A 134338-nucleotide genomic window follows, 5' to 3' on the forward strand; every position below is an offset into this window, starting at 1 on the left:
TAATAGTGGCCATGAAAAAAAAAAAAAGAATCCATTCAGAAGCATTCGCCGTTCTGAAACGTGTATGTACCTGCCTTATGACAGAGGCTCGAACGTACATCAACCAAATAGCAGCAGTGAAAGGAAAAATTAATAAATTAGTAAATCCGGGAGTTCCCATCGTGGCGCAGTGGTTAACGAATCCGACTAGGAACCATGAGGTTGCAGGTTCGATCCCTGGCCTCGCTCAGTGGGTTAGGGATCCGGCGTTGCCGTGAGCTGGGGTGTAGGTCGCAGACGTGGCTCAGATCTGGCATTGCTGCGTCTCTGGCGTAGGCCGGCGGCTGCAGCTCCGATTCGATCCCTAGCCTGGGAACCTCCATATGCCGCGGGCACGGCCCTAGAAAAGACAACAAGACAAAAAAAATAAAAAATAAATGAGTAAATTCATCACAGTAAATCACACTGCCTCTCACTCCAATTGGTAGCTCAAGCAGACAAAACTGGTAAGAATATAGCACAAATTAAGCAAGCTTCATTAACAGCCAGAAACTACACATGCTTCTCAAGTTCGCCTTGAACACTAAAACCCACCACAGAACAAATCTCAGCAAATTCTAGAAGAGTGGGTATCATACAGATGGTGTTCTTGAATGTGATAGAATTATAATGAAAATCTAATATACGCTGGAAACGAACAATGAAAACACTGCCTGTGAAAACATGGGCTGAAACTCAAGCAGTATTTAGGAGGAAATGTACAGCCTGAACGCAGGTTGGTAAAACCGCAGTAGAATAAACCCAAAGAAAGGAAACAAGGAAATCAGAGACAGCAGAAATTCATGAAAAAGAAAAAAGGAAAGATCAATAAAGCCAAGCGCTGCTTCTTTGCCATTGGTAAAAAAAAGAAAAGGCTCTGGCAAGAATAAGAGGAGAGGGAGTTCCCGTCGTGGCTCGGTGGCTAAGGAACCCGAGCAGGATCCATGAGGATGCACGTTTGATCCCTGGCCTGGCTCGGTGGGTTAAGGATCTGGTGTTGCCGTGAGCGGTGGTGTAGGTCGCAGATGCAGCTCGGATCCTGCGTGGCTGTGGTGTAGGGCGGCAGATGCAGCTCCGATTCGACCCCTAGTCTGGGACCCTCCATATGCCAAGGGTGCGGCCCTAAAAAGACCAAAAAAGGAAAGCCTGAACAGTCCCGTAATTATGAAAGAAGTTGGTAACATGTCAAATGTACGGATAGCGGCTAATGGTTGCAGAAACAAGGCAGTTCTAGATCGTTTTACAAATGAACTCTATCAAAGCTTCAAGGAATAATCCCTGTGTTGGATAAATTGTTCCAGAAAAAGAGGAAACGCTCCAACACCACCACCACCATCCAGCCCAGAAAATGCAAGGGTGGAATCACCAGAAAATCATGACCCATAATTGACCACATCAACTGACGAGAAGAGGAAAATTACGTTATCAACTCAGTGTGCTCAGAAAAAGCATTTGATAAAACTCAGCAGGGCAAACTAGGACTGGAAGGGAACTTTCTTAACATCATAAAGTTGTCTATAAATATCTCCTGCAAACATTATAACCATAATTAAAGATGAAACATTAAAAACATCCTCTTTGCTTCCATGAAACCTTGTAATGTCCGGGGAATTAAAGTGAGGTGGAATTCCCGTCACGGCTCAGTGGGTTCAGAACCCGACTAGTATCCAGGAAGATGCAGGTTCGCTCCCTGGTTTCACTCCGTGGGTTAAGGATCCAGGGTTGTTTCACTCCGTGGGTTAAGGATCCAGGGCTGCCGTGAGCTGTGGTGAAGACGGCAGACGTGGCTCGGATCCCGTGTTGCTGCGCCTGTGGTGTGTGCAGTTGCAGGTCCCATTCCATACCTAGCTCCCCCCCGGGCACGTACGGATGCCCCAGGTGTGGCCCTGAAAAGAAATTTTAAAAAGTAAATCATATATATAAGAAACTGGAGTTAAAAGGATTGGATGTCAAAACAAACAAACAAAAAGCATTGTCTCGTGGCTAAGCCAGTTAAGGATGCAGCGTCGTCACTGCAGCGGCTTGAGTCGCTGCTGTGGCATGAGTTCGATCCCTGGCCAGACAACTTCCACACGCCCCCGGCATGGCCAACAACAACAACAAAGGGTTGGAGAAGAAACCCAAAAGAATCCACAAAAGGAATTATTAGACTTAACGCAAAGGGTTTACGAGGTGGGCTGAGAGAGAACACACACAAAAGTCAATTGTGTTTCCTTGTCGTACACACCAAACCAACACGATATTATAAGTCACCTCTAATTCAATTTTTTGTTTTTGTCTTTTTGCCTTTTTTCTAGGGCCGCACCCCTGGCATAAGGAGGTTCCCAGGCTAGGGGTCTAATCGGAGCTGTGCCAGAGCCACAGCAACGGGGGATCTGAGCCACGTCTGCGACGTACACCCCAACTCACGGCAACGCCGGATCCTGAACCCACTGAGCGAGGCCAGGGATGGAACCACTAAGCCACAGCGAGAACTCCCTAATTCAATTTGTTAAAGTCAACTGTGTTTCTATGTACCAGCAGAAGAGGGTAGGACTTCCCCTCATGGCTCAGCAGTTAACAAACCCGACTAGGATCCCTGAGGTTGCGGGTTCGATCCCTGGAGAGACATCCTACGCTCAGTAGACGGGGAAACAATATTTTAGAGACGACTCGTCTCCAGAGGGATTCAAAATTCAACAAAATCTTCACTTACTCCTTCAAAAAAAATCCCAATAGAGTTTTTCCTGGAACTATGACAAGCTGTTTTTGAGCTTCTAAGGAAAACTAACAGTGCCTAGAACAGCTGAGGAGGTGAGATCATTTTGAAAGATCAGGAGGACCGGGCGGAGGAGGAAAAGGAGAAAGAGAAAGCGAATTTTAAGAAGTGACTCCCCCGTATCAAGACCTGCTTTGAAACCTGAGTAAGTAGGGAGTTCCCTGGTGGTCCAGTGCTCGCTACTTTCACCACTGTCGCCTGGGGTCAGTCCCTTGTCTGGGAAGTGATTATATTCAAACTAAGACATGTGTTCGAGATCCCTTGCGACGCAGTTTAAGGATCCGGCGTTGCCCCTGCTGTGGCTCCGGTCGCCCCTGCGTGCAGGCTGGATCCCTGGCCCAGGAACTTCCGTGTGCCATGGGCGTGACCACAAAGAAAAAGGAAAAAGGAAAAAGTTGTGTTCGTCAAATGATATCACAAGCAAACTGCAAAGAAACACAAGTCACGGGCAGAAAGAGGACATAACAGACCAAGGACCGGTATCCGGAATATGCAAAGAATCCCTCGAGACAGTAATGGCAAGACCACCTACCCAGAAAAATCGGTGAAGGCCTGATCAGGCGTTTTGCAGAAGCTCGGCATTGCCAGCGGTCGGCCAACGCCAAATAAAAGCCCAGCGAGGTAGCACCATTTCACACCCAGTGCACTCGGTCCAAGTTTTGGTGCAGATGAGGAGAAGGAGAAAGAAGTGGCTGCACAGTGGCATCGGGAATGTCGTGCGGGCCAGCAGCGCCGAAATTGATTCCTCTGCGCCCGGCGCCCTGACAGCGTGTGTGCCCGGTGACCGGGCGAGTCCCCAGCCGGCATCGGGAGAAGCCAGCCCTCAGCACCCCTGTCAGGGACACAGGCATCGCCAAAGGACAGCCGCCAGGGTAAGGAGCCGTTTGCAGAAGGAAAATGACAGTGGGACTCCCTTTGTATCATTTTAAAGCTCACAAAATTCACTTAACCCGCTGAGCAAGGCCAGGGATCAAACCTGCATCCTCATGGATACTAGTCAGGTTCTTAACCCACTGAGCCACAGCAGGAACTCTACCAAACTTCCTTCACGAAGACCCCAACGGCTCCATTGGCTATGTCCTCCCACCTCTCGGACCCCTCGGTCCTCCCAGCCTCCCCTCCACTGGCACCCTGGCTCCCTAGGGAGCAATGCCCCAGAGAAAAAAACCCAGGGAGCTCCTGCCTTCGCCGCTGATGCCATGCCTAAGGCCAAGTCTCTGGGCTCTGCTCCTCCCCAGGGCATGTCTGGATGCCTCCCCTCTCTTGATGCCCAGAGCCACCCCTGGGCCAGGCTTCCCCCAGGCCAGGCCTCCCCCATGCTCTCCACCTGAGGGCCACCCGTTTGCACCCTGCCCAAGCGCAGAACGAAGTCCAGTGCTTTTGCCACAGTGCATTAGGTTTAGCGCCCCGTGGCCTGATGGTTAAAGGGCAGGCGCCTTGTCACTTCCTTGCTACATGACTTGGTGCAAGTTCCCTGACCTCTCATGCCACCTTCCCCACCTGTGAGCCATGGGCGATAGCTGCTCCCCCCTGTGGGGTCATCGGAAGGACTGGAGGATGACAGTAGGAGTAGAACCGTGGGGTTCAAGGTCAGCTTAAACCTCACTTCCTCTGTGAAGGTCTCCCTGATACCCTGAGCAGCGCCACCAGACTGGACTCCCCTTCCTTGCTGACCCACAGTACCCGCCACGGATGGGCTGTCCTAGCAGGAGGGTCCTGTCTGCTGGCAAGTAGTTCTGCCCCTCAGACACTTGCGGCAGACGGCAGTGGGCTTTGTCTCTGAATGGCCCCAGGGCAGGGGCCATGTCTGGCACCCAGTAGGCACTTCATGGAAGGCTGTGAAATGCCCAACTGCCTCCCTCGCCCCCCTCCCCGTCGTGGGAGGGTACCACCCCGCTCTCACCCTTTCCCGACAGGTGCGCGCAGCCAGCCTGCCGTCATTCCTCCAGAGGCCAGCAGAGGGCAGCAGTGCCCTGGCCCGCGCCGCTGTCGGGTGAAGGGGCGGGCGTGGAGGGGCTGGGCTGCCTGGGTGGCCCGCCGGGACAAGTCGGGTTGGGCGTTGGGCGCGATTGCATTGTGGGGCAGGAGGCTGGGACTCCTCCGGGACACACTCCTGGCACCACCAGCTTCTCCTCAGCCCCTGCCGGCGGCCCACCCAGGTAGGCCGGAGCCTGGGCTGGCAAGGGCACTGGGGGCAGGGGTCAGCAGGTCACCAGGTCAGTGTGGGGGGGTGCCATCTGGGGGCATGCTGGGGCCCAGGAGAAGCCAGGGGTCTGCAGGCGGACTAGCCTGAATCCGGCAAAGACGCCAGCCCCATCCCTGTGCCGACACCGCCTGATGCCTGTGGCACAGTTCCTTCCCCACCAAGACCGGGGGGTGGCCCTGGAGCTGGAAGGGAGGACTCGCGGGGCTTCTGCCCCTAAACGGGAGACCTGGCACTTCCGGCCACAGGGCAGGGCATGGGGTGGGGAAGCAGCCCGCCTGGCTCCCTGCCCCCACAGCCACCCAACCAGCCCAGCCAGGTGGCAGGAGCCTGCTGCTAACCACCGCGCACACACGTGGAGAAGATGGGGACCCCAACTTGAGCACACCTGTTACTGCACCTCGGGCCACAGCCCTCGCTCTGCCGGCCTGGTGTACAGATGGCGCCCTGGGAGGGTGGCAGGAGAGCCAGCTGCAAGCTGCCACTCCCTTCCCCATCCCAATCCCATGTGTGCAGGACTGTGTCTCCCCCGGGGGAGGGAGAGGGGACAGCCGGCAAAAAGCCGCCAAGTCTGAAGCTAAGGGCTTGCTTCCCGCCCCCTCCTGTGCCCCCTCCAGAAGCATCCTCCACCAGCACTGCCCACTGCCACCAGACTGTACCTGGCACGACTTTGCCAGTCCCCGGGGATGGGGCCTGATGGGGCCAATCTTATTCCGGGCTAAGGGGGCAGGGGGGTTCGGGGAGAAGGTCTCCTGGGCGGGCTGCCTTGGCCAGCCTCTCCCCTGCCCCCAGCCTGGACAAAGGCAGGCATTGAGGGCCAGGACTTGCCTCCAGCCCGGCACCAAGGCTACTAAGGCTGAAGCTGGCATTGCAGGGCTCAGAGCCTGGCCTTTGCATGGGGGCTCCATGGCCTACCCTGTGCCCTTCACAGAGACCCCGGGGGGCGACACAAGGGAGGAGCACGCTGGCTGGCACGGGGCATGGGGGAGGGGTGCTGCCTGTGTAAGGAAACCCTGTCCCTTTGTCCCCAGATCCCAGGGGGTGTCTCTCTGGGGGTGGGGAGTGACAGGGAGCCCCCTGGGTAGGGATAAGAATACCAGATAGCGGGTCCCTGGCCTGGGCCTCTGGACAGAGGGGACAGAGGGGACATTGTTGGGGTGGAGGCAGGGCTGCCTCGGCCCGGCCCCCATTGACAAAGCTGCCAGCTGTGGTGGCGCCTGGCTGCCAGGCCCTCGGCACCCCCCAACCCCCTCCCTGCCGCCTCCCCTGGTGGGACGTGAATGAGGCCAAGCCTCAACTATCTCCCTCCCACTCAGGACAATGCCCCCCCGCAGCCGCCTTGTGCCCGTCACCACTGCCCCAGGGCAGCTGAACTGAGATGGCCACGCTGCCCGGGAGGCACCTCTGCTGCTCCCCTTTGCCACGGTAAGTGCCTGAGCCCAACGTGCCCAGAGACCTTCCCCTGGGGACGCGCAGGGCCAGGAAGAGCCCGAGGAGCCTGGACGCCAGCACTGCACCTCCCGCTGCGGTCGCCCACCCCAGACACTGGCGCCGATAGCCGGGGTCTGGAGGAAATGGCCCTGTCCCCAAGCCGGTCCTGACCTTCCTGCCTGTGTTTCTGAGATAAGGGCTCAGGGGCCTTTCTCGGGGCTCTACCCGCAGCTGGCGTGCCCGCCAGGGCCCCGAGCTGGCAGGATGCTGAGTGACAGTGCGCCTGCTCCCAGCCGGCACACGCCCACACGCCCGGCTGTGCGGGACCCTAACTCAACTTAGGACCTGCTTCCGTCTGCATCCGAGGTCAGGAGGAGGCTGTGGCGCAGGGGCTGCTGTGAGTGGATCCTGGCTGGGCAGTGAGGTGGCAGGACCCAGCGGGAGGCCCACTCGGAGCCTCCTCTGGGCGCCACCTGACAGGTGCGGAGGCACCACGCCCGCTGCTGCCGGGCCTTTCTTTCAAGCCCTCCCCTCCGTCGAGGCCTCCTCCCAGCTGTCTTCTCTCTTGTGGCTTCCCTCCCCACGCCACCCCTCCCTGTGCCGCTGGCGGAGCCCATGCTGGAGCCACGGGGGGGTGGGGGCAAAGGACCGGCCTCCTCCGGCCCCTGCACCCCGCGTGGTCTCTCGGTGCCCTCAGCCCTCACCACCGCCCTCGCTGGCTTTGCAGGGGAGGGTCCCCCCCGCCCCCCCGCCCTCCTCCCCCTGCTCTCCCCGCCCCCCTCTCCGTTGCTCGGGGTCCCTTCGCTGGTGCTCCTGTGGCTTTTCAGGATCTGCCCCCTCCGCGTTGAGAAGAGGATGAGGAAAAGTCCTGCTTCGCACATGCATTCGCCCTCCCCGCCCGGGTCCTCTGCCCCTTCCGCCTGCGACCCTTTCTCTCCCTCGTTTTGTCCCTCCCTTTGCTTCTCTCCGCCCCCGCTTTCTGCTTCCGTCCCTCTGCCCCTCGGTCCTCCCGTGCCTCACTTTCTATCCATCTCTCTGCTGGACTCTTCCATCCTTCCGTTCCCATCAGCGCCCTGACTGGCGCCCTCTTGCCCGGCCTCCCCCCCCCCCAGGGCCCCGCGATGGCTCCCCGGCCTCCCCTTGGCGCCCTCCTGCTGCTCGTGCTGCCGCTGCTGTGGCCACCACGCGCCCCGACCCGGGCCCACCGCTTCTCGGCACCCAACACCACCCTCAACCGCCTGGCACTGGCGCCGGACCGGGGCACGCTCTACGTGGGCGCCGTGAACCGCCTCTTCCAGCTGAGCCCCGAGCTGCGGCTGGAGTCAGTGGCCGTCACGGGCCCCGTCTTCGACAGTCCCGACTGCGTGCCCTTCCGGGACCCGGCCGAGTGCCCGCAGGCCCAGATGACCGACAACGCCAATCAGCTGCTGCTGGTGAGCAGCCGGGCCCAGGAGCTGGTGGCCTGCGGGCAGGTGCGGCAGGGCGTGTGCGAGAAGCGGCGCCTAGAGGACGTGGCGCAGGTGCTGTACCGGGCCGAGGACCCTGGCGATGGACAGTTTGTGGCCGCCAACACCCCAGGAGTGGCCACGGTGGGCCTGGTGGTGCCTGGGTCGGGCCGGGACCTCCTGCTGGTGGCCAGGGGCCTGGCGGGCAAGCTGTCGGGCGGGCTGCCGCCCCTGACCGTGCGCCAGCTGGCCGGACCGCAGCCCTTCTCCAGCGAGGGCCTGGGCCGCCTGGTCGTGGGCGACCTCTCTGACTACAACAACAGCTACGTGGCCGCCTTCGCCGATGCCCGCTCTGCCTACTTTGTCTTCCGCCGCCGGGGGGCCCGGGCACAGGCTGAGTACCGCTCCTACGTGGCCCGGGTGTGTCTGGGAGACGCCAACCTCTACTCCTACGTGGAGGTGCCCCTCACCTGCAGGGGCCAGGGCCTCGTCCAGGCCGCCTTTCTTGCCCCGGGCACCTTGCTGGGGGCATTTGCTGCGGGCCTGAGGGGAGCACGGGCGGCCCTGTGCGCCTTTCCCCTGGCTGAGCTGGACGCGAGCATGGAGCGGGCCCGACGCCTTTGCTACACGGCGGGAGGCCAGGGCCCCAGCGGCACAGAGGAAGCCACTGTGGAGTACGGGGTGACATCGCGCTGCGTCACCCTGCCCCCCGTGAGTGCCTGGGCCCCCTCTCTCCTCGCCCGAGGCTCTCCTTCCCCCTTCTGGCAGAGGCTCCGGCCCTCTCCCGGGCCTCGTCTTACTTGGCCTGCCTGCCCCTTCTGTCCCTGTCCCTCTGAGGACCTGCAGCGTCTCCGACCCAGGGCCGGGGCTGCCGGACGCTCTCACGTGACAATGCCCCACGGCCGCTGGTCTAGAGGATGCCAAGGAGGGGCTGGCTCAGTCCGAGCCCCCTGGCTCGCCTCAGCCTGTCTGTCCTTCCGCCCCACAACCTTAGCTCTTCTCGCGGCTGCCTTGTCATCCTCTCCCCACTGCAGATCTGGCCCCAGGAAGGTACCTCCTACCTCCTCCGAGAACCGATCCCCCGCGCTCTGCCCCGCAGGACTCCCCCGATTCCTACCCCTGCGGCGATGAACACACGCCCAGCCCCATTGCGGGCCGCCAGCCCCTGGAGGCTGGGCCTCTGCTGCAGCTGGAAGAGTCCATCAGCGCCGTGGCAGCCCTCCAGGCAGATGGGCACACGATAGCCTTTCTGGGGGACGTCCAGGGCCAGCTGCACAAGGTAAGGGCCTGGGCAAGGAGGGGGTGGCCCTAGGCCGGCCCCCAGCCCCCAGCCTCCATGCGGCCAGGCCGGGCCAGCCTCAGTGGCCTGCCTGGGTGCGCCCTGGCCCTGGGGCGGCTCACAGAAGCCCCAGATTCCTTCCACCTGGGCCTGTGTCCTGCTGGCAGGTGGGAAAACCATGCCACACACCGATGGCCGGCTGGGTGCCGCCTCCTATCCGGGCTCCCAGCTGTGTGGCTTATGATGCCCCCCGGGCAGCCCCGTCCCCTCCGGCCGATAACGGGAGACGCGGACTTCTGGTGGCCTCCTTGTCCCCCACAGCTGCCCTTCTGCTCCTGGCACCCAAGGGCCCCACCATGCCCGGCCTCCCTGGCTGGGGCATGCCGAGTCAGGGGGGCACCATGGGCAGGCTGGATGCCGATGGGCCTACCCAGCCTCCCCGCCATGGCCAGGGCTCCCCGGCCTGGCGGGAAGGGGAGCCGGCTCTGTGGGGCGGGATGTTCCCTCCCAGCCAGGAGAGCACATGCCCCGAGCCCTTGGTGGCCTGTGGGCATCTTGAGAGCGAGCCTTGGCTCGGTGGGCTGGCCCAGCCCCGTCCTTGTCATCCTCCCAGGTCTTTCTCAATGGCACCCAAGGTCAGGTGTACCACTCACAACAAGTGGGACCCCCAGGCTCCGCCATCAGCCCCGACCTGCTGCTGGACAGCGGCGGCAGCCACCTCTATGTCCTCACTTCCCAGCAGGTGAGGGCTGTCGCGGGGGCCGGGCGCGCGAGGCTCCAGGCCCTGCACCCACCACCTCTGTCCCCCGCTGCCTGTCCAGGTGGACCGGGTGCCCGTGGCGGCCTGCTCCCACTTCTCTGACTGCACCAGCTGCCTCCAGGCCCGGGACCCGCTGTGCGGCTGGTGTGTCCTCCAGGGCGGGTGAGTGCGGAGCTGTGCCCTCACACGGGGCACCGTCCAGCCCCCCCGGCCTGCCCCAGCCTGCCAAGCCGCCAAGCTGGCTGGCGTCCGCTTCCCAACACTGCCAATGTTGTGTTGTGCCAGGCCTGTCGCCTCTCTCAGGGCTCCCCCGGCCCACGCCAGCTCCCCTCCAGACCATGCTCCACAGGGCACCCCCAGGAATCCTTCATGGCAACCCTAAGTCAGATAGATCCACGTGCGCCCCTCCAAGCAGCCCCCCTCCACTCCTGAGAGTCAAGGCCCGGCCCGCACATGGGGCCGCGAAGCCCTCTGTGCTTGGCTGCTTCTCCCTCTCGCCCCCACTGCTCGCCGTGCTCTGGCAGAGCCATCCTCCCAAATCCCAGGGCATCTGCGACCCACGCGGGGACCGACTGGGCCCCTGCCCCCGCAGGTGCACCCGCAAGGGCCAGTGCGGGAGGGCCGCCCGGCCCGACCAGTGGCTGTGGAGCTACGGGGACAGCCACTGCCTGTACATCCAGAGCCTGCTGCCGGCCCACCACCCCCGCCAGGAGCCGGGCCAGGTGAGGCGCCTGCTGCCGCCTGCCCGTGGCACTGCCCCGGCCCCCTCCTCGCCCGCCGCCTCTGCGCCCACCCCTCGCTGCCCTGGCTCCATCTCCCTGGGCCAGGTGGGTCCCCCGGAAGCCCCCACCTGCTGTGTTTTCCTCGCACGCGTCCCAGGTCACCTTGTGGGTGCCTCGGCTGCCCGCCCTCGCTCTGGATGAATACTACCACTGCGCCTTTGGGGACGACGAGAGCTTGGCTCACGTGGAAGGGCCCCACGTGTCCTGTGTCACTCCTCCCCAGAACCAGCTGCCGCCTAACCCTCCAGGCGCAGGTGAGGGGCCCCCGGGCGGGGGCGGGGGGGAACGAGGGCAGGAGCCGGAGGGGCAGGGGCCACATGACCTGCCTGCCGCCGCCACCCCTCCCAGACCACATCACCCTGCCCCTGGCGCTGATGTTTGAGGACGTGGCCGTGGCTACCACCAACTTCTCCTTCTACGACTGCAGTGCTGTCCAGGCCTTGGAGGCGGCTGCCCCGTGAGTGGCGGGCGCGGCTGCTGGGCAGGGGTGGTGACTCCAGATGGCACCCAGCCTGAGCAGCGCCTTGCCCCCCCCCCCAGGTGCCGCGCTTGTGTGGGCAGCCTCTGGCGCTGCCACTGGTGCCCCCAGAGCAGCCACTGCGTGTACGGGGAGCGCTGCCCGGAGGGCGAGAGGACCGTCTACAGCGCCCAAGAGGTGGGTGGGCCCAGGCAGCTGGGTCCCTTCACCTCCGCTGTAGACCCACCCTGCCCTGTGCCCCCCAGGCTCCTGGACTCCGCAAGTGCTGAGGGGTCTCCTCTCCCCAGGTGGACATCCAGGTACGTGGCCCAGAGGCTTGTCCCCGGGTCGAGGGCCTGGCAAGCCCCCTCCTGGTGCCCGTGGGCTGGGAGAGCCGCTTGGCCCTGCGTGTACAGAACCTTCAGCATTTCCGGGTGAGTGTCCCCAGGGGCAGGGGACAAGGACAGCAGGGGCGGGGGCAGGCTCGGTGGCTGACGGTGTCCCCCACCCCCCAGGGCCTGCCTGCCTCCTACCACTGCTGGCTAGAGCTGCCAGGAGAACTGCAGAGGCTGCCGGCCTCCCTGGAGGAGACGGCCGGGGACGCGGGCCTCCTCTACTGCCAGGCCCAGCAGGTGGGCAGCTGCCTGCAGTCTCACATGCCACTGGATGCCTCGTGCAGCCCCGGGAGCCCCACTCGCACCCTCGCTTGTCCCAGGCCTTGAGGGGCTCGCCCCTTCTGCCTGTCGTGCGTGCCCAGGAACACGGTGCCCACCGACCGCCTCTGCTGGGCGACGGACGTGGGCACGGAACAATGGCACCCATTCTGGGAGGAGCGTCCTGGAGGAGGCAGGGGTCAAGGGGTGTTCCGAGCTGCCTCGGGCCTGACCCCGCCCTCCGCCCACAGTTCTACCCGTCCGTGGCCCAGCGGGAGCTCCCGGTGCCCATCTATGTCACCCGGGGTGAGGGCCAGCGGCTGGACAATGCCCACACTCTTCATGGTGAGCGTGGGGCCGGCGGGGCCAGCAGGGCAGGGTGTGCAGCAGCAGGGAGGTGCCTCAGCATGACGCCCAACCTTCCCTAGTGACCCTGTATGACTGTGCTGTGGGCCACCCGGACTGCAGCCACTGCCAGGCAGCCAACAGGAGCCTGGGCTGCCTGTGGTGCAGCCATGGCCAGCCCGCCTGTCGCTATGGGCCGCTGTGCCCGCCCGGGGCCGTGGAGCCGCTGTGCCCCAAGCCCAGCATCGACATGGTGAGGTTTCCCCCACCCCCACCCCTCCCCCGTGGCCCAGCCCCCCACCTCCGCCACCGCCCCCCCCCCCCCGCCCTACCCCCACCGCCTTCGCCTCGCCTGGCTCAGACCAGCCCCGCCTCAGGCCCCTGAGCAGCTCTGTCCCCACTCGGGCTGGCCAGCCCGCCGGGCAGGCACCTCCCACCACAAAGAGGGGGTGCATTTGGGGGAGCGCATCACTCCCGTTCCCTGTTGCAGATCGAGCCCCTGACCGGCCCCCCCGAGGGTGGCTTGGCCCTCACCATCCTGGGCTCCAACCTGGGCCGGGACTTTGCCGATGTGCGGGACGCCGTGAGTGTGGCTGGCCGGCCCTGCAGCCCTGAGCCCTCTCTCTACCGCACCTCTGCTCGGTGAGACGTCCGGGCGGCCAGGGGCAGAGAGATACTTTCACAGGGAGCCCTCAGAGACAGGCCGCCCGGGGAGAAGGGAGGCTGGCAGGCAAACCCTGCGGGCCCGGGTGAGATGCGCCAAAGGAAGAGGAGCCGGGGGAAGAAGGAGGGCAGCTGGCCGCGAGCAGCGTGGAGGGGCCGGGCTCCAGGCAGCGGCTGGCGGGTGGCCGGTGGCTCCCGCCGGGGAGGGCCTGGCCTGCGGGGCCCCTGAGCAGCTATCGGGCCTCGCCCTCCAGGATCGTGTGTGTGACGTCTCCTGCCCCCAGCGGCACCGTGGGGCCAATCCGAGTGGCCATTAAGCGTCGGCCGCCAGGCATCTCAACCCAGCACTTCACCTACCAGGTCAGTGCCCACCCAGGGTGCCTCCCACACCGGGGACAGTGGAGAGAAGGGGCAGGAGGGTGGCGCCATCTGCGTGAGGATTTCCAACTTGACCTCAAGGTAGCAGGAAGTCCAGGAGGGAAGCCATGTGATCTGAGGGATCGCTCTGGCCCCTGAGTGCCGGATGGCCTGGGGAGAGCAGGTGAGCCAGCAGGACCGCACTGAGCCGCAGAGCTGTGGGGCTCGCTGCCAGCCAGGCTGCCTGCGGGCATGGGGGTGGGGGAGAGACACCTGCCGGGGCCATTTCTGGGGCCAGGAAGCCCAGGGCGGGAGCCGTGGGGTCACGACCAGTTGGCACAGGCAGCACCCCAAGAAGGCGCCTGGATCGCAGAGCTGAGAGCTCAGGGTGTGGGCTCCGCCGAAGCCGTGGCAGAGGACAGGCAGTGAGGCGAAAAGAGCACCCCCTGGTGGGTGGGCCGGCTGAGAGGAGCGCTGTGGGGAATGCTCGGCAGTGGGAGGGGGCGGGGGGGGGGGCAGGAGACAGAGCCTCGCAGGGCGGGGCCTTGGGGACTGCAGCCAAGGCGAGCAAGCGCCGGGCCAGGCTGCTCTGCCTGCCCCATCCTGCCCTGTCCCCCAGGACCCTGTCCTACTGAGCCTGAGTCCCCAGTGGGGTCCCCAGGCCGGGGGCACCCAGCTCACCATCCACGGGCGGCACCTCCAAACAGGAGGCAACATCAGTGTCTTTGTGGGCGGCCAGCCCTGTCCTATGTGAGTATCTCCCTATGTGAGTAGTCCCCGTTGTCCCCTCCTGTACACTGCGGGTGGTGGACTCAGGGCTCGCCAAGCCCCCATCAGAGTCCAAGGGACGTGGACGCTGTGCCAACCCCGGGGGTCTCCGCCCGTGCTGGGGGAGGTGAAGCGGGTCTCTGTGGGCGGCCAGGTCCAGGCTGGAGCCCAAGATGCCAGACCCCTCCCCCCCTGTAGCCGGGAGCCAGTGTGTCCTGAGGCCATCGTGTGCCACACCATGCCCCAGGTGGGCCCAGGAGAAGCTGTGGTTCGAGTGGCCTTTGGCCATGCCCAGCGCACGCTGCTCGACAGCCCCTTCCGCTATGCCGCCAACCCCCAGCTCGTGGCGGCCGAGCCCAGCGTCAGCTTCCGGGGGTAAGGACCTGGTCCACCCGGGGTGGCCCGTGTGCCCTGCCGGGGAGGTGGGGAGGCAGGACTGGGCTGGGCTGCCCGCCACCCGCTCCCTGCTGAGTACTGCCTCTGCTGGCACAGGGGCGGGCGACTGATCCGAGTCAGGGGCACGGGCCTGGATGTGGTGCTGCGGCCCCTGCTGTCTGTGTGGCTGGAGGCCGCGGCGGAGGTGCCGGCTATGGGGGCGCGGTCGCGGGACCTGACCCCCAGGAGGAGCTGCGGGGCTCCCGCTGCGGCGCCCCAGACTTGCACCCAGCTTGAGGGGGGCTTGCTGCAGGTGAGACCCCACCAGCAGGCGGCTGCGCCACTGTGCCCTGGGAGCGAGCAGGGGAGCCCCGGCTCACTCTCCCTTGCCCTGGCCCGCTGCCTCGCAGTGCTCCACCACCTGCTCCGTCAACTCGTCCAGCCTCCTCCTGTGCCGGAGCCCCGCGGTGCCAGACGGGGCGAGCCCCCGGCGGGTCTTCTTCAGCCTAGACAATGTGCACGTGGACTTTGCCAGCGCCAGCGGGGGCCAGGACTTCCTGTACCAGCCCAACCCCCGCCTGGCCCCCCTCAGCCGCGAGGGCCCCGGCCGCCCCTACCGCCTCAAGCCAGGCCACGTCTTGGACGTGGAGGTGAGGGCGTCCCCCGCCAGCTCGGTGCAGGGGGCCGCGGGCGCAGGCTGGGCCCGTGGGCTCAGGCCGCTGGTCTGTCTCCCAGGGCGAGGGTCTCAACCTGGGCATCAGCAAGGAGGAGGTGCGGGTGCACATCGGGGCCAGCGAGTGCCTGGTGAAGACGCTCACGCTCACCCACCTGTACTGCGAGCCGCCCCCGAGGGCCCCGCAGCCCACCAATGGCTCCAGCCCCCTGCCGCAGTTCGTGGTGAGGCTGGGTCCCCGAGCGCAGGGGCGGGTGGCTGGAGCCCGGAAGGCCCGCGCTCAAGAGCCCCGTCCCCGCCCGCCCCAGGTGCAGATGGGCAACGTGCGGCTGGCGCTGGGCCCTGTCCTGTACGAGGCCGAGCCCGTGCTGGCTGCCTTCCCGGTGGAGGCCCAGGTGGGCCTGGGCCTGGGCGCGGCCGTGCTGATCGGCGCCGTGCTCCTCCTCATCCTCACGTACAGGTGAGGGTGCTCCCCGCCGCGCGTGCCCTCGTGCAAACTCCCCTCCTCCGCTCTGGCAGGGGCGCCCCGTGGCAGGCCTCTGGCCACCGGACGCCTGGTCCCCTGGCTGCAGGCACAAGAGCAAGCAGGCCCTGCGGGACTACCAGAAGGTTCTGGTGCAGCTGGAGAACCTGGAGATCGGAGTGGGCGACCAGTGCCGAAAGGAGTTCACAGGTTGGGAGGGAGCAGTGGCGGGGGGGCGGGGGGGGCGCGGCGGGTGCAGGGGTTCCGGGGCCTGAGCTCACACCCTGGCGGCCCACAGACCTGATGACCGAGATGACCGACCTCAGCAGCGACCTGGAGGCCAGCGGGATCCCCTTCCTGGACTACCGTACGTACGCCGAGCGCGTCTTCTTCCCTGGGCGCCGCAGCTGCCCGCCGCAGCCTGCCCTCGAGGGGCCCGGAGAAGACGGCCGCCGTGGCCCCGCGCGCCAGGGCCTCCTGCAGCTCTCCAACCTGCTCAACAGCAAGCTCTTCCTGCTCACGGTGAGGGCGGGCCACATGCGCGTGGACGGGGCCTCGGGCGAGGCGCTGGGGCTGGGCAGCGGGTGTGGGCACACCGGCAGGAGGAGGCTTCCCGGGGCCGAGCGCCTGCACCCCCACGCCTGCCTAGCTCATCCACACCCTGGAGGAGCAGCCCACCTTCTCCCAGCGGGACCGCTGCCACGTGGCTTCCCTGCTGTCCCTGGCGCTGCACGGCAAGCTGGAGTACCTGACGGACATCCTGAGGACGCTGCTCGGGGACCTGGCCGCCCACTACGTGCACAGGAACCCCAAGCTCATGCTGCGCAGGTTGGCCTGGGCCCTTGACCGCGCCAGGCAGCCGCGGAGCTGGCTCCTTCCCTCCCGCCCTGTCCCGGGGCAGGCAGGGCCAGGAAGCCCCAGGAGGCTGGCGGGAGGTGGACGCCCTGACCTGGAGCCCCCTCCCTGCAGGACGGAGACCATGGTGGAGAAGCTGCTCACCAACTGGGTGTCCATCTGTCTGTACGCCTTCCTGAGGGTGAGGGCGCCTTCTCCCCGCGCTCGGTTCCAGGGCTGCAGCCTGTGGCCTCACTGACCGGCGCCCCCCCCCGCCCCAGTGCCCCCCGGGGCCTTGGGCGCGAGGGCCGGGCGCCTCGGCAAGGGAAGGGCCTCGAACCTCCGGCCGCCCTCGCTCCGTGCTGCCCCCGCTGCGCCCCCCCCCACCAAGCCTCACATGGCACCCCTGCCTGGTTGTTGCAGGAGGTGGCCGGTGAGCCGCTGTACATGCTCCTCCGGGCCATCCAGTACCAGGTGGACAAGGGCCCCGTGGACGCCGTGACAGGCAAGGCAAAGCGGACCCTGAACGACAGCCGCCTGCTGCGGGAGGATGTGGAGTTCCGGCCCCTGACGCTGATGGTGCTGGCGGGCCCCGGGGCGGGCGGGGCCGCAGGCAGCAGCGCGGGGCAGCGCGTGCCCGCCCGGGTGCTCGACACGGACACCATCACCCAGGTCAAGGAGAAGGTGCTGGACCAAGTCTACAGGGGCACCCCCTTCTCCCAGAGGCCCTCGGTGCACGCCCTGGATCTCGGTGAGAGCCCGCCTGCCCGGGAAGGTTCGCCCCTGTGGCCGCTCAGCTCTGTCGCTCCGAACGGTGGACTTGGGGAACGGGCTGTGGCCTGACGGGCGTCCCTGGGTCCCGCCAGAGTGGCGCTCGGGCCTGGCCGGTCACCTAACCCTGTCAGACGAGGACCTGACCTCGGTGACTCAGAACCGCTGGAAGAGACTCAACACCCTGCAGCACTACAAGGTACCAAGGCGCGGGGCACGCGGGGGCGTGGGGGGCGCCGCCGGGGCAGCCGGGGACAGAGGCCAGCCTCTGCTGCCCTCCCCGCCAGGTCCCCGATGGAGCCACGGTGGGGCTCATCCCGCAGCTGCACAACGGAGGCGCCGTCTCCCAGAGCCTGGCCCAGAGCTGCCCCCCCGGGGAGAGTGAGTCCCACGGTCCAGGAGCTTGGGGCGGGCAGGCGGGAGTCCCGGGCCAGCCGCCTGCCTCGCTGGAGCTTGTGAACCCCCTGCCAGCAGGCCAGCCCAAACTCTAGGCTGAGCCGGGGCCTGGGGCGGGCGAGAGCAGTGGCGTGTCCTGGTCGGGAGGGCCGGGGGGGCCCCGGGTCCTGGGCCAAGGGCTATCAGGCCAAGCAAGCCCCCAGGCTGCCAGCGTGCCCTCCACATGTCCCTGGCCCTGCGCGCCTCCCCAGGTGAGGGGGGCGGGGGCACTGGACCGAGGGCCGGCCTCTGTGCCCGCAGACGTCCCCATGCTGGAGGACAGTGAGGAGGGTGGGGTCCGCCTCTGGCACCTGGTGAAAGCCACCGAGGAGCCAGAAGGGGCCAAGGCGCGGCGCAGCAGCCTGAGGGAGCGGGAACGGGAGCGGGCCCGGGCCAAGGCCATTCCGGAAATCTACCTCACCCGCCTGCTCTCCATGAAGGTGAGTGTGGCCGGCGTGGTCCCCGCGGCAGGGGGAGGAGGGGCTGGTCGGCCCAGCCCCTCCCATGCGGGTCGCTGCCTTGCAGGGCACGCTGCAGAAGTTTGTGGATGACGCCTTCCAGGCCATCCTCAGCGTGAACCGGCCTGTGCCCATCGCTGTCAGGTACCTGTTTGACTTCCTGGACGAGCTGGCCGAGAGGCATGGCATCGAGGACCCGGAGACCTTGCACATCTGGAAGACGAACAGGTGCTTCTCTGGCCGCCCCCGCCCCCGCATCAACAGCACGTGGAGTCCCAGAGAAACAGGGACGGGGCTGGGACACGGGCAGCAGGGCCGGGCCAGGAGCCCAGGCCGGCGGCATTCACCCCGGGTTCCATCCGCGGCGTGGACGCGCGGGACCGCTCCCCATGCCCCTCGGTGCTGGGGCCCAGGCTGCGGCCGGGCCTCACGCCCACGGCCGGCCCGTGTCCCCAGCCTGCTGCTGCGCTTCTGGGTAAACACCCTGAAGAACCCCCAGCTCATCTTTGACGTGCGGGTGTCGGACAACGTGGACGCCGTCCTGGCCGTCATCGCACAGACCTTCATAGACTCCTGCACGGTGTCAGAGCATAAAGTGGGCCGGGTGAGGGCCCGTGGGAAGCCCCTGGGGCTCGGCGCGGGGCCCTGGCTGGGGCTGGGGGTGGCCGGAGCTCCCCCGCGGCCGCACTCACGCCCACCCCGCCCGGAGCAGGACTCCCCGGTGAACAAACTCCTCTACGCCCGGGAGATCCCGCGCTACAAGCAGATGGTGGAGAGGTAGGTGCGGGGCCGTCGCGGCTGAGGGATCGGGGCCGCCCGCCGCCCCTGACGGTGCGGCCCCCTGCAGATACTACTCGGACATTCGCCAGAGCTCGCCGGCCAGCTACCAGGAGATGAACTCCGCCCTGGCCGAGCTCTCCGGGGTGAGCCACGGGCCGGCGGCGGGGCGGGGCGTCAGAGAGGGAGAGGGAGAGGGAGATGGAGGCCTGGGGCTCAGGGACCAGGCTGGGGCCTCACCCGCCACGTGCTGCCCACAGAACTTCACCTCCGCCCCCCACTGCCTGGAAGCCCTGCAAGAGCTGTACAAGCACATCCACAGGTATTACGACCAGGTGAGGTCCAGGGCCCTCTGGAGGGGCCGGGGGCAGTGGCCGGGCTCAGTCCGGGCGGAGGAGGGGAAGGGCCAGGTGGCGGAAGGGGCTGGGCTCCCTCCAGATGGCCGAGTTGGAGGCGGGCGGGGTGCCCTGGGGCCGGCGGGCAGACGCCGGGGCCTCAGGTGGGCGGCCATCTCTGCCCGGCAGATCATCAGTGCCCTGGAGGAGGACCCTGTGGGCCAGAAGATGCAACTGGCCTGCCGCCTGCAGCAGATTGCCGCCCTGGTGGAGAACAAGGTGACCGACCTGTGAGTTCGGGCAGTGGCAGGACCCGAGGACCCGCCATCTCAGCGCTTTCCCGCCCACCCGCCACCCAGAAGAGCCCTGGATGGAGCCAGCGGCCCCCGAGTGGCCGGCAGAGAGTAGGAGGGGCTCCTGGCGCCTCACCATCCAACTCCCGCGCCCCCGGCCCTGCTTCTTTCTAATTTATACCCATCCTTCTCCCTCCCCCTCCCCCACTGTATTTATGTACTTGCTGGAGCCTCACGTCTGGAAATAAAATAGACGTATGTCTTTTTAGAAGAAGCACACTCCCTAGCCCCGCCTCCCCCGGTGATGGCTTCCACTGCCTGAGAAAAAGAGGACCCGCAGCCATCACTCTCCTCCCTCCCCGACCCCCATCTATGCCCCCCTACCCAGTTCTTTTCTCGGCACAAGGATGTGGGACCAAGTGTCTCCCATCTTGGGATGACCAGTCACGGCCAAGGCCCCTCTGCTTCGTCCTGACCCCCTGACAGTCACCAGCTCCTCCCCCCTCCATTCTGTCCCGGGAGCAGCCAGTGTTCTTTCGGAAGAGCCAAAGTGTCCATTGGCCTCTGCCGGAACGCCACGCTTGTGCCCAGGGGCTCTGGGTGGGGCTCCTTGGTGGCCCAAGACCTCTGCTCGTCTTCCCCACCCGCAGCCACTCGTAAGCCAGGGCCAGCCACCGAGATCTCCAGCCCGTCCCGCTGCCTCCCTGGAGGCTAACCCCACCCCCTTTCTGGCGACCCAGTTCTCCTTTCTGGTCCCTTGGATGCGGCCCCAAGGTCGCAGCCCCGGAGGGCTCTGCCTGACCTGGACGTCGCTCTGTCACCAGCCCACGAGAGCTTGAGGAGGGCCCCCGAAGGGAGAGCCAGGGTGCACAGCTCCCTACGCCTCCCGAGCGCACACACACGTTGGTGGGGACAGTGAGCCAGGCAGGGTTGGCAGGCCCGGGGTGGAGCCAGACCCGGGCCCCAGGGAGCTGGGAGGGAAGCCACACAGGGCCATAGTGCTAGAGCCCTGGTGGGTCCTTGACTCCTAAGACAGGAAAGTGGGCACCTGGCTGAAAGTGAGCGGGGAATGCGGTACCCGTGGGCATGGCAGAGATTGCCTCCGGGAAGGCTCCCGCGAGGGCCAAGCCGGAAGCCAGAGAATGTTCCCGAAGTGTCACCTGTTCCCGAGGGCATGTGAGAGGGGTACAGGCTTGGCCTGAGGACCAGTTTGCCAGGTCCACAGTGCCCCTGTTTGGCTGTCCCCCCTAGCGGACCCTGCAGTGCCGGGACTGCTCGAGGACCGAGTCACTGTCAAGTGCCCCTTGGTGGCCCCCTCTGCCAGCCCTGGGGTGCAGGGGCTTAGCCTGGGGACCGGGTCCCCATGTCCCGCTGTGGGTGTCCCTCTGGGCCCTGGGCTGCGAGGGAACTCCGTGCGGAGGCTGGGTCCTGCCGGTCAGGCAGTGGCGCCCCCTGGGGAAGGGGGGCTCGTCCTGGGGGCCGGGCTCTCCGGGGCCCGCTGTCACCGCACCGCCCCCTCCCCGCTGCATACCTTGCCCACAGCGGAGCAGCTGGGAGGCTATTTATAAAGGCGGGTGAGATCAGCGGCCGAGGCTATAAATGCACGGGCCGCGGCCGGGCCCCACAGGAGCAGCCGCCCGGGGCGCCGGAGCTGCGGGCCGCGCCGCCGGGATGAGCGCCAGCACGGGCGGTGGCGGCGGCGGGGACAGCGGCGGCAGCAGCAGCAGCAGGTAAGGCTCGGGCCGGGGCGCCAGGGGCCTCTGGCACCTCGTGCGCTCACGGCCCGCCCACTTCACCCCCAGCTCGCAGGCCTCCTGCGGGCCCGAGTCCTCGGGATCCGAACTAGCTCCCCCCACACCGGCGCCTCGGATGCTGCAGGGGCTGCTGGGCTCCGACGACGAGGAGCAGGAGGACCCCAAGGACTACTGCAAGGGTGAGGCCTGGCCTGGCGCGGCCCGGGGGGAGGAGGGGCCGGAGCCAGCCCGCGTGGCTGGGGGGCGGGCAGGGCCGGGCCGTCCCGGGGCAGAGGGGAAGGCGACACCCCCACCGTGCTCCAGGGGCTCCCTTCCCCAGGCGGCTACTACCCTGTGAAGATCGGGGACCTGTTCAATGGGCGGTACCACGTGGTGCGCAAGCTGGGCTGGGGCCACTTCTCCACCGTCTGGCTCTGCTGGGACATTCAGTGAGTGCCCCCTCCGCACCGCCCCCCCCCCGCCCGCCGGGCTCAAGGCCAGCTGGGATCCCGGCTGTGGCTGGGGCCGCCACGAGGGCCCCACGGGTCCGGCCAGCAGCGGCAGCCCACGCGGCTCTGGGTGTTGCAGGCGCAAGCGCTTCGTGGCCCTCAAAGTGGTGAAGAGCGCGGGGCACTACACGGAGACAGCTGTGGATGAGATCAAGCTCCTGAAATGTGTGAGGCGCCTCCCCTGCCCACTCCCGGCTCCCCAGGAGCCGCCGGAGCCTGGCCATGTGGGTGCAAGGCCCGCCGGCTCGGCGGCTCGGCGGGCGGGCGGGCAGGGCTCCCGGAGGGCCGGCTCCAGCTGGCTCTGCGCAGTGGGAGGACCTGCCGGAGCACGAGGGCGGGGCCGGGCGGAGCCGCCGGGCAGTGGCTGGTGAGGGGCGGGTCGGAGTCATTTTGGGCCCTCGGCTTTGGCTCCAGGTGCGGGACAGTGACCCCAGTGACCCCAAAAGAGAAACCATTGTCCAGCTCATCGACGACTTCCGGATCTCAGGGGTGAACGGAGTTCGTATCCTTTGTAGGCTGAGCAGAGCCCCGGGGCAGCTTTCCCGGCTCCCAGGGCCTCGGTTTCCTGAACCGCATGACGGGGGTTCATCCCTCCAGGGACTGCCTTGCGGACCGTGTTTCCGCGCAGGGGGAGAGCCGAGAACCCAGTTGGTCGTTACCCAGGGGCGTTGCTGGATTACCCACAGGTGGCAGGGGCTGGCTCCGTGGGGGTCTGTGTGCAGGCTCATTGGCACCCACGGGCCCGGCTCCCCCCGCCCAGTGCCTTTTCCCAACTGGCACAGCCGAGTGACAGGGACACTAATGACCCCGGGAAGGTGGTCGCCAGGACTTTCCAGACCCAGCTCTGCACGGCCTGAGCCTTGTGGCTCCCCGCAGTGCAGCTAAGGGGTGGGGGGGGCAGGACCAGGGCTCCGCGTGCCCGGTGGCTGCCCTTGACTCCTGGCCCCAGATGTGTGCATGGTATTGGAGGTGCTGGGCCACCAGCTCCTCAAGTGGATCATCAAGTCCAACTACCAGGGCCTGCCCGTGCCCTGTGTGAAGAGCATCGTGAGGCAGGTGGGCAGCATGTGTCCTGCAGGACCGGCGCCCCGCCCGCGAGGCAGCCTGGGCGGGGCCGGTGGCGCTCAGGAGCGGCTCTCCCCAGGTGCTGCACGGTCTGGATTACCTACACACCAAGTGCAAGATCATCCACACAGACATCAAGCCCGAGAACATCCTGCTGTGCGTGGGTGACGCCTACATCAGGCGCCTGGCTGCCGAAGCCACAGAGTGGCAGCAGTCAGGGGCACCACCCCCCTCCCGCTCCACAGGTACCAAGAACCTGCAGCGGGCCGGGCCGGGGCCTGCAGGCCTCAGCTCTTGCCTGAGTCTCTGTTCCTTTCTCTCGGCCCGCGCTCTGCTGCACCCCACAGTCAGCACTGCCCCCCAGGAAGTCTTGGTAAGTTGGGCGCCCCTCTTCTCCTAGGCCTCATCTTCCCGTGTCCTGAGAGCTCACTCTCTCAGCCTCTCTGGTTCCACCCTTTCCTGCTTGTCCGCCCTCCCCAGCTGAGCGGCCCAGCTCTTTCCACGCGCCCCAAACTGCCCTGGGCAGCCGCTGGGCTTGCCACTGCCCCAGCGGAAGGAAGGATGCCGTCTAAGGCCGGGAGGGCCCAGGGGCAGCCCTGTTGGTTCCTCCCGAATCTTGAGCTCTGGCAGGTGGAAGGCGGGCGGGGAGACGGGAGGCGGGTGAGGGGCCCGAGCCAAGGGGTGGACTGGAGGGGGCGGCACCGCGTGCTGGTGTCCACGGAGCCCTGGGGCCTGCAGGCCGCGGGCAGAGGCTTGAGCTGCTCAGGGGATGGGAGACAGGAGCCTCGGAGTGACCCCGGCTCTAACAGCAGAGCGGCAAGCTGTCGAAAAACAAGAGGAAGAAGATGAGGCGCAAAAGGAAACAGCAGAAGCGGCTGCTGGAGGAGCGGCTGCGGGACCTGCAGAGGCTGGAGGCCATGGAGGCGGCAGCCCAGGCCGAGGGTGAGGGGCCCGAGGGGTGCAGAGCTGCCTGGCATGCGACGCGGGGCAGCGGCTCACACAGCACCTCCGCCCGTCTCCCCAGACTCTGGCTCGAGACTGGAGGGGGGCAGCGGCTCCACCTCCTCTTCAGGCTGTCACCCCGGGGGCGCCGGGCCCGGTCCCTCTCCGGCCTCCTCCTCCCCTGCCCCTGGGGGCGACCGCAGCCTCAGCCCCGGCTCGCAGACCTCAGGCTTCTCAGGCTCCCTCTTCTCCCCTGCATCGTGCTCCATCCTCTCGGGCTCGTCCAACCAGCGGGAGACCGGGGGCCTCCTGTCGCCCAGCAGTGAGTCGGGCAGGAAGGCGTGGGCTGGCAGGCGGGGCCGGGCGGGCCAGGCCAGCTCAGTCTCTCTTCCTTCTCTTGCTTCCCCAGCACCATTTGGTGCCTCCAACCTGCTGGTGAACCCCCTAGAGCCCCAAAATGCAGACAAGATCAGGATCAAGATCGCAGACCTGGGCAACGCCTGCTGGGTGGTAGGAGCTGGTGCCCTGCTGTGAGAGAGGAGGCGCAGGCCTGTTCCCGGGGCTCACCAGGAGCCTGCTCAACCAGAGCCCCGGGTGTCCCCCGCTGCCCGCGGTCCCAGGGCTGGGTCCCAGCCGGCACTGGCCCCATCTGGTCGGCAGAACCGGCCCCACGGCAGGGGGGAGGGGCTCGAGGAAGGGGCTCGCCTCAGCTTCAGGTGTCCTGGCTCGGCCCGCCCCGGACATCTGGGGACCCTGAGGCTCAGAGCGAGCTCCGCCGTGCCCCCCGGGCGTGGAGCCCACAGGACGTGGGAGACGCGTGGGGGGCGGCGAGGGCAGGCCGGCCGTGGCTCCGGCCCCTCCCCAGGGCTCTCCTTGCCTCCAGCATAAGCACTTCACCGAGGACATCCAGACGCGGCAGTACCGGGCCGTGGAGGTGCTGATTGGGGCCGAGTACGGGCCCCCGGCCGACATCTGGAGCACGGCGTGCATGGTAGGCCTGGGCCGCCCCCGCCCGGGGCTGGCCCATGGCTGGCAGCCTCACCCTCTCACCCCTCCAGGCCTTCGAGCTGGCCACCGGCGACTACCTGTTTGAGCCACACTCGGGAGAAGACTACAGTCGCGACGAGGGTAGGGGCGGGCAGGCCCTGGGCGTGCCCCTGGGGCCTCCCAGGCGCCCGGCGGCCCCCCAGCCACCTCTCTGTCCACAGACCACATCGCCCACATCGTGGAGCTCCTGGGAGACATCCCCCCGGCCTTCGCCCTCTCGGGCCGCTACTCCCGCGAGTTCTTCAACCGGAGAGGTGGGCTCGGGCCGCTGATGGTCCGGGTGGGGCGGGGACCTCGGGTTCTGGAGTAGGGGAGCCATGGGGCCCTGACCCCAGGCCCCCCGGCCCGCCCCCAGGAGAGCTGCGGCACATCCACAACCTCAAGCACTGGGGCCTCTACGAGGTGCTCATGGAGAAGTACGAGTGGCCCCTGGAGCAGGCCACGCAGTTCAGCGCCTTCCTGCTGCCCATGATGGAATACATCCCCGAGAAGCGGGCCAGCGCAGCCGACTGCCTCCAGCACCCGTGGCTCAATCCCTAGGCCCCGGAGGTCCCCTGGGCAGCTTGGGGCAGGACCGCTCCCCCGCCAACGCCCAGCGGCTTCAGTGCAAGTGGGACGGTTCCCGCCACCCTGCCACCCTGCAGAGCTGCCTTCTCCAGCGCCGACGGCGCACTTGCTCCCCGCCCCCTCGGCAGGGCGGCAGAGGCTGGGGCCAGGCCCACCTTGAAGAATCTGTTCGGCCCTCAGCCCTCAGAGAGGGTCCTCTGAATGTGTGCGGTTTCTTTTCTTAATAAAGTGTGACCCGAAACACCAGTGTCCCAGAGTAACAGAAGCACGCGGCCAAGGGCTGGGCAGAAGCGGGTTTATTCTGGGTCCACACCCCGGGCTGGCTAGGGAGCTGGGGGTGCAAAGGGCATCTACAGAGTGGCCGGCACAGTCCCCAGGGTGGCCTAGGCCTCCACCGCCCGCCCGTTGATGATGCGGATGTGGCGAATGATGTCCTGGATGGCTTCCGACGTCGTGCCCTGGCCCCCGATGTCTGGCGTGTGCATCTGCGGAGGTGGCAGGCTTGGGCCCGCTCGGGCAGAGTCCCGGGCCCGGCCAGCCCCCAAGCCCTACCCTGCAGGGGCCCCAGGCCGCCCACGGCACCCGCACCCGGAGGGCAACGATAGCAGCTCAGGCCCAGACGTCCGACCCCACCCGGCAACCACCCACTCCTCGGGGGCAGCGGGAGCCACCAGGGCACCGTTCCCAGCCCCTTGGGTGGCCTGTCGGCGCCGGTTGGGCCGGGGCCGGGCCGCTGGGGAAGAGGCAGGCGAGGGGAGAAGGGCAGGCTCACGTTTTCGTTGTCCATGGACGCCAAGACGGCCTTGCGGATGGACGTGGCGTAGGAGTGGAGCCTGAGGAGGACGAGCAGGCATCAGTGCTCGGGGCCCGGGCGCCGGTCGGCGGCCGACGGCCCGGCACCGCGAGCCACTTACTTGAGGTGGTCGAGCATCATGCAGCTTGCGAGCAGCGTCGCTGTGGGGTTGGCAATGTTCTTGTTGGCGATGCTCTTGCCTGTGTTCCTCGTAGCCTGGAAGGGGCGAGAAGAGGAGGAGACGGCAGCAAGTGTCAGAACGCCGAGCGCGGGCTGCCTCGTGAGCAGAGTCCGGAACAGGCAAACCCAGAGACGGAGACGTGGTCGGCGCCAGGGGCCGGGGCGGGGGGTGCAGAGCGACAGCCACCAGATGTGAGGGGGGAGTTCCCGTCGTGGCAGCACAGTGCTTAACGAATCTGACGAGGAACCATGAGGCGGCGGGTTCGATCCCTGGCCTCGCTCCGTGGGTGAAGGATCCGGCGTTGCCGTGAGCTGGGGTGTAGGTGGCAACCCAGGCTCAGATCCCAAGTTGCTGTGGCCCTGGTGTAGGCCGGCGGCTACCACTCCAATTGGACCCCTAGCCTGGGAGCCTCCAAATGCCGCAGGAGCGGCTCAAGAAATGGCAAAAAGGCAAAAAGGCAAAAAAAGAAAGCAGGATGCGAGGGGCACTGCTGCAAACGTTCTGGCCTTAGATGGTGGGGCGGCCTGCGCACCTCGGAACATCCCCGAGCCCCTCAATCACACGTGTTCGGTGCGTGCCCGGAAAGTACGGAAGCTACAGCTCGAGGCGGCCCCGCCGGGAGACTCACGGTCTCGAAGACGGCGTACACGTGCCCGTAGTTGGCCCCCGCCACGAGCCCGGGGCCGCCCACCAGGCCCGCGCAGACGTTGTTGACGATGTTGCCGTAGAGGTTGGGCATCACCATGACGTCGAACTGCTGCGGCCGGGACACCAGCTGCGGGGCAAGAAGGGGACGGGCAGGAGCTCGCGCGCCGAAGCCCCGGGCGCCCAGGGCGGGCGGCGCGGCCGGGCGGGGGCCGACCTGCATGGTGGTGTTGTCTACGATCATGTTCTCGAAGGTGATGTGGGGGTAACCGGCCGCCACCTCCTTGCAGCACTGGAGGAAGAGCCCATCGCCCAGCTTCCTGGCGGGGACACAGTGGGACCGTCAGCTGGGGGGACGGACGCGCAGGCCGGGTCCGAAGCCGTCAGCTGTCCCAGTCCCGCCTGCAGACGGGGCCCGACCCGCTTCCACCTCCCCCAAGTGTGCGTCGGGGCAAAGGCACAGCGGGGCGCGGGAGCTGGCAGGCTGGGCGGGGGGGGGGGGCGTACATGATGTTGGCCTTGTGCACAGCCGTCACTTTCTTGCGCCCCGTCTCCTGGGCCAGTTTGAAGGCGTACTCGGCGATGCGCAGGGACTTGGCCTTGGTGATGATCTTGAGGCTCTCCACCACTCCTGCCACGCTCTGGGAAGGGGCGGGGAGAGACCCGATGCCGTCCAAGCCTGCCCGGCCGCCCGAGGCTCCCCGGGGCCTGGCCCGTGCGCGCCGGCCCACCTCGTGCTCCAGGCTGCTGTACTCGCCCTCCGTGTTCTCCCGGACGATGAGGATGTCGACGTCCCTGTGCCGCGTGACGACGCCGGGCAGGCTCTTGCAGTGGATGACGTTGGCATAGAGGTCCAGGCTGGTGCTGGGGGCACAGAGAAAGAGCCGGCCAGTGCCGCGCCTCCGCGGGCGCCCCCACCCCCGCCAAGCCCCCGCCCGCGCGCTTGGCTCTCACCGGAGGATGTTGTTCCGGGACTTGTGCGACGGCGGCAGGTTGTGGTTTGTTTCAATATTGCCTGCAGGACAGAAGGAAGGCAGCAGGCTGGAGAGGGGCCCGGGCCCGGCCGTACCACCAGATTCCCCTCGCCGACTCGGGGGACGCGGGCCCGAGGCGGCTCCAACGGGAGAAGACGGCTCCCCACAGCAGCAATGTTTCGTGAACACTGGACAAACTCCCGGCGTGAGCCCCGTGAGGACAGGCAGGACCGTGTCTGGGTGTCTGGGTCACGGATGGGTTACAGAGACCTAGAAGAGGCCCTGGCACATGGCGGGCACTCACTACGTCCTGAATAATGAATGAACGAGTGGACGAACACAAGTTGGCAGCGGACCGGAAGGTCTTACAGACCCCAGGCGGGGAATCGCAAGGCCAGATGCTGGGTGGCCAGAAAGTGACTGCTCAGGCCGACGAGGCTGGTGGCTAGGCTGGCACCAGAAAGGTAACCTTGGCCAGGGTGAGTGCCAGACTCTGTGCTGAGGCACCATAAGAGCTCGAGCTCAGGGACAAGCAGGGTCTGCCTGGAAAAGACCACAGCTCGGCCTTGGCTGGACCCAGGGCACCAGAGCAAGGGAAGCAAGAGGCCAGCAGCCGCTGAGAGAAGGTGGGCAGAGGGTGCCACGCAGAGACCTTTCTTAGGGCTCCCCCGGGGCCGCCAACCCTCCAAGTCCCACCTCGCCTGCATGGCCTTCACCCAGATACCTCGGGCACCCTGTAGGGGGCACGTGCCTGCCAGGGCCAGGGGCTCTACCCGGGTTCGTCTTTGCTCACTCAACTCCTCACACAGAGCAGGTGACGGGCTAGTTTGCAGAATGAGCGACGGGGACAGTTTAAGAACGTGGACCAGGAGTTCCCGTCGTGGCGCAGTGGTTAACGAATCCGACTAGGAACCATGAGGTTGCGGGTTCGGTCCCTGCCCTTGCTCAATGGGTTAAGGATCCGGTGTTGCCATGAGCTGTGGTGTAGGTTGCAGACGCGGCTCGGATCCCGCGTTGCTGTGGCTCTGGCGTAGGCCGGTGGCTACAGCTCCGATTCGACCCCTAGCCTGGGAACCTCCATATGCTCGGGAGCGGCCCAAGAAATAGCAAAAAACAAAAAAGACAAAAAAAAAAAAAAAAGAACGTGGACCAAACCAGGGCAGACTCAGGCAGGGTGAAATTCCTCTCTGTAACATCCAAGGCCGAGGCAGGCGGCAGAAGCTTAGAACTGCATCTCTGGGACACTGGTTTCTAGGAAAGACCCTGGGGTCAAAGCCGACTCCAGCAGAGGCAGCTGCCTCGGGAAGGAGCCGCGTGGGACAAAGCCACCACTGTTCAGGCTCCCGCAGAGCCAGGGCCACGGGCCCTCAGAATTACAGCTGCACAGGGCCCCAGGGACAAGCGTCAGCTCAGAGGAGGTGAAAGGAACTGTGCACAGTGTCCCCTCCTGGGCCACGAGCTCACCCTTTAGAGCCACACGGTTCCGACGGATGGCCATGATGGCATTCCGGATGTCCTCCTCGTCGGCGTTGGAGCTCACATGCACCTCTTCGAAGTCCACAGGCACACACGCATGCCTGGGGCAGAGCTGGGTCAGGGCAGCTGGCTCGGGCCTTCCTCCAGGAAGCCCGCCTGGACCGCCGCGTGCAGAGGCCGCTCTGCTGCTGCCCTCCCTGACCTGGCTCTGCGCCAACGGGCGGGGAGGCACGCCCGTGCCGCGATGCTCTTGGCGGGCCTGGTGCCACATCCCCGTGCTCGGGCCCTCCTGGCAGGATCGCAGGCACCAGAACCAAAGGCCCAGCCCCACGGCCCTGCCACCACTGGCTCGCTGTCCCTCTCGCCACAGAGTGCTCAGGTCCCCCCCCCCCGTGGACCCCGTACCTGAACACAGACTTGACATGCAGCATGAGCTCCGGCCCGATGCCATCCCCCGGGATCATGGTCACCGTGTGCCGCCCCCCATACTTGGCCGACGGAGGCTAGAAGGCGGGGGAGAGCGGCCTTCGGGTCCCTTCCTCCCAGCAGCACTGAGCGGGCGCGCCCGCCCCCCGCCCCCCAGACAGGGACACGCAGGGCGCCCCCGGGTCAGGAGGTGAGCAGCGGAGCAGTCCCCGCCCCCCGCTGGACTGGGCTCAACCCCGAAGCAACGAAAGGCCCCAAACCTAACAGGCAGAACACAGAGGAATACTCACAATTGTCTGTTGCTAGAGGGGGCAGGAGGGAAGAAGACACAGGTCAGCCAAGGATGGAGGGACAAGGCTGTGCCCGCTCGGGGAGGGGGGGGGCGCCCCAGAGGGAAAGACACACACACACACACACACACACACACACGCATCCAGCTGTACACACGCGCCTCCGCACACAGATGGTGCACATGGATGTACACATGCACACGTGCACACGCACGCTTGGGCAAGTACTCACAGAGAAGCTCCTCCGGGGGGCCTCGTGGGCACCTAGAACCTGGCAAAGAACCCAGATGCCAGAGGCTGTTGTCTAGCGCCGAGAGTCCACTCCGCGAGGGCCGGCAGGGCGGGGCGTCCCCACGGCGGCCCGCGCACCCGCCTCGGCCTCACCCGTGCGCCTCTGTCCAGGGCAGCCGTCAGGGCCCCGCGGAAGGCCCTCACCACCCGTGCTGCCTCCTTCGGGCCCACGATCAGTTTCTTTTAAAACCGTTCGCGTCTCCCTCCCCACCTTTTGTTGTTTCTGGCCTTTTTCAGCCAATGATTCCTGCTCGGTGCCATCCCTGACTTGGAGAAGTTGGCACACTAAACGTGGTGCGAGGAGGAAGTCATGATAACAGAGGGCTGTCACCATCGTCATGTGACCACTTTTTTTTAACGGCCACACCCGCAGCAGCACAGGGAAGTTCCCGGCCAGGGATCGAAGCTGAGGCGCAGCTGCAACCTATGCCACAGCTGCTGCAACACTGGATCCTTGAACCCACACCTCTGCAGCAACTCGAGCAGCTGCAGTCGGATTGTTAACCCCCTGCGCCACTGTGGGAATTCTCATTTTACCACTTAAAAAAGAAAAAATCATGTTTCCTTATTACAAAAGCAGCATATGGTCAGAACATGGAGAAAATCCAGAATGTAGAAAAAGAAGAAAAAAGACAGCCCCCAGCCCCCAGACATAAGCACTGTGGGCACAGTGGGGAAGAGCCCTGGAGAAGCAGAAAAATCCAACCCTTTTTAGAAGAACGGCAGACACCAACCTTTTGGAAGGTTTTTTCTTTTTTCTGGCTGTACCTGTGGCATACAGAAGGTTCTGCCAGGGATCAAATGTGAGCCGTGCCCGGAGAATACACCAGATCCTTAACCCACCATGCAGGGCCAGGGATCAAACCGGCAACGCCATACATACAAGCCAGATCCTTAACCCGCTGCGCTGCAGCGGGAATTCCCAGGTGTTGATCAAGGGTTCATAAAGGTTTGCAGAACCGCTCCGTAGCCTACATGGATGACACATGTCTCCAAAACAGGCGTGTTTAGTTGCACTGCCACGCCCGACAGCTCCGGAGCAAAAGTCACCGGAGCCAAATGGGATGGGTGCTCGGAGTGACCCATCTGGAGTCCCCACACTTTCCTGGAGGAAGAAGCCCAGGTCCCAGGTCGCACCACAGGGGGGTTACAGGCTCGAACACTTTCCTCTGTTGCGCCCCACCTGGGTGCCCCTCAATCCAAAGAGGCAGAGCCCAAGCCCTCCTGCTCACTGGGGGATGGCCTGCCACAGGCCGGCTGGGGCAGCAGCAGGGCATTCCAGCCAACGGCAGCGCCACGGTGGCCATTTCCCAAAGAGCCGCGCCTTCCTGCTGGAAGCCGAGAAAGCTCAGGCAGCGGCTGAGGGCTGTCTCACCTGGGTCTCCCTGGCTGGTGGTCACAAGGTGCCTACCTGCACAGAGCTCTGGAGGCACAGTGGCCAGGGCGTGGGTGACTAATAGGACAAGAGGCCCCGGAGGCTCATCCATGGGGTCCCTGGACCTGCAGCCAGAGGTATACTTGAGGCTTTTCTGTTCTCCTTCTAGCAACTGTCAGTGTCTGGATTCTTCTTATTTGTAAGCTCTCAATACAAACTTGCAGAAGGTGGCTTACGCTGCCCTTCCTGCAGGAAGCCTTCCCTGATGCCTTACACCTGCCAAGTGGTTGGTCCCCCGGGCTCCCAAAGCTTTACCTAACCTAACCCTAACCCTCCTCCCCACCCATAATCTCCTTAGGTTATTGCTGCCTTGCTCCCTCTCTAACCCCGAAGCCCCTCAGAGTGGATGCCATGTCTGTGTGGTCCCCTACTGTCACCCCAAGACCCAGCAGAAAACCTGGCCCAGAGCTGGGACACAAGGACCACTTCCTGAAGGAACGAGCACCCCAGAAGATGAAGGAAGATATGGCGGCTCCGAAGCTGGCGAGACCTTGATCCAAATCCACCGTCTCCTACCCTTGGCAGCAAACAGCTTAATCTTGAGCCCCCCGCCCAGACCTGCCATCCACAGAACAGAGGCGCCAACTTCATCTCACTGCTGGAGGAAGCACGAAGCCAGGAGAGGTTTGCAGGCTGTTCAGGCCCCAGGAGGCACACGGGGCTGTGCAAAAGCACACCTCTCCTCCTCACCCTACCAGGCCAATGTTTAAGGCTGGTGTCCAATGAGGATGCTGGGCGGGCCCCTGCAGCTCCCAGCAGCAATCCCTCCTGGGTTTCGGCCCTCTGAAATCCACTGGCACTGCGCAGGTAACTCGGCCGGGGCGGTGAGCCAGCACTCGCACTGGGCCTGGCTCAGCATCTGGGCAACAACCCACCACCAGACTTTGGATCCCATCACCACCACCAGGGCTGAACCTCTCCCTCAGCTGATCCCAATGCTAGGTGTTCCCTCCAGCCTTGGCGAAAGGCCCCGAGAGCTCTCGGGACAGCAACTTCCCTGAGCTCTGCTCTGGACAGATGCAGGCATCTTCCTTCAGGGGGTTACAAAGAGTCTGTGAAACTACACATCCAAGGAGCCCAGTATGAGGCAGGATGGGATATATGCATTGGTCTCCGGCTTGTTCATCAAGCAGGAGGACGGACAGTTAGTCCTCGTCCTTTGATGGTGCCACGCAAAGTCCAGAACGGTATGTGTGCCAACCGAAGGGCTCCCACAGCCCACGTCTTAGTGAGGTTTCTCTCTTGTTGGATCTAGGACCAATGGTGGCTGCATGTTTTCCCACAAGGTCCAGTCCAAGTTAGTGGGATCAAAGATCTGGACTTCATCTCTAAAGGGCCCCATGCCCGGGACAACCAGTCTCAAGGCAAGGCATTGCCCAGCTAGCAAGCATTCCCTGCAGTCCGTTTTCATCCCAAGACCAACACAAACCTACACACAGGGAAGGTCGGGGAAGAGACAAAAGTCCTCGCCAAGATCCTGCAGGACCCAAGCTGCCAGAGCTGTAGGACCTCTGGAGAGCCGCTCGCTTGCAAGCGGGAGAAGTCAGCATTTAAACGCCATTCAATAAAGCAAAAGCTGTTACGGGGCTCAGAGAGGGTAAGCAGGCAGGAGATATGTGTGCAAGGGGTGTCAGCGAAGTCACAGAGTTCTGGAAGGTCAGAGTTGGCTAGATCCTTTGAGACAGCGGGGAAACTGGGGCCCAGAGAGCGCATCCCTGCTGTACCTCAGGGCCAGTCCTAACTCGCTGATGCTTCAAATGGCTTCCAACACGCCCAGGGACTAAATTAACCTCACTCACGTGTATAATGAGAGAAGAATCAGACCTGAATAACCAAGATTCTAAACGGAGAAAGACGGAAGACAAGCCCTCGCGGCCTCCCAACCCGCCAGCTTCAGGAATCCTAGCTCCTTCCCATTCCAGGCGCCTGCATGGGGGGAAGCCTCCAGTGTACCGGCAAAGTCCGATTCGCCACCTGCGCTGGGACAGGTGGCAAAGCGATCCGCTAGAGAGAAACTCGAGGAGGAAGGGCGGCCTGGAACGGATTCCCAAGAGGGCCAATGCAAGGCGGGCCGGGACACGTGACCGCCTCGGGCGAGATTCCACAAGGACACTAGGGAGGTGACACTCTGCCCGCCGCAGCCACTCAACCCGCGAGTGCGGGCCCCCACCCCGCCGCAAGATGCAGACCCCTGGGGGAGCCAGACCAGGGCCAGCTTGGGCTAACCTAGTCACTGACAGCCGAAGTGGCCAATCAACGTCGGTCCGCACCACTCTCCCCTCCTCTCGCGGGGCCTGTGGCCAATGGGGCTCCAGGACGCTCTGAGAGCCGCGGCTGCCAGACCTGCCTAGCGGAGATGCAAGCACCCCCCTCGGCGAGGGCCGCGGCTTCCCCCGTGGCCCGCTCCCTCTTCTCACCTCCCAGGGACGGCAGAGGAGGGCTGGCCTGAGCACTGCCTTCGCCGCGCCGCCTGCAGCCGTCGCCACCTTCAGCGCCATGACAGAAAGTGAGAACCGCAGCAGGTCTCGACCCTCAAATGCCACTCTCGCGAGAGTTCACCGGAGCGCGCGCTCCGGGGAGTGGGCGTGGGCCCGGCCGAGCGCACGCACGCGACCGCGCCGGTTCCCACGCCCTCTTCCGGCTCCGACTGCGCGGCTGTGGCCGCCATTTTGCGGGGGCGGCCCGCCGGGCCCCGGGTCCGGGGAGGGGACACGTCAGTGCCGCCAGTGACGTCACCGGCCCGCCGGCGCCAGATTGGCTGCTGCGGTCGCTTACGCGTCGCGCTTCCTCGTCTGCTCCTCGTGTTCAGGGGAGTCGCTCTCTTTTTTCCTCGGCAGAGAAGAGGCGATGGCGGCGCTGGCATCTCTCGGCGCCCTGGCGCTACTCCTGCTGTCCGGCCTCTCCTGCTGCTCAGGTAGCGGCCTGGCCGGGGCTCGTTTCTGGCGAGCCTCTCTCCCACGACTGGTGGTGCGTCGGGGGAGGACGGGTGCGGGCGAAGCGGGGGTCTGGGCCTTCTTCCTCCGAGAGGCAGGTGGTCTCTGGTCGCGGCGGCCGGGGCCACTACGCGCTCCTGCCGTACACGTTTGTCCAGCAGCCAGGCTGCTGGAAGAAACAGCCAGATCTTTCCCCTGTCTGCTCCCGCGAGGAAGAGTCCCAGAGCCTCTCCCGTGCGCCTGGCCCCAGCTCCAGCAGGGAAAGTGACACACGTCCCTGCTCCCACTTCCAAAGCTCCTGGTCCCGAAGGGGGGTCGAACTGGAGCAAAGCTCTGCAGCGCGGGGTGATCGGACCGAGAAACTGGGCTGGTGGAGAGGAACCACCTGAGCCGGTGCGGTGGGGCCAGGCCTCCTCAGGAAGGGAGCGCTGAGTGACGAGAGGGGGCAGGGACGGTCCAGGCAGAGGGGCCGAGAGTGCGGGCGAGTTCGAAAGGAACTGAAGAGGGAAAGATGAGCCGGCCTAGGGTGCCGGGCCAGACGGCGTTTATTTTCTTCCCTTGGCCTTGATGTATCCTTATAGGGCTCTTCAGCAGAGCTGAAGCACAGTCACATGGATTAACATGCTTGGGAGATTAACACTTAGTGGCAGGGTTGAGCTCAGACTGGAGTCCAGAAGTGTGTAGAGCAGGAGGTCTTTGCAGGAGCCCCCACTGGGCCTCGGGGCCTGCAATGGGTCAGGGCCACTTTTGTGCATTTATCATACCTGCCCTAGTTCAGGCCAGCACCCTTGGTGCCCGGAGTGTCTAACCAGCCTAAGTGGCCTCACTGCCTGCTCTCTTCTCATGTGCTCATCGGGAATTCCCACGCCATGGCCAGTGATACCTGGAGAGGACAAACCTGACTCTAAAACCCCTTGGTGCTCCATCGTGTCCTTAGGGAAAAGCTTAGCAAAGCAGAGAAGGATCTGTGAGCTGGGGCTCCTGAGAGCCACCTGCCCATGTCCCCAGGCATCTTCCTCCTACCATTCCAGACCCATAGCCTCCTGCCTCGGCCAAAGTCATGGCCCTGCCTGGACACCACACTCCAGCAGTTGGCGCCTTGTGGCTTAGATGGCGCCTCTCCTTCCTTGCGGCCTCTAGCAGCGTGGCCGTGGCTAAGGCAGGATCTTTTCTCTCTGGGCAGCCCTGTTCAAGGGGACACGCCGTACCTCTGGATCCAGAACCTCTCCCATTTCCTTTCTTTGGGAAATGCCAGGGCCGTCTCGGTCTTCTGACAGTGTCTGGGGCAGAGACTTCATTTTGGAAGCCCCCCCGTGTTGCCAGCAGCACCGTGCTGTGTGGCTGCCGAGACACACTCAGTCAACTGTCCAGGGCCATGCGTGACTCTGAATTGAGGTCAGCCTGGCCCCCGGGCTTCTGGGGTGCCCCAGGCCAGGGCAGGCTGCAGCCCTAAACTGTTGCATGGCTTCCCTGTCTAAGTCCAAGCACAGAACTGTGCAGTGAATCCTTGCGGCACGCCCCCCCCCCACACACACCCCTGCTCTTCGTCCCTCCCGCTGAGGTTCCACCTGTACAAAGCCTTCCCATCCCCTGTGCCCCGCCCCCCTTCAGGCCCTCCCACCCCTCTTTGCCACTGCATTTCTGACTCATCGGTTGGGTCTGTCACCCAGACCCTACCCGGCAGGGCGCCAGGGGCCCTTGCTGTTCTTCGCTGATGAGGTCTGGGAAGTGGGGCTAGGGTGGCCCCTTCTGCCCCCAGGCCCAGCGCGCACAAGCCGGGCCTTACCAGGCCCCTCTGCCTCCTCCCCACAGCAGAGGCCTGTGTGGAGCCCCAGATCACGCCCTCGTACTATACCACGTCGGACGCCGTCATCTCCACAGAGACCGTGTTCATCGTGGAACTCTCCGTGACGTGCAAGAACAGGGTCCAGGTGAGGCACGGGAGGCCAGCCCGGAGGCGGCCGGGGTGGAAGGGGGGCCGTGCGGCCAGAGCGAGAAGCAGCGTTTCCATTCTCAGCTGCAGGAGAGAGCAGGGCACAGTGATGCCAGGTTAGCAGCTGTTTGAAGAGCATTCTCCCGGAGTTCCCACGGTGGCTCAGCAGAAACAAGCCGACTGATCTCTCTGAGGCCCCGGGTTCCATCCCCGGCCTCGCTCAGTGGGTTAAGGATATGGCGTTGCTGTGTGGGTCGCAGACGCAGCTCGAATCCACGTTGATAGGGCTGTGGTGTAGGCCGGTGGCTACAGCTCCAAGTCGACTCCTATCCTGGGAACTTCCTATCCTGGGAACTTCCAACTCCTATCCTGGGAACTTCCGTGTGCCGCGGGTGTGGCCCTAAACACAAAAACATTCACCTGACCTGCCTGGTCTGCTTGGCCTCCGTGCAGCGCTGTGGGTGACACCTGGAGGTACATGGGGGAGAAACAGCCAGGGGTCCGTGTCTCAGGCTCCTGCATCCCGTTTCTGGTTGCTCTTTGCCAAGGCCTGAGCAGCCCTGGCCTTGGCCCTTGGTCTTAACCTGCATCGGAAAGACCTAAAGGAGGACGAGGGGCCTTTCTAGGTACATTCCTGAGGCAACTCGTTGGGTGCCTCCTACCCCAATACCCTCCTCCAGCCTCAGGAAGAATGAGGCCGCTTCCATCATCCTGGTCTGTTGGCAGTTCACAGGCCTGCCGTGGGTTAGGGAGGCCGGGCTGCTGGTGGCGGTGGTCCCCGCATGGGGAAGACGGACGCAGATGGGTGGGGACAGCGTCCACGGGCGTTGGCATCCTAGCGCCAGGGGGCCCACCGCCATGGGTCTGGATGGTGCCCCTGCCAGATGCGCTGCCATCCGTCCCTGACGGCCCGGCGGCCTGCTTATCCAGAGGGGGGCAAGGATGATTTTCCCTTTTGTCCCCTCCCGCAGAACATGGCTCTTTATGCTGACGTCAGTGGTAAACAGTTTCCTGTCACCCGGGGCCAAGACGTGGGGCGTTATCAGGTAGGGATGCTGGGGTTGTCACTTGGGGAGGAGGCCACCCGCTCTCGGGTGTGGCTTGAAGCCCTGAGGCGGCCCCGCCAGGCAGGGCTGGGATCTTTGACCACATGGGCAGGGAGCGGCTTTGCGCTCTGCCCACCCTGCTGGATGCACCCACCGCAGGTGTCCTGGAGCCTGGACCACAAGAGCGCACATGCGGGCACCTACGAGGTCAGGTTCTTCGATGAGGAGTCCTACAGCCTCCTGAGGAAGGTGAGGGGCACCACCCTGCTTCCCGAGCTCTGGGTCTTGGGGGCGTCGCCGTCAGGAGCAGGATGGCGGGGCGGGTGCCTCCTGCCTGCTTGGCCTGCCTGGCCCTGTGCCGTCTTTCTTCCTCCGCGACGCTGGCTAGTGTTCCTGCCCCCCCTTCCCACCCATGCCCCCCCGCATTGCCCCCTGACCCCCGCCCCTCCCTCACAGGCTCAGAGAAATAACGAGGACGTTTCCGTCATCCCGCCTCTGTTCACAGTCAGCGTGGACCATCGGGTGAGTGGCCCGGAGAGGCTGGCCTGGCCCAGGGCCGGCAGGGAGCATGGGGCAAGCCTCACCTTTGGGGGGCGCCGAGGGCTGGGCGCAGCTGCCCCGGCCATCTTCGCACCCCCTCACCCGTCCCTCCCCTGAGAACTGACTCTTGGGTCTCCCTTCTTGCAGGGCACTTGGAACGGGCCCTGGGTCTCCACAGAGGTCCTGGCCGCAGCCATTGGCCTGGTGATCTACTACCTGGCCTTCAGTGCCAAGAGCCACATCCAGGCCTGAGGGTGCTGCCCCCGGATCCCCGGCTTCTTTCAATAAAGAGTTACTGGCTACGCCGAGCACTGGGGCTGTGTTACACGCATGGGCCAAGCTGGGCGGCCAGCACCCCTCCGCCGCCTGGATTGCGCAGGCACTGGGCGGGGACGGGGCTGCATGCCTGGCCATCACCAGCTGGCCCTCCTCGGCCCCCAGCGAAGCCTCTGGGGCCTCATACCCAGTGCCCATCTTCTCTCCAGGTTACCTGCAGGGTTTGGGGGCACAAGGCTGCACCCCCACCGCGTCCACCTTCCGGCAAAGAGTGGCCTTGTTCTGCCCTCACTCAGCCCACTTGGGCCCAACCACCTGCCCTCGTGAGGGCACCTGCCTGGGCTGGGGGTTGGGGGCGTCCCTGAAATCTCGTGGTTAGCAGCATGTGTAGACACAGCCCTACCTGGCCTTAGAGTGGCTCCTGGGCTTGAGGCCCTGGGCAAGAGCACCCGCTCAAGTCAGTGTATCTTCCAAGCTTTTCCCAGGGACTCCCGTGAGCACCCTGGCCCTGTGAGGCTGATGCGGTGGTCCCAAGTCTACCTGCCAGCCTGTTGCCCCCCCGAGGGCAGAGGTGCGCCAGACCCCAAACCACGGGGCCCACATTAGCCCCTGTACCTTCCCTTTTAGGGACTCCTCTCCCGAGCGGCTAATGTCCTCAGGCCCCCAGACGGGCATCCTCAGGCGTGCTCCACGCTCCAGGTCAACCTGCAGCCTTCCCGCCAGCCGTTCCCTACTGCCACCAATGGCTGGAGAGGTGGCCGGGGCCCTTGGGGCCACGGGCTGGTGCAGATGCCAGGGCAGCTGGGTGATGGCGTCCTCCAGAGCGTTAGTTGTTGGAACCAGCTGGCAAAGCCCCGGACACCACCCATCAGCTGTTCCCAGAGAGGAAGGGCAGGCCTGAAACCTACCTGAGCAGACGGGGGAGCACCCACTGCAGTGGGAGAGTCGGGAGTGTGGCGGGACCTGCCCAAGGACCTTCTGCAGACTAGGGGAGGCCAGCCGGCCCACTCTGACTCACTGGAAGTGGGCGGGCTTGGGGCGACGGGCAGGGATGGGGAAGAGCGAGTGGGGTCTCGCTCCCCAAACTAGGGGCACAGCGGGAGTTGGGGCTGAGAGTCCCCTAACGGGCCAGGCCTTGGCCGCTGGCTGGTGGGGTTTCTGGATTCCAGAGCGAGGCGGGGGGGGGGGGGGGGGGGGGTTGTGCAGAGTGGAAAGTGGCAGCTCTTTGCCTCCCAATGTCTCTGATCCTGGCTCCATCCACCATTCTGCCCAGTGGGACCCAGATGTGTTCCAGAGCGCTGCCAGGCCTTCTGGTGTCATGTCTCCCAGAGCCAGCAAGGGCCAAGCCCCATTACCCGCCCCAGAGCTTTGGCAGGGCGCCTCTAGAGCAAGCCCCCAGCAGGCGGGAGAAATGACCAGGAGCCGGTGGCCTCGGGCTCCAAGTCCAGCCAGTTTTCTGCACCGGGCCAGGCCCTGCAACCCCACCCTCCACGGGGGCCCCTACGGGACACCTGGGCACAGGGGCTGCCCTGCCCGCTGCCGAGGCCTCTTGGGGCTGAGGAAGGTGGTGTCTCCCCTTTGCCGCTTTGCGCCAACAAGCCCTTTTCTCCCTTCAAGCCACTGGTGTCCTCGTGACACGCTGGGCCTTTCCTCCCAGCTGCTCAGACAGGGGTGGCCTCGCCTGTTCTCTGAGCACCGTATCTGGGGCCGCGCCGCGGGATTTCCTGCTCACGCCTACCTTAGCAAAACAGGGCAATTGCGGTCCGGTGTCTGTCCAGAATAGTGAGCCTGGGCCCACCGCCCGGACTGAGCAGGGTTCCTGCTACTTAGCTGAGGCCGAATGGAACCTCTGGGAGTCTACTCAGCATCTTCTGGGCGCTAGGCCCTGTGGGGTCCCCAAGTAGGAAGGCAGCTTGTGCCTTCCAGAAGCCCCCAGCCCCTTGCCCCTGCCAGGGCACGGAGAAGGTAGAACCCACGTCTCTAGCCCTCCACCAGAGGCCTCGTTCACACACCAGGGCCAGTCCTGAGCCAAGCCTCTGCCAACCTTCCTGCATCTGGGACCAGTTCTGTGACATGTGGGGCCTCTGCAATGATTCAGGTGGCTCTGTCCCTCCGCTCGGAGTACAGGATGCTGACTTCACAAGACCTCGCTGTTCTCAGTGAACCCAGCTTTCCATTGACCCACTCGGCCCCCAAACCAGCCCCATGGCGCGAGGAGAATGAACAGCAGGAGGCCCGGAGTCACCCTTGAAAGGCAGCTTGCTTTATTCTCGCCTGCCAGCAGGGGGCAGGAGCAGGCAGCCTGTCTGCCTCCCATCTGCGGCTCTCGGAGCCAGGGAAGGGCCCTGAGGCCCGCTCGCACAGCTCCCTGAGGGCTGCCCTGTCCACACTCGCGGGAGTGGGGTGTGGGGCATCTCCCCAGTCAGCCCAGCTGGCTGCTCCCCAGCTCCGCGCAGGTCTTGTCGCCAAGGTCTTCTGCTGCTACTCAGGGGACGTGGCTTCTGGACCCTCACACCACTCAGAGGAGAAGCCGAGCCCCGGATGGCGTCGGGCACAGCCCTGGGCACAGCTACTTCTTCTTGGATAGACTCCGCCCCTTCAGTCCCTGCTGTCCTGGCTCGGGCTCTTTCTTAGTCACCAGGGAAGGAGGTACCCTCCAGGGTGAGCTTCCTGTCCCCACACCGCAGTGTGGAGGGCACCTGCAAAGCTGCTTCCCATTCGCGCCTTCATTCCCCGTCTGCCCCCCACCCCCCTCCCTCCCTTCCCCCCACCCCCTCCTTCCCAGCCTTGGGGATCCCACCTTTGTCAGGCTGCCTGAAGGAGCTGCCAGCCCCCAGAGCAGGTTCACAAAACAAACAACAAAAAATAACAACAATTGGCAAGCACAGAGGGGGGAAAAAGCACAAAAATCAGGGTTGCCCTTGAAATCTACAAAGAATGGAGGCTGCCGACAGCAAGAGGAGCCGGACACTCCCTTGTGCTTGGGACCGTCTTAGCCTCTCCTCGGCTTCCCTGTCCCCAAGTACGCTCGCGGACAGCCCTCTGGAGGGGTGTGCATGTGTGTGCACATGCGTGCACACGCACACACACTCACAGCGGCAGGGGGGCCGATACAGGTCTGCCCCCAGGCCAGCTGTTGACGTGCGCGCTGTACTCGGGGAGGAAAGGTCCCTTCTCCGTGGGGGCCTCTGTCTGGTACCAAAGCCCTGTGTGCGCACACGCGCGCGCACTCTCTCTCTCTCTCACACACACACACACACACACACACACACACCACACACACACACACGCTAGCTTCTAAGGGAGAGCAGGAGACAGGGTCCTGGGAGGCTGGCTGGACTCAGACAGTGGTGACGGAGAGCAGAGGGTTGTAGACCCGCTTGCCGTCTGCCGAGCGGGTGCCGTGGGCCAGCATCTCCTGGATGGTGATCCAGTTGTCCAGGATCTTCTTGTTCCGCTTCTTCATGGTTTTGCGGTGGCTCAAGGCGATGATGTTGAGCTCGGCCTTGCTGTCGCCGCTCTGCTGCTCCCGCAGGCACTCCAGCCGGCTCTGCATCATGAACTCACGCCGCTTCCGCTGCTCCCGGGCCCGGATCAGGTGCTGCTTCCGCTCCTCTTTGCTCCAGTAACGGCCCATCTTCATCTCGCTCACCGCGTCGTCGTCGGTGGTCATGCCGCTGCGCTCCTCCCGGATCTTCAGGGCCCGGGCTTTGAGGAGGCGGTCGCGCACCGGTCGCTTGGCCACGTAGCGGGTCCCGTCGCTGCGCACCTTGACCTTCCACTCCATGCGGGGCGCTTCGGTGGCCGCCGCCGCCGCTGCCGCCGCCGCCGCTGCCGCCGCGGCCGCCCCCCCACCCGGGGGCCCCCGGCCAAACCGAGAGGGCCGTGGCCCAGCTCTTCCAGGCTGCGCGGCGGGGCCAGCTGCATGCAGCTGTGGTAGTGCTCACCCTCCTGGCCCTGGCCGCGGTGGCGGCGCGACAGGTAAGGGCTGCCTTCGGGGCCCACGCGCTCCAGGGTCACCCCGGTCTTGGGGCTGCGGCGGACACGCTCCTCTGAGTGCTGTCTCCGGGCCACCTCGGGGTCCCGGGAGAGGGACCGGAACTTGGCGGGACTGCCCTGCGGAGGGGTGGCCTTGGGGGGGTGGCGACGGGGGGGCCGGAGGGGGTCCGGTTCAGGTTGGAGTTGCCGGCGGCGGCGGCAGCGGCAGCGGCGGCCCGCCTCAGGGGGCTCTCCGCCAGGGGCTCGGCCAGCAGCGGGGTGCTGCGGCAGCTCTCGCCCGTGTTGTAGGCACTGGTGCTGTCCTTGTCCGACTTCTCGGGCAGCTCGGAGATGTCGGACAGCTCGTGCTTCTTGGGCTCGCCGGCCCCCAGGTCATAGAGGCTCTCCTCCTCCAGCAGCCAGGCCTTCATGCAGCGCTCCCGCAGCTGCTGCATCTTCTGCGCCCGCAGGATGTTGCGGCACTTGAACTCGAGGTGCCGCAGCTCCTCCTCCAGCACGGCCATCTCGTGGCCCACGCTCTCGTTGCGGTTGACGTCCAGGGCGCCGTTGCCACCAGAGGCCCGAGGGAAGAGGAGACCCAGCTGGTTGCCGTTCTCCAGGTGGCACTTGATTTCCAGCAACTCCCGGTAGCGCTCGTACTCCTCGTCGGTGAGACCCGGGACCTCGGCGCCACCCAGCCCGGCCCCCTCGGCCAGCAGGGAGTCCATGCTGAAGTGGAAGTCTCGGCCCTGCACGGCGTCCCCTTGCAGGCCGAACTTGCGCAGGGGCCCCGGCGTATTGGCGGTGCTCAGGGGCTCGTCCCCCAGCAGGTCGTGCTCAGAGCTCTCCTCGTTGCGGGTGCTTTCGTCGGTCCGGCCCACCCCGCTATCCAGCTCCTGGCTGTTGCTCAGGCCCGGCCCCGCATCGGGGGCCGCCTTCTCCTCTTCGTTTCCAAGCTGGGGCAGGAAGAGGAGCCCCCCTCAGTCTGGGAGCCGAGGGCGGGGCCGCCGCAGGAGGACAGGGATGGGGGGGCTTTCCAGCTTTGGGGTCTAGTCCATTTCCCACCCACCCCCAGCCCCCCCTCCTTCTGCCCTCGTGCCCGCCCTCCCCGCCGCTGCCGCTGCCGCCCCTTCTTCCTTCCTCACCTGCTGGGCAGGGGGGGATTTCAGTTTCCGTGCACGCAGGTCCCCCTCATTCTCGGAGCCGAAGTCATCCAGGAAGTCATCCCGGTCACTGTCCTTCCACCGTTTTGCCAGCTGTGGAGACAGGCCCGTGCAGTCCCCACCGCCTTAGTAAGGAGCCCCCCCAAACACCCCCTCCTTGCATCTAGGTCTCAGCCCGCTTGCCTGGGAAAACGGGCCCCGGGGGTCCACCCACCCTCTGTCAGTGCCAGGTTACGGGCATGTCTGTGTCCTGGTCAGTAGCTTTCAGGACAGAAAGCAAGCCCCCTGGCAGGGGACCCAGGACGCCCTGCTGGCCACGCACCTGGCTCTCCGGCCGGGCCACCAGCAGGGAGATGTTGGTATTCTCCTCCTGGCTCAGGATGGCCACCGCCTCCTCTCGGTTCTGGACGTCCACGCCATTGATCTGTGACAGGCCAAGGGACAATCAAAGAGAACCCCGGGGCTGGCTCCAGAGCTGGCCCCGGTTGGGCTGCTCTGACAAGATGGAAACAAGTGGGAAACGCCGGGGGGAAGCCAGCCGGCACAGGCAGGGGCACACGGGCTCGGAGACAGCATTCAGTGCTCGTGTCCAAGGCACAGCAGGAAAGGCTGGCAAGGCAGTGCGGGCACAGCGCAGGTTCTCAACGGCCTCGGGCTACGCTCTGAGCAGGGGGGAGCTGGGGGTGGCCAGGGAGAGTTGGCGGGGCCCTTGGCCCGCCCGCCTTGCTCACCTGGATAATTCGGTCTCCCTCGCGAATCCGGCCATCTTTGGCGGCGATGCTGTTGGGATTCACCTGCAAGGCACAGGCATCGTGGGGACGAGGCTCCGTCCACAAAGGTGCCCTTTCAGTAAGAAGGGGCAGCCTCGTCTTGGGGCCCCCAAGAGAACGGAGGACTGATTTTTCTGAGCATGGCAAAATATGGGAAACTATGCAGACCCGATCCTGCCTTAGCCTTGCCCCCCGTGCCACAACGAACACAGGTCTCCTGGGAAGGAGCGCCTGGCTGCACGCACACTGAAGCCGTGGGCTGCCCTGGCCTCGCCGACGGGCCCCCCCCCCGCCCCCTGCCGTGATGCTAAGCTGGGTCCTTCCAGCCAGTGCGGTGAGGCTGGGGGATGGGGTGGCGGGGGGGATGCTTCCCGTGCCAGACCCTGCGTCAGGTCAGGTCCTGCCTGCTACCGTGGTGCCCTGGCCCCTCGACGGGTGGGCAACCCAGGCCGGCGCACAGGAAGGTGGCGGCCTGCAGCGCCCCTGCCTCAGCAAAGCCCCGCCCCACCTCATACCTCTCCGACGTAGATGCCCAGGTCCTCCTCGTCATCCGTGCGGTAGCAAACCATCAGGCCCAGCTTGTCGCGGTGGCTGGTTTTATAGAGCTCCACCTCCTGCCACACGGGGGATAGGGAAGCAGAGGGAGAAAGCCCCGGACACGTGTGAGCCCTGACCCCCGGAGCCTGGCGCCTGAGCTGTGGGTCCAAGGGTCTCTCTTACCATCCCAGGTGGCGCCCGTGTCCAGCGGTCTCCCCTACCAGGCAATGCCCAAGACACACACACAAGACACACGGGACAGACGTGCGTGGGACACAGACTCACCAACACAGACTGACCGAGGGACCTCACCCGTGCCCTCCCCGACTCGGCCCAACTTGGCGCTTGAGCCTGAGTAACGGGCTCCACGCCAGAAAGGGCCGCGAGGCCCAGCCACCCCGGGGGTGGGGGTGGGGGGGCAGCAGGAGCCAGGCCTGAGCTGGGCCGCAGACAGCCGGCCTGGGGCTGGCTCCCGAGGCTGGCCGCCCAGCTCACCTCATACTCCAGCTCGTCCACACGGTCTGCCTCCTGTGGGCCGCCCTCCATGAACTCCGCCGGGTCATAATACTCATGGCTGATGGGGGGGCTGCCCAGGAGAAGTGGGGCGTCAGGCCGTCTGCTGCTCTCTCCCTAGCCCCAGCTTCCGGGCTGGCCAGGCCCCAAGCGCTCTGCACGGAGCCCTGCTCTGTCTGGGTGCACGGCTGGCCGGAGGCGGCCCAGCTACCTTCTGGAAGCCCATCCTGAGCTACATGCATCCATGCAAAGACCAGGACGCTCCCTGGAAGCGGAGCGGCGTGAGGGCGCCGACCCTGAGGACCCAAGCATGCCTAGCTCTCCCCGCCCAGACTCTCCTAACCACAGCTTCTCCAAACTGCAGGGCCCCTCCCGCCCGGCCCTGGCCCCACTCATGCAATGCCCCCAGGAGTTACCCAGGCCCTGGATGACGGCTGGGGGGCGGAGGAGGACCCACTGTACGTCCAGGGGCAGCCCTCCTCGCCCCAAGGCTAAGCGTGGCTGCGGCCAGCCCCAGGCCTACCTCCCTGCCGCCCGGGTCAGTCTAAGGAAATGAACCACCAGGCCTGGAGGAGAGGCCCTTCTTCCGAGCGGGCCAAAGAAAGAAGCCGAAGAGATGGAGGAAGTTCAGAACAGGGAGGGGGATGGGACAGACAAGGATGCAAGAAGATTCAGGGGGTGACGCTTGTGAGGCGGAAGACGATGGGGCGGCAGAAGAGGAGAGAGGATGGAGGAGCTGAGGACCTCAACCTTCTGGCAGCAAGATCGCAGGACGGTGCTCCCCGGCCCTGGGGGTGGATGCACTGGGGAGCCTGCCTGCGGGACTGCCCCGGCCCCATCCACCAGCTGGCGTCCGGCCTGAGGCCAGAGGCCCGGGGCTTCCTGAGCCCCGGGATGCCAGTCGGCTCTGGAGGCCAAGGAGCCTACTTCCTGCCCGAGAGGGCAGCCAGCTGGGGTCTCCCTGCCACGGCCAGCGCAGCAACAATGCAGCCTCTGGGTGGCATGGGGATGGCGGCCCCAAGTGGCGTGCCCTCTCTGGAGGCAGGGCCCGGGGCCCTCCTGAGGGCAACTCACAGCTCAGACAGGACGTACGGCTCCAGGATGACCATGGGCGGGGTGGGCGGGCGCAGCTTGCCCAGCGCCATGATATGCTCGAAGGTGATGTCGGTCTGAGTGCCACTGTCCACCAGCTGCAGGTCGTGGCAGGAGCTGTCCCCCCGGAGGCGGGGACTGCGTCTCAGCACCTGGATCACCAGGGGCTCCTTGGAGGAGCGCAGGGCCTCCAGGGTTTGCTCCTGAGACAGCTTGGAGAGCTCCTTCCCGGTCACCTGCGGCAGAGACACGCCCCCATGAGGACCTGCGGCGCCCGCCGGGGTTGGTCGGCGCCCCCTCGGCGCCCTCGTGCCCAGGCGGACCCCGCTTCTCAGCCCTGCCCCGCCGTGCAGGGTGGGGAGCCCGGAGCCCGAGCCCGGGCACTGGGGCTGGCAGCTGCCCTGGCCCCTCCTGTGGCCGCCTCCTCCGGGGAGCCCTCCTGGCAGTGACCGAGCACCTGCCGATGGGAGCCGGTCGACACACGGGTTCCGGTGGGTGGGAGAATCAGGAAGAGCAAGAAGCCTCAAAGGACAGGATCTCTGTCCTCGAGGCAGCAACGACCCGCCAACACACACGCGGCCTGAGAGGGGCCAAGGAAGCGGCCTGAGAGGGGCCAAGGAAGCGGCCCCTACAAGACCACTGCCCTTGTTTGGGCTCCTGGCCGGCATCTCCCCTGGACCCTGACCCCCGCAGCTCGTTCTGCACATAAGGAAACCGAGCCTCAGCAAGACGAAGGGACTGAGGCAAAGTCAGAGTCTGGGACAGGGGAGGAGGAGGCCCTCGCGGGCTGGGGGCCCAGGACAAGGCCAGGCTGGAGCAGCCTTGAGAGAAGATCAGGCCTTCGGGCGGAGGCCCGCAGAGATCCGGGGGGGGGCGGGGCACAGCCGCGCTCAGAGCCAGGCGAGCCCTCCAGGGAGGGGGTGGTGGCCCATCTCCCAGGCCCTGATTCCCGCAGCAGCCGGCAGGCATGGGGCCCTGGGACAATCACTTTCCTGCTGGAGAGCCCAGCACCACACACCTCAATGTGCAGGTCCTCCGAACAAATCCCGGAGGATCAGAGAGCATTCCTGGAGGGGGGCTGGCGCAGGCCGTTCGTAGGCACTCAGCAGCCTGGAAAGGCTGTTGAGGGCCCGGGGAGACCACACACTGTGGGGGATCCCCAGATGGCTCCAGCCCACCGTTCACCAGAAGTGCTGCAGCCCTGCCGCCAAGGAAGCACAAGAAGGGGGTGGGGCAGGAGAGGGGCCAAGTCCCCACAAAGTCACCACGGAGAGCACAGGGCCCCAGGAGCGGGTGTCTGCCTGGGGCCAGAGCCTCTGTAGGGTGGGGGGCATGTGGGCAAGGGTACAAGCTGTGGGGTGGGGGGGGAAGCTCAGGGGTGGGGTTATTCATAGATGCCCAATGCAACTGCAAATTCACGTCTTCTGGGCGACAAGGACCAGGCCAGCCTCTGGATGTCACTCCAGGAAGTCAGGTTGTCACAGAACCACACAGGGAGTCCTGGGGCCCCCTGGCCAGCCAGTGGCTCCCCGAGCCATGGAACCCACATCACCCCCTTTCTGCTGCTTGCTTATGTCCTTGCAGATAGTAATTTCAGTTTTTGTTTCCCATCTCCCCAGACTTGTCTTGTTCTTCTGTGTATTTTTTGTCTAATTATAAAAGAAACAGTTTCACTGCAGAACATTGGAAACAGAGAGAACCATAAAGAAGGCAAAAACCACCCAGCATCTCAGGGATGGGACAGGTGCGGAGGTGCTGGCCTATTTCCTTCCCAGTCTTTTTCACCCTCCGACTGAGGCCCCCGGGGGCCGGTGTGTGGACCATGCATGACCTACTGTCCATCACCAGGGGTTCCCAATATTTTTATAAAGAAGGTGGTTGCAAAGACATATTTTTTGGTACATTCTGCATCCATTTTTCTATGTATATCTTTGTGTAATCTATGGCTGTTATGTTGGAGAAAATTTGAGAAAGTGAGATTATTAAATCAGTGAGTATCAGGTAAACAGCTTGTCAGCCAAGAAGGCATTTATTTGCAACAAATGCTAAGTGTAAGAATGTGGTTGGGGAGTTCCCCGTGGAGGACGGCTTTTTGGGTTCATGCGGAAACGGGGATTCAAAACTTCACCTGGGAACTTCCACATGCCTTGGGTGCAGCCATACAATAAAACTGAAAAAAAAAAAAAAAAAAAAAAAAAGAAGGTGATCGGTACAGCTGGGGAGGAAGGGGAGTTCCTGTTGTGGCTCAGCGGGTTTAGCACCTGACGCTGTCTCCATGAGGACGTGGGCTCCATCCCCGGCCTCTCTTCAGTGGGTTAAGGATCCAGCGTTGCTGCAAGCTTCGGTATAGGTCACAGATGCAGCCTGGATCTGGCACGGCCGTGGCTGTGGTGAAGCCACAGCTGCAGGTGCAGCCGTAAAAAGAAAGGAAGAAAGAGAAGGGGAGGAGGGCGCGGAGGCCGTGGGCTGAATGTCCTGCAGATGCGCGCAGGGGGAGGCGTGTGAAAGGCGTGGCCAAAAAATTTAAAGGCAGTGAATACACCGAGCTCTTGGCTAATTATTTCACCACCCGGTCCAGGTAGTTATCTGTGCCCTTAGAGTTCCTCGGTCTCGTGTGGCTGGAAGGAGACACCATACGACGGTGTTCCTTCAGTGACATCAGGCTGGTGACTGTGGTGGGAGCATTCACACCACGGAAGTCGCCCATCACTCCAAACCAGAGCTTTGGGTTTCAGAACATTCAGCCCTTAAGTCAAGGGCTTCCGTGGGAGGCGGAGGGTGGAGCAGTCCCCAGCATCTCTGGGGGGGCGGGGGATCTCGCATTTGCATGGTGTGCAGGGGGAAGCTCAGGTGACACTGAGAGACAGGGATGTATTTCTCCCTGGAAATGTTACCAGCAGCAGCGTTGCTATGGAAACTGGGTCCAGGCAGTGGGAGGGGAGCGCAGGGTGGGCTGGGATGTCAAGCGGGGGATGGGCGCACACAGCCGGAGCACCTCAGATGGAGGCCATCGGAGTGATGCCTGTGACAGCCTTCCCAGCGACCCATGTGGCGCTGAGCAGAGGCAGGTCTCCGGGCAGAGAGGCTCGGAGCTCCTGGGCCCTTCAGCGCCTCTCTCGTGACCGGTAAGGGCCAGTGAGGGTGTGGGCGCCTGACACAGGCCGGGACTCCCAGCCAGGAAGGGTGAGGGGGACGAGGCCAGGCACACGGGAAGGATCCAGTGTTTGGCCTCTTCTCGCTCCTCCACCCTTTTGCCATAGACACTGTGCACTGGTGAAGCCACCATTCGCATGTCCCTGCCCTGGTCTGAACCCAGGAGGCCTCCCTTCGGAGTCCCACTCCGGCTAAGGCTCCCACCTCCACTGCTGCTACTGCTTCAAAGCCAGGCCAAGCACTCCACGACGGATCAAAGCCCTAAGGGGACAAAGCTACCTTGAAGGCAAGACAACAATGTCTTTATGAGGTTGACATAGCGAAGCGATTTTTTTTCTTCCTTTTTTTTTTTTGGCCACACCCAAGACAATCTGGAATTTCCCGGGGCAGGGATCGAACCTGCATCCAGTCACTGCAGAGAGGCCGCCAATCCTATTACACCAAGGCAGGAACTCTGGCTGCACAATTCTTGTGTGTGTGTGTGTGTGTGTGTGTGTGTGTGTGTGTGTGTGTCTGTGTGTGTGTGTGTGTGTGTGTGTCTGTGTCTTTTTAGGGCCGCTCCCGCGGCATATGGAGGTTCCCAGGCTAGGGGTCCAATCGGAGCTGTAGCCACCGGCCTACACCACAGCCACAGCCACAGCAACGCGGGATCCGAGCCACATCTGTGAACTACACCACAGCTCACGGCAACGCCGGATCCTTAACCCACTGAGCAGGGCTAGGGATTGATCCTGCATCCTCATGGCTACTAGTCGGGTTCATTACCGCTGAGCCACGATGGGAACTCCTACACAATTCTTAAGATTAAAAGGGGGGGGGCAAACGAGAATGGAAAAGATACAAATTTGTCTATGTGAAAATGTGAAACTTCTGGACAACAAAAGACAGGCTGAGAGAAGAGCCTTCCAATGCAGAGACGGGACAAAGGATTATCCCAAATACAGAATTCCTGGAACACGCAGAACTCGCAGGGAAGCGGGCATTCAAGGAAAAGGCGCCCAGGACCTGCTGCAGAGCACGGGGAACTGCTCGGTCTTCTGTGAGGACCCGCACGGGAGCGGACACGAGCCCAGCAGAGCCAAGCTCCGCGTTGTAAGCCATTGTAAAGGGCGAACACTGCGAAGAGCCCAAGGGCCTGCCATCGGCAGAACGGATCCCCAAATCGTGCTGTGTTCGTCTCCGCGATTTGTGGCAACACACGTGCCCAGGGTCAGGGATAGGGCAAGACGCCAAGGCCAGCGAGGTTGTGATGCTCAAACGAAGCCTATACGTCTCCATACTCCCCAGGGAGGGGCAGCCAGGGGAGGCCAGCTGGGCAGCTCTTGCTGTCACCCATCAGGACGTGGACTGGGTGAGACTTGGGGGCCCAGAGGATTCTGGCCTGGGTGACAAGGGTGACATTACCGGTATTACTAAAGGGCAACCGTGTCAGGTTCCGCGCTTCGGCCGGGCTTGTGAAACAGACACTAAGAGCATCTCTGCTTCACAGATGAGGAGCCGGGGCACAGGCCGTTCAGGAATTCACCTGGGGGAGCGGGGGAGCGGGGGCCGCCCACTGCAGTCACACCTGACCTGAGGATGCCAGGGAGCCACGACCGTCTCCCTCCTCTGCCTGCAACTTCGGGTCCAGGAGGCCCCGAAACGGAAGGGGCCGCTCCCGGAGCCTGGAGGCCCAGAGGCAACGAAGGAGGCCAGGTGGGGGCAGGGCCTTCACGGCAGGATCTCTGGCCTAGAAGGCAAGGAAGTGATTCTAGGGATGTGGCCCAAAGGGTCCCAGGCCCACCCCAGGGAACACGAGGAAGCTGGTTCTAGAAAGCTGGAGAAGGGCTGGGCGCAGGGCTGCCAGTTAGCCTCAGGCCTGGGTCAGGACCTAGCAGCTACCCCCCCATCCTCCCCACTGGCTCTGGAACTGCCTTCGCAGAAAGGGATCTGTGGGTGGCCAAGGTGTGGGCCCAGCCCCGAGTCTGAGCAGAAGTGGGCCGGAGGCCCGGAGTGGGTGCCCAGCAACGAGGAGGCAAGGCAGAGGCAGCAGAGCCCAGGCCCTCCCTGCCTGCACGGGGGCTGCCACGAAGCGGGGTGACGGTGGGAGGGGTTCGGGAGAGGAGACGCCGAGCCCGACCTCAAAAGGAGGACCGGGTCTTTGGGGGTGAGTAAGGAAGGGCACGGCTCCCGACCCCCGGCCTCAGAGGCTGAACGGGGCAGGGAGTCTGGGTGCCTGGGCCCTTCACGTGCTGAGGGCGACGACCCTGGCGGACCTCACTCTTGTACCCCTCAGGGGGCTGAGGACAAGGGACAAGCCCACGCTGTGCTCTGTCCACAGGGCTCCTCCAGAGGATCAGAGGGACAGAGAAGAATGAGCCCAGGAGGTGGGGGGGGCTCTTCCCCCACCCCTCCATGCCCTTTCGGAAGCCTGTTTCAAGCTGTGAACACAAAGCTGAGCGCAACTGAACCCAGCACACACAGCCCTCCCTAAGGGTCTGGGCCGGAAGGAGGGCGGGAACGGGGCAAAGCTGCCCTTCAGGACGCCCACGGCAGGGCCGGGACACCAGGTCAGCACATGGGGCACAGGTGCACCATTGGCAGGAAGATCCTGCCAATGACACACGTTCCCCAACAGGGCAGCCTGCCGCCTGCTCGCCCAGCACGGCTAGAACTGGGGGAACAACCGTGGGCAAGGCAGACAAGCTCCCACGTCGGGGGAAGCCAGTGCCAGGGCGGAACCAGGCAGGGAACGAGCGTTCAGAGCCCAGCATTCCATGGTGGAAAATGCCAGGGTGGGAGCCGCTTTCCAGAAAGTGCATGGGGATAGCCTCTCTGGTGACACTGGAACTGAGACCTGAAAGATGACAAGGAGAAGAACACTCCAGCCAGTGCTGAGCCCTAGGATGGCATGACAGTGCTTGCTGGCGAATAATACACGCCATTACCTCGGCCTCCGTGAGAAGGCATGAAAGGGACAGGGCGGAGGCCGGGGACAGACCAGGAGACAATGGCAGTGGCTCAGGCCAGAGGACAAGGGACCAAGGAACCGCAGGGAGGAGGGACACCTAACAAGCGCAAAAGAAGGAAGATACCCAGCGTCACCGAAACCACAGTGAGACATCACCACACGCACTGGGACAGCTGAAAGCAACGCACAGAAGGTCACTGCTGAGGAGGCTGTGGAAAAACTCAAGCCTCGGACATCGCTCGTGGCAGGGTCAGTGGAGCAGTGGACGAGGACAACTCTCCAGCGTTCCAGCAGTGCCCAAAGTAAATGAAAAGAGGCACCCGGGGTTCCCGCTGTGGCACGGTGGGTTAAGAACCTGAAGAGTTCCCATTGTGGCTCAGTGATTAGCAAACCCAACTAGTACCCATCCTCATGGGTTCGATCCCTGACCTTGCTCAGTGGGTTAAGGATCTGGCCCTGAACCATGGTGTAGGTCACAGAGGAGGCTTGGATCCCGAATTGTGTGTGGCTGTGGTGTAACTGTGGTCCAATTCGACCCCTAGCCTGGGAACTTCCATAGGCTGCGTGTGCGGCCCTAAAAAGAAAAAAGAAAAAAAGAAAGAAAAAAAGATTCTGAAGTTTCCATCGTGGCGCAGTGGTTAACTCATCCGACTAGGAACCATGCGGGTTCGATTCCTGCCCTTCCTGCCCTTGCTCAGTGGGTTAAGGATCTGGCGTTGCCGTGAGCTGTGGTGTGGGTTGCAGACTCGGCTCGGATCCCGTGTTGCTGTGGCTGTGGCGTAGGCCGGCGGCTACAGCTCCAATTGGACCCCAAGCCTGGGAACCTTCAGATGCCGAGGGAGTGGCCCTAGAAAATGGCAAAAAGACGAAAAAAAGAAAAAAGAAAAAAAGAATCTGACTGCAGGGGGGCAAGTTGCTGCAAGGGTGCGATTTAGATCCCCAAGCAGGCACAGTGAGTCATAGGATCCAGCGTTGCCACAGGAACTTGGAACTTCCATAAGCCGCGGCCATTAAAAAAAAAGAAAAGAAAAAGAAAAGAGGCGCCCAAGCAAAAACTTGTACACAAATGTTCATAGAAGCAAATCTTTTTTTGGGGGGGGGCTCACCCCCGGCACATGGAGGTTCCCAGGCTAGGGGTCAAATCAGAGCTACAGCTGCTGGCCTGCACCACAGCCACAGCAACGCGGGATCCGAGCCGCATCTGCAACCTACACCACAGCTCACGGCAACGCCAGATCGTTAACCCACTGAGCAAGGGCAGGGATCGAACCCGCAACCTCACGGATCCTAGTCGGATTCGTTTCCACTGCGCCACCACGGGAACTCCGAAGCAAATCTTAACAGCCAAACTTTGGAAGGGACCTAAATGCCGGGCAACGGATGGATGAACACAATGCGGTGACATCCACATAGTGTGAGGGAATTAAGTCCTGACATGTGCTTCAACGTGGGTGAAAACAGTCTGGTGAACAAAGGGCCACGTACTGTTTGATGCCAGAACAGGCAAATCCATCAGGAGGGAAAGTAGATCAGCGCTTGCCGGGGGCTGGAGAAAGGGTCAACGGGAGTGCCAGCTTCATGGCAGGAAGTCCCCTTTCGGGGTGAGGACCACATTCTGGACCTAGGTGGCAGTGATGCCTGCACTCGGCAAAGGTACCAACTGTCACTAAGGGCAAACTTTACGGCACATATATCCTCCCACAAATTGAAATTGCCGCCTGGATCTGCAGAGATCTCCCATGTCATCATCACTGCTATTCATTCACCCAGGGATTGTTCTTGATCTAAACTCCTGAGATTTAGATCACCCGCGGACTGCGGCCCAAGGAGGACCTGAGGCACCCCGCCACTGAGCAGCAGGGGAGAGGGACACAGAGCTTAAGTCCGCTGGAGGGAAGGAAGCCGGCAGTGCGCCACGGAGGGGAGGGGGACCCCCAGATGCCCCGTAAAGACATAGCGTTTGGGAGCTTTGGCAGAGAACAGGGTGGGGCGCCGTGGGACTGTGGCTTGGGGCTACAGTTGAGCCCGTCGTTGGGGTCTGACCGGGAGCGACACCTGAGAGGGTCCGAATGATGATGGGAAAGGTAGATTCAGAAGCGGACAAATTCAAAATGCCAAAGAGAGGGAGGAAAGACCTGGAGAGGCCTGGGGGCCACTGGGAGAAAAGTGAGGGGAGCCGGGGTGGGGGGCGGGGCGCCACGGAAGGGACATGTCCGTGGCAGGTGAGACAGAGGGGCTGACGTGTGGGCCAAGGGGACCGCGAGGAGAGGGGGACGAGGGGGCAGACAAGAGCAACGCCAGAAGCTCGGCGGGTAATCGCGACAGGGCGGTGGGTAGGCGGGCACCGGGGAAGGCAGGGCCCCACCCCGCCCCGACTCCCGCGGCGAAAAGGGGCGCCCGGGGCGGGGCCGAGGCGGCGGAGGGCGGGGCCGAGGGGCGCTCGCCCCGCCCCCGCCCCGGGGCGCGGAGCCGCAGACAAAGAGCGCGCGGCGTGGCGGCCGAGCGAGGCTGGCAGCCCCGCGGAGGGGCGCGCGATCGCCGCCCCCACAGCCTCGGTCCTCCACCCGGGCGGGGGCGGCTCTCGGGCCCCGCTCCAGGCGGCCCGGCGCGGCTGTGCCCGGGTGGAGGTGGGCTCCGCGTGGGAGGCCCTGACCAGGCTTTCCCAGCGCTCAGATCAGCAATCTGCGAGCAGGCGGGAAGAGGGGCGGGGAGGCGGGGGCAAGAGCCCTGGCCCCGGCGACGAGGGGTCCCGCGGGAACGGCGACTCCCCGGGAGGCCTGGGAACGCTCCTCCCATCCATGGCAACCCGAGGAGGGGGATTAGCTACCTGATTCTAGGGGCGCCCACGGTTGGGGTGACTCTCCCGACCCCACTCCGCGGATTAGGAAAGCGAGGCGAGGAGAGACCAGGAACTGCGAGTTACCCTCTGTCCCGGCGCCGGCGCAGGGCGGGCTGTGTCTCTGGCTGCCGCGGGGACCGGCAGATCGACACTGGACGGGCCGAGAAAGGAGAAGCCCAAAGAAGGCAGCGCGCCCGGTGCGCCCAGCCTTTGCGCAAGTCCTCATTCATGTGTTCCCAGCTCTGGATTTTCCAAACTGTCAGCCCACAGGAGGGGACACCTGGCTGACAGTGGACATCTGCCTTCCTCTCACCCTCCTCACTACACACACTGCAGAGGCTTCCCTCCCAGCGAACCGAGGACAAGTCTCCAGGCACAATCAGCGCTTCCAAGTCTCGCCAGCGGTACCATGAACGCCCCTTGAGCTTTTGTTTTCTGCCGGGTTCAGGATCACACCTTTGGTTATGTCTTGTTATGTCTCCACTCTCCTTCAATCTAGAACAATCTCTCCACTCTTCTTTTTTTTTTTTTAAGTTTCCTGACACTGCCCTCTTGGAAAAGTCCAGGACAGTCACCTTGTAGACAGACCCGGAGCCTGGATTTGCCCGATTCCTTCCTGGTTAGATTCAGCTTAGGTGTTGTGAGCAGAGCAGAGTCTGGGGCCTGCTGTGTCCTCCCCCGCCCAGGACACACGGGGGAGTGGGGGGCTGTCCCATCGTCAGGGAGGCTCGGCTTGGTCGGGGGGTGCCTGCCAGGTCCCTACCTGGTAAAGCTGCCTTTTCCCTTCTTCATGCACCAGGCATCTGGGCTTGAGACCCTGCTCCCATCCTCGTCGCTGACAACCCAGGATGATCCCCCTCGGTGAACTGCACTGGCGGCTGCCAAATGCCTAATTTGTTAGAATTCTAGCGGGGACACAGCACTGCACCCCAACAACAAGTCACTGGCCCAGTGAATGTCCCCTGTCAAGGCTGCCTGGACAAGCCAGACCGTCTAGGCCCAGTGGGCGCCTCTGTGCCTACTACTCTTTGTGCCCAGGGGCAGGGGCGAGAGAGGGAAGCCCGGGAGGCCTTTAGCTCAAAGGACTTTCAGTGTTTTGGGGGTGGTGTGTGTCTGCGTACCCACACGCACTGCCTGAAGGTGGGTAAGGATGTAGGTGATGGGAACGGAGGCCGGTTAGCTGTGGGCGGCCCGGAAGAGTTGCTGTCCCTTGGGGCCCCACTCGGGCAGTCAGCCCTGGAAACTGACATCATTTGGAGGGTCCGCGGTTTAGCCCAAGTCCTGCCTGAGGGCTGATACTCGGATGTCGTCTGAGGACCATCCCCCGGGGCGCTCGTGAGTCACGCAGAATCCCAGGCCCCACCCTGGATCTGCTGAAGCAGATCCTCCGCATTTTGACAAGGTTCTCAGGGCAGGGTTATGCTGGCCCGGAGCGCCCCCTCCAGGAACCAGGGAGGACTTGGACACCCGGGGACAGGATTCAGGGTCTCTCCCCACCCTGTCCCCTTCCCCAAAGCTGCCCAGTAGGTTGGTGGTGCCCACCCATGATATGCCGAAATCTGATCCACCGGCCATGGCGCCCCTGCCTCTCCAGGCACCATGGGTGACAACTGAAAAACACCCCCACACACACCTCTGGGCCAGTTCCCAGTAATCAAAATGATTTTTTTTTTTTTTTTTGCCTTTTTTAGGGCCGCGGCATATGGAGGTTCCCAGGCTTGGGATCGAATCAGAGCTGCAGCTGCCGGCCTACACCACAGCCACAGCAATGTCAGATCCAAGCTGCGTCTGCGACCCACACCACAGCTCATGGCAGCGTCGGATCCCCAAGCCACGAAGCAAGGGCAGGGATCGAACCCGCAACCTCACGGTTCCTAGTCAGATTTGCTTCCACTGCACCACGACGGGAACTCCCAAAATGATATTCTTTATGGCGAGCTCTTCATTTCCACTGCTCAACGCAAGGCTGAGGAAGAGACAGGTGGCATTGCAAAAAGGGGAGGTGCCTTGTCACAGCCAAAGACCCAAAGCCAGCTCCCAGCTGCGGCTTCTCAATCTTTGCTCTTTTGGCTCAGCTCATGTGCACAAGGACCCCAGGTGCCCCTACCTTGGTTTCTGTGCATCTCCTCAGTAATTTTTTGGCCACACCCATGGCATGTGGAAATTCCCTGGCCAGGGACCAAACCTGCACCACAGCAGCAACCCACGACAGTGGCAGTGCTGGATCCTTAACCTGCTGAGTCACGAGGGAGCTCCAAGCTCACTAACCTTAAACGTTACACCTCAACTCAGGGCCCCTCTGCGGTTTTTCTCCCCTTTCTTTCATATTAGGAAAACCTAAAAAAGTCCCTCTGTGGCACAGTGGGTTAAGAATCCACTGCAGCAGCTCAGGTCGCTGCAGAGGTGCAAGTTCAGTCCCCAGCTTGGCACCCTGGGTTAAAGGATCTGGCATTGCTGCAGCTACAAAGTAGGTCCCAGCTGCAGCTCAGAGTCAACCCCTGGCCAGGGAACCTCCATATGCCAGGGCTGCAGCCATTTAAAGAGAGAAAAGAAGGGAAAGAGGGAGGGAAAGGAAAGGAAAAGAAAAACCCTCAGTTCTCCTGTGGTTCATCAGGTTAAAGATGTGACACTGTCACTGCAGTGGCTCAGGTCGCTGCTGTGACGTGGGTTCAATCCCTGGCCCAGGAACTTCTTTCTGTATGCCACGAGCACAACTGAAAAACAAAACAAAACAAAACACCCTCAAAATAATAGTGGACGTTCTTCTGTCAACGGACAGCAATTGTAACCTGTTCGTGAGTAACGCCTTTTCCAGCAACTCCCACGCCTTCACAACAGCCACTCCGCCCCCCCCCCCCAATGAGATCCCAGGGACCCAGGGGAGCGCTGAGTCCCCAGGGGCAATGACCCCAGGAGGGAGGTGCTCTGTATTCTCACACAGCAGGTGAGAAAGCGGAGGCCCTGAGCCAGTGAGCGCTCCGTGCTTTGCTCCCTCTGGGAGGTGTACGCGCGCTTCTTGTTTTTAAAGCTTAACCGGGTGTAACTGCCGTGTGATCAGTTGTGCACATTGAGAGCGAACAGGGACCATTTCCATCGTCCCCGGAAGCCTTCTCATGCCCCTCGGTCATCCCTCCCTCCCTTCCACCCATCCCCGCAAATACTGATCTGCTCTCTGTCCCTGCAGGTTAGCTTGCATTTTCTAGAATTTTCTATCAATGGCTCAGACAGATAGATCCATGACAAGAGGGTCGTGGTGTCAGAGAGAAGGACACAGGCCCGGCACACAGGGGCACTAAGAAAGGCTCTAAGAGGTGACAGCATGACCTCCCTTTCTACCCTCTGTGACCTGGCTCCTTCCTACCTCAACACACATGACCCGCCCCACCCAGGTCCTCTCCAGATTTTGCAAGCTCTGCTGGTGCCCCACCCCATGCCCCCAGCGCCGCACCTGGTTAAGTATCCCTGGAGGACCAGACTGGGATCACAGAACTGGAGCTGGCGTTCAGACCTGCTGCCCTGAAAGCTCAGCCTGTGAAAGACGACAGCAGCAGAATAAAAGGCCAAAACCACAGCATCCCCCCAAGAGCCACAGAACAACCATTTGACCAGAATCTAACAATCCTTCGTGATAAAAACACGCCAACTAGGACTAGAAGAGAACTTAACCTGATAAAGAGCACCTACCACAAACCCACAGCTAACTTCATACCCCCTGATGAAAGACTGGAAGCTTCCCTCCAAGATCGGAAACAAGGCAAAGATGCCCACTGCCACCACTTCCATTCAACGTGGTACTGGAGGTGCTGGCCAGAGCAATTGCGCAAGAAAGAGAAATAGAAGGCATTCAGCTGGAAAGGAAGTAGAACCACCACCTCTACTGATTCTTCAGAAAATCCTGAAGAAGCCACTAAAAAACTCCATGAGCTAATAAATCAGTTTAGTAAGAATGCAAGATAGACGGCCATAACACAAAAATCAACCGTACTTCCAGACAGTGGCAACGAGAAAGATGAAAAGAAAATTAAGAAAACAGTTCTACTGACAATAGTATCATGAAGAATAAAATACTCCAGGAGTTCCCGTCGTGACACAGTGGTTAACAAACCCAACTGGGAACCATGAGGTTGCAGGTTGGCTCCCTGGCCTCGCTCAGTGGGTGAAGGATCCGGCGTTGCCGAGAGCTGTGGTGTAAGGCGCAGACGCGGCTCGGATCCCGCGTTGCTGTGGCTCTGGCGTAGGCTGGTGGCTACAGCTCCGATTGGACCCCTAGCCCGGGAACCTCCATATGCCACGGCCCTAAAAAGGCAAAAAGACAAAAATTAGTTAATTAAATTTTTAAAAAAAGAATAAAGTACTCAGGAATAAGTTTACCAAAAGTGCAAAACACTGGATGAAGAAACTGAAAACCCAAATAATGCCTTGTTTATGGGTAACACCCCCTCAAACGCAATGCAATATTCAGTGCAAATTCAATACATATTCAAAGCAATAGTCAATACAAGTTGGATGCAAGTCCTACAAGATTGCAGCTGGCTTCTCAGAAATTGGCACGCTAACCCTAAAATTCCTATGAAACTCAAGTTATCTAAAAGACAAAACAGGGAGTTCCCATTGTGGCTCAGTGGTAATGAACCTGAACTAGCATCTATGAGGATTCGGGTTCGATCCCTGGCCAGGCACAGTGGGTTAAGGATCTGGCCTTGCTGTGAGCTGTGCTGTAGGCAGCAGACCTGGCCTGGATCCTGAGTTGCTGTGGCTGTGGCGCAGGCTGGCAGCTACAGCTCCTATTAGACTCCTGGCCTGGGAACTTCCATATGTCACGAGTGCAGCCCTAAAAAGCAAAAATAAGTAAGTAAAAATAAATCTAAAAATAAGTGAAAGAGACAAAACAACCCTGAAGAGTACAAAGCTGGGGGACTCACACCTCAAAATTTACTTACAAAGCTGTAGGAGGAGTTCCCGCCATGGCACAACAGGTTTGATCCCTGGCCCAGTCCCTAGCCAGGAACAGTGGGTTAAGGATCCAGAGGTTCTGCCCCTGCAGCTCTGCTCTGATCCTTGGCCCAGGAACTCCACAGGCCATGGGGCAGCCAGAAAAGAAAAGAAAGCTGTAGTGAAGGCAGTGTGCTGCTGGCACAAAAGGATATAGACATTTCGCCAGAAAAGATATGCAAATAGCCAACAGCACAGGCAAAGATGCTCATCAGAAAATGCTTCTGGGAGTGCCTGCTGTAGCCCAGTGGGTTAAGAATCTGACTTCAGTGGCTCCGGTCACTGTGGAGGCGCAGGTTCAACCCGCGGCCAGGGACAGTGGGTTAAGGACCTGGCGTTGCCAGGAATTTCCATACAAATTAAAAGAAAGAGAGAGAGAAGAAGGAAGGAAGGAAAGAAGGAAGGAAAACGCATATAGAAAACACAGTGAGATACCAGCTCAAACACAATAGGACGGCTATAATCAAAAACGTGTTGGGGAGGATGCGGAGACACTGCCCGTGGGAAGGTAAGACGGAGCGGCCCCCGTGGAAGACAGTTCAGCAGCTCCTCAACGCCATGACCACAGGACCCAGCAATTCCGTTGCTGGGTACAAACCCCAAAGAGCTGAAGGCAGGGACTCAAGGGTCAACACTGTTCACAGCAGCCAAACGGTGGAAAGGAGTCAAACGCCCATCAGCAGATGAACGGATAAATCGTATGCGGTATAGTCACACAAGAGGATATTATGCAGCAATAAAAAGAAATTTAGAAACATGGATGAACCTTAAAAACCACGATAAAGGAAGCAGCCAGACACAAAGGTCACATCTCGTATGGTTCCGTTCGGAGGAAATGTCGGGAACAGGCAAATCCACGAAGATAAGCAGACGAAGGGCTGCCGGAGCCTGGGAGGTACTGGCTGGGGGGAACGGGCACATGACTGCTAATGAGGACAGGGTTTCTTTCTAAGGAGAGCGAGAGGTGCTGGAATTAGAGAGTGGGGAAGCTTGCACAACTCTCCAAATAACCAGAACCCACTCACTCAACTGTACGCTTTAGGAGGATATGTGAATTATATCTCAACAAAGCTGTGGGCTTTGTTTTTGTGTTTGTTTTAAGTGCCCATGAACCATGGGGAGGAAAGAGCCTGGAACTCAAGGCTGGACTAGAGCCTCGGGAGCTCTTAACCCGGGGGTCAGAGACCTCTGGGGATCTGGGAAGAGGCTGCAGGGTACCCGGGCATAAGGGAAGCCACGTGGCAGGTGGTGTAGGGTAGCTGTGCGTTTCTCTGGCCTGCACTGTGTCCACCTTATTCTGGTGAGGTAGGTGCGGAGGCCACAGGCAGGTATGGCCAAGCCAGGGAGAAGCACCTCGAAAGCTGGGAAGCGCCAGTGTTTAAGGAGATCGGGGCAGGTCAGGTCAGGCCAGGAGAAGCTTCCGGCTGCACCCAGGACACCAGCCCCCAGACACGGAGTCATCTTGGATGGCTCATGGGTTTCCCCGCTATCTGGATTTTTTTTTAATTCAATTCTCTTTTGTCTTGCCTTGATTTCTAAAGGTAGTTCCCTTTTAAAACTGCATCCAGTCTCTGATTCTGTCCAAACTCCTGCAGGAGCTTTAAAAGGGAGCAGCATTCCCAGGGATGGGTCCGTGAAGGCTGCGGGCCGCTGGCCTGCGGCGCTCCTCGCCCCGGGCTTGGGGACTCCCTCTCCAGGAGAAAAGCCTGGCCCAGGGCTCTCCTGCCCAGGTTCACCTGAAGCCCTCCTCCGACAGGAAGCCTCCCTGAAAGCAGTCTCAGCCTCCCCCCCCCACACTGCCATGGGGAACGCCGGGGGTCACAGCGGTGTTGTCCCCCTACCGTGGCTCACTTCAGGCCTGTGCTGCGGCGCAGGTTGCCCCCCCCTTTCCACACATCCCCACGGGGGTGGCCTTTCACCAAGGACTGCATCGGTCCCTCTCAGAGGAAGTCAAGAGCCAGCCGCTTGGGATTCACTTGCCATTTGATGGAATGATTCCAAGAAAGGAAAAGCAAGGAGGATGGAACCCCACGGCCTCAGCAACCAACCAGCGTGGCCCACCTCCCGCCGGCAGCCCTGGTGCCCACCACCGGGATTCCAAGGGACCGTCTCCCAGTCCCAGGGTCATTCCTGAGCCCGATGCCACGACAGGGAACGGCCAGGCGACCGGGGAAAAGCAGAGGGCCCCGCCCTCCCAAGACCCCCCGGGAGAGCGGATGAGGAAAGCCGCCTGGCTCGGGCAAGAGTCCCGGTCTCGCCCGCTTCTAGCTCCCGCTCACAACGGCCAGAGGGACTAGGATCACAGCGCGAAAGCAGGACACCCTGGGCCTCCCCAGTCCCCAGATGCACTGATCCTTCCCTCCCCACTGCGCCCGGCCAATGCCTCGAGGGGGATCCCCCTATTCTTCTGAGGAGACCCCATTTTCCCAGCCAACACGTCTCTGGCCTGCACTTGCTCCCCAGTCCGGACCTATAGACCCGGAATAGAAAAGCATACCTGTCTGCGCCCGGTCTGCCCCTGGATCCCGACTCCCTCTGACCTTGAACTCCCTCCACTTAGCCCTGGGGGCGTCTCAGGCCAAGCCATCCGGGACATTTCTCCATACGGCTCTCTGAGCGCACACAGAAAGTACACACACGCGGGGCCGGAGGAGCCTCCGCGCACACACAGACGGGGCACAGGCACGCACTCACGAAGTCACGCCACGCACAGGCAAGGAAGCCGGGGCTCCGGGCCGCGGGGCTGGGCTCCGGGTCCGAGAGCGCGCGCGACCTGGGGTCTCCCCTCCCTCCCCGCCAAACGTAGCCCGGTCCACGCCCCCCACCACCCCAGGAGCCGAGGGCCTGAGAGGCGTAGAGCGGGCCGGGCACCGACGCCCGCAGGCTGCCCTTCTGGCAGACCAGGGACAGCCACTCACCCGAGGCTCCCAAGGCCTGGGAGCCCACCGTTTGTTTGGGCAGGGCCAGAGCGGAGAGTGGATGCCAGGCGTCTGCGGGGCCCCGGGGCGGCCTGCGCGCTCCTGCACCCCTGGCCCACAGGGACCTGGATTCGCCCCCCACCCCCCACCCCAGCCCCGCGCTGCGGGCGCCCAACTCCTTCCCCCGCCCTGGGTCCTGCCGGGCGAGCGTGTGCGGGGTACGAGGCCGTTGCTACGCAACAACCTCCATCCCGCGCCGGCGCTGGCAGCGACGGGTTTCCCAGCTCCCCGACCCGGGGTGCAGGCGCACGGGACCTGGGCCGGGACCAACTTCCCGACCCGGGCCGATCTGGACCCTGGGCTCCAGTCCCAATCTACTCTGGGCGCCCAAAGGATGAGCCCCTCACCCTTTTCCCGGCGCAGCTATCTCTCCCCCATCTGTGCCCGGTTCCCACGGAGCACCAACACCCAAGCAGCCCCAGAAACTGAGGGCCAGGCTGACTCCCTCCCTCCTCCTCTACGAGCCTCCAGGCCCTCCCCGGCGGCCAGCGCTGCTCCAGGTGCTGCCCACGCCCCTCGCCCCAGCGGCCCAGCCGCCCTACCTGAAGCATCACTTTGTACTGCTCCTCCGGCTTCTGGACCACGCACATATTACATCCCATGGTGCTGGCCGACGAGGGGAAGAGGGCGGGAACGGGAAAACGCCTTTCACTGGCCCGTGAGCGGGACCTCGGGTCCCGGGCCGGGGCCGGGGGCCATACCCTAGCGCGGGGGGCGGGCCGCCTAGCGGGGGAGGGGGGCACGCCCCCGAGGTGGGGGCCGCTCCACGCCCCTCGGATTAACCCTTAGCTGGCTGAGGCCAGGCGCGGGCATGCTCCCTCGCACCCGGCCAGAAAAAAAAAAGGGCGGGGGGGGGATGGGCGGGCGCGCCCGGCGTTGCTAGGCTGCGGCCCCCCCAGGAGGCGCGGGGGCGCGCCAGGTCGCCGGGGGCCTTTAGGGGCCGTGGGCCGCGCGCCTCCCCGCCCGCGGGGCCCGCCGCTGCCGCTGCCGCTGCCGCCTCCGGCTCCCGCCCATGGCCACCAGCCCCGGGAGCCCGGCTCTCGCGCTCGGCGCCGTGGCCCGGCCAGCCGACTGGGGGGCGGCGGCGCGGCGGCGGCCCCCGCCCGCGGCCAGGCCCGCGCCCGCCCTCCCGCCTCGCGCCCGCCGCGCTCCCGGCGCTCCCGGCGCCTGCTCTCCGGCCGGCAGCCGGCTCGGCGGTCTCCGGCTCCGGCCCCGCACGACGGGCACAGCGCGCGCGCCCACGGCGGGGGAGGGGCGCGGGGCGCGCGCGCGCGCGCGGGAAGCGCGGCCGGGGGGAGAGCGCGAGCGGCGCGGGGCCGCGGGAGCCGGCGCGGGAGGCCGGGGGCGGCGCCTCGACGGGGGCGGGGGTCCCTGGCTCCCCGCGGTGCCCGGCGTTTCTCCGCGAGCCCCCGGCACGGTCTGGGCCGCCTGCGGCGTGCCAGCCCTGGAGACGGGGCTCCTGTTCGGAGGAGCGTCCCCCGGGCTCCCCCGGAGAGCTCGGGCCCTCGCGAGGGAGCCGCGGCCCCAGAGCCTCGACCCCTCCCTCCCTCCGGCTCCCCCGGCATGACTGCTTCCCCTTCGACTCAGCCGGTCCCTCGCTGTCGTGGAAATGGACACCTTTGTTTAAAGGTCTTATTTGAAAGCGAGCATTGTTGTTAATAATAGTAAGAAACATCAAAAAGCATGAGGCGGGGCGGGTCGTGGGGCGAGCCGGCCGAGCGGCCTCGGGGTCCCCCGGGGCCGCCGCGGGCACAGGACTGGCCCAGCCAGTCCGCTGTTCCCGGCCTGCGCTCAGGCACAGCGCCCCAGCGTCGCTCCATGTCTCGCTCTTGGCTCCCGCAACCGGTCCTGGCTTCTTGGACAAGCCTGTAGAGGGAAGGAAGGCCTTTGCCTGGAAAGCAGCCCCGGATTGAGGGCTGGGTCCCCACGGGTGTCAGGGAAGGCTGCTGAGCCCAAGCCCTCTGGCTGGAGACTATCACTTGATGAAATCGTTGCATGCTTCTTTTCCAGGCTTTGGCAAGTGACAGAATTATTAACCACACAGGGCTGTTTAATTAAACGGCAGTGGTTGGCGAGGGCTGCTCCAAAGCCCTTCTTTCCTCCCTGACTCCTGGGAATGAGGAGCGGCGGGCTTGCCTGGAGTCTGGAAAAGGGACTTGGGTTTCCCAAAAAACACACCTCCAGACAAGGGCTGGTGCGCAGGTTGCACATGTTTGTTAGAAGGTCGACTCAGGGAAATGAAAGGCAGCACAAGGGGACATTCTCAAGTTGGTCTCTGCACTTGGAGCTGCTGGGACGCCACCGCACTAGGAGCTGGCTGGAGAGGGTTACATGCCCCGGATCCAAAAGGGGGACTGCCAGGGGAGTTCCCGTCGTGGCTGTGGTTAATGAACCCGCCTAGCATCCATGAGGACCGGGGTTCAATCCCTGGCCTCGCTCAGTGGGTTGAGGATCCGGCGTTGCCGTGAGCTGTAGTGTAGGTCGCAGACCCGGCTCGGGTCCGGCGTGGCTGTGGCTGTGGCGTAGGCCGGGGCTACAGCTCCGATTGGACCCCTAGCCTGGGAACCTCCAGATGCCGCGGGTGCGGCCCCAAAAAGACAAAAAAAAAAAAGAAAGCGGGGACTGCCATACCACAAAGACCACGCACCCGGAAACGTCTTCTCTTCGTAGTTCTACAGGCCCCAAGTCCAAAGTTAGAGTGTTGCCAGGGCCATGCTCCCTCCGAAGGCTCTAGGGGAGGGTTCCTCCTTGCCTCTTCCTAGCTTCCGGGTGACGCCCAGCAATCTCCGGTCTTCCTTGGCAGGCGGCTTCATCAGTCCAATTCCCGCCCTCGTCTCCACCTGGGCTTCTTCCCTGAGCCTCACCTCTGTCTCTGGGCCCAACTTTCCCTCTTCTTAGAAGGACACCAGTGGTTGCATGTCCGGCCCGCGCAAACCCAGCACGACTTCCTCTTCACGTGCCTACGTCTGCAAAGACTAATGCCAAAGAAGGTCACACGCACAGGTACCTTTTGGAGGACAACTCACTTGATTCCACCCACTACACATAGCAGAGTCCAGATCCCAAGCCTGCAGAAATAGCCTCGGAAGGAAGGGAGGGAGGGACTGTGCCTCCTGAGGCCGAGTGGCAGCACACTGCACAGGCACGTGGGTGTCTGCACACCCGGGGGGGGGACCCCGTGGCCTTTCCGCCCTCGACCCTTCCCTCCTTTACCCCTCACCCTCAGAAAGCATCTCTGCTGGCCTGGGCTCTTTTCCTGGGGGGCTAACCGCGTCTTTATCTGCCACAGGTCGGGGCCTTTCGCTGCTTTCCCCCTATCAGGCCGCCACCCTGCCATTGCCTGTTTACCAAACACCGGGAGATGCCCCAGGGAATCCTTGTGTCACCGACATCATTCTTGCCCCTTGGAGAGCACCAGTGCCAGCTCCTGATGTGCTCAGGTTCAATGGCCCTGCCAAGGCAGCAACCTTTTCTTGGCTGGACGGTCCCTGGGTATGAGGGGCCCACATTGACCAGGTGGTAGGTTTCATTTCAAGTTCGACAGCGCCCTTACCTCGACCCTGATGGAAGCAGTGCCCCTGGCCCAGGAACGAGGACCTCTAGCCCAGGAGGGCCTGAGATTTCAGAAATGGGGAACACAGATTCCCCAAATGGGAGTGACGGGGAGAGCAGCCATCCCTACCGCCTTCCTTGGTTCACAGCACCATGGAGTCCGTCCACTGGGGACACAGCCCCACGGATGAATTATTAATTCAGTGCATTTGCCGCATCATGAAGTAACAGGTGTTTCCCTGAGCCGGCATCTTTGCTGAGCCTTCAGTGGCTCGGGAGCTTCGGGCTGACGCGGTACGTGGCAGGGCCAGTGGCTCCCATGCTCCTGTGCACACTGTGCCCCCTCGTTTCTTGGAGAAAGAGTCCCTTACTCTGAAGCTCCGTTATGTGGCATCCCATGCTCACAGTTGAGGCATTCCATAAGCCCTCAGCTAGACTGTGTACAGGGAAGGCCAATCCAAATCAGGAACACCACCAATTCTTGTGCGAAAAAAAATGTGTTTGGCCTTGCCTGCAGCCGCGGAAGTTTCCAGGCCAGGGATCAAGCGCCCAAGCCACAGCAGTGACAACGCCAAATCCTTAACCCCTTATGGGTCTGTACTGGGATCTTTCCACTGGGGCGCGACACATCCCCTTGAGCCTCTAGATTGGCTAAACTGTATTTGCTCCAGGGGCAGCCCAGACCTTCTGCAGGGCGCTTTCTGGCTCTTGGCCACTCTCAAAACAGGTGACAATCGGAGTTCTCTTGTGGTTCATGGACTTAAGGATCTGGCATTGCTATTGCTGTGGCTCAGGTTCAATCCCTGGCCCAGAGACGTCCAAATGCCATGGGTGTGACCCAAAAAACAAAACCAAAACCAGGTGACACCAGTGCATCCTAAGCATCCCAATGTCACGCCAAATAAATCCCTTTTCTTGCTTAAGTTAGAGTCAGTTTCTTCCTGAAATCAAAGAAATCCTCATAGGAGTTCCCATTGTGGCTCAGAGGTAACAGAGCCGACTAGTATCCATGAGGATAAGGATTTGATCCCTGGGCTCGCTCAGTGGGTGAAGGAGCTGGCATTGCCATGAGGTGCAGAGACGTAAGTGTCACAGATGTGGCTTGCATCCCCAGTTGAGTTGCTGTGGCTGTGGTGCAGGCCAGCGGCTGCAGCTCGGATTTGACGCCCAGCCTGGGAACTTCCATATGCCGCAGGCACAGCCCTAAAAAGACCCCCCAAAATAAATAAATAAATAAATAAATAAAATTTTAAAAATCTAACATACAAAATCCTCTTAGCGTGTGGGAGAGAAGATGGGAGACAGTTGATTGCTCCAAGGGCAGCTGCATTCATCTGAGCCCAGCAATGGGGAGCGGGGTGGGGGGACCATAATCTCCAAGGCCACTGGACGGGTCCTGTTGTGACCCTGTGCCTCTTCCCCTCCAAGCCCTGAAGCTCGGACCTGGTTGCTGCCAAGAGGTCAGGAACCCAATCTCTTATTTTCCCACTCGAGGTACATTCCCCACCGGGTCCCCACCCCGGCCTTACCAGATGCCCGACTGGGATCCCCAATACCCTGTAGTCACTCATGACCTGCCCACTGGCTTCCCCAGAAGGAGCTCCCAGGGCAGCAGGGGCCAGACCACAGGCTGAAACTGTCCAGCTTCTCGTCTCTGGGGAGCCTCGACTCTGCTCTCTGTCAATGGAAGGGGCTGTGCTCTCCTAAGACTCCGTGTTTGCCCCTCTCTTGCCCACAGCTTGTGCCTTTAGTGCTGCAGCCAAATGCAACGTCACCTAGATTTTCCTCTAGGTTAGCGTCTCCTAGGATTGTGTAGTTTTGCATTTCACATTTAGGTCTATCTTTTTTTTTTTTTTTTTTTTTTTTTAGGGCTGCATTTGCCACATATAGAAGTTCCCAGGCAAGGGGTGGAATTGGAGCTGCAGCTGCCGGCCTGCACCACAGCCACGGCAACGCCAGATCCTTAACCTACTGATGGAGGCCAGGGATTGAACCCACATCCTCATGGATACCAGTCAGGTTCTTAGGTCTCTGATGCATTTTGAGTTAATTTTTGTGAAAAGTATAAGGTCTGTGTCCAGATTCATTTTTTTGCACATGGGTGTCCAGTTGTTTCGGCGTCATTTGTTGAAAAGATATCCTTTCTCCATGGAGTTTCCTTTGCTTCTTTGTCGAAGATCAGTTGACAGTCAACCCCTGGCCTGGGAACCTCCATTTCGCAAAACTAAAAACTTTGTTCGGGGAGTTCCCGTCGTGGCGCAGTGGTTAACGAATCCGACTAGGAACCATGAGGTTGCGGGTTCGGTCCCTGCCCTTGCTCAGTGGGTTAACGATCCGGCGTTGCCGAGAGCTGTGGTGTAGGTTGCAGACGCGGCTCGGATCCCGCGTTGCTGTGGCTCTGGCGTAGGCCAGTGGCTACAGCTCCAATTGGACCCCTAGCCTGGGAACCTCCATATGCCGCGGGAGCGGCCCAAGAAATAGCAACAACAACAACAACAAAAGACAAAAAAAAAAAAAAAAAAGTAAAAACTTTGTTCGTGCCAGAGAGGAAGCAAACATTGGTCTAGGGGACATCTCACGTCCTGGCTCATGGGGACGTGAATATTTGCTTTACTAGTCTTTTTAAAAATTCTATTTTACACCCTTTTTTTTTTCTGACAGGTAAGGCCTCGTTGTTTCTCCAAGTATTCCTACCAATTTCTACCCCCAGGTTCAACAGGTGCAGATATGAAGAGGAAAACCTCTGTATGTTGCACTGGGAGCCCGCACACAAGTTTTCAGAACAACACTGCTGCAGTGGCAACTGGAAACAACTGAAATGCCCTTCAGCAAGAGAATGGGGGAGTTCCCTGGTGGCTAAGTGAGTTAAGGATCCAGAATCGTCACTGCTGTGGCACAGGAATTTCTGTGTCCTGCTGGCAGAGCCAGAAAAAAAAAAAAAAAAAGTGGGTAAAATAGAAAAAATTTTTTCCAAATTTTTCTTTTGTCTTTTTTTTAGGGCCGCATTCAAGGCATATGGAGGTTCCCAGGCTAGGGGCTGAATTGGAGCTGCAGCTGCCAGCCTACACCACAGCTGCAGCAACTCGGGATCCGAGCCCCACCTGTGACCTACACCACAGCTCACAGCAACGCCAGATCCTTGACCCACTGAGCAAGGCCAGAGATTGAACCTGCGGCCTCATGGATGCTAGTCGGGTTCATTAACCCCTGAGTCACGACGGGAACTCATTTTCCAAAATTTTTTTTTTTTATTTTATTTTTTTGCCATTTCTTGGGCTGCTCCCGTGCCATATGGAGGTTCCAGGCTAGGGGTCCAATCGGAGCTGTAGCTGCTGGCCTACGCCAGAGCCACAGCAACGCGGGATCTGAGCCGCGACCCACACCACAGCTCACGGCAACGCCGGATCGTTAACCCACTGAGCAAGGGCAGGGACCGAACCCACAACCTCATGGTTCCTAGTTGAATTCGTTAACCACTGAGCCACGACGGGAACTCCTTTTCCCAATTTTAAAAAGCAAGAGAACGATAAATCTAAATGTGACCTATTGGTCACCATTGCGGGGACAAGTCACGATGGTATAAGGAAGTTACTGGTAACGGCCCCAAGCCGGGCTGGACTGGCAGCTTCACAGGTGTTAATGAGCTTATTTTTATTTTTGTATTTGTTTATTTATTTATTTATTTATAGAGACCTACACCCCAGCTCACAGCAACGCCGGATCCTCAGCCTACTGAGTGAAGCCAGGGATCGAACCTTTGCTCCATGGATGCTAGGCAGATTTGTTTCTGCTAAGCCACAACCGGAACTCCCCAGTCCTTTTTATTTATTTATTTATTTATTTATTTTCATCTTTGAATGGCCACACCCACGGTGTATGGACTTCCCCAGGCTAGAGATCAAATCAGAGCTACAGCCGCTGGCCTACAACACAGCCACAGCAACGCCAGATCCCAGCCGCCTCTGTGACCTACACCACAGCTCCATGGCAACGCCAGATCCTTGACCCACCGAGCAAGGCCAGGGATTAAACCCACATTGTCAAGGATACTTGCTGGGTTCTTTACCTGCTGAGCCACAATGGGAATTCCCCAGAAGTTCCTGATTCTAATGTAGTTAAATCTATCAATTTTATATATATATATAGTGTGTGTATGTGTGTGTGTGTGCGTGTGTGCGTGTGTGTGTCTTTTTGCTATTTCTTGGGCCGCTCTCGCGGCATATGGAGGGTCCCAGGCTAGGGGTCGAATAGGAGCTTTAGCCGCCAGCCTACGCCAGAGCCACAGCAAAGCCAGATCCGAGCCACGTCTGCAACCTACAGCACAGCTCACGGCAACGCCGGATCATTTTTTTTTTTTTTTTTTTTTTTTTTTTTTGTCTTTTGCTATTTCTTTGGGCTGCTCCCACGGCATATGGAGGTTCCCAGGCTAGGGGTCGAATCGGAGCTGTAGCCACTGGCCTACGCCAGAGCCACAGCAACGCTGGATCCGAGCCGCATCTGCAACCTACACCACAGCTCACGGCAACGCAGGATCGTTAACCCACTGAGCAAGGGCAGGGATCGAACCCGCAACCTCATGGTTCCTAGTCGGATTCGTTAACCACTGCACCACGACGGGAACTCCCAACGCCGGATCATTAACCCACTGAGCAAGGCCAGGGATCGAACCTGCAACCTCATGGTTCCTAGTCGGATTTGTTAACCACTGCGCCTCGATGGGAACTCCTATCAATTATATTTTTTAAGGATTAATGCTTTTTATGGTTGGTTTAAGACATCCTTCACCAGGAGTTCCCTTCATGGCTCAACTGTTAATGACCCGGACTAGGATTCATGAGGACGTGGGTTCGATCCCTGACTTTGCTCAGTGGGTTAAGGATCTGGCATTGCCGTGAGCTGTGGTGTAGGTCGCAGACGCAGCTCAGATCCCACATTTCTGTGGTGTAGACCGGCAGCTGTAGCTCCAGTTTGACCCCTAGTCTGGGAACTTCCATATGCTGGTGGGTACAGCCAGAAAAAGCAAAAAAAAAAAAAGACATCCTTCCCCACCCAAGGTCAAAAAGACAATTACCTATATTTTCCTATAAGAATTTTAAAGTTTCCAGCAGAGTTTCTGTGCCTGCCCGATTGCATCTCCTCTTATTAAATCTATTTCTTGCCTATCATCAAAAAAAAGAATTTTAACGTTTCCTTTTTGACATGTAAATCGTTATTCCATCTGGAAATGACTTTTTTTTTTTCTTTCCTTTTTTAGGGCCGCACTCGAGTGGCATATGGAGGCTCCCAGGCTAGGGGTCGAATTGGAGCTGCAGCCGCCGGCCTACACCACAGCCACAGCCACGCGGGATCCGAGCCCCATCTGTGACCTACACCTCAGCTCACGGCAACGCCGGATCCTTGACCGGCAAGGCCAGGGATGGAACCTACGTCCTCATGGAGACTAGTCCGGTTCGTTAATGCTAAGCCAAGATGGGAATGCCTGGAAACGACTTTTGTGGAAGGTGTGATGGAGGGATCCGCTGCCAGTTTCCCTGCGGATGAATCGCCTCGATTTCCTTCTCAGTGGTCCAGCTTTGCGTGGTTGGTATCTGGCTCTTGATTTTGTCCCCTTGGCCAGTTTGTCCACCTTGGTGCTAATACGTACAACTGAGTAGGGTCTAGCTCGGAAACACGAGTCTAGTAAAACAAAAAATCTTTTCGCAGGGTTCCCCTCACGGCTCAGCAGTTAATGAACGAGACTAGGATCCATGAGGTTTCGGCTTCGATCCAGTGAAGCCCAGCAGCTCTCGCCCCGATTCTGCCCCAAGCCTGGGAACTTCTATTTGCCGCGGGTGCAGCCCTGAAAGGCAAAGGAGGGAAAAAAAGTCTTTTCACAGACCTCATGACTCAGCAAATTAGAGGGAACTGCCTGATCAAATCAGTAGGTGCTGATAGGGCATTTGATAGAATTCAAAGTTCATTCCTTTAAAAAAAATGTGAAGGAGTTCCCTAGCGACCTGGGGTTAAGATCCGGCATTGTCACTGCTGTGACTCAGGTTCAACCCCTGGCCCAGGATCCCCTGCATGACAAAGTAATTAATTTATTCATGTTATTCTTCTTTTTTTCTTTTTCTTTCTTTCTTTCTTTCTTCCTTCCTTTCTTTCTTTTTTTTTTTTTTTTTTTTGGCTTTTTGCCTTTTCTAGGGCCGCTCCCGTGGCATCTGGAGGGTCCCAGGCTAGGGGTCCAATCGGAGCTGGAGCCGCCGGCCTACGCCAGAGCCACAGCCACGCGGAATCCGAGCCATGTCTGCGACCCACACCCCAGCTCACGGCAACGCCGGGTCCTTAACCCACTGAGCGAGGCCAGGGAACAAACCTGCAACCTCATGGTTCCTAGTCGGATTCGTTAACCACTGCGCCACGACGGGAACTCCTAATATTATTTTTCTTTTCAGGTCCACACCTAATGTATGTGCCTCACAGCCCTGAAAGAAATTCCTTATGCTTATTTTAGAAATGTATACTTTACAATTGTGCAGCTTAGAGTCTTAATTGCACCCCAAACACCACCACCGTAAGCTACAGATTAGGTGCCCCGAGCACAACTGCCTGTGAGTCACGAATGGTAAGCACAGGCTGTTTCTTTTGCGGACCTTCCTAAATTGGCCTAATCACTAATCAGTGCGCCCTTCTCGCAAGCATTTTTATTTCTAGGGAAGATCCAGACAGGATAACCCGGAACACCACCAGGGTCCCGCTGAGATCTCCCGACACCAGCCTTAATGACTAAAGATTCCACTCCCCCCCCCAAAAATAAAGATTCTACTCCCCCCAAAGAAAGTGTGTTTACCTCCAACCCTGATTCTTATCCAGAAACCTGTTCTTCTCCTTATAACTATAAAACTTCTTTAAGGCATTAGCCCGCTGTGACCCTCCTTTGCCTGGCAAAGCAGCCAAGCCATTTTTTTCTCCTTTACCCAAAACTCTGTCTCTGCAGTTCAGTGCTGCACCAGCAGACAGAGGCCGAATTCCAGCAACACACCTGCCCTAAAAATTTCACAGGCTAGAGGCAGAATCAGAGCTACAGCCTGTGCCACAGCCATAGCAACTCAGTATCTGAGCTGCATCTGCGACCTACACCACAGCTCAGGGCAAGGCGGGATCCTTGACCCACTGAGCAAGGCCAGGAATCGAACCCACATCCTCATGGGCACTATGTCAAATTCCTTTTCTTTTTTTTTTTTTTTTTTTGTCTTTTTAGGGCCACACCCATGGCACATGGAGGTTCCCAGGCCAGGAGTCCAATTGGAGCTGTAGACGCCGGCATACACCACAGCCACAGCAACGTGGGATCCGAGCAGCGTCTGTGACCTACACTACAGCTCACGGCAACACCAGATCCCCAACCCACGGAGTGAGGCCAGGGATCAAACCAGCAACCTCATGGTTCCTAGTCAGATTCGTTTCCGCTGTGCCACTCTGTCAAATTCTTAACCCACTGAGCCACAACAGACACTCCAATTAATGATTTTTTTTAAAAAATTACTTTTGTTTAAAGAATGCAAGGCCGAGACAGGGCTTGGACTCTTCTGTCATTGAAGAATGCAAGAGGTGCATGGACCTCCAACCAAAAGGCCCCCGTCCATTTTCAGCAAAACTGGAGGAAAGCTCTCCTAGGCCCCAAGGCGGTCAGCATTTGAGCGGATCCACAGAGAGGCAGCCCCGCCCGCCCTGGCATATCCTGGGCAGAGCCTGGGCTCTGAGCTCTGGGACCAGGGGAGGAGACGGAACAGAAGCAACGCAGGGATACGTGCCAAAGGGGAAAACGCCAGAAACGAAGCACACGTCTGCAGGCTCTCGGTCGTGGCCGCGGGCCAGCAGAGCTCAGAAAACACGTGGGAATCTTTCCCAAGTCCCAGATCATAAAGATGCGCCCCTGTCGTCTTGCACACACTTGGTTGTTTCGCCTGGTATTTTCAGATGTAAACTACAACTGGAATTGATTTTTGTGGATGATGCCCGGCAGTGGTCGAGATTTTTTTTTTTTCCTTAAAAAACCACAAAAAACAAAACAAAAACCTCTTCCAAGGGGAAGACGCTCAAGAAGGCTCCACAGGGTCTTCTCACCAGGTCTGGGTCGGTCGATGGCTGCTTTTAACAGAGGCAGGAAGCCGGCCAACGTGCCTCCTTCTTTCCAAAGGACGGAGCATTGAGATGCAAGTCTCTTTGCCTGCGGGGCATTTGCTTCTACCTACTGGGTCCTGAGCAGGTTGACGTTTTAAGGGAAGCCCTCGGAAATTCCTCGGATCGGATCACAATTGCCTCCGGGAGCAAATGCACGCCTGCGTTCCTGGGGCGGGCACGTGGTGGGCTCTCCCACTTGGACTGCGCTCGGCTCCCCTCCAAACCAAAGGGCATTGAAATGCAAGTCTCCCGGAGGGGGAGGGCGCAGGCCACTGCTCGTCCCTATGGGACTTGACCAGGGGTAAATTGTAACGGGGTCATTGGAAATTCTCGGGGCCAGATCACAACTGCTTCCCAGAGTAAAAGCTTCCTGGGAGGCCCTTCTCGGGATGACACCCCTCCCCTCTGCCTTGCGTCCCCCCTTCTCTCGCACCGACCTTGGCTTTGGCCTCCAAGCAGCTCCGTCCTTAGCCCCCCACCCCCCGACCCCCGCCGCTGTAGAAGGCTTTGCAAACGCTTCCGTGGCCTCCAGGAGAAAGGGGGGTGGGCCCACCCAAAGGGGTGTAGGGGATGGGCAGCTTTTCAACCTTTCAGACAAAGCAATGATGCTGCGGATGTGGGGCCGCCAGATTCTGCTGGCTGCTCTTCTGTCTCTGGACGTGCAAGCGTTCACTTTGGGACAGTTCACCAGGCTGGATGGACTTTAATGACTTCGCCCCTTTCTCTCTGCTTCTTTTTTTTTTTTTTTTTTTGTCTGTTGTTGTTGTTGTTGCTGTTGTTGCTATTTCTTGGGCCGCTCCCGCGGCATATGGAGGTTCCCAGGCTAGGGGTTGAATCGGAGCTGTAGCCACCGGCCTACGCCAGAGCCACAGCCACGCGGGATCCGAGCCGAGTCTGCGACCTACACCACAGCTCACAGCAACGCCGGATCGTTAACCCACTGAGCAAGGGCAGGGACCGAACCCGCAACCTCATGGTTCCTAGTCGGATTCGTTAACCACTGCGCCACGACGGGAACTCCTCTCTCTGCTTCTTATACTCGAGGAAAAGTTCCGTGAGATTTTTTTCCTTCCCCAGGGATATTCAACCTCCGCATCTCCATTGAACCAAAGTGGCCCCTCGCTGGGAAGTGTGCTAAGGACCTAGAGTGAAAAGCAAAATCTGCCAACCCGGAAAACGTCTCTCCTTATACAGAAGCAGAAAAGCCTGAAAGCAGAATGCTTCCACTCAGGCACCAGGCCAGGGGGCTGCAGACACAGGAGGAAGCGCCACCTCCCCTGGGCTTTGGTCCCTCGGCGTCCAGGCGGCCCAAGCCAGAGCCCTCCCCTCTCGGGAAACTGGGAGGTCTGCAGGGCGGTACCGCCCCTGATTACAATTCTAAAAGAGGCCCCCAGGTCCTGCAGCGGGGGAAGCATTCCAGAGCTGCGAGAATAGCCGGGGGCTTATTTAGCCATTAAAAAGATTTGCATATATTTAAAAGGACAGAGGGAGAAATTCGCAAAGAAAAGGTCCAGTGAGGGGAGTCTCTCACCTTATCTTGTCCCGGGAGAATGAAGGCTCCGATTCTTAATTTGTGTTTGTCCTTCTCAATCGCCTCCCAGTGTCACTCTGAAATAGTCACATTACAGTATTTCCTCATCTCCATTGTCCTGTAACTTTGCCTGGGCAAGGTGCAGACGCCAAAATAACCAGCCAGGAAAATGCGAAGCAAAATAATTATCAGAATGACAAAAGGAGGAATTTCATGCTTCAGTGCGGTATTTGCCTTGGGAAAATAACCCTTAACTCTATTGTGCCAGTGGGCAGGGCTGAATCGGAGTTGTGACGTCTTTGTTCCCCGAGCTTTCAAATGGCTAACTATCTGAGTCTTATTTTGAAGTTCTTTACAAAGTCTTGTCCAATCCAAGGCGACAGTAGCTTAAATCTGGAGATTTAGAATTTAAATTTTGAATTAAGAGTTTTTCTTGTAAGGCCCAATACATTCGTCTTGAGTTTTCATCAAATATATAAGTAACCTCACATGTACGTGACAATGTAGGCCCCCCTGTTGATGCCGGAAAGATGGCACCGGATGGTCCGGGTTCTTGTTCGCAGCAGTCGGAGAAGGAACCCTCGAACAAGCAAGCCAAGTTTTTATTAACGGAAAGCAGATCGCTCCCAGGGATTTTTATCTCTTAAAGGTGGGGAGAGGCACCCATGTGGGGTCCAGACAGATGTGGTTTTCTCCCACGGCTCTTGTTCAATTACCTGTATCGGTCCTTGTCCAGTAGGGCTTTTGGAGTTGGAAATGCCCTGCAAGTTTGAGGGTTTCTTGGTCCTTTTCTTCTGGTAACCTGAGTCCCAGGGGACTAGGGACTCACGTCCATCTGGGCGTGGGTCCACTCCCTAGAGTACACAAGGCCTGTGGGGATGGTACTCCCTGGAGCCTTAAGCCACGCGTGTCCATCAATGGCCATATCAATAAAGGCATCCAAGCCCAAGCTCTGCACCGACGACCTGAGTGACTGCTCTGCCTCAGTGTGGTTGTTCCATCTCCTCCAACACCATGTCTCACACGGGAACCATGAAGGCAGCCACAGCCATCTTTCAGCATCGAAATCTCATGAGGCACCAGTTCAAGAGCACAGATGGGACCTCTGGGGTTTGACATACATGGCCATATTTGGTTTTGGTCTTGGGACAAACCAAACCTCGTGGGCCATTTTTTTTTTTTTTGCATCCGTCCAAACCAACAACACCTCTCCGAATAAAAGCCAACTTTTCTTTATTGTTTATCCATCGTTACTGGATGGTGAGAGTTTGTGTGCTAAAGTTAACAAGTGGTATTTGACTTCGTTTTTTTGGTCTTTTTAGGGCTGCACCTGCAGCATATGGAAGTTCCCAGGCCAGGGGTGGCATTGGAGCTGTAGCTGCCGGCCTACACCACAGCCACGGCAACGCCAGATCCAAGCCACATCTGCAACCTACACCACAGCTCACAGCACCGCTGGATCCTTAGCCCACTGAGCAGGACCAGGAATCAAACCCGAATCCTCATGGATGCGAGTCGGGTTGGTTTCCCCTGAGCCACAATGGAACTGCTACTTGCCATGTGCGTTGTTTTTGATGACAGCTATTGTAATGTGCGGGAAGTGGTATCTCCTCGTGGTTTTGATCTGCATTTACCCAATGATGAGTGATGTTGAGCAAAGTATTTCAAATTCTGGCCCGTTACATATGTTACATATTTGCTCCTCAATGCAGTGCTTCTAAAGTCATTCAAATACCTGCCGCTGGGAGAACAGGCCTAAGTTCACTGGAACAATTCTGCGCTCTGTGGACTTGAATGCTAGTATCAGCTACTCTAGAAAAGCCCTTTGTGGGAAGAGCAGTGCAGGCCTCCTGAAGGGCTGGCTTCCTGTGGGAAGCATGGATCCAGCCGGCCCTGTCGCCCTTCCAGGTCCTTCTAATTTTAAGTCTCAATTTCTAGGGAAGAAGGAGCCCTTTGAAGGACTTGCCCTAACTTTGAATGACATGAGTGGCCATCTTAACACAGTAGGTTGCAAATTCTTGGCCAATGAGTCTTCTAGAGTTTGAGTGGTTAAACCCTAGAAGACGGTAGAAATAAAGGGGCTTTTTCAGAATGATTCAAAAGCTCTGAGATCCCCAAAGGGGGCATCATTTTTCTTAAGAGAATCTACGATTGCCTGAACAGTGGCTTTTGAAGAGGGCAAGACAAGCATTAGTTCTACCAGGTTCCCAGTAACGTTGGCCAGAGAGAACTTCCTGCACTTGCCTTGGTGGTGGCCCGTAGAGCATTCTGCCAATAAATGGCACATCGTCTCCTTGATATGTTTGGAATAATTTCATCTTTTTCTGGTGGACATAGTAAGAGTCTAGTGCCTTTAAAATTCCTCTCAGAGTTCCCGTCGTGGTGCAGCAGAAACGAATCTGACTAGGAACCATGAGGTTGTGGGTTCGATCCCTGGCCTCGCTCAGTGGGTTCAGGATCCGGCATTGCCGTGAGCTGTGGTGTAGGTCACAGATGCGACTCAGCTCCCGCATTACTGTGGCTGTGGTGTAGGCCGGCAGCTGGAGTTCCAATTCGACCCCTAGCCTGGGAACCTCCATTGCTGCAGGTAAGGCCCTAAAAAAAGCAAAATAAATAAGTAAAATTCAATAAGATAAAATACAATTCCTCTCTTACTCAATTTTAGTTAATGACTCAGCAGCCCTAGCCAGGTAGATGGGGACTCTGGGATGAGAATTCCCGGAGCCCAGACTTCTTTCAGCTCACTTTTCAGTGTCTTTGCCCAGGTCCTTCTGTGGAACATTTTTTTTTTTAAGTCAACAAAAGCTTGGATTTCCCACAGGATCAGCGGTGTCTCCGCAGCATCAGGACACAGGTTTGCTCGCCAGCCTGGCCCAGTGAGTTAAAAGATCTGGCGTTGTTGCATGGGTGTTAAGTCGCAACCGTGCCTTGAGGGATCTGATCCCTGGCCCAGGAACTCCATATAAGCCTCGGGACTGCCAAAACGGAAGAAAAAAGGCTTCTTATTGTATAAGAGTGCCTGTATTTTGCCTGTATTTGCCATGTTTGCCATGACGGAGTCTGCCTTCTCCTTTTTTTTTTTTTTTTTTTTTTTTTTTTTTGTCTTTTGTCTTTGTAGGGCCGCACCCGCAGCATGTGGAGGTTCCCAGGCTAGGGGTCGAATCGGAGCTACAGCCGCCAGCCTCCACCACAGCCACAGCCATGCAGAATCCGAGCGGCGTCTGCGACCTACACCACAGCTCATGGTAACACCGGATCCTTAACCCACCGTGTGTGGCCAGGGATTGAACCCGAGTCCTCATAGATACTAGTTGGATTTGTTTCTGCTGCGCCACAACAGGAACTCCCCTGCCATGTTTCAGCAGCAGCTTTTGCTGCTCTAGCTGGACAGTCCTGTGCATTTTGCTGTGGCTCGGATCCCGCGTTGCTGTGGCAGTGGTGTAGGCCGGCCGTTACAGCTCGGATTCGACCCCTAGCCTGGGAACCTCCATATGCGGTGAGGCCCTAAAAAGACAAAAGCCAAAAAAGAAAAAGAGCTGAGAAGTTAATGAAACAACAATTTCTTTCTTTCTTTCTTTCTTTCTTTCTTTCTTTCTTTGTTTCAGTTCATGTACAAATCTATGTAGTGGTGGCTTCTCTGGTCAAACTGATCTTCCATCAGGGGACGAATGTTTGCGTTTCCCCTAAATTCACGTGTTGAAACCCCAGTCCCCAGGCGATGGCGTTCGGGCAGTGAGAATATTGGCAGGTAGCTAAACTCAGCGGAGGCCATGAGGGTGGGGCCCTTAGAAGGGATTAGTGTCCTTATGAGGAGGAGATAGAGATCTAGTTCTTTCCACCCAAAGCACACAGGCGAGGCTGTGCGAGGGCACAGCCAGAGGCCACTCACTTCGGGACACAGTCTCTCGCCAGGAACCGGGATGTGCTGGCATCTTGATCTGGGCCTTCCAGCCTCCAGCGCTGTGAGCAATAAATGTCTGCAGTTTAATACCTGGGTCTGTGGTATTTTGTTGCAGGAGCCCAAGCTGACCAAGGCGTCTTTTTCCTTTATTGGAAGTGTGGGAATTTAGGAGGTGCGTGCCTTTTAAAAATTATCCCTTGTTTTTCTAATTCTTTTATAATGGGCTTTATTCCTTCTAGTTGACCTCTTTTTTTTTTTTTTTTTTTTTTTTTTTTTTTGTCTTTTTGCCTTTTCTAGGGCCGCTCCTGTGGCATACAGTGGTTCCCAGGCTAGGGGTCAAATCGGAGCTGTAGCCGCCGGCCTACACCACAGCCACAGCAACTCGGGATCGGAGCCGCATCTGCAACCTACACCACAGCTCATGGCAACGCCGGATCCTGAACCCACTGAGTGAGGCCAGGGATGGAACCCGCAACCTCATGGTTCTTAGTCGGTGGATTCATTAACCACTGAGCCTCGACGGGAACTCCTGGCTGACCTCTTGACGAAGGATATTATTTTACACATGACTATGGCTTATCCATTGAGTAAGCTATTTTTTTTGGTGGCGGGCGGAGGTGTTCTGTATCTTGAATTTGCCTAACTTCCTTATTCTCGAGGGCCCAAAGTATGCAACGATTAGTGTCCGCTTGGGTGCAAAGGCCAGTTCCGCCCTTCCCTCTTTCCTTTGCGAAGGCAGAGTAACCGAATCGGGTACCTTTTCCCGGGAGCTGCACAGACACTCCCTCTGGAGGACAGACTGTGTAGCCGCGCAGCTGCACAGCAAGCCCCTCTCCCCAGCTGGTTCGTGTGGAATTTCAGGGGGGAAGGAACCGTGCAAGACTGATGCCAAGACCTGCAGCCCACATGGGTGGGAAGCAGGACGTTCCTGCAGAAATCGTAGAATAAGCAGCATCCGCACCTGCCAGAAAAAGCGAGGATGGACCGAGGAAAGAAGGAAACACAGTCTGTGAGTTCAGAGCCTCCCCTGCTCTCTTTCTACAATTCCTCTTCCTGGGGCTTTAAACGGTAATATCAGGTGGCCATTTAAATTTGTAGAGCTGGGAGTTCCCATCGTGGCGCAGTGGTTAACAAATCCGACTAGGAACCATGAGGTTGCGGGTTCAGTCCCTGGCCTCGCTCAGTGGGTTAAAGATCCGGGGTTGCCGTGAGCTGTGGTGTAGGGTGCAGACTCAGCTCAGATCGCTTGTTGCGGCTTGGATCCAGAGTTGCTGTGGCTGTGGTGTGGGCCGGCAGCTGCAGCTCCGATTGGACGCCTAGCCTGGGAACCTCCATGTGCCGCGGGAGCGGCCCAAGAAATGGCAAAAAGACAAAAAAAAAAAAAAAAAAAAAAGACAAAGGGGAAATTATATTGTATTTTCATCTCCTTTCCAGTGTTGACCTCCAACACCTTACCACCGTCCTAATAACGGAGAGGCCACAGGACAATCTCCAAACACTCAGAAACTGAGCAACCTACTTCTGAACAATCTGTGGGTCAAAGAGAAAATCTTGAGGGAAATTAAAAAAAATACATGCTGAGCTGGATGAAAATGAAAATGCAGCATAGCAAAATGCGTGGGACACAGCTAAAGCAGTGCTGAGAGGATGAGTGTCGACTTAATAACCTAAGCTCCCGCCTCAAGAAAGTAGAAAGCAAAATAAAATTAAAAAAGAAAAGTAGGGAGTTCCGGTCGTGGCACAGGGGAAATGAATCTGACTAGGAACCATGAGGTTGGGGGTTCGATCCCTGGCCTTGCTCAGTGGGTGAAGGATCCGGCATTGCCGTGAGCTGTGGTGTAGGTCGCAGACTCGGCTCAGATCCCGCATTTCTGTGGCTGTGGCTGTGGGGTAGGCCTGCAGCTGTGGCACAGATGGGACCCCTAGCCTGGGAACCTCCATAAGACATGGGAGCGGCCCTAAAAAGACAAAAAAGAAAAAAAAAAAGAAAGTAGAAAAAGAAGCACAATCATTATACAACTACAGAGGTGATAAATTCTTTTGAGTAATAAAAAATAAATAAACAAAAAAGAAAAACAGCTAATACCACAAGGCATTAAAACAAAGAAAAGAAAAGAAAAAGAAAAAGAAGCACAAAATGAACCTAAAGCAGGCCAAAAAAAAAGATCAATAAAAGTGACAAAACTAATGACAAAGAAAAAACGGGAGAAGAAACAAATGAGGAATGAAACGGGCTGTTACCGCGGACTCTTCAGGCATCCAACGGGCAGTGATGTGGTCGTGACAATTTGAATAGAAACGGAGGCGTTTTCCTGGGGCCTCAGCAGGTTCAGGATCTGGTGGTGTCACCGCAGTGGCTCACTCCTGCGGCACAGGTTCCTGCCCTGGCCCAGAAAGTTCTACATGTGTTGGACACGGCAAACTAAATAAATAGAACTACCGCCGTTCAATAAATAATTTGAATAATCCTATAACTCTCAAGGAAATTGGATTTATGCTTTAAAATCTCCAGTCACAGATGGTTCGCTGGAGAATTCTGCCAAACATTTGAAGAAGAATTAATACCCGTTCGATACAAGGTCTTCCAGAAAATAGAAGAGGAGGAAGCATGTCTCAATTTATTTTATTTAGTTTTTGTTTGTTTTTTGGTTTTTGGGTTTTTTTTTTTTTTATCTTTTTAGGGCCGCACTGGCAGCTTATGGAGGTCCCCAGGCTAGGGGTCCAATCGGAGCTGTAGCCACTGGCCTACGCCAGAGCCACAGCAACACGGGATCCGAGCCGCGTCTGTGACCTACACCACAGCTCACGGCAATGCCGGATCCGTCACCCACTGAGCGAGGCCAGAGATCAAACCTGCAACCTCATGGTTCCTAGTCGGATTCGTTAACCACTGCGCCACGACCAGAACTCCCTCAATTTATTTTATGAAGCTAGTATTACCTCGATACCAAAACCAGACGAAGAAGATGTAAAAAAAGAAAACTACAAACCAACATCCCCCAGGAACACAGACACAAGAAGGCTTGACAAAATATTAGTGGATGGAATTCAGCAAAATATAGAAAGACTTATATACCTTGACCAAGGGGGTCTAATGCCAGGGATGCAGGCTGGTTCAATATTTGAAAATCAATCAGTGCAGGAGTTCCCTGGTGGCTCAGCAGGTTAAGGATCCAGCGTCACTGCTGTGGCACAGGTTTGATCCCTGGCCTGGGAACTTTCACATGCCATGGGCACAGCTAAGAAAAGAAGCTCATGAAAAATCTTAAGAAGTAGAGAAACAGGAGTTCCCGTCGTGGCTCAGTGGTCAGCGAATCCGACTAGGAACCATGAGGTTGGGGGTTCGATCCCTGGCCTCCATTAGTGGGTTAAGGATCCGGCATTGCTGTGAGCAGTGGTGTAGGCCGTAGACACGCCTGGGATCCCGCTTGCTGTGGCTGTGGTGTAGGCTGATGGCTACAGCTCCGATTCAACCCCTAGCCTGGGAATCTCCATATGCGGTGGGAGTGGCCCTAGAAATGGCAAAAAGCCAAAAAAAAAAAAAGAAATGGAAGACTAAGCATAGTAAACATATAAATTTTCCTCAAATTACATGCAGATTTAATGCAGTTCCTATAAAAAAAGCTCATCAAGATTTCTTATAAACAGTATTATTCTAAAATTTATATTGAAAAGCAGAGGATTTAGAATAGCTAAAACAATTTTTGTTTTTTTTTTTATTTTTTTTTTTTTTTTTTTATTTTTTTGTCTTTTTGTCTTTTTTGTTGTTGTTGTTGTTGTTGTTGTTGTTGCTATTTCTTGGGCCGCTCCCGCGGCATATGGAGGTTCCCAGACTAGGGGTTGAATCGGAGCTGTAGCCACCGGCCTACGCCAGAGCCACAGCAACGCGGGATCCGAGCCGCGTCTGCAACCTACACCACAGCTCACGGCAACGCCGGATCGTTAACCCACTGAGCAAGGGCAGGGACCGAACCCGCAACCTCATGGTTCCTAGTCGGATTCGTTAACCACTGCGCCACGACGGGAACTCCTTTTTTTTTTTATTTTTATTTTTTTTTTTTATTTTTTTGTCTTTTTGTCTTTTTTGTTGTTGTTGTTGTTGTTGTTGTAAAACAATTTTTGAAAGGAGGAGTTCCCATCGTGGCTCAGCGGTTTAAGAATGACTAGTATCCAAGAGGATGTGGGTTCCATCCCTGGCCTCGCTCAGTGGGTTCAGGATCCAGTGTTGTAGCAGAGCTGCAAGGTAAGTCGCAGATGCAGCTGGGATCTGGCGTTGCTGTGACTGTGGTGTAGGCCAGCGGCTGCACCTCGGATTCGACCCCTAGCCTGGGAACCTCCATATGCCTCAGGTGTGGCCCTAAGAAAAAAAAAAAAAAAAAAAAAAAAAAAAGAAGAAAATGAGAAGAATCAGTCTACTCAATTTCAAGACTTGTTATAGAGCTGCCATAATGAAATGGAAGAGAAGAGAATAGAGATCCAGAAATAGCCCCGCACCAATGCAACTAATTGTTTCTTTGGGTGGTAGGGAGGCTGTACCAGCGATATGTGGAGGTTCCCAGGCCAGGGGTCAAGCCTGCACCACAACAGTGACCCAAGTTGCTGCAGTGACAATGTAAGATCCTTAACCTGCTGAGCCACCGGGGAACTTCTAACTAACAGGTTTTTTTTTTTTTTTCATTTTTTTTTAGGGCCGCACCCAGGGCATAATGGAGGTTCCCAGGATAGGGGTCCAATCAGAGCTGCAGCCGCTGGCCTACACCACAGCCACAGCAACGTAGGATCTGAGCTGTGTCTGCGACCTACACCATAGCTCATGGCAATGCTGGATCCTTTACTCACTGAGCAAAGCCGGGGATGGAACATGAGTCCTCATGGATACTCGTTCTGTTTGTTACCGCTGAGCCACAACAGGAACTCCCCGAAGTAACCGATTTTTTTTTTTTTTTTGGTCTTTTTGCTTTTTAGGGCTGCACCTGAGGCATATAGAGGTTCCCAGGCTAGGGGTCTAGTCAGAGCGGTTGCTGCAGGTCTACGCCACAACCACAGCAACGTGGGACCTGAGCCATGTCTGCGACCTACACCACAGCTCATGGTAACGCCAGCTCCTTAACCCACCAAGCGAGGATAGGGATCGAACCCGCAACCTCATGGTTCCTAGTCGGGTTCGTTTCCGCTGTGCCACGACGGGAACCGCAGTAACTGATTTTTGACAAAGGTACAAAAACGATTCAGTGGAGGGAAGATAGCCCTTCAAGCAATTATCCTGGAGCAACTGGACATCCATAGGCAGAAAAAGACCTACGTCTTTAGGTCTCACACCTTCGTCTCAAAATTAACCCCAAATTGATCATGGACATAAATGGAAAACTTTCGGGGAATAAAATGAGAGGGAAAATCATTGGGAGCTAGGGTTAAGCCAGAGGCCTTAGATGTGACAGCAAAAGCATAATCCATACAAGAAAATATTGATAAATTAGATTTCATTAGAATTAAAAACTCTTGCTTTCTGACTCTGCTAAGTAAGAGGATGAAAAGACAAGCTACAGACTAGGAGAAAATACGTACAAACTGCATATCTGAGAAAAGACTAGTATGTTAAATTTATAAAGAATTCGGGAGTTCCCCAGTAGCTCAGCAGATTTAAGGACCTGGCCTTGTCATCACTGTGACTCAGGTCACTGCTGGGGCGTGGGTTCAGTCCCTGGCCTGGGACCCTCTGCATGCTGCAGGTATGGCCAAATTTATGTAATACAATATAATATGTGACAATCCAATTAGAAAATGGGCCAGAGACACAAACAAACACTTCACTGAGGACATCACTGTCCGGCGCCGGCCAGAATGGCTCAAAGAAAGAACAGGGCTGACACCAAATGTCAACGAGGTGCAAAGAACGTAACGGCTCAGGCATCCTGATGGGAGTGCGGAATGGTACAGCCTGTCTGGAACACGGTTTGGCAGTTTCTCATCAAAGGAAACATGCAACTGCCATATGACCCAGCAGTTGTACTCCTGGGCGTTCATCCTAGAGAAGTGAAGATTTATGTTCACACAAAAATCCGTACGGGGATGTTTATAGCAGTAAATGGCTCATTCGTAATGGCTCCAAACTGCAAAGAGCTCAGATGTCCTTCCGTAGATGCTGGCTAAACAAACTGTGGTCCAACCCCACCGTGGAGCACTCGGCAAGACCAGGGAAGGAACGAGTGAGCCGCTCAACATTTGGAAGACTCTCCCGAGAACTGTGCTGAGTGTAAAAAGCGGATTCCAAAAAGCTAAACACTGTACGATCTCCGAAATCCCTTTTATGTAACATTCCTGAGATGACAAAACTATCAAGACGGAAAACAGAGCGTGGTTACCAGGGAATAAGGAAAGAGGGGGTGGAGGAAGGTGGACGTGGTTATAAAAGGGCTGACATCATGCTTCACAACTGCGTGTGTACCTGCGATTATCTCAAACGTAAGCAGCTCCATTTGGAGTTCCCATCATGGCTCAGCGGTTAGGAAGCCTGACCAGCACCCATGAGGCTGTGGGTGGGTTCGATCCCTGCCTCGCTCGGTGGGTTAAGGATCCTGCGCCTCCATGAGCTGTGGTGTAGATCGCAGCTACAGCTCAGATTTGACCCTTAGCCTGGGAACCTCCATATGCCACGGATGCGGCCCTAAAAAGACAAAAAGTAAAATAAAATACATAGATTAATTAAAAAGGAGTTCCCACCGTGGCGCAGTGGTTAACAAATCCGACTAAGAACCATGAGGTTGCGGGTTCGATCCCTGGCCTTGCTCAGTGGGTTAAGGATCCGGCGTTGCCGTGAGCTGTGGTGTGGGTCGCAGACGCGGCTTGGATCTCGCATTCCTGTGGCAGATTTAAGGACCTGGCATTGTCATCACATAGTTCTTTATTAGCAATATTCAAAGATAGTTATTAAAATAACAGTCAAAATAATCTGGAAGTTTGTTTATTTATTGATTTATTTCTTTTTCTGTTTTGGCCGCCCCGAAGCACATGAAATTCCCGGGCCAGGGATCAGATCTGAGCTGCAGTTGCAACCAAAGCCACAGCTGCGGCAACACGGGATCCCTAACTCACCGTGCCGGACTGGGGACACTGCTGATCCTATTGCACCATAGCGGAAACTCCTGGAAGTATATGTGACATGTCAGTCAGTATATTTGGCATTCTTTCCCCTCAAGAAGGAAAAGAGGGGACGGGAAGGGAAGGGAAGGAGAAGGCTGCCCTCTGGAATGTGAACCTGCCGTATCTGGTTATTTGAGTGACCTGAAGAGGACTACATCAGGCCAGCAGAGGACCGGCACGAGGAGAGATCTAAAATTCGGCACATGGGACCTTGCAGAAGTCCCTTCTAGTAAATCTGATCAATTACTCCTTGCCTGCTTTTTTGTTCTCTTTTCTTTCTCTCTCTCTCTTTTTTTTTTGGGGGGGGGGGCTCACTCGAGGCATATGGAGGTTCCCAGGCTAGGGGTAGAATTGGAGCTGTAGCCCCCGGTCTACACCACAGACGCAGCCACAGCCACGCCAGATCAGAGCCGCGCCCGCAACTTACACCACAGCTCACGGCAACGCCAGATCCTTAACCCACTGAGTGAGGCCAGGGATGGAACCTGCGTCCTCATGGATGCTGGCGAGATTCCTTAACCGCTGAGCCACGATGGGAACTCCAGTTGTGTTTGTTTTCTGTTTATAACCTCACCTGCAGCAAAGGGATCTGCAAAGTCCCCCCTCCCTTTTTTTCTTTTTACTTTGGCTGTTGAGTCAGAGGCATGAGGAGCCCAAAGCGGCCAGGCGGCCGTCTTGTCTTAACAGACGTCTTAGTTGCAGGGGAGGAGGGTTAAGCCACACCTTGTAACTTGGTCCTACGCCATGGACGTTAGACGTCACCAGTGGCCTGTATCCTTTTCCACAAGGAAGGCCACCGATTGTACCATTGACATGGCACACCACTGGGCAATTCCTTTTAATGATTTGAAACCATGGGGCTTTCAGAGTTCCCAGCATGGCTCGGGAGTAACGGACCCAACTAGTATCCATGAGGATGTGGGTTTGATCCCTGGCCTCGCTCAGTGGCTTAAGCATCTCAGGTGGCTGTGGCTGTGGCTGTGGCGTAGGCTGGCAGCTGCCATTCCGATTCGACCCCTAGCCTGGGAACTTCCATGTGCCAAGGGTGTGGCCCTAAAAGACAAGAAAATAAGATAAATAAAATAAAATAAAACACAAAAAACCCATAGGGCTTTCTTTAGTGTAGTTCTGCAAATAAGGAAATTATTCGGGTCTAGTTTGCTGGGTTTTTTCCCCCGAAAATGTCTTTATTTCACGTCTTCCTCAAAGGGTATTTTATCAGTTAGCTTTTGTTACGCAGCAGCTTTGGCTTGGTTCTTTTGGTCTTGCTTGGGGTCACGCGCCTGGCTGCTGCGGGCTGACAGGTTGGCTGGAAGGATGGGGTAATGGGTCCTGTGTCTCCAGTGGGCAAACCCAGGTGTACAAACACTTTTTAAGCTTCACACTTGTTAAGCGTCCCGCCGACCTAGGCAAATCACAGCATAAAATGATGTGCCAACAGCATGGGGAGAGTTTATTGCCATTTTGGTGACTTGTTCGATTCCTGGCCCGGCAACCTCTGCACGCCATGGGCATGGCCAAAAAAAAATAAATCAAACTAAAAAAAATTAAAATTGGAACTGAAAGAAGAGAGAAGCCACGCTGGTGGGGGGGACACTTCAGTTAGAAGATGAAGGCGCTCTGGGACCCTGAGGTGCAGCGTGGAGACTGTCGTTAATGAAAGTTGCACTAAGAGTAGATTTGAGATGTTCTCATCACCATGACAACCAAATCATCGTGTCATACATCTCAGACCTGGTCTCATTAAGCTGGCCACTTTCCTCAGGGTCACCGTGAATGGCACTATGATACGGCTCCCGTCATTGTGCAGAGCCGTCCATAAACCAGGCTCTGGTGACTTCCTCCTTGGCCACCTGGTCCTGGGACACAAATGGGAAGCTCTTCCTCCTGCCGCCCTCCGTGTTCTCTGAAGCCACCTGCACTTCCCTGTCTAAAATCCCATTGTCACTCATCGCAACTCGCCCCTGCATGTGTCCAACCTATGGCTGGACCGGTGAGACAGCTACCCAATGCCTGCTGCAAAACTCTGGCCTCACGGTCACCCACAGTCCTAAGAGCTCAGTCGCTCCCAGGTTATGGGCAAATAGAGGGCATGGATGTTCTCCCAAGCCCTAGAGGTCTGCGCGTGGATTCTACGCAATCTCGCTGCTTCCCACGGGCATTTTGAGGACAATTTGCATCTTCTGCATCCCAGGGCCCAGCTGCAAGTGCTGCCTGGGCTCACTGCAGACTTACCTCTTGCTCAGGTTCCCACACGAAAAGGGGAGCCTACGGAGTGGTAGATGAGGCGGTTGGGAAAGGGGCAGCTTCCTGCCCTTCCCCTTGCCCTTGAAGAGGATACCTTCGCGTTCGTTAGAGGACTGAACTTGCAAACACCTCGCTGAGGTTTTACGTCCTTAGGTGTTCTGGTTTGCAGCCGTCTCACTAAGGCAGCCGCAGTACTGCTTGCTTCTGGCTCCTCGGTGCGGTGGCCCAGCGGGTGTTGCGGGAGACGGTGAGACGGCCAAAGTCTCCAAGCACTACGTTATGTCAGGAAGGAGAGGGGCCAGGGCCCTTGGGTGTACTGTTGGCCCTGCCAGGTAAAAACAAAGTGTTTCTGGTGGACTTGGCAAATCGGTGTGGAGAAAAACAGGCAAGACGGCGACGGCTGCAGCCCCTGGGCCAGAGGCTGTGTGCTTTTGCCGCTTCAGCACAAGAACTCCATGTGGAACAGCAGCTGCAAGGGGAGTCACTGCCTGCCTAAGTGGACATCAATCCGCAGTCATTCGCCAAGACCTATCCACCTTTCTACACACATTCAAACAGACAAATGGGCATGTGTAACATCGGCACAAGGGCAACTTCCAAGTTCCCGCAGTTCCCCCGAGGAATGTCGAGGGTTTGGGGGTCCCTCCTCTACATCAAGCCGAGGTTGCTCTCGCATCTTAGTATCATCGACTTTAGGCCGCCGGTGAGCCCAACTTTAAGTCAACCAACCAAGGAGGCTGTTAGAATCCCTTCCAGGGAACTCCTGGCCCAGGAACTTCAGCATGCCATGAGTGTGACCAAAAAAATAAATAAACTACAAGGCTTACCGAATTAAAGAAACATAATTGGTTTTTTACAAGAGTAGGAGTTCCTGCTGTAGCACAGTGGGTTAAGGACCGTGTGTTGCCACAGTCGTGGCATGCATCACTGCTGTGGCTTGAATTCGATCCCTGGATCAGACCAGGAACTTCCATATGCCACAGGTGTGGCCAAATAAAATACAATACAATAAAAAATAAAACACTAAACAGGGAATGCTAATATAAGCTGTGGACCTTAACTAATGGTAACAAACCACCATTGGATCATTAGGTGTAACCAACGCTGGCTGTTGCTAATGGGGGAAACTGCATGGGAATTCGACTCTCTGCTCAATCTTTCTCTCAACCTAAAATTGCTCTAAAAACCAAAGCGTAAGGATTTCTTTAACATCCAGGGAGGCAGGACTTTTTACGCTGCTGCTCCGCCCTTCTCAACAGCCAGCTTCCATGGGCACAGCCCCGAGGTTGCCCTGGCTCACGTTCTGCTGGCCCCACCCAGTGCCAAGGAGTCTGGGAAATGTATCTTCAGCCCAGCAAAGTTCCACTGTTACATAAAAACAAGAAGATATTGGGGATGAGAAGCAGATGCTGCGACAGGTGGAGAGGAACTGGGGATGATAAGAATAGATGAGTTTGTTTTTGTTTTTGTTTTTGTCTTTTTAGGGCCACACCGGCGGCATATGGAGGTTCCCAGGCTGGGGGTGGAATAGGAGCTACAGCTGCCGGCCTACACCACAGCCGCAGCAACGTGGGACCCGAGCCGTGTCTGCGACCTACACCACAGCACATGGCCACGCTGGATCCTTAACCCAGTGAGCAAGGCCAGGGATTGAACCTGCATCCTCATGGATCCTAGTCGGATTTGGTAACCACTGAGCCACAACGGGAACTCCGCTAGACAAGTCTTATGGAGGGTGCAGTCAATAGGAGCAGAGAAGTGAGCAGGAGCTGGAGGGGTTAAGAACCTGACATTGTCACTGCAGCGGCCCAGGTTTCTGCTGTGGTGCAGGTTCCATCCCCGGCCCTGGAAATTCTGGTGGCCAAAACCAAAAAAAGAGCTGCAGGGTCCTGTGGTGTTAGTCGTGAGTGTTTTTAGTGATGGAAACTGTTGCAGCAGGTTTGCCCACAGAACAGATCAAAAGGGCCAGAAAAGCTAGAGCTACAGAAAAGACCAGGAAGGAGTTCCCGTGTGGCTCAGCAGGTTGAGGACCCAGCACTACCAGTGCTGTGGCTCAGATTGCTGCTGTGGTGGGGGTTTGACCCCTGGCCTGGGAACTGCAACATGCCGTGTGAGCGCAACCAAAAAACCAAAGCGAAACAACAAGAAAAGAGATGGTGACAGAAAAGGCAAAGAAGACACAGCCGGAGAACCAGTGCTGATGAGTTTCGGGTTGGGGTGGGGGAACCTGATGCCTGGGCGGAGGGGCTGACCCTCCAACTGCAGGGCCCGGGGGTGGGGGTGGGGGCAGATTTGACGGTGGGAACGTGAGCAAAGAAATTCTCTTCGGGGGCTTTCTGGTGGCTTGAGTAAAGGTGAAACAGAGGCCTTGGCTGAGTACAGAGATCCGGGGGCGGGGAGAGGTGTATGAACCTGGCCTTGGGAAGCCAGGGGCGAGCTGCCCCGCAGGAATTCCCAGGGGAGGCGGGCTAGCCCTATGGGGCCACTTGACGTCGAGAAGGGCCCAGAGCGCTCTTGGAGGCCAGCAAACAGCAAATGACAACGATTCCTCTTTGTTTCCAGGTTTTTATTTGCCTTTTATAATTCTGATATTTATGTACATATATATATATACTTTTGTTTTCTGTAAAGGGCTCACCCACAGACCGAGCAAAGGCAGAGCTGGGACAACCAATCTTTCCTTTTTTTGAAGTTTTTTTGTCTGTTTTTATTTTTCCTGGGAAGGGATCATCAAAGCTAATTGCTATAAAACCTAGAAACCACCTAGAGAGACTCAGACATCTGGCTACACGCTAGTGGCATATGGGGAAGGGCGGGGTACAAACTTTCAAAGTCACGGTGTATTTACATTCCCAAGGTGGGGCTGGGGAGGCTGAGGAAGGGAACTGTTCAGACTGGGGTCCGATGGGGCTGCTAAGGGGTCTTGGGGTGCAGTGGAGGCGGGGAGAGGCCAGGGCCGGGGGGAGGCGCGCCTGCCCCGCACCTGGGCAGTGACGGAGGCTACTTGGATGTTGTCTGGTGGGTACCAAAGGCAGCGTGTGTATGGAACTCCTGAAAGCCAGCCGCAGGGCAGGGGCCGCGGGGGAGGGGCGCCGGCCGAGTGCGACACAGGCAGGTGGGGACTCTGGACTCTCCAGCCTGCCCAGCTCCCATCCCAGTCGGAGCAGAGATGCCCAAGAAGAGGGAGCAGATGGTGGGGACACTGAGTTCCGTCCCCTGTCCCAGCCAGGCTGGCCAAGGGATGGCTGGGGGTGGAGGTGGCAGCCCTGGTCCTGAGGAGACCCCTCCCGGGCCATCCCCGCCTCCTCTCCCCCAGTCGCAGCCTCTCTGTGCCCAAAGGCTGGCGAGGCAGCACCCGAAGGCTCCCGATGTGACGGCGACTGGCCCGGAGCTGGAGCCGAGCAGAATGTGCCCAAGAAGCGGTGCGGCCGGGTTTTGGCAATCAAGTGGGGACCGGGCGCAAGCCGCGGGCAGGGGGGTCCTGGCCTCTGACTCCCCGCGGCCCGGCCCTGGGCTGTGCTCTGCCTGGCCTTGCCTGGCGGGGACCCTGCTACTCCAAGGTCCCTGCGGGGTTGATGGGGGAGGCGGCCCCCGAGCTGTCGTTGCCCCCCGCCGCCTCCTTCTCCTTCTTGCCGCTGTACTGGCCGATGAAGGAGCCGTCCTCGTTGAACTGCACGTCCACGCTGCCTCCGTAGTCGGCCAGGCTGTCGTCACTGCCCAGGGGCTTGAGGTCGCCATTGAGGGACGGCTGGCTGCTGCCAAAGGCCTTCTCCTCGTTGTCACTGTAGGGGCAGAGAGCGGGAGGGGGGTGGGTGCTGGCCTGAGGGAGGAGGCTGGGCCACCGGCCAGGGCCACGCCCGGGCACCGGCTGTATCCCCGGAGCGTCTCTGTGCCCGGAGTCCGACAGAATGCCCCCAGCCCCGTCTTACCTCTCCAGGGACCTGAGGTCGCCCCGCAGCACAAAGACAGAGAGAGAGAGAGACGGGGTCAAGCAGGGACGCGAGAACCCGGGCGGCCCAGCGGGCACCTGCTCCCGCCCCAGCTCACCTGTACTCGCCGAAGGTCTCGTCCTTCATGGGCCGGGCCTCGGAGTCCACCTGGGTGTCCTCCTTATCCTTCACTGCAGACACAGAGAGGGCCAGCTGCCTCTCCCACCCCGGCCCAGCCCTGGACACTGGGCCCCCCGCCAGGCAGGGACACGAGTGAGGCTCTCCCTTTGTGCTGAGCACCGCCAGCCCCCTGGAAGCTTTCCAGGGGGTCCCCCCTGCCCCCACCGCGGGTCTGCGCACCTGCCGCCTCTAGGCCCCCTGCCTGCACCCAACACGCCATCGGGCCAGGAGCTCAGGGAGCGGGGAGGGCGTTTAGGAGACAAGCCCCGGAGCCGGGGTTACCTGAGTCCTTGCCCCCCTACCGCCCTCGGCCGAGCCCCGGAGCCGGGGTTACCTGAGTACTTGCCCCCCTTGCTGCGCTTGATAAAGCAGAGGATGAGTAAGACCAGAAGCAGGAGGATGATGGCGCTGACGAAGCCGATGAACCAGCCCTCAGGTTCAAAGCCGGCGGGAGGGAGGCCCACGCGGCCTGAGGGGGAGAGCGGGAAGGAGACCCAGGCCCCGGCTCGGGTGAGATGCGGGGGGGGGCCCCCGCCTCCCGAGCCCGTACCTCCGGCTCCCGGGCCTCACTCAGAGCCTCTGGCTTCGTCCACTCACGACCCCCATCCCCAGGGACCGGGAAGGGGTGGATAAGGGTGACACGCCAGGGCCGAGGCATGCCTGCGGGGACATGCTGGCGGGGGGGAGCAGCGCAGAGAGCGGGTCTGCTGTTGCCCCTCCTTTCTGGGCCCTAGCTTGGCAGCAGGTGGAACAGAAGGGCATTAACAGGGGTCATTTCAAGGAGAAAGTGAGCCAGGCCGGGGACAGCGGGCAGCCGACGGGGCGGTGCCGACGGGCTCTCACCGGTGCCGTTGGTCTTGACGGCCATCCGGTGCATGAGCACACTCTCCTTGAACAAGTGGATCTCGTAGTTGGTGTCAGGCTGCAGGTCCCACTGCGTGTAGGAGCTCTGGTTGTAGCTGATGTACTGTGGCAGGAGGGGCGGGCCCAGCTTCCCGTCTGCAGGCAGAGGGCCGGGGGGCTGAGCGCAAGGCCAGGCGGCTCCCGGGCTCCGCGCCACTGCCGCCGCCGCCGCCACCGCCGCCGCCGCCGTCACAGCCCCTTTGGGCCCTGGGCCCCCTCCCCCCCAAGCCCAGGGGCCCCTTGTACGCTCACCCCCCAGGGCTTTGAACCAGATCTGGAACCTGAAGTTGCACTGGCCCTCCTTAGGGACCCAGGACACCACGCTGTAATTCTCGCCAGCCATGGCCGAGATGTTGCCAAAATCCGGGGTCCCTGGGGATCAAGAGGAGGGCGTGGGACCTCAGGGCAGCCCAAGGCCCGCCCTGCCAGGCCCGGCGGCCTCGGCTGCCCTCTCCAGCTCACCAGAAAAGGCCATGGTGCTTCCTTCCCGCACGATGGCCTCGCCGGGGCCCTCCTTGGTGGTGGCCTGCAGCTGGAAGCGGTAGCGCAGGTGGGGGCTGAGGTTGGTCAGGTTGTGCGTCCGCAGCTCAGGGTCCGGAAGGTCAAAGGACAGCTGCTCCTTGCCCTCATCGTCCACTGCCACGACAGGCCAGGAGTCGGCTTGGGCCGCTCGCCCTCCCCGGCCCCCGCCCCCTCCCCCTCGGGGGCACACTCACGAGGGTGGTAGGAGAGCACGTAGCCGGTGAGCACGCCGTTGTGGCTGAGCGGGGGCTGCCAGTGCAGCAGCAGGCTGGTGTCCGACTGGCACTCCAGGTGCAACGCCTCGGGGTGTCCGGGCACTGCGGGACACAGGGACAAGGGGCAGGTCCTTGCTCTGCCCGCCCCTGGGTGGGGAGGAGGGGCAGGGGCACGGGGTGCAAAGCTCACCTCCCTCGGGGGTGCTGAAGCTCCTGCTGCTGGCGGGCCCCGGGCCCCGGCCGTTGAAGGCCTGCACCTCTAGATGGTAGGTGCTGTAGGGCCGCAGGCCTCCCAGGATGGCGCTGGTGGCGTTGGCAGGTACAACCACGTGGCCTTTATGGACGTGCCTCTTGCTGTGCTTCCTCTGACTGCCCTCCCACCAGTATGTCACCTGCAGGTGGACCCGAGGCCCCATGGGGGCAGGAGGCGTCTGGCCGTGACCCTGGGGCATGCGTTCCCCACGGCCTCCCAGGGGAGCCTTTCGTCCAACTCGAGGGTTTGCGGGAGAGCAGCTGGCAGGGGGCAGGGCCCATCCCCCATCCTGTCACTCCTGGTAGCCCAGGGATGTCCCCAGCCCCCACGCCTTGCACGCTTACATTGTATCCGCGGAGGTGGCCCTTGACCTGGCCGGGTCCAGGTGCCTCCACCGGACCAGCACGGTGCTTGAATTGAGGATCTGAATCTCTTCTAGCTCCGGGCTTGCCTGGGGGTCTGGAAACGGCCAGGGACATGGATGGGGGCTTGTGGCCTCCCGAGGCCAGCCCGGCATCCTGCCCGCCCACAGGGGAAAGGCGGGTTGGGAGCTTGCACTATGGTCTCAGGAGAAGAGCTTGACGGGGTCATTGGGTTAACGTCTGGTAATGTTCTAGATTCAAGGAAAGCAAAGAAGCAGGATAACCAGACCCCATGTGGAATCCTGGATTGGACCCTGGCCTGGGGGAAAGCCGGCACCAGCTGATACCACGGGAATAGAGATGCCGACTTGCTGATGCTAAGTTTCTCTCCGGATTTGCATGGCGACACTTCAGTCATGTAAGAATATCCTTGAGTTCCCGTCGTGGCTCAGTGGTAAGACTCCGACTAGGATCCATCCCTGGCCTGGCTCAGTGGGTTAAGGATGCGGCGTTGCCATGAGCTGTGGTGTAGGTTGAAGACACAGCTGGGATCCGGCATTGCTGTAGCTGTGGCACAGGCTGGTGGCTACAGCTCCGATCTGACCCCTAGCCTGGGGACTTCCATATGTTGCGGGTACGGCCCTAAAAAGCCAAAAGCCAAAAGCCAAAAAAAAAAAAGAATATCCTGTCTTAGGAAACGCCCTCTATTAGGAGAGGGGACCCGGGTCCGGGGCAGTTCCCTGCAAGGTGGGCGCGGGACCAGCCCAATACTCACAGTCCTCCCCAGAGTAGCCGATGGTGATCTGGGGCTCCGGGCCCTTGCCCTGGCTGTTGACGGCCTGGACCTTGATCTCGTAGGGCACAAAGGTGGACGTGTTGGACACCACCAACAAGGGGTCGCTCACGATCTGTTCCTGCCAGGCCCCCTGCGTCCCCTGAGGGCGCCACTGCACCCGATATTGAACCTGGGGCGCATTCCAGTCCATCCACCTGAGCGGCTGTTGGAGGGTGAGCAGAAGAGGAGCTAGTTGGTCAAGAGCCACTGCGCCGGCCTGCGAGTCGCCCCGGCCCAGGCTCAGGTGCCGTCACGCTCGGCCCTTGGCACCGCCAGGGATAGCCGCAAACCCCTGTGTCTCGTTCGGATGCCCGGGGTGAGCTGAGCCCGGGGCCTCACCTTCCACGTGACGACCATGTTGTTGGTCTCATTTCCTTCCCCCTTCACGTCCACAGGGTTCTTCTCCGGGGCTGGAAAGGAACGTGTTAAGACATCATCACTGTGGCCTCCTGCCAAGGCCGTGAAGGCTGACGGCCGGGGAAGGAATGGCCTCGGAAGCCAGCAGCCGCAAGGGAAGCCTGGAAGCAGAGGAGCTTCGGCGTGGTCGCTTCTGCAGACTCTCCTTGTGGCGCTGGGGGCGGGGGGCTGGCGTCTGAGGCCCCCTCCCACGGGGCTCACCTGCCTCCGGCGTGACCACCGTCTCAGAGGCCGGGCTGGGCTCCCCAGGGCCGTATTTGTTGATGGCGGTAACTCTGAAGGTGTAGTGGACATAAGGCGACAGCTTGAGGGTGGCGGAGGTCTGGTTCCCGGGCACCTTGCCCAGACTGTACCACTTCTCGGGCGCCATCTCCTTGTCCTCAAATTCAATGTCATACTCTGCCAAGAAGTGAACGGGCGATGGAGGAAGTGGTGCATGGCAACTGGGGGAGGGGTGGGGGGGTACAAAGTCTGGCTGTCCCTGCGGGGGAGAGGGACGGAGCGAGCGCCCGAGGCCCCTGGCACTTGCAGGCCCCGTGAGGAACCACGAGCCCCCAGACACAGGGGCCGAGGCTCCGTGAGGGGGGCAGCCCTGAAGCTGCAGCTCCGGGGTAAGGCAGGTCCCACAGGGACGGAGGGCTAGCGGGGTGGCGGGGAGGGAGCTGGGGGTGCCGTGCACGCCGCTTCTTACTCTCGATGGGGGCGTTGTGGTCGTCAGCCGGGCTCCAGGACAGGCGCACCTGGCTCTGTCGAAGCAGGTGCTGATCGGACACCTCCAGCTGAGGCACAGGTCCGGGGCTCCCTGAGGGCCACAGAGGGGGGATCTCTGGCCCACTCGTCAGCCGGCCGCCCCCCCCCCGCCCTGCTCCAAAGCGCCCTGCAGTGTCCGTCCGGACTCCCGTGCCCCCCGGCCAGCACCCCAGGACTCACCCACCACCAGGAGCTCTGCCCTGCTCTCCACCACGTCCAGCTTGGTGCTGGCCACACAGCTGTAGTTGCCCTGGTCGCTGTAGTCCAGGCTGTGGATGACCAGGCGCCCCTCCTCTATGAAGTACCTGGTGGGAGGGTGGGTGGGAAATGCTTGTCCTGCTGCTCCCACGGGACCCGCTGCTTTCTGCCGCCTGCGTTCTGCTCCCCTCCCTTCCCTGCCCCGCCGGAACCTTCCCTTCCCAGCGGGGCGCGAGGCCGGGAGGTCTGGACCTTGCACTCTTCCCGCCCCGCCCCCTTTCATCGAACCCAGGTTGGGGCTGGGCCCGCACTTGTCACTGTCGCCAAGCTCCCGGAGGTCTTGGCCGTCCCCGCGCCAGGTGATGCTGTGCTGCAGGGAGGAGTCAAAGTAGGCCTGGCACGTGAACGCCACCCGCGAGCCTTTCTTCTCGATCGCACTGCGGGGCCCCTGCAAGATCTGAGTGGCATCTGAGGGCAATGACAGGAAGGGAAGGTCACTCTGGGCTCCTCCAGAGACCCGGACCCTCCAACCTGGAGGTGCCGCTGCGCACGTCAGCAGGGCTGGGGTGTCATCGGACCTTTGACCTGCAGATTAGCCACAATGGTCATGTTGTTTTGGTCATTGGCGGCCTGGCAGAAGTAGTGCCCCGTGTCGTTGGCCTGGAGGTCTCGGATGCCCAGGGTCCCGTTGGTGTAGGGGAAGAAGCGCTCGTCCTGCAGCACCGTCTTGCCCTCCTTGTCCAGCCTGGCGCCAGCAGGGTGGACCTCGCTCAGATCGCGCTGGCCGGGCTCCCCAGCCCTCCCTGCTTCCCTGGGCCGGAAGAGGGCCTCGGGGTGCCCCGGGCCGGGGTGGGCCACTCACCACTGGACGCTGGGCACAGGGGCGCCGAAGGCCTTGCACAGCAGGTAGGCGGTGCTGCCCTGGACAGCCATGTACGTCTCGTTGTCTGGGGTGAGGATCTTGGCCGGCAGCTCTGCGGGACGAGCAGCCACGGGGCAGGGCTCAGGGCCACGCAGGTGCCCGGGCGCGCTCATGAGCAAGGCAGCTTCTCGAAGGAGGGCTCGCAGGCTCTGGAAGCTGCCGGTGACTCCAGCGGGCATTCTCAGGCCCCCGAGAGCCCTGCCCGTCTTCCTCCCTGTGCACCACACTGGCACTGCCAGGCTGAGTTTCTCTCGGCCTTCGGACGCACCGACCCCTCTGCCGCAGATGTGCCTCCCATCGCAGTCGCTCAGGTTTTACCAATTATTTGCGGCCCTACCGACAGCCTGCCTCTTCCCGGAAGCCTTCCCGGCCTAGCCCCGTCTTCCCCAAGGCTCCCGCAGAAAAGCCACAGGGCCGGCCTCGGCCCATCGCAGCCAGGGCGAGCCTCAGCTCAGTGGCATGAGCGGGGCCAGACCTCTCCCGAGGCTGCTTCTTCCTCTGGAGATACCGACAAGACCCAGCCCTTCTTCCCTGCTCCCCACTCCCTGCCCCACTGTGGGGAGGGCGGGCGAGACATGGGGTGAAGGCTCCGGGGAGGAGGGCAGTCGCGGGGGGGCGGCAGGCTCAGCTGGGGGGCTCCGAGGCAGAGAGGGGAGGGTGGGTGGGCCCAGCTGGCCGGCACTCACCGACAACATAGATGTAGGCATTGGCCAGCAGGAGCCCGTGCCGGTTGCGGGCCTCGCACTGGGTCACCATCGTGTCACTGGGCTGCACGTTGCTCAGGATCAGGGCTCCATGGTGGATCCGGTACTTCTGGTCCTTGGCCAGCTCTAGGGGGCAGCAGGCGTGCCCGCGGGCCCAGGGCAGAGCGGTGAGCCCCACCGGGGCCCCTCCTCTTCTTCCCCGCCGTCCCCAAGGCTCCCCACTTTCGCTCCCTGTCCCTGCCGGAGGCCCCGCTCACCCTCCACGGGGATGCCGTTGATTCTCCAGGTGACCTCCGGTTGGGGCCTGCCCTGCACTTGGCAGTCCAGGCGGGCCGTCTCTCCCGGCCCGTACAGATGGCTCTGGGGCTTGTGCAGCCAGTACGGGGCCGCTGCGGGGAAGGGAAGAGCCGCCCTGAGTTCCGGGCCCAGACCCTCTCCACCCCCGGGCGGGGGCTCCGGCCCGGCAGAGGCACCATACCCTCCACGGTGACGTAGTAGACGTGCCGGTCGCTGCCCAGCGGGTTCTCAGCCAGGCAGTGGTACTCGCCGTCGTCCTCCTCGACCACATTCAGCAGCTGCAGGGTCTTGTTGTGGTTCTGGTAGGTGACTCGGTCGGCGGGCATGGGGCCGCTCAGGCGCAGCCACTTGATGGTGGGTGTGGGGCTGCCCGGGGCCCAGTGCAAGGAGGCCGAGGAGGCAGAGAGCAGAGGGGAGAGAGCAGCGGCCGCTCAGCCCCGCCCCACGGCAGAGACTCCGCCCCCGCCCCGCCCCCCACCCCCCAGGGGCCCAGACTCACAAGCCCTCGGCTATGCACTCCAGGACCAGCGGCTGCCCCTGCAAGGCCACCAGGTGGCTGCTGGAGTTGGTGGGGAAGAGCAGGCGCGGCCTCCTGTCCATCATGCTGTTGGCTGCACAGAGACAGAGAGCGGGCGGCATGGCTCACACTTCCCTCCCTCCACCCACGAAGTTCCCAGGCTGGGCGACCCTGGACACCCCGGCGAGCCCCCAGGGCCTCAGTTTCGTCCTCTGCTCAAGGGACAGCGCCATCTCTGCTCCTTTGCTGTCTGCAAGGATGACCAAGGTGCCTCAGGCTGAGAGAGAAGGAGGGGGTGTATCCAAGCCCGTGGGACTCACTGGCCTTGACCCGGAGGTCAATGGGCTCCTTCTGAATGATGGTCCGGGTGCCAGGGAAGTGGGCGTGGCAGATGTAGTCTGAGTGGTTGTCCGAGGTGAGCACATTGGCAAAGTAGAGGTTGCCATTCTGGCCCATCGTCACCCGCTCATCCTGTTTGATGTGTAGGATCTCTGCAGGGGAGGCGGGGGGCGGGGGGAGGCAGAGGTCAGGACCCCCATCCCGGAGCACACTGCCCCTGGCCCGCCCACCCCGGCCAGCAGCCCCTCGGGGGCACCCACTGCTGTTCATCCAGTAGATGCGGAGCGGCTCTGCGCTGGGCGGAGGGTGGCAAGGCAGAACCACCGACTCCCCTTCCTCTACCTCGACAGGTTTCACTGTCTCCTTTGGCCACTTGGGGGTACCTAGAGGGGACAGAGAGGCTGGCACTGTGGGTCCCAACTCTCCTCCTGGTCAAGGCAGGGCGGCGCAGAGGAAAGGAGGAGGCATCGCCACGGGGGTGAGAGGACGGAGCCACGAGGAAGCGCGCATGAAGGAGGCGGGGAGCAAGTCCACTGGAGGCTCGAGGCCCAGACTGACACTCCCCCCAGAGGGGAGGACGGGCAGGAGCCAGATGGTTGTGAAGGGTTAACTCTCCCCAATCCTCAGCTCCCACCAGGAGGACAGGCTGAGGTGCAGCGTTGGGGGAGGGGAGCTGCGTGCGGAGGGATGCTGGAGTCACAGACCCGTCCATCATCCTGACACGGAAACCATGGCAACGGTTCCCAAGGTAACTGGAGGGGCAGAGAGGGGAGAGGAGCACAAGCTTGGGAGGCAGAAAGCGGGGGGAGGATGGAATGCAGAGGGAAAACCCCAGGGAAAGGGCGACACAGATAAAGACAGAGCCGGAGAACAGGAAGGAGGGAGCCGGAGAGGCCAGGTGAGAGGTGGAAAGCAGAGGGGCCAGGCGACAGTGATGGGGGAGGCGGAACGAGGTGACCCGAGGAGCAGGAAGTGGCAACTCGGGGACGGACACGGGCGGGAAGCCAAAGCCCAGGCGGTGGCTCAGGTGGGCTCCATCCTCCACCCTCAGTCGGTCACCAAGCCCGGGTCCGTGAGCATCCCCCAGGCGGCGGCCCCGAGGCCAAGGGGCAAAGCAGAGAAGAAGAGAGGGCAGGGGTGGTGGCGACAAGCAGGGCGAGGAAGGAGCAGGAGGCTGCGGGCAGGCGGGCGCCCAACAGCCCGCTGAGGGGGTGTGGCTCCCGGCCTGGACTCCCTCCCACACGAGCTCCCCAGACCTGTTTGGGACCCTCTCACGTGCCCCAGGCCCTCCCTGGTCCCCGTAGTGCCTTGTACCCTCAGCCATGAGCTGGATCTCGTGGGACATGGCGGTGCCCAGCTTGTTGCTGGCAAAGCAGCGATAGGTGCCCTGAAAACTCTGCGCAAAGTTGCTGTTGTTGCCCTCCATGGTGAAGGAGCCGGAGTGGGGCGCCTGGCTCACGGTCACACCCGGTTCCTCCTTGGGTTTGAAGTGGACGCCATCCCGAGTCCAGCGGAACCTGTAGGCAGAAAAAGGCTCGGAGGGACGGGGCCGAACCAGGCCGAGGCAAGGGTGTGACCCGCCGGGGGCCCCGGGGGGTGGGCTGGGACCGAGGAAGGCGAGGGAGACACGGGGACTGGCGCTAAGGCCATCGGGCAACAAGGGCCCGGAGGCCGGTCACTCACTGCACCGCAGGTTTGCCGCTGGCCTCGCACTTGAGGCTGATGTCGTCTGTGGGGAAGACGACCACGCGCCGTGGAGACTCTTCCGTGATGACAGGTGGCTCCATCACTGCGGATGGGACGGGGAGGGCGGCGGTGAGGACAGCTTCCCCCCACCCCCATTCCATCGAGAGGGCAGCAGGCTCCAAGGGGCTGCGGGAGGAGGAAGAGGCGCGGCCTGGCCCATGGAAGGAATGCAGGAGACAGACAGACTGGAGGGGGCCGCTGAGAAGGCTCCAGAGAAAGCAACGGGAAAGAGGGACAAAGAAAACAGCAACCACAGAGCCAAAGACCAAGAGCCAGAAACCAAGCAGGGCAACGCCTCACAGGGAGCAAGAACAGCCAGGCTGGGCCGGACGGGAGAAAGCCGGCCCGGGGTTCGAGGAGGGAGGCTGCGGCCTCCAGCCGGAGACAGCCAGGGCGCCACCCAGGAGCCAGCGCAAAGGGGAGCTGAGCCCATGGGCACAGTGGCAGGGAGGGGCCTTTTGGGAAACGCTCCGCCCCTCGCCCAGCTTACCGTGGTGGCCTTCATCTGAGACATCCAGGCAGCAAGGGAGAGAGGGAGAGACATGCTGGTGGCCGCCCCAGCAGGGGGCCGATGGCGGAGGGAAAAGTAGGGAGTCAGGCAGACACTGCTGGGGGAGGGGAGGCCTGAGCGGAGGTGTGACCTGGGGACACAGGCCCGGCTAGGGCGGTGGCAGGTCAAACCCGGACAGGACACGGCCCGGATCACCAGGCTGGAGGTGGGGAGCCAGGCCTGGCTCCAGGGGGCAGGGACAGAAAGGTCGTGCCTTGAAGGTAACAAAGAGTGGGCTTTGGACAGACCTTGGCATCCTCCTGGCAGGGCCAGAAACGATCCCACCCCGCCCCAGCCAGGGTGCCTGGGAAGGCCCGGAGGCAGACAACCCGCAGCCAGGGCACCCGCCCCGCTCCAGCCCACTTCCCTCCTAATCCAATTAGCGCAGCTCGGCGTTTTCAATTACGCAGGCCCAGCCGTCAGAGCCCCGCTGCCCCCTCCCCTCCGCACCCTCCCAAAGGCCCTGCTGTATCCAGGTTCCATTTTCTCCCCTTCCTTCCTCTCGGCATGGAGCCGAGGCCAGAGCTACTGTCCCCAAGGCCGCGGGACTCGGCCTAGCACCGGCCAGGGTGGCTGTGAGGCGGGGGAGAGAGGACAGGGAAGGCGGGGGCGGTGCGGGAGCCGTGGGCTGCCTCTAAAGGCTTTGTCTCTGCAGAAGACCCCGGTGTAAGGGCCCCCAGGAGACAAGAGTCCCCAGGGCGGGCTGGGGAGGGGCCCGTGCCGGCAGCCGGAGAGCAAGAGACAGCGACAGGGATGACAGGACCGGGAATCAGGAAGAGGACAAAGGGCCTGGAGGGGCCAGGGAGGCAGAGAGCTGGAGGAAAGCTGCCAACAGGAGGCCCCAGGCCGCCCACCACATTGTATCGGGGTCAGTAACAAGTGCCAGCCGGCGCCCAGGGCAGCCCTCGACTTGCTGTGGCCTCCGACCTACTTCTCCTTCCTCTACCCTGCCTTCCTGCAAGGGCCCCTGCCGCTCCGCACGCGGCCGCACCCGGCCCAGTGGCATCGCCTGGGGCGCAGCAGGGCCAGCTCAGGCCCAGGGTGAGGCCCGCAAAGCAACTGAGAGGAGATGGAGGGGGAGGAGGAGCCCAGGTGCGTGAGTCCGGACACGTGTTCGGAAGCGTCGGGCGGTGCCGCAGGGACTGTGAGGTCGGCCAGGGTGCCGGTGGATGGGCGTGTGTGCTTTACATTCAGGGTACAGTTTTGCATTGTACACCCACCCGTGCTTGCGTGGATGACTGTGTTCCTTTGCATCTAAACCTCTCATTTGTGTGTGTGCGTGCGTGTGTGTGTGGGGGGGGGTGTGATGTGTGCGCATGCGCGTCCCTCCTGTGTGTCATCTGGGAGTCTCTGGGCCTGCTTGGATACAGGTGGCTGGTCCGAGTCTACCCACGTGCTGCTCTGTGTGCCTTTGCAGCAGGGGGGTCTGCACAGGGGTGACCGCATGGAGCCCCCTGTGCGCATCCGCAGAGACACCCCGATCTTTCTGCCCGTCAGCCCCTCTCCACCTCCTCCATACCCTCGCTGCCTCCCCAATGCCAGGGGCCTTCCAAGCTCGCCTCCCTCAACCCCTGTCCCATGCCTAGCATGAGCAGTCTCCCTCCCCAGCCCCGGCTCAGTGACACTGGTCTCCAGGCAAGGAGACAAAGGCGGAAAGTGGGGGAGGGATTGGCGCTATCAAGGCGCAGACTCAAGATATACAAACGCTACCCCGTGAAAGGCTCCGCAGCCAAGGCCAACAGGCACCGTGTGTTTACACACTCAGAAGAAACACCATCATAGTAATACGCATTCCACACACAAACAGGTCCTCACATGCACACACAACCAATCGCGTTCAAGTGTTTACAGTCAGCTACCTACGGACCTTCACACATGCAACCAATAAGGAACAGTTACAGTGACTCACAAACTTAGCCATACAGGAAATCAAAATCACACTCGGGAATAACGACACTGAGTCAATCACGCCACCTACAACCACACCCACAAACACATCATCTGTCCAACTCACGAGCATACACAAAAGCTCCGTGTTCAGTCACGGCCCTCTAGCCGCATTCCCCAACACCCATGCGCCTGCCCCGGACCTCCGACAATCGTAAAGCTCCAACAGCCCCCCCCCTCCCCCAACCAAGTTGCAAGGATGCAGAAGGCTTCTGGGCCTTTGCAAGGGGTCTTTTCCTGCTTCAGTTCACAGCTACCAAGGACCCCCGAGAGGATCACCCAGGTCAGAAGCTGGAGCAAGGCTTGAGTGCAATCCTTCAGGCCGGCTCACTGAGGACTAGGGATGGCTCCATCCCGCGGCCCGCCACACCCTGAAGGAGGGGTGAGGCGTCCCCAAGGGGAGCCCAGAGGTCCGAGGAGGCGGGGCCCGCGCCATCCCCGCTGTCCGTGGTGCTGAAACCCCAGCAGCCTTCCCGCGCCTCCGGCCCCTGTCCGCGGTGCTGACACAGGCGGCCGCTTCCACCTTGTCCTTCTTTCCAGAGGGACCGAACGTCCTGGATAGCTCTTGCCCACTCCATGCCCACAAAAGGAGGCGTGAGGGTCCGGAGCGCGGGTAAGACCAGAAGGCAGAAGATAAAGAGAAGCCCAGCGCCGCGGCGAAGGGAGGCGCCCAGGCTCCCTGGGATTACTCACATTCCTCGGGGATCTGGATGAGCAGGCAGGGGCTGCACAGGAGGAGAGGCCACAAGTACCGCAGCGCCACGGCCATCTTCCCGGCGGCGCCGACGGCTCGGCGCAGCAAAGCCGGCCGGGCTCGGCTCAAGCTCCGGCGGGAGGGAAGGGGGCTAGTGGACGGCTTGGGGAGGGAGCTGGGGGGTGGGGGCACTGGAGAGGGGAGGAGGGGAGGGAAAGGTAGGGGAGGAGAGAGAACGGACGGAGGTTAGCGACCAACATCTGGGGGAGCCTGGGCTCCTGGCCCCTCCCCCAGCCCCGCCCCTGGCATCCGGCTCCTCCATCCCTCCCTCCCCCACCTTAGAGAAGGAGACCTGGAAGACACTGCAGAGGCTGGGCCTCCAGGTTGCCGTTCCCTCCCTTCCTACTCTCTGTCTGTGCCTTCTCCACCAGCTGCCTCTCTGGCACCAACTTGTTGCCCCGATCCGTTCCCCTGGGCATGCCACAGCTGCTCTGTGTATGCTGTCTTCATGTGTGACTCAACATCCCAGCAAGCAGGTGCCTGTGGGCATGAGTGTGGATGTGGATCTGCATGCAGCCAAACAGGCACATCCGTCCATCTGTGGCTGTGTGTGTGCGTGCAGGGGCACGTTTCCATCTTTTCTGGGCGGGGGATGCACTCATGAGCAGGCGCGTGTACGGGTCTGCCAGCTGTGTGTGTACACAGAATGTGTGTGTGTTTTCTCGTGTGTCTATCTATGGAGGATACATCCTCATGCCTGCTACGTGTGTGCAGACACAAGCGCACATGCGCACATATGCAGAGAAGAGCTCTTGTCAGTCTCATCACTGTGGGTTTCAGAGCCAACTCATCCCTGGGTGCTGTTCAGGCTTTAAAAGCTGGCAGGGGCGGGCGGAGCTTGGGACATGGGGCAGGGAAAGAAGGAGAGGGGCCCAAGAAGGCTGCATTTCACAGAACAGGTGGAGGGAAAGGAAGAAAGCAGGGGGAAAGTGGCAGGGGGTAGGAAGGTGAGAGGCCCCTCTCTGCAGGCCCTCAGGCTCCCGGTGGGGGCAACAGAGGGGACTGTGGCCTCCCCTCTTCCAGATGCTCTCGGCCAGGGTCAGGGCAGGGGTCAGGGGAAGCTCTGGGACAGTGTCTGGCAGGCCCAGCTTCTCGATCTTTTACTGAGTGTTCAGGGCTCAACTGATAATGCGTCCACTCCAGGCCCAAGTGATGCCTGCCGCGTCCACATCCCACCAACACATGAGGGGGCTCCCCTGCCAACAAGTGAAGAGAAGACACTCCCAAGAAGACAGGTGCTTTTGACCCCAAACAGGCAAAAGTGTGCAGAAGAGATGAGTAGGGGAGGGGCGAGCAGGGCGGGAGCAGGTCTCGGGTGCCAGGGCTTCACCAGGTCCATCCTCCCTGCGCCCAGCCAGACCTTATCGGAGGGTAGACCAAATCTCACCCAGAACGCTGAAGGCCGGGGCTGGGGGAGGCCTGGAATGCCAAGCCAAGACATCCAGACTCCGGCAGGAGGCAACCAGGAGCCACAAACTGGCCTTGTGTAAGGTGATCTGGGAAGAGCAGTGACTTCGGCAGCTGCTGGGGGGGCGGGGGGCGGCAGGGCAAATGGAGGGTGGCGAAGAGCAGTCAGATTACAGCTCTCTGACTCCTCACCCAAAGCTGGAGGGGGAGGTGGAAAAGCCCAGAGCCGGTCACCGTGGATGGGCTGAAGGCCAAGAGAAAGACTCGGAGGGTGGGACGTGGCCAGAGCCAAGCTAGGGCCCCGAAAGGAGGAGCAACAGCAGACCCGCTCTGCCGCCTTCCTCCACAAAGTCCACGTGAGCGGGGTGGGCCCCACGCTGCCTTGGCCTCGGCTTCAAGGCCTGTAGGAAGCAGTAGGCCACTCAGATCAGAGGGCAGGCGATCCAACAGCAGCCTTGGCAGCTCCGAGTGCTCTGGTCTTAGGCGGGGGAAGGGAGGAAAACAAGCTCAAAGGCAGATCTTCCCGCACCCTCCCTTTGCGGGAATGCTGATGGCTGCCATGCCAGCACCTCCATTTGTCCTCCGACCTAGGTTCCCAGAATGGGGTTGGGGGGGTGTAACGCAGGTGTACATGCAGGGGAAATACGACAGCCTCAACCGCTCCGGTCCCAACTTCCACCGTCCCCCCGTATCACCACCCAGCTCGCCACCTTCCTAGGCACTCAGACGGGCGGGAGCCAGAAGGTGGCTGAGGCCCCCGACAGCTGGGAGGGGGCTCTGCCTCCTCCCCTCCCACTGCTGCTGGGTCTCTGATCTCTCCCCATTCCTCAGGCAATTACAGAGCAAGCAGCTCAGGTTGTCAGCTCAGCAGGCCCCCCGCCCCCCCATCAGCACCTCCAGGGGCAAGGGAGGCGGGGGAGTGCTTCACAAGCTGGTGTACAGATGGAGCCAAGGCCATGTCTGCGGGGGGCGGGGGGCAGGCTGGGGGGAGACTGGAGGGTGACAGACAGGGTGAGAAAGAGGCAGGAGGGAGCAGGAGAGACGGAGACGTGGGGAGGGAGGGCAGGGGATGGGAGACAAAGACGGATGCTGGACCACCACAGTAGCCAAGATGGAGAAATCCAGAAACAGAGACCCAGGCAGGGGGGAAGGAAGAGAAGAGGGAAAAGGAGTACAAAGGACATGAGGCAGCCGCAGAGGCACTAATGAGAAATGGCCGAGAGAGCAAGACAGTGAGTGGGGTGTGCGCGCGCCTATGCGCAAGACCAGAGGCGCCTCCTCCTTGTCCTTGGCCCTGGGGGGTGTGCCAAGCGGGGGGGGGTCTGGGAAGGAGGGAGGGTCTGGGGAGGAGGGGAGCTGAACCTGAGGCAGAGGAGGGGGCTTCTTGGGCTTGGAGGTCAGGTGGGTGAGACAAACAGAAGGCGGGGAAGCTGCGCGCCAGGACCACAGACAAACAAAGCCCACAAGCGGCAGGTCCCCGGCCACTTGTGGCACGGAGGCAAGGGGACGGTTCTAGACAAGACGAATGCAGCACCTAGGGACCCCACAGGAGAAGAGGGAGAAGCACGCAGGGACAGCAAATCCCTCCAAGACTGCGACTGGCATGGAGTGCGCAGTGGCCCGGCTGAGGGGGTGCCCAGGGAGTGTGTGAGTGCTGCGGGCGGGCGGGCGAGCAGGGCAAAGCAGACGGAGTACCCCCGCCCCAGGCCTCACACACTCAGGGGGGCAGGGAGGGGACGAGGGTGTGGCTGGCGCGTGAGCCTGCAGGAAAGGCCGAGAGGGACCCCGGAGGAGCCCCACCCTTGGCCACACCCTCAGTCCCTCGGCCAGTCCTCTCCTCTGGTCTCCGAACCCTGACGGAGGTGGGGGGCACTTGGGAGGGTGCGGAGCCAGGCTGAGACTTGGAGTGGCTGCTTTTCTCCCAGAACCCACACACCCCTGGGAACCTCCAAGGGTGCCCTGTGTATGCCCACCGCACACGTGCCTGCCAGCTCCCAGGTCCTGCCCAGTCCTCTGTGCCCCTCCCATCTGACAGAGATGCACCTGCCCAAGGAGAAGTCCCAGGCAAGCCCTCCTGCCCACTGTCTACTGACGAGGGCATTGCCCTGGGACCCAGCAGGTCCAAGTGCGAGGCGCGGGGGGGCAGGGGATGGGGGCAGAGCTGGGGACTCAGCCCAGGTATGCGAAATGGTCCCAAACTTGTAGGCTTGGGGGTGGGGGCGGGGGCTGGGGGCACCTATGCCGGGGCTGTTTCCTCAGCAGGGCTGGAGGGGGCCTTCCAGCCTGTCGGTGTGTGTATGAGGATGTGGGTGTCACCCACACCCCAAGCACTGGGTTCCTTTAAGGCTCCTCCTCGCCCCCCCCCCCCCCCCCCGGCTGAGGCTGGCGGGTTTCCATGGAGATGGAGCCAGCTCCCTCCTCTGGCCAAGTGGGGAAGCCGAGAGGAAAGCTTGCCGCAGCCTAATGGGTTATTTAGATAATACATAAAGGCGGCTGCTGGGAGGGAGCCCCACAGGTACCCGGGACCCCCGGAACTCTTGAAGGACAGCTGCCCAGTCCTCCGTGCCCCCTGCCTCGCCCGCCCCTAAGGGAGAACAAGCCCCGAGCCCCCTCCGGGCTGCAGTCTCCAAGGCAACAACAGCTCACCTGTAATGGACCATTCTCCTCGCAGGATAGGGAAGGGGCGGGACCGAGGTTAACCCTTTGTGGGCGAGTGCGGAGAAGCGTCTCCACTGGGAGAGGAAGGAGGATTTCCCCATCATCAGCCCCCTCCCCATCTTACTAAGTGAATTCGTGGACTGCACTCACCACGGGCCCTTCAGGGACTCTTCTAAACCGTGCCACATACACTACTCAACCCTGAAAATTACCCTGGGGAAGGAGCGCTAGCGTTCGCCCCATTGTATGGTGGAAGAAACTGAGGCACAGACTACTCTGGGGGTCAGCTCGCCCCTCCGGCTGGCATTCCCAGAGGGCCTGGGGCCCGGACAAGGGTGGGCTCCGAGTTGCCCTTCGCCCTGGGGAAGGGCCTATTTGCCAGGCAGATGGCAGGCAAATGCGGGCGACTCTTGGGAGGGAACTCTTGGGAGGAGGCCACGAGGAAGTAGGATGTGACCCACATCACGCCTCAGCCCAGAGCGGGAACCGTCCCATCCCTCGACCTTGGCCTTTATGCGACCCCCCCAGCCAAGGACACTGTGCGGGGGAAGGCAGGCAGCTCTCCTCCCTGGCCATCCAGAACCTCGGGTCTTCTGACTCCTTTCTCAAAACCACGAAAACCCTTGGGTGCCTCAGACAGCGCTGAGGGACAGCATGCACTCCCTTCACGTGAAGAAGGGACAAGTGGGGCCCGGAGAAACAGAGGCCAAGGCCCCCCCAGGCCCCAGAGCGCAGCCCTGTAGCCAGGTCTCCCATGCAGGGTTGGGGAAACTGCCCCCTCGCCCCCTCGAGGCGCCCCCTCTGGCCCTGGAAAGTGGGCTTGGAAGGAGACCAGAAACCCCCAACGGGAGAAAGAACCTGGCACCGAAGGGGCTTTGGGGCCTGGGCCTGCCCTCAGGACCCCAGAGCCGGCAGCAGAAGAGGCCGGCGGTGCGCAGAGGGTGCCAGGCAAAGGGGGAGCTGGGGGGGTGCTGGCCCACCCCAGAGCTACCTCTGCTCAGACCGGCCAGCCCCTGGGGACACCTGGCCCAAGTCAGGAGGGGCAGGGGGCGCCTGGAAACAGCTCAGACGCTGCCAGGCTCCTCCGGCCCCCTCGGGGCTCCCCATTCCAAAGGGTTAAAGGGCAGAAGGGGCACAGGAAGCCTGGGGACGGACAATGGAGCCTCTGTCGTCCCCTGGGCCTCAGCATTCCTAAGGCATGAACACAGGCGGCCAGGGGAGGGGCCAAAGGGCCCCCCCACCATGAGAAGCCCCCACATCAGGCAGGGGGCGCAGCGGCCTCCGCGGCCACCACCAGCCCCACCCCTTCCCAGCGCAGGAGCACACACTACACACACGGATGCACACATGCAACCAGATATCTAATGCCCACACATGCAAATAGCAACACGAAGCCACGCACACCCCACGCCCAAGGCCGCCCCTGCCCTACTCGGCTCTGAACGCTTCAGAGGAAGAGTGGCTCCTGGGGACTCAGCGCCTCCCTTCAAGCTCCCCCATCAGACCGACAGGAAGACGACAAGCTCAGAAGGCCTTCTTGGCCGAGGGCACAAGGCCCAGGACAGGCCACCCTCCAGGGCCACCCAATCCCAAGCTGTCACAGCCGCCCCTGCGGGGTGGGGGTCAGAGACTGGCAGGAGCTGCCGAATGGCAGGACGGGGGCGGGTCCTCCCTCCCCACTTTCGTGACCCGCGGGCAACACGGAGGGTGTGGGCAGTAGCCTGAGGCCTTGGATGGGGGGGGCAGTGGATAAAGAAAAGCTTCTGGAAAGACCAGCACTGCAGACCCTCCCCTTCAGAGGAACTCCCCCCCCCCCCCCCCTCGCCTCCTCCCTTTCTTGGACCACAGCCCCTAGGAAGCCACAAAGATCCTGTTGATACGACTGGGGAGAAAACAGGCTGGCCTGCCTCACTGCCCACCCCTCCGTCCTCTGGCTGGTGGTCCCCAGGCAGCCCCCTGTCCACCCTCCAGGTCAGACGAGGCCCCCGGGGGAGGTCTGGGCCCTAGGCAGAGAGCCCAGGGCTGAGGCTCAGAGCCTGGGGCCAAGCTGGGACAGGAGTCGTGCAGGGAAAAACAAAAAGGCACCTGGGGAAGGTGGGGCAGGAGAGGAGGGGAGTGGGGGTGCCCCCCCCCCCGCAGGGCAGGGAGGAGAGAGGTGCCAGCCTGGAGCAAGGGGAGGCCAGGGGGAGCAGGAGGGAGGAAGCCCCACCCAGCCAGGCGACCTCAACCCAGCCTTGCCCCTTATGGGGGGTAGGCAGGGCAAAGATGGCAGAGCACTCGGGACCTCAGAGGGGGGATTCAGGGCCCCTGCCTCCCCCATTATCTGAATCACAGAAGGCAGGCGGAGCAGGGCAGTGGACTGCGGTGCGGGCCAGGCCTCTCTCCCCCAGAGCAGGCCCTCCTAGGCCCAGGGCACACCCAGGAACCAGCCCCCTCCTCACCCCAGAGCTGTTTCAACCTTTTGCCAAGGAGTCAGGGAAAAGCTAACAGCACACCTTGGGCCAGGCCCCACACCCCACTGCCAGAAAGAGTGCCCCAGGTGACCTGGCCAGCAGCAGCCGTTCAGAGTGGCAGCAAGGACCGTTTGCCTCAAAAGGGACCTTGGAGATTAATGAGTCCGAACCCTCCCATGACGGCCAAGAGGGCTGACACTCAAAGTGGGGGAAGGCTGAGGGTCCCACAGCCCCGGTGCCACCAAACGGTGTGCACACCCCGGGCACCTCTGCCCACTGGAGTAGGCCTTGGGCAAGGCCTTCCTCAATCCCCGCTGCCCCTTTCCCTGCAGATAGTCACCAAAACCAACCCAATACCCCTCGAAGACAAAGCCGGTGCTGGTCCGGTTTGGTTTCCTGGGCAGCCCCGAGCCCGGCCTGAGCAGGCACCTGGCGGTGAGCGGCTGCCCACCCTGTAGGCCATGAGCTCCTGCACTGGGCGGAGCTGTGAGTGCCGCCGCTGCCGCCGCCGCCGCAGCCTCTGCTGTGCGGGGGGCCAGGGGAGGAGCCTCTGGGCAGAGGGTGGTAGCAACCCAGGGAGACTGAGGCTGGGGTGTGCCGAGCGGGATTCTCTGGGTGGTCCCATCACCAAGGAGCCTTAATTTCTTTTGTTCTTTATATTTCGAGCTTCACCTCCGCGGGGATCACACACACAGAGACATAAAGAAGTGAGAAGTGGAGGAGAGAGGCGGGGATGCAGCAGAGAGAAGCGGCTAGAAGCTGGGGATCCCAGCCTCAGCGTGACAAGAACTTGCTGTGTGGCCAGAGTAGCCAAGAGCCCCTGAAAGCTAGGGTGGCCCATGGGTGTGCATGTGGGTGTTGCATGGGCACTATGCCAGGTGAGAGACGGGGCCAGGCTGAGCCCCATGGCCGGCAGCAAGGAGCTGATCAGAGGCGAGAGGCCACTCTCTGGCCCTGCCACCCCACAGGGGACAAGAAAGATGGGGCTAGGCAGCAGCTCACGGGAAGAAAGGCTGACTGGCTCGTACGCAGCCACCGTCAGGGCCACGTGAGTCAGCAGAGATAACAGGGGCGGTCCAGAAGCCCCAGCCCGCTGGATGGAGTGAACTGGAAGCAGGGCATCTACCTGGAGGGGGTGGCGGGCGTCCCATTTCTTGGGAGGGGGGGCAGATGGTGCTGGGCCTGTCTCCCTGAGACGGGCAGTGATGGGCAGGGTTCCCGATACCCTGTAGGGGGCAGCAGGTTGTACTAGGCTCTTTGCAGCCCCTGCCAACCAAGAACCCCCCCAAAATCTGCCCTAGGCAGGGAGGAACGGGAAACTCGGACTCCTCCCATAACCCAACAGCCAAGGAAGACTGGGCAGTAGGTCAAAGACCTGCAGGACCCCAGCCCCTGAGGCCCTCCCTCCCCCTACCTGATGGACCCACATCCTACCCCCATGTGCACAGATGCCCACTGGTGGGTTCCCAGGCCACCCTCACCCAGTGCACCCTTTCTTGGTCATCAGAGCCTGCAGGAACTGAGGCTCCAGACGCACCCTTCACCTCCAGGGCAGGAGACCCTGGTCTTGGCGCAGGCTGGAGGGAAGCCCCCAGGAGTCCAGGCTGGGGTTTTGCAAGAAGGAAGAGAACAAAGCCCCCCCTCCCACCTTGGGGCGGAGGGCCAGGCAGTGCCCAGCCCAACTGTCTCCCCTCCCCCCCACTGCAGGGGTGGCTTAACCCCGTCACCCCTCGACCACGCAGGCAGCTGGATTTTCAGCCAAACGGGGCGGCCCTCCACTGGGGAAGAGGGGCAGCCACGCCCAGGGCCACACCCCACGATGGCCGAGGATGGTCGGGGTGGGGGGGGCGGGGGGGTGTGAATTGGGTCCATCGCGCCCCCCCCCCACGCACCCAGCCGGAGGGACGTGCCAACTTCAGCCCCCACCACCCCGTACAGACCCTGCCCGGCTCCCCCCCGGAGCAGCCCTCCCCGGGTCGGCATTTGGGGCGCCGCCCAGGTACCCTTCACCTGTCGGGCTTCAGCCCCCGGCCTCCCTTCCCGGCCCGGCTGCGGTCCTCGGGGCCTGGAGCTGGGGGCCCGGGCCTGGGTGGGGCTCTGGCCGCTCCGCCCGTGGTCCCGGGGTGGTCCGGGTGGAGCTCCCCGGCCTCGCCCCCGGGGCAGGGCTGGGACGGGAGGCTCGCGGCGCTGCAGCCGGGGGCCCGGGCGCGAGGGCAGGTCTGCCCGCCTTACCTGCGCTGCGGCCGCCGCTCGGGCTGCCCGCCCAGCCTCCGCACACGCCGGCCTCGGACCCGCCGCCCGGCGCGTCTGCGATGCTGATGCGCGGCGGCCGCGGCGGCGGGGCGGGGGCGGGGCGGGGCGGGCGGGCTTGCGCGCGGGGGAGGGGGGAAGGGGGAGGGGGAGGGAGCGCAGGGGAGGCGGGGGAGGGGGAGTGAGATCACCTCCCCGGCCGCCCGCCCCGCCCCGCCGCGCCCCGCCGCGCCCGGCCGCGCCGCCGAGCGGGGCTGCCGAGCCGGGTGCGGCCCGGGAACCCCGGTGACCTCCTCCGGGAGCTCAGTGGGCGCCCCCCTCCCCGGCCCCGCAGTGCCCCGCACGAGAGCACCCGCGCCGCAGTGGGGGCCCGGGGCAGACGCGCTCGGCTGGGGTGCCCCCGGGGCGCGGTGCTGGGCGGCGGGGTGGAGTCGGGTGGGGAGACAGGACCCCCAGCCGCCAGCCGGCCCTCGAGGGCGCTGGCGAGCGACCGGCACCCACACGCAATGCGATCTTGGCCGCGCCCTGGTCCCTGGTCGTGGGATGTTTGGACGTGCCCCCCCCCCCGCCCCCGCGCGCGCCCAAGGCAGGATTCCGGAGTCTCTGGGCTCCCCCCCTCCGACCCTCCTCATCCTAGGCGGGAGGGGCGCGCGGACCTGGATCTCAGTTATCAGCCCGCTGGGGAGGGGCAGAGGGGCGCGGGCTCCAGCGCAGCCCAGAGCCGGGGGTGGGGGCTGCCGGGGTGCCGAGGACGTGTTGAGAGGGCGCCCCTCGAGCTGCCATCTCCCGTGCCCACCTTGCCCCGACTCTCCGCCAGTTTTCCGGGCGTCTTATTTCTTTGTCTAGGGGATTGGCCCCCTTCCGACCTTTCCTGGTGGCCCCACATCCTCCAGCACCGGAAAGCCTGGGGAAGGATATCCTCCCCAGCGCACCCCCCCGCCTCCACCCCCAGGCTCGTGGCCTTGACCAACGAGGCCACGCGGAGGGCACAGCCATTCCGGAGTGAGCCGAGCCTGGCCGCAGGGCAAGGAAGGCCTAGGGCCCAGATGGCAGATTACAGCCCTGGTGGCCACGGGATTTTTATGGGCATGCCTGTTGCCCAGTGAAGCATATGGGCCCTCCACTCAGCCTCCGGAGACCCTCCGAGCTCTGCAGGGGGCCCGCGTGGGAGGGGACCTGGAGTCCCCGCCCATCCGCCCACCCCCATCCCCCCAGCTGCCCTTTCTGCGGGAAGGGGAGGTTTGGGGTGGCTCCACCTGCCCTGGGGAAGGTCTGGGTGTCTTTAGAAGGAGCAACGGCGGAGAGCAGGCTCCTCCCAAAGGCAGAGGGCTGTGGAGCTGGTGGGGGTGCTCCCAGGGCTGCCAGCCAAGGAGTGCTGGCCGGGCTCTTGTGCCATGGGTCCAGTCCATTCGGGAGCAGCGAGGAGGCTGCGGGTGGGTGGGCCAGGAGCTGGGTGTGGAGGAAGCTGGGCAAGGAGGGCCGGCCTGGGCACCCCAGAGGGAGTATTTTCCATGAGGCACTGAGCTGCGGTTGGCTTCCTGCGTGCTCTGATCTGACCTCTGATAGGCCTGGCTCTGCTCTCCAACCACCTCTGCGTCCACTCTCCAACCTCCCCCCAAGCTCCCGAGCTCTCCGGTCTCCGATTGTTACGCTGCAGTCGTTACTATTATTACACCGTTTGTCCATGCACATGTCGTGTTTCGGCGCATTTATTTTGCGCACCAACTAGGGAGCTCAGCCCTCAGCCCACGTCGCAGAGCTCAGCGAATGAGTCCAGGGAGCAGGGCTGGGAAGAGTCTGTCCCCCTAGCTCAGTGCGCTGGCACAGCGAGGAAGGTTCTGTGAGCCTCCTTTCCAAGCGAGGGGCCTGAGGTTCCCAGAAGCAGTCACGCAGCTGGGAGGCGCCCGGCCGGGCACTCCGTGTACCGTCACTCCCTGCTCCTCAGCCCATGGCTCTAAGTAGGCCCCCAGTTCACAGATGAGGAAACGGAGGTTGGGTCAAGTGACGTACCCAAGATCACCCAGCAGCGAAACGGCAGAGCTGGGATTTGAACTTGCTTCTGTGTGACAGCCTTGTGCAGAAATGGAGGGACCTGCGGAGTGGCAGCAGGCGCAGGAGAGGACTTGCAGGTAGGTTGGGGGCACTGGACAGACAGACGGCTAAGTCTTGCCCAGCCACACTCCCTCCTTTCGATGGCAAGGCCCCCGTGACTTTCCCCTCTTGGGCACGGTCAGCTGGAGGAGTTTGGCCAGAGAGCCCCCCTGCCAAGATGAAGTGCCATTTGATGAGGGGCAGGAGTCACAGAAGCCAGCGGAGCAGGAAGAAGGTGCCCGTGTCTCTTGAAACAGCATGTGGTCGAGTTTTGGTGTAGCTTGATCAAGTCTACCTATCCTTGTCTTTTTTAAAAAATCAACTTAAGGAGTTCCCATCGTGGCTCAGCGGAAACAAATCTGACTAGTACCCATGAGGACGCAGGTTCAATCCCTGGCCTCAGTGGATTAAGGATCTGGCGTCGCTGTGAGCTGTGGTGTAGGCTGGCGGCTACAGCTCTGATTGGACCCCTAGCCTGGGAACCTCCCTATGCCACGGGTATGGCCCTAAAAAGCAAAAAAAAAAAAAAAAAAAAAAATTAAATTTAAAAAATCAACTCAACCGAGGTACGACTTACATACAGCACAGTTCGCCCCGCTGGGTGTCCAGTTCAGTGAGTTTTGCGTGTAAGCACCACCAACGTCAAGAGTTAAAACATTTCCATCACGTCCCCGAATTCCCTCGCGCCCCTCCCTCCAGCCCCAGCCCCGCGCCCCGTGCCCTGCTCTGCTTTCTGTGTTCGCTTGAACGTATTACAAACGCAACCGACCGCTGCGGACTCTGACATCTGGCTTCTCTGGCTTAGTGCAGTTTCCAAGATTGGCGCACAGTGGGCTCCTTTTCCTCACTGAGCACTAGGCCACGGCGCGGATGTAGCACCGTTCGTGTGGCTGTGCAGCTGTTGAACGGCATCTGGGTTGTTTCCAGTTTGGGGGTTGTTTCCAGTTTGGGGGACCGAGGACCACAGCTGCTCGAGGCATGCGCACCCAGGATCCGCTTTCCTTTCTGTAAGGTGAGCAGCCAGGAGTGGAATCACTGGGTCCTACGGCCAATTTGTCCACCCGTCTTTGCTGCTGACTGATGCATGTTTGGTTTGATTCTTGTCTGCTTTTTGTTGTTGTTGTCTTTTTGCCTTTTTAAGGCCACTCCCGCGGCATACGGAGGGTCCCAGGCTAGGGGTCGAATCGGAGCTGTTGCTGCCGGCCTGCACCACAGCCACAGCAATGCGGGATCCGAGCCGCATCCGCGACCTGCACCACAGCTCATGGCAACGCCAGATCCTTAAGCCACTGAGCAAGGCCAGGGATCGAACCGACAACCTCACGGTTCCTGGTCAGATTCATTAACCACTGAGCCACGACGGGAACTCCTCTTGTCTGCTTATTAAGCCCTCTCTAATTGCTCTGCTTTCCAAACTTCTCTCCCTCCACCGGCACTTCCTATCAGTGAAACTCAGGGGCAGGAAGCAGAAATCACTCCAGGCATCTTACCCAGAAGGGATTTTGTGCGGGGGAATCGGAAATGAACACAGCCATCGAAGGGGCCAGAGGGTGTGTCCCCGTGGGGTTCGAAGGACACCACCACAGAACTGGCTCCAGAAAGGAGCTGCTACCTCTGCCCCCATTAGCAAAGGTGGGCCACCAGTGGGCCACCAGTTTACCTGTCGAGTTCAAGAAACACAAGAAGCAGAGGCCGGACGCAGGACATTTGCTGCTGAAGCTCCATGCCCTCTCAGCCTTCACATCCAACAGCGAAACAACTCCACACAGCAGAAAGGCAGCCTCCCCTTCCTTCAGCTTCCAAAGCTCATGTGAGCGCAGCTAACCTGGGAAGTGCCCCTGCTAGGCAGTAAGGACTGAGGCACATTAAAAGGGGCTGGGAGTGGGAGTTCCCTGGCAGCTCAGCAGGTTAAGGATCTGGCAGTGTCATCACTGTGGCTCCGGTTGCTGCTGTGGTACAGGTTCAGTCCTGGAACTGGGAACTTCTGCATGCTGTGGGCGAGGCCAAAAATAAAAATTTAGGAGCTCCTGCTGTGGCGCAATGGGATGGGTGGCATCTGCACAGCTGCAGGACAAGGGGCCAATCCCTAGCCTGGCACAGGGGGTTAAAGGATCCAGCCTTGCCACGGCTTCGGCATAGGTTGCAACTGGGGCTTGGATCTGATCCCTAGTCTGGGAACTCCACACGCCACAGGGCAGCCAAAAAAGAAAAAAAAAAAATGCTTTTTTTGAAAGAAGGTGGGGAGTTTCCGTTATGGCTCAGCAGTAATGAACTCGACTAGGATCCCTGAGGATGCGAGTTTGATCCCTGGCCTTTCTCGGTGGGTTAAAGATCCAGCCTTGCTGTGGCTGTGGCATAGGCCGGCGGCTACAGCTCCGATTGGACCCCAAGCTTGGGAAGCTCCATATGCCACTTGGGTGCGGCCCTAAAAGGAAAGAAAAAAGAAGAAGAAGGTAGGAGTGAAAGCTGAGGCCCAGCTTCCCAGCCATTCCCTCGGCTCTTGAGAGGCGAGGCCTGTCTTCGGATGGATTGAACTGACTTTCTTGCCTCATTCCCACATGTGTTTAGATCCGCTGTTGGAGTTACTTTTTTTTTTTCTCTTTGCCTTTTCTGGGGCCACTCCCGCGGCACATGGAGGTTCCCAGGCTAGCGGTCCAATTGGAGCTGTAGCCACTGGCCTATGCCACAGCCACAGCCACGCGGGATCTGAGCCACGTCTTCGACCTACAGCACAGCTCACGGCAATGCTAGATCCTTAACCCACAGAGCGAGACCAGAGATTGAACCCGCATCCTCATGGATCCTAGTCGGGTTCGTTTCTGCTGAGCCACAGCGAGAACTCCTGCAGTCAGCTTCTTCGGCCACCGTGCCATCCAAGAGTGACTCGTTTCTAATGAATAGAGTGAAGCCAGAGCGACAGCAAGCACTTTTGGGGAGCAGGTCTTCAGGGGTCCCACTGCTTCCTCCTTGATCCGTTTCCGGGGTTACCCCGTCTGGAGGTCGGTGCCATACAGCAGAGGCGCTCCGCGGCCAGGCCGAGGTCCTTGAGGCTCTTCTCATTAGACCCGCCTGGCCGCCCTCCGCTCCCTCCGGGGCCACCCCTCTGCCTGGTTCACCCAGGGCCCCAGCCTTCCCCTCCCCGACGCGCGTCCAGCTCTCAGGTTCCTGCCCTCGCCTCAGCCTCCCCTCCCACAGCTGGGCCTTATCAACCGCAGCATCGCGCCGACGTGTCCAGTTCCAAACGCCCCTCCTCTGGCCGTGACCGTCCGTCTGCTCCGGGCCACTCTCTGCCCTCCTGCCTTCCGCCACCCCTGCATTTCGACCTCTGCCCCCGAGTCTGTCCGATCCCGCCTTTCTCTCTTCCTTGTCCCCTCTCGCCCGATGGTTTTCTCTTCGACGTGCTCAGGTTTCTTTCTTAAGGGAGGATTCGTGTAGGGAGGAGGAGATCGTTCTCCAGAGAAACAGAACCAAGAAGGGCTGTGTGTGTGTGTGTGTGTGTGTGTGTGTGTGTAAAGAGATTTACTATAAGGAATTGGCTCAGGTGACTCTGGAGCCTGAGCGGTCCCTGCTTGTCTGTACTGGGCGAGCTGGAAACCTGGGGGAGCTGCTGTTCAGATCTTCGGTTGATTGGCCAAGCGGTCTGCATCTCTCCCACAAACACCCGCTCCGACACACCCGGAAGGCCATTTGACCAAGTGTCTGGGCATCCCATGGCCCAGTCGAGTTGACACAGAAAAGTAACCATTCCAAACACGGTAAGCTCTGGGGAATCTGGCCGCCCCGCAGCATATGGGGAGCTCCCTGGCCAGAGATCATATGCAAGCCACAGTCAGAACCAAGCCACAGCTGCGACACCGCTGGATCCTTAACCCAAGTGCCAGCGCTCCCAAGACGCTGCCCACCCCTTTGCGCCACAGCGGGAGCTCCCTGAACCAGATGCTTCGGCACCTCTAGGGACCAGGTTTTCTTGTCCGTCCTCCCTGCCTCCCCCAGCCCCGAGCCCTCTGCCACCACCAGCCAACCGTATCGCCCTTCCTCTGCGTCTTTTCTTTTTTTGCCCCTTCATCCCTTTGCTTCTGCTCCCCCTTGGCTTCTAGGGCTCCAGGACAACCACGCGTTACCCTTTCTCCGCGTGCCTTTTGGGTTCTGAGCTCACTGTGGTTCAAGCACCTACCAGACCCTTACGGGCCCCGATACTCACTCTCCTCATTTGGGAAGCCACTTCATGCCAGGAGACCTGAGGGGGAACTGGCCAGTCTCTATGGCCTGGCTCTTCTTGGCCACTCCTTGCTCCTGGTCCAAGCAGCTGAGGCTCAGGTTGGGGCAGACTCTTTGATATGTGGTGTGGCCATCTGCCATGGACTGAATTTTGTGTCTCCCTCTCCCCAGTTCATATGTCCCAACCCGCACAGGTGACTGAATTTGGAGGTGGGGACGCTAGGCAAGTAATTAAGATTGAATGACCTCCTAAAGATGGGGCCCTGATCTGATAGGACCCATGTCCTTACAAGAAGAAACGCCAGGAGTTCCTGCTGTGGCGCAGGGGGTTAAGGACCCGGCATTGGTCGCAGCTACAGCACAGATTCAGTCTCTGGCCTGGGAACTTCCATATGCCGTGGGGCAGCCGTAAAATGGAAAAAAGGAAGAGACACCGGAGCCCAGAGTCTGGTGCCCCTGCTGGCCTGCTCCCCCGGCCCCTGCTATGTGAGGCCTCAGAAGAGAGCCTTCGCCATAAACTGACCCTGCCAGCTCCTGATCTGGGACTTCCTGCCTCCAGAACTGTGCGAAAAGAAATGTCTGTCATTGAAGGCCTCCAGTCTGTATTTGCTAGGGCGGCCCGAGCTGCTTAAACATCCTCTGTGTGTAACTCACTGGCTAGAGGCGCCCCCACAGCAGGGAGCCGTGTCTCTGCAGGCGTCTTCCTTGGCCTGTGTCCAGTCTAACCCGACACACATCACCTAGGCTCTTGCTTTTCCTAGAACAGCCCACCCCTAGGCCGCCCCCCGCCCCCGGGCTGGGAACAGAACGGCCTGTTTGACGTTGCCCCCCGACAGCTGAGAGAGGCTGCGGCACACAGACAGCTGTCGCTGGGGAGTCACGGGCTCCGGGAAGCTGGCTCACAAGGAGCACAGTGCTGCCACAAGCCCCGAGCCTGCCTCCCTGTCTCGCCATTCAGTTGCTCAGCCAGAATTTTGCACATACGGTTCACTTGGCAACAAACGACAGATTAGGAGTTCCCTTGCGGCGCAGCAGGTGAAGGACTCAGTGTTGTCACTGCTGCGGCTCGGGTCGCTGCTGTGGTGCAGGCTGGATCCCTGGCCCAGGAACTTCCGCGTGCCGTGGGGGCGGCCAAAGATAGATAATAAATAAAAGATAAAGATGAAAACAAAGAGGAGGGAGGTCCCTCCACGGCTCAGCAGTAACGAATCTGACTAGTGTCCACGAGGATGCGAGTTCCTTCCCTGGCCCCACTCGGAGGGTTAGGGATCCAGCGTTGCTGTGGGCTGTGGTGTAGGGCGCAGATGCGGCTCAGATCCCGTGTGGTTGTGGCTGTGGTGTAGGCCGGCAGCTGTAGTTCCCATCCGACCCCTAGCCTGGGAACCTCCACATGCCACGGGTGCGGCCCTAAAAACAAAACGCAAATGAAGGGGGAAACGATTGGTGGGAAACACTGCTGGGAGTCATAGGAAATATTTTCTTAAAGACTCCTTGGCTTCCTCAGAGAGCTGATAGGCTGACCGTCCGAAATGTTCAAGAAAACATTCCTACAAAACGATAGTTTGTTTGCTTGTTTGTTTTTTCTTTTGAAGCCTATCAGGGAGCGGAGGTTGCAACAGCAACAAAAGTGGGCCAAAACCTGAAAACTGCCAATCCCTTCCTGGGAAAAAGACCAAGAAGGGCTGTGGGCAGGGCAAGTGGGCCGAGAGGAAGCCTCTGGGCCTGAAAGGGGCGCTGGGGCGCAGGTCCCAGGCTCTACTCGTCTCAGATCCGACCGTGAGATCTTTGAAGACGCGGGGAGCTCCGTCTACCTAAAACCCAGACGCAGGGAACCACTGACTCAAAAGCACCCTCCAACACACACACACAGCCCAGCGGAGGAAGACGCACGCCTGTTACACACGAGGCCTGGCATTCAATTAAAAAAAATAAGATATATGTGCAAAAGCAAGGAAATAGGACTCATCATCCATCCAAAGAAAAGAATCAATTAAACCAGGAGTTCCCGTCATGGCTCAGTGGTTAATGAACCCGACTAGGATCCATGAGGACGTGGGTTCCATCCCTGGCCTCGCTCAGTGGATTAAGGATGTGGCATTGCCATGAGCTGTGGTGTAAGTCGCAGATGCGGCTGGGATCTGGCGTTGCTGTGGCTGTGGTGTAGGCTGGTGGCTACAGCTCTGGTGGCTACAGCCTGGGGACCTCCAAATGCCGTGGGTGTGGCTCTAAAAAGACAAAAAAAAAAAAAAAAGGATAAAACCAGCCTCATAGTTGGCCCAGATGTTGGAATTATCAGACAGAGACTTTAAACTAACCACATATTTATCATAAGTCCAGCATCCTCTAGGCACCTCATTAGCAAACCGCTGAAAAACAAATTTTGGCTGCACCTGTGGCATGTGGAAGTTCCCAGGCTCGAGGTCGAACTGGAGCTGTAGCCACCCGCCTACACCACAGCCAAAGCAACACCAGATCCAAGCCACGTCTGCAAGCTACACCACAGCTCACAACACCACCAGATTCTTAACCCACTGAGCTGGGCCAGGGATTGAACCTGCATCCTCATGGATACTAGTCGGGTTCGTAACCCGCTGAGCCACGACAGGAACTCGGTGTTTTAAAACTTGAAAGCAGGGGAGTTCCCGTCGTGGCGCAGTGGTTAACGAATCCGACTAGGAACCATGAGGTTGCGGGTTCGGTCCCTGCCCTTGCTCAGTGGGTTAATGATCTGGCGTTGCCGTGAGCTGTGGTGTAGGTTGCAGATGCGGCTCAGATCCCGCGTTGCTGTGGCTCTGGTGTAGGCTGGTGGCTACAGCTCCGATTCGACCCCTGGCCTGGGAACCTCCATATGCCGCGGGAGCGGCCCAAGAAATAGCAACAACAACAACAACAACAAAAAGACAAAAGATAAAAAAAAATAAATAAATAAAACTTGAAAGCAGTCAGAGAAAAAAATAAGACATACTCCATGCAGAGGAAGGATAAGGCTGAGAGCAGACGCCTGATCTAAAAAAACAATAGAGGCTGGAAGATAATGGAACAAGACCTTCAAATGCTGAAAGAAAAATAGCAATTTCAGTCTGGACATCTATACCAGTGAAAAGATCCTACGAAAATGAAGATGCAATAAAGTTGCAGCCCCAGATGAGACTACAAACATTCTCCCATGTTTTCTTCTAGTAGCTTTGTTCTTCCACTTTCCTCATTCCAAACTTTCTTTCGTCTGGAACTTATTTTGAACTAAAATAGGAGTTCCTGTTGTGGCTCAGTGGTAATGAATCCGACTAGTATCTGCGAGGATGCAGGTTTGATCCCTGGCCTCGCTCGGTGGGTTAAGGATCCGGTGCATTGCCGTGAGCGGGGGTGGAGGTCACAGATGCGGCTCGGATCTGGTATGGCTGTGGCTGTGGTGTAGGCCGGCAGCTGGAGCTCTGATTCGACCCTTAGCCTGGGAACCTCCATATGCTGTGAGTGCAGCCCTAAAAAAAAAAACAAAACAGAAAAACAGAAAAGAAACCGAGCTTTGAGATGATATACTTGGGCCCCCAGATATCAATAATTATAGTAAATACCCAATGGACTAAATGGACTAAAACTCTATTCCGGTTACTGCTGCAGCATAACAGACTGCTCCAAAATTTAGTGCTTGATTACATTTTCTTATTGCTCACGGTTTTCGTGAGTCAAGTATATGGGAAAGGCCTTCCTCCAAAACCTAAACAGAGAATGACCATGTGATCCATCAATTCCACAACTTAAAAAAAAGAAAAGAATTTGGGAAGGGCTCCAGTGGGCAGTTCCGGCTGGAGCCAGAGCCACGGAGAGCATGTCCGTACAGGTTGGTTGGGCATCACCCTTACCATATCATGTTGATTAGAAGCAAGTCACAAGCCTGCCCAGATCATAGGGGGAGGGTTAGGTTCCACCTCTTGATGGGAACGTGGCACGGTTGCAAAAGAGCATGGGGAATGGGAGATATTGTTGGGGCTACCGTTAAGAGGCAGAGCCCAACAGGCTCGATGAAATAGCTCTATGTTATTTACAAGCATAAAGCCACAGACAAGCTGAAAGTAGAGAGATGGGAAAAGATACCACCACACAAACACTGAGCATACAAAAGCTCAGACAGAGTAGAATCCAAGACAAAGACTCTTGCCTGCAGTAAAGAGGAATCTTTCATAAGGGAAAAAGGACAAGTAATCAAGAAGACATAATCATTTTAAATATGCAAGCACCTAATAACAAAGCTCCTAAATACATGAAACCAACATTGACGGCACCAAAGGGATCCAGACATGGACAAATCTACAAACCTAGCTGGAGACTTTCCCGTCCCTTTCTCAGTAATTGACAAAATAAATAGGGGAAAAATCATTAAGTTATAGATTTGCACAACACCGTCAGCCAAAGTGACCTAATTGATATTTATAGAATACTACACCCAACAGCAAGACAACACACAATCTTCGCGAGTGCAGATGGACTAGTCACCAACATAGACAATATGCCTCAATAAATGTGCAAAGGCTAAAAATCGTACAAAATAGGATTTCGGACCACAATGTAGTCGAATTAGAAATCAGTAACAAGAGGGAGTTCCCGTCGTGGCGCAGTGGTTAACGAATCCGACTAGGAACCATGAGGTTGCGGGTTCGGTCCCTGCCCTTGCTCAGTGGGTTAACGATCCGGCGTTGCCGTGAGCTGTGGTGCAGGTTGCAGACGTGGCTCGGATCCCGCGTTGCTGTGGCTCTGGCGTAGGCCGGTGGCTACAGCTCCGATTGGACCCCTAGCCTGGGAACCTCCATATACCGAGGGAGCGGCCCAAGAAATAGCAAAAAGACAAAAAAAAAAAAAAAAAAAAAAAAGAAAAGAAATCAGTAACAAGGACTTCCCGTCGTGGCTCATCGGAAAAGAACCCGACTAGGAACCGTGAGGTTGTGGGTTTGATCCCTGGCCTTGCTCATTGGGTTAAGGATCCGGCATTGTCGTGAGCTGTGGTGTAGGTCACAGACACTGCTCAGATCTGGTGTGGCTGTGGTGTAGGCCGGTGGCTGCAGCTCTGATTCGACCCCTAGCCTGGGAACTTCCATATGCCATGAGTGTGGCCCTAAAAAGCAAAAAAAGAAAAGAAAAGAAAAGAAAAGAAAAGAAATCAATAACAAGGAGTTCCCACTGTGGTGCAATGGGATTAGCAGCAGCATCTCTGGAGCGCTGGGACTCAGTTCAATACCCGGCCCAGCACAGTGGGTTAGGGATCTGGCGCTGTCTGCGACTGGGAAAAAAAAAAGACGGAAAAATAATACAGTAAATATATGAATCCAAAGGCTGTGATCAGAAGAAAAGTAGAGAGGAGATACAAGTTACAAATAGCACAAATGAAAGAGGGATGTAGTTACTCTTGTGGCTCACAGGAAACAAATCGGACTAGGATCCATGAGAACGTGGGTTTGATCCCCAGCCTCACTCAGTGGGTTAAGGAGCCAGCATTGCCTTGAGCTGTGGTGTAGGTTGCAGACAAGGCTCAGATCTGGCGTTGCTGTGGCTGTGGTGTGGGCCGGCGGCTGGAGCTCCAATTTGACCCCTAGCCTGGGAACCTCCATATGCCGTGGGAAGCGGCCCTGGAAAAGGCAAAAAGACAAAAAAAAAAAAAAAAAGAGAGAGAGAGAGAGAGAAAGAAAGAAAGAAAAAGAGAAGAGGGGCCCTCAGTACAGATCTCACAAACTTTCAAAAGCATAATAAGGGAATATTGTGAAAAACATATGGAAATACATTAGATGAAATAGATGAATGTTGAGAGGGATACAAACTAAGTTCATTGAGGAAGAAATAAAGCATCTATTAAAGGAAAACAAAGAAAACTCCAGGCTTATATGGCTTCACTGGTGAGTTCTACTAAACATTATGGAAGACACGACGCCAATTCTACACCAACTCTTCCAGAAAATAAAAGAGGAGCGAGGAGTTCCCAGCTCATTTTACAAGGTAAGCAGTATCCTTAAACCTAAACCAAAGACATTACTTGAAGAGGAAACTACAGACCGCATCCACTCACGGCTGCACGTGATGTAAGAACACTAACCAAAGTTTTAGCCAATCAAATTCAGCAATATATAAAAAGATAAGACATCATGACCAAATGAGGTTCCAGTTTGCTTTGACAGTTGAAAATCAGTCAATGTAATTAGTCGTATTAACAGAGCAACCACTAAAAAAGAAATGACGTGATCGTCTCAACAGACGTAGGGAAAACATCTGATTACATTCAACAGCCAGCCCTTTCCTGTGAGGCATGAGCAGAGCGAGCCCGGGAACGTGGACCCGATCTTCCCGTTCTCATTGTGAAGAGGCCTCTGTTGCAAAGATGGTTAACGCACCGAAGATCCAAAGGGATTTCTGTAGGAAGTGTGGAAGGCATCGGCCTCACAAAGCGACCCAGTATAATCAGAAGGGCAAGGACTCCCTGAACGCGCAGGGAAAGAGCCCCTGTGATGGGAAGCAGAGTGGCTATGGCGGGCAAACGAAGCCACTTTTCCAGAAGAAGACTAAAATGACCACAAAGAACATCGTGCTGAGGCTTGAACGTGTGGAGCCCAAACGCAGATCCAAGAGGTTGCTGGCCATTAAGAGATGCAAACAGGAGTTCCCGTCCTGGCTCAGTGGTTAACGAATCCGACTAGGAACCATGAGGTTGCAGGTTCGATCCCTGGCCTGCTCAGTGGGTAAGGATCTGGCGTTGCCGTGGGCTGTGCTGTGGGTCGCAGACGTGGCTCAGGTCCCGTGTGGCTGTGGCTCTGGCTAGGCCGGTGGCTGCGGCTCCGATTCCACCCCTAGCCTGGGACCCTCCATATGCCGCAGGAGCAGCCCTAGAAAAGGCAAAAAGACACACACACACACACACACACACACACAAAAGAACAAGGCAAGGCTGTCTGCTGTCATCACTTTCACTCATCATTGCACAGGAGGCCCTAGCGCTGTAAGATGAGAAAAAGGAATGAAAGGAATATAGATTAGAGATTAAAAAAGTAAAAACGCCTTTATTCAGAGATGACAGGATATTCTATGTAAGGGACAATCCTAAGAAATCTAAAAAAACCAGTAGAGCTAATACGTGAGCTTAGTAAGGTTGCAGGATAAACAGTCAATGTGCAAAAATCAAGTATTTCTTTATACCTGCGACAATCAGAAATTGAGATTGAAAAGTACCATTACAGGAGTTTCTTTGTGGCTCAGCCGTTCAAGGATCCAGCATTGTCACTGCTGTGACATTGGTTCAATCACGGCCACACTTGGAGAGACACTGATCAAAACCAGGGAGTAGAGGGAGCTCCCGTCGTGGCTCAGCAGCTTAAGAACCCGACTAGGATCCGTAAGGAGGCCGGTTCCATCCCTGGCCTCGCTCAGTGGGTGAAGGATCTAGCGTTGCCGTGAGCTGTGGTGTAGGTCGCAGACGTGGCTCCGATCCGGTGATGCCGTGGCTGTAGTGTGGGCTGGTAGCGGCAGCTCCACTTCGACCCCTGGCCCTTAAACCTCTATATGCTGCAAATGTGGCCCTAAAATGAGAAGAAAAAAAAAAGAATACTTAGGGATACCTCAGAAACATATGTGTAAAATCTGTTTGGTTTTTTTTGGTTTTTTGGCCACTCTGTGGCATATGGAGTTTCCAGGCCAGGGATCAGACCTGAGTCACAATTGTGACCTATGCTACAGCTAGGTCACCCACTGGATCTTTCACCCACTGTGCTGGGCCAGGGATCAACCTGCATCCCAGAGCTGCAGGGACACCACCGATCCCATTGCACCACAGTGGGAACTCCAAAGCCTGTATTTTGTTAACTACAAAATATTGCTGAGAGGAATTAAAGAAACTTAAATAAATAGGAAGAAATACTCCTTTCAGGAGTTCCTGTTGTGTCTCAGTGGTTAAGAACCCAATAGTATCCATGAGGATGTGGGTTCCATCCCTGGCCTCACTCCGTGGGTTAAGGATCTGGCATTGCCATGAGCTGTGGGATAGCTCACAGACATGGCTCGAATCCCTTGTTGCTGTGGTTGTGGTGTAGGCTGGCAGCTGTAGCTCTGATTCTACCCCTAGCTTGGGAATCTCCATATGCTGCAGGTCAGCCCTAAAAAGAAAAGAAAAGAAAAGGAAAGAAGGAAAGAAGGAGAGAAAGAGAGAAAAAGAAAAGAAAGAACCCACATTCATGGGTGGAAAGACTCATTGTTGTTAAGACGCCAATTCTCCCCAGATTTGTCTCCAGATTTAATGTAATAGCAATTAAAATCCTGGCAGGCTTTTTTTTCTTTGTAGAAACTGACAAGCTGGTTTTAAAATGTATATGGAAATGCAAATTACCTAGGCTAGTCAAAATGATTTTGAGAAAGAGCAAAGTTGAAGGATTTATACTCTCTGATGTCAAGACTTAACTAGAGGAGAGGCATATAGATTAAAGGAACAAGGTGTTCCCTGGTGGCCTAGTGCCACTGCTGTGGCATGGGTTCAATCCCTGGCTGGAGAACTTCTACATGCCAAGGGCGAAGCCAAAAAGAAAGGGAGAGGAACAGAACTGAGTGCTCAGAAATAGACTCGCACACATATGACCCACTTGTGGTGAAGGTGGCAAAGCTAATTGGTTCTGGACCACCTGCGTATTCACATGCAACAGATGGACCTGGGAGTTCCCGTCGTGTCTCACCAGTAACGAACCCGACTGGGATCCGTGAGGACACTGGTCCGATCCCTGGCCTCGCTCAGTGAGCTGGGAATCTGGCATGGCTGTGAGCTGGGGTGTAGGTCGCAGACGCAGCTCGGACCTGGCGTGGCTGTGGCTGTGGTGTAGGCCGGCGGCTACAGCTCCGATTCGACCCCTAGCCTGGGAACCTCCATATGCCATCGGTGCAGCCCTAGAAAAGACAAAAAGGAAAAAAAAAAAAAAAGGGACCCCATACTATGCCCAAGATTTAACTCAAAACGAATCATTTACAGACCTAAATGTAAGAGCCAGAAATATAAACTTTCTGGGTGAAGCCATAGGAGACTATCTTTGTGACACTGGGTTAGGCAAAGACTTTTATTTTTTACTTATTTTTATTTTATTTTTTTGTCTTTTTAGGGTCGCACCCTCAGCATATGGAGGTTCCCAGGCTAGGGGTCCAGTCGGAGCTGGAGCTGCTGGCCTACACTACAGCCACAGCAACGCCAGATCCTTAACCCACGGAGCGAGGCCAGGGATCAAACCGGCAACCTCATGGTTCCTAGTCAGGTTCGTTAGCTGCTGAGCCACGACGGGAACTTTGGCAAAGACTTTAGAGAAGACACAAAAACCACAAACCGTGAAAGAAAAAAAGGATAAAATTAGACTTTGTCGAAATTTAAAACATTTGCCACAGAATGGGAGAAAATAGTCGCAAAACCTATTTGCCTAAGGACTTGGAGCCAAAATATATTAAAAATGAAAAAAACTCGGAGTTCCCGTCGTGGCGCAGTGGTTAACGAATCCGACTAGGAACCATGAGGTTGCGGGTTCGGTCCCTGCCCTTGCTCAGTGGGTTAACGATCCGGCGTTGCCGTGAGCTGTGGTGTAGGTTGCAGATGCGGCTCGGATCCCGCGTTGCTGTGGCTCTGGCGTGGGCCGGTGGCTACAGCTCCGATTCAACCCCTAGCCTGGGAACCTCCATATGCCGCGGGAGCGGCCCAAGAAATAGCAGCAGCAACAACAACAACAACAACAACAACAACAACAACAAAATGAAAAAAACTCTATAACCCGATAAATGAGAAAACTTTAAAAAATTGCCAAAGATGTGACTAGATACGCCTCCAAGGAATATATACAACCAACAAATAAGGACATGAAAAATTCTCACCATCATCCGTCATAAAAATGCAAAAGATATTTATTATATTTTTCCCTTTTGGGCGGCTGCACTGGCAGCAGGCCGAAGCTCCCCTGCTGGGCATCAAATGACCCAAGTCACAGCAGTGACAACTCCACCAGGGAACTCAGAAAAAGCAACATAGGGACTGCCCCGTGAGGCTCAGCAGGTTCAGAACCTGACTCGTCTCCACAAGAACGTGGGTTTGATCCCTGGCCGTGAGCTGTGGTGTAGGAGGCAGACGCAGCTCGGATCTGGCGTTGCTGTGGCTGTGGCGTGGGGCGGCAGCTGTAGCTCCGATTCGACCCCTAGCCTGGGAACCTCCATATGCTAAGGGTGCAGCCCTAAAAAGAGAACCACGAAAAGAAAATGCAAAATAAAACCAGAATAAAATGGTCAAAATTAAAGAGGCTAAAAGAGAAATGTGCAGACTGATCACAGCAGTGCGGGCCAAGATGCGGCGCCAGTGCAGTGTGCGGGCGGGATGTGAACCGGTGCGCGGGTAGAAAGCAATCCCAGTGGTCAGAGGAGCCGCTTCCCTCCAGAGCAGCCTTCTTCCTGAGCGCCCCAAACTGGAAACAACCCCTGTCCATCAGCCGGGAATGGAATAAGCTGTCTCTGGTCCAGCCCTGCCACAGAATGCTCCAAAGTTCTGACTCAAACCGCAGCACAGAGGAATTCAAAGGCATCCTGCCGAGGGAAAGAGCCAGACACAGAATACTGCCTAGTCTATGATGCTATTTATATAAAACTCCAGGAACGAGAAATCTACAGTCAGAGGGAAATCGTGGTTGCCAGGCTCCAGATTGGGAAGGAGGCTGCAAAGGGCCAGGAGGGAACTTTCTGGAATGAGGCAAATACTCTCTATCATGATTGCGGCGGTGGTTATGAGTGCGTGTGTGTCCAATCTCATGAAACGAGGTGTGAATTGTGCTGTACGCTAAGCATACGTCAGCAAAGCTGATTCTTAAGTTCTCGACGACCCGGAGAGAAGGCTGAGTGCCGTGGCCAGGCCGGGGGGAGTTAGACGTGGCTTACTTTCCAGTCTGAGCCCCCCGAGCTCCACAGCAGCGCCGCTGGCTCCTTATTTCCCTGAGGGCACCTGTCTCCCTCCCAGTGTCGGGAACCTACGCCCTCCTGGCTGTCTCCTGGCTCTTTCACTGCCCTTTCTTCATGTCCTCTTTCTCCTTCATCCCTGAAATAGCTTCAAGGATCTTATCCAAGGCCTGGGACCCGCCTTTCCTCCTCAGGCCGTCTGCCTGCCTGCAGGCTTCTCCCGGGGCCTTCCACCTCTGCTCACTTGGTTTTTTGTTTTGGTTTTGGTCTTTTTAGGGCCGCGCCCATGGCATATGGAGGGTCCCAGGCTAGGGGTCCAAACAGAGCTGTAGCCGCCGGCCTACGCCACAGCCACAGCAATGCAGGATCCCAGCCGCCTCTGCGACTTCCACCGAAGCTCACAGCGACGCCGGATCCTTAACCCACGGAGCAGACCAGGGGTCGAACCCACGTCCTCATGGATGCTAGTCAGATTCTTTTCCACTGAGCCACGACGAGAACTCCACCCATTTGTTAAGCAAAGGCTTCGGGTTACTGAGAGCCAGTGATGGATGCCCCCCTGCCCCGGCGGCCTCCTGCCCACTTCTGCTCAGACTCGGGGCTGGGGGAGATCAGGGCCCAGCTTCGCCACCCACAGAACCCTTTCCGAGAGTGCAGTCCTGGAGGGCAAGTGTACTGGGCAGGTTAGAGGGGGCATCGTCCTCAGTCCTGCCCTGGGCCTGAGGCCGCTTGAGGCTGACTGGCAGCTCCAGAGCCAAGTCCTTCTTGGTGGCAGGGCTGGGGGTGGGATGCTGGGGCCTCTGGCCTCTGATGAGCTCTTTGCTGCAGGCCGCGGCATTCAGCCTGGCCCGGCCTCTCACCTGGCCCAGCGCCCATGCAACACCCTCCCATGCATCCATGGGCTCCTGAGCCGGGGGGGCTCTCAGACAAGGAGCCAGACTCTGTCCGGCACCCCCTCCTACCTTGAGGGCTCAGTTCCTCCTAGAGGTTGCCAGCACCTTCCATCCTGGCCTTGCTTTTTGGAGCTGGGAGAAAGCTGTGGGGGGGGGCCTTCCCCGAGACTACCGCCCCGCCCCGGGCTGAACAACAGGAAGCAGAGACGGCCTGGCCCTGCGCCAGCTCTCCACAAGATGCAACCCTGGGTGACCTCGTCCAGTCCTGCAGAGAAAGCCATGATGGGGTGACTGCCCGCTGACCCAGGAGGCTGGCGCTGCTTCCCTGACCCACCCGGGGCACCTCCCTCCCTCGCTTCCTGCGAGGCCCTCCCCAGGCCAAGAAGCTGCTTCATCACCTGCTGGCTCCAGGCTCTGCCTGTCCTATCGCCATTGGTCAACTCGTTAGCGTCAGACTCCCATTTTACAGATGGAAGCTGAGTCCCAGATTACTGGCCCCAGCCTGTCCAAGGCCACACAGCTGGGAAGTGGCAAAGTGGGGACATGCGCTCCCCCACCTCAGCTGGCAGTCTTGGGGACCAGGGTCCCAGGAGGCACCCAAGGGGGCACAAGGAAGAAGACAGGACACATTGGGTGTGGTATGACTTTTCACCAGTGGCTCAGTTTTCCTTGAAAAATCTGTTCTAGGAGTTCCCGTCATGGCTCAGTGGTTAACGAATCCGACTAGGAACCATGAGGTTGCAGGTTCAATCCCTGGCCTTGCTCAGTGGGTTAAGGATCCAGCATTGCTGTGAGCTGTGGTGAAGGTCGCAGACGTGGCTCAGATCCAGCATTGCTGTGCCTCTGGCATAGGCTGGCAGCTACAGCTCCGATTAGACCCCTAACCTGGGAATCTCCATATGCCGTGGGAGTAGCCCTAGAAAAGAAAAAAAAAAAAAAAGAATTAAAAAAAAGAAAAACCTGTTCTAGAATCTTGCCCAAGAAGTCCCCTTTCTATCATTTCTGTGGATCTATCGTTTCAAGCGGTTCCAGGGAGAAGGTGAGGCATCCTGCACCCTCCTTCTAAAAGCCTCAGGAAAAGTCATTCTAGGAGTTCTCGTGCAGCTCCGTGGGTTAAGGACCCAGCATCGTGACTGCTGCGGCTGGGGTTGCTGCAGAAGTT

General features: G+C 59.7%; 6 protein-coding genes across 10 annotated transcripts; 3 read left to right on the forward strand and 3 right to left on the reverse strand.

The window, feature by feature from the left end:
- Positions 4785-19612, forward strand: PLXNB3 (plexin B3). Its single transcript, XM_005674005.3, has 37 exons — positions 4785-4935; positions 6296-6404; positions 6642-6890; positions 7523-8566; positions 8955-9134; positions 9748-9876; positions 9956-10056; positions 10487-10616; positions 10774-10930; positions 11025-11133; positions 11217-11331; positions 11442-11567; positions 11649-11765; positions 12038-12131; positions 12215-12384; positions 12622-12773; positions 13049-13154; positions 13771-13901; positions 14118-14294; positions 14412-14607; positions 14705-14944; positions 15030-15191; positions 15276-15427; positions 15540-15640; positions 15729-15952; positions 16080-16258; positions 16400-16466; positions 16688-17015; positions 17131-17234; positions 17323-17416; positions 17732-17910; positions 17996-18156; positions 18385-18532; positions 18641-18705; positions 18776-18851; positions 18966-19040; positions 19230-19612. The coding sequence occupies exons 4-37, from the start codon at positions 7532-7534 to the stop codon at positions 19332-19334; spliced, it is 5685 nt and encodes a 1894-aa protein (XP_005674062.1). The 5' UTR covers positions 4785-4935; positions 6296-6404; positions 6642-6890; positions 7523-7531; the 3' UTR covers positions 19335-19612.
- On the forward strand, positions 20934-25439 carry SRPK3 (SRSF protein kinase 3). Of its 2 annotated transcripts, none has more exons than XM_005673981.2 (15): positions 20934-21063; positions 21136-21266; positions 21407-21515; positions 21655-21742; positions 21990-22077; positions 22525-22631; positions 22720-22885; positions 22988-23013; positions 23450-23582; positions 23665-23904; positions 23992-24092; positions 24466-24573; positions 24641-24710; positions 24791-24883; positions 24985-25439. In XM_005673981.2, the coding sequence occupies exons 1-15, from the start codon at positions 21005-21007 to the stop codon at positions 25167-25169; spliced, it is 1704 nt and encodes a 567-aa protein (XP_005674038.1). In that variant the 5' UTR covers positions 20934-21004; the 3' UTR covers positions 25170-25439.
- On the reverse strand, positions 25475-34402 carry IDH3G (isocitrate dehydrogenase 3 (NAD(+)) gamma). 3 transcript variants are annotated; one of them, XM_003135497.4, is made up of 13 exons: positions 34125-34402; positions 30214-30252; positions 29982-29993; positions 29671-29768; positions 29254-29366; positions 27770-27830; positions 27547-27679; positions 27323-27456; positions 27033-27135; positions 26799-26945; positions 26111-26205; positions 25969-26029; positions 25475-25681 (listed from the first exon to the last, which is right to left on the reverse strand). In XM_003135497.4, exons 1-13 carry the CDS (start codon positions 34203-34205, stop codon positions 25580-25582), a joined length of 1179 nt encoding a protein of 392 aa, XP_003135545.1. In that variant the 5' UTR covers positions 34206-34402; the 3' UTR covers positions 25475-25579. The 3 variants fall into 3 exon arrangements, with proteins under 3 accessions (XP_003135545.1, XP_003135546.1, XP_020935333.1); XM_003135498.4 differs by lacking the exon at positions 29982-29993 and having other exon boundaries at positions 25478-25681; positions 34125-34325; XM_021079674.1 differs by lacking the exon at positions 34125-34402 and having other exon boundaries at positions 25478-25681; positions 29254-29768; positions 30214-30244.
- Positions 34377-38467, forward strand: SSR4 (signal sequence receptor subunit 4). 2 transcript variants are annotated; one of them, XM_003135482.5, is made up of 6 exons: positions 34377-34621; positions 36453-36571; positions 37545-37619; positions 37779-37868; positions 38076-38141; positions 38307-38467. In XM_003135482.5, exons 1-6 carry the CDS (start codon positions 34555-34557, stop codon positions 38409-38411), a joined length of 522 nt encoding a protein of 173 aa, XP_003135530.1. In that variant the 5' UTR covers positions 34377-34554; the 3' UTR covers positions 38412-38467. The 2 variants fall into 2 exon arrangements, with proteins under 2 accessions (XP_003135530.1, XP_005674066.1); XM_005674009.3 differs by having other exon boundaries at positions 34417-34621; positions 36456-36571.
- PDZD4 (PDZ domain containing 4) lies at positions 40677-64309 on the reverse strand. The gene is given in 10 exon segments (XM_005674011.3): positions 40677-42252; positions 42255-42571; positions 42574-43369; positions 43559-43669; positions 43899-44000; positions 44308-44370; positions 44862-44960; positions 45379-45469; positions 46471-46724; positions 63943-64309. Coding segments are annotated over 10 exon segments (2370 nt in total). The 5' UTR covers positions 64003-64309; the 3' UTR covers positions 40677-41775.
- Positions 92481-115124, reverse strand: L1CAM (L1 cell adhesion molecule). Its single transcript, XM_003135494.5, is given in 30 exon segments — positions 92481-93716; positions 93864-93875; positions 93982-94054; positions 94378-94512; positions 94887-95042; positions 95199-95318; positions 95409-95582; positions 95663-95785; positions 95874-96075; positions 96281-96315; positions 96318-96395; positions 97074-97296; positions 97473-97543; positions 97752-97949; positions 98242-98352; positions 98481-98605; positions 98810-98966; positions 99077-99243; positions 99361-99472; positions 100107-100250; positions 100382-100513; positions 100603-100787; positions 100921-101032; positions 101259-101429; positions 101538-101660; positions 102592-102794; positions 102961-103066; positions 103514-103528; positions 106214-106405; positions 115025-115124. Coding segments are annotated over 29 exon segments (3771 nt in total). The 5' UTR covers positions 106290-106405; positions 115025-115124; the 3' UTR covers positions 92481-93484.

The sequence above is a fragment of the Sus scrofa genome, chromosome X (genome assembly GCF_000003025.6).
Source record: "Sus scrofa isolate TJ Tabasco breed Duroc chromosome X, Sscrofa11.1, whole genome shotgun sequence".
Taxonomy (NCBI): domain Eukaryota; kingdom Metazoa; phylum Chordata; class Mammalia; order Artiodactyla; family Suidae; genus Sus; species Sus scrofa.

What these genes read in the sequence shown, in the direction of transcription:
- IDH3G (XM_021079674.1), bottom strand. Translation starts at nt 29,716, where the DNA reads ATGGCATCGGGCCGGAGCTCATGCTGCATGTCAAGTCTGTGTTCAGGT. An exon ending in TCCCGGAACAACATCCTCCG is followed by an intron (nt 27,680 to 27,769) that starts GTGAGAGCCAAG and finishes CTGTGCCCCCAG; the next exon opens with CACCAGCCTGGACCTCTATG. An exon ending in ATGATGCTCGACCACCTCAA is followed by an intron (nt 26,030 to 26,110) that starts GTAAGTGGCTCG and finishes CGTCCTCCTCAG; the next exon opens with GCTCCACTCCTACGCCACGT.
- PLXNB3 (XM_005674005.3), top strand. Translation starts at nt 7,532, where the DNA reads ATGGCTCCCCGGCCTCCCCTTGGCGCCCTCCTGCTGCTCGTGCTGCCG. An exon ending in TGGTGTGTCCTCCAGGGCGG is followed by an intron (nt 10,057 to 10,486) that starts GTGAGTGCGGAG and finishes CTGCCCCCGCAG; the next exon opens with GTGCACCCGCAAGGGCCAGT. An exon ending in TCTACTGCCAGGCCCAGCAG is followed by an intron (nt 11,766 to 12,037) that starts GTGGGCAGCTGC and finishes CTCCGCCCACAG; the next exon opens with TTCTACCCGTCCGTGGCCCA.
- SRPK3 (XM_005673981.2), top strand. Translation starts at nt 21,005, where the DNA reads ATGAGCGCCAGCACGGGCGGTGGCGGCGGCGGGGACAGCGGCGGCAGC. An exon ending in GGCGGCAGCCCAGGCCGAGG is followed by an intron (nt 23,583 to 23,664) that starts GTGAGGGGCCCG and finishes CCGTCTCCCCAG; the next exon opens with ACTCTGGCTCGAGACTGGAG. An exon ending in TCTGGAGCACGGCGTGCATG is followed by an intron (nt 24,574 to 24,640) that starts GTAGGCCTGGGC and finishes TCACCCCTCCAG; the next exon opens with GCCTTCGAGCTGGCCACCGG.
- SSR4 (XM_003135482.5), top strand. Translation starts at nt 34,555, where the DNA reads ATGGCGGCGCTGGCATCTCTCGGCGCCCTGGCGCTACTCCTGCTGTCC. An exon ending in CGGCCTCTCCTGCTGCTCAG is followed by an intron (nt 34,622 to 36,452) that starts GTAGCGGCCTGG and finishes TCCTCCCCACAG; the next exon opens with CAGAGGCCTGTGTGGAGCCC. An exon ending in CGTGCAAGAACAGGGTCCAG is followed by an intron (nt 36,572 to 37,544) that starts GTGAGGCACGGG and finishes CCCCTCCCGCAG; the next exon opens with AACATGGCTCTTTATGCTGA.